Here is a 144,179-nt window from a genome sequence, read left to right on the forward strand (position 1 = left end):
ATACACAAGAAAAATATGTGCAGTTTTGCGCCCTTGTCACGTCAATCGTACATCCAACCCAACCACATGTATTCATCATTATTCAAAAGAAATATGTACAATTAAAAAATTACCATTTTCATACATGGGACAAGTTTTACATAGAGATTCTTGTAATTAAGTTTAATAATTCCCATGACTCAAGAGATCAAATTATTAGAGGATGGCTTTTTCTGACTACAAACTAAGGGTGCAAGTTAATTTGGCTCAAACCGAGAATCGAACCAAATCAAATCGAAATCGAACTATATATTATTATAAAATAAAATATAATTTTTTTAAAACCCTAACGAATAAGTTCTTATTTTATTTCCTTTTTTATCTTTCTCTCCTCTACTCTCTCTTTCTCTCGTCTCTTGCAGTTACAGACTGCTTTCAACTCCGGCGACCGGAGTCCTCTCTCTCTTACAACTTGTAAGGCGTGCAACAACTGGTGCGTGATTGCAGGTGTACAGACTGCTTTTCAACTCCGACGGTCGGGGTCATCTTTCCTTACCTCTCTCTCTCTCTCTATCTCTCTCCTCTTGCGACTTGCAAGATATGCGGTTGCGGGGACAGATCGTCCCTCCTTTTACGATTTGGTTGTTTTTATGAATGGGTTTGCTCACTTACCTGTCTCTTATATACTGTTGAGTGTTGAGTGTCAGTTAGATTATTTTTTGGATTTTTTTTATTTATTTTGAAAATCATAAAAAAAATTTATTGTTTTGAAATAATTTCACTATTTGTGCTCATGTTCTCTATTTTCTTGAAGAAGATCTTATTTCTGCTTTTACCCTGTTTTATTATCTTTGTTTCTATTATCTTATTATCACTTTTATAATTTTTGTTCTTAAATATTAGATAAAGTTTAGTAAAAATATGTATTTTTTTATTAACAAAAAAAATATATTAGATAAAGTTTTTTGGCAACCCATGGAATCGAACCGAACTAAACTGAATTAAGATCGTTTGGATTGATTCGATTCTAGATCAACTCGATTCGGTTTTGATTCCCATATAATGGAATCAACCTTGATCGATTCGATTCTAATTTTACTTTAAACTGAATCAACCCGAACCAAGTTGCAACCCTAATACAAAATACGTTTGACACTCTCCATCAACGACAAGGCTTAGATGCCAAAGAAAAAAATAAGTTTTTATTTTTTTTAAAGAAAAGTCTAGGGATACAATTTGTTGAGAATCTTAAACATCTCGGCCCTCTGTTTGATGGATAGACTCAATTCACGTTATTCCATTTTTTTTAAATTTAGAGCGTGTTTCATGATCACAATCATGTCCATCATCTTGACCCCAACATCTTAAATCCATCATGAGAATTGTAAAATGTTAGGTAAATTACTTCGATTGATGGGTATCTTGATGTTTACTTTTGGCTACAAAACAAGGATCAACAGTGAATATGACGATTACATTACGTGGAAAGGTATAATTAAGTATCACGAAGTTTTAAATAATCATATTTTAATCTTCATGGATTCACGACTATGACTTCGTAGTACAATCAACCACATCATTATCAGTTTTGTTCCATCTATCTGCTTCCACCCAATAAAAAAGTGACACGTGTAAATGATGATATATGTTGACTATAGATTGAAATAATTTACCCTAAAATTATTGTTCCCAATCAAAATTTTCCTCAATTCAATACGGCTGTCCTTTAATTATTTATTTCATCAATGACAATACCTTGATTAAATACTTTACTTGTTTCGGTTGGGAAAATGCTGAAGTAACATCGAAATTGACATCATTTCAGATATTATTGATGTGGATTTGTCTATAGAACCATAGATACTTTCATCGAGATACGAGTGAGAAATATCTATGGTTCTATACACACTAATGTCCCAAACAATATCAATTTCAATGTTATTCTAGCGTGACTCTTTTAGTGGTGCTATTAAAAGGCTAATGATTTTTAGACTCATTTTTTCACTTGATCGATACTCGGTAGACATGGCAAGGGCACAGAACCATAGATAGTTTTCCTTGGGATGCTCTTACCACATTAGTCGAGTATTGACGGAGTGAAAAAAATCAAAATAGAAAATCATGACTCCAGTTAAAACCCTAAGGATTCATATTGAAATAGGGACATTTTAAAGCCCAAAACTGGTTTGACTCATAACAAGAAACATACCGCTTAGATGACTTGGAAGGAAAACAAAAAACTTTCCTAGAGATCAATACTATCACCTAGCAGCCCATTTCTTTTGCAAATCTCAAGGAAATATCCTTTTATGTTGAGCGTTTGTTGGACAGAGAACCTCAAATTAATCTCGTATGACACTAGTATTTTCCATAGTATAGTATTTCTATATGAGAAAGTAGGATTCCTGTTGGAGGTCCTCAAATAGGCATAATTTATAGAAGAGAAAAAATAAATAAAATATATTATAAATAAGGATTTATAATCAGACTTTTAGGATTCAACTTGTTTGGCACATTAAACTCATAAGATAAAGACATTTAGAAAGAGAAATATAAGTTACTCAGAATTTATTTCCTTTATTTCAAGAAAATAAAGAGGAAAAATGGGTAACCAATTGCCTTAAGTTATTGTATTCTCTTTTTAAATGTTACTATTACTATTACTATTTCGTCGGTTCCTTGATGACGAAGTCACGAAGACAAACTTTAGTTTAGAATTTGGATGTTAATCAACATTTTAAGCCTCAAGTAAAAGTTGAGATGGGAAGAGAAAATACTAACTTTGCGATGGGACCTAGTTTGTAATCTAGAGCCTCTTTGAGGAGTGTTGTTTTTTTACTTTTCTTTCTACCTTATTTTTTTTCTTTGTTCTCACTCGTGTATCTTTTCAAGTCAGTCAACTTGACCATCTTTTCTAATGAGTCAGTTTTTACTTATCAAAAAAATAAAAAAAAGAGAGAGAAATACTAATTTGTATGGAAATAGTTGAATTATGTGGAAAATGAATTTCACCAATTGATTGTTGTTCCAAATTTTGGTATTGGAGTCGCGAGAGAATTACTTTAGGATGTAGAAAAAGCATTTTCGTGAGTGGTGGGTGGAAAAATATTTCTCCTTTAGAGATGAAAATTTGCTTTGGGAAGAAAAATGAATCCAAGGGAAAATGCACAATCATTATTACTTATAATAATTAAAAAAGGAAAAAAAAACCCACATTTTCCAAAGGGAATCATCTTCCCACCCGTTTTCTTGGTCATAATGGCCCTTCATGGTTCTTAAGGACCAGTTTCCCCTTTGGAATAGATTTTTATTGTATTTATTACTTTACCACATTTTGGATGCAATTAAATGCATTACAAACATACCCACCTTAATTTCCTCAATATGCTCCACCTGGGGCATTAATATCCCAACCTCACAAGTCACACCATTTCAAAACCAAAAAAAAAAAAACCTTTGAAAAATGCAGGCAGCTTCAAAATTTTGAAGGAACCTCTACACATGGCATTTCTAAGTAGGTATTCTAAATTTTGACAGAAATGTGAAATAAATTCAAAATTTTGAAACAGCCTGCCCGCTACTTCGAAGTTAGAGGAAAAAACTTTGAAGCAGGCAGGCCGCTTAAAAAATTTAAAGAAACCCTCTTCATTTGATTACACATGGCATTTTCAAAAGGAGGCATTTCCAATTTTGGTAGAATTGTAGGGGCGTGAAATAAATTCAAAATGCCATGTGTCTTGTATCGAAGAGAGTTTTTTCAAATCTTGAAGAGGGCTGCTTGTTTCAAAGTCGGACTACTTAAAAACTTCTTTCCGTCCAACCAAGCAATATACATTTGTCAAATAGTTAGGTGAAAAATTAATTTAGATTTAGGACCTAAACAAACTTTCTTTCTCACAACGACAAGGCATATGCTATTTTAAGGATTTGTTTATGTGCCTTCACTCCCGATAAATAAATATACATACTCCCAAAAGTTTAGCTTGAACACCAATTAAAATGAATCGGATCCTCTGGAGCCCACGATTCCTGAAGCACAGATCCAATTGATTGAAAAAGTGTCACATCAGCCATACACTTAAATCCCACACTTGAAATAATGGGTCTTCAATAACCGATCATTTTCAAAGATATAGATCTAGAGGAAAAAAACTGTTTTTTTTATTTTTGATTTATTTATTTAGATCTAAATCATGATTACAAGAGGTTGTGATTTTAATTTTTTTTCAAGATAATTCTCTCTCATCCATTGGATCTGTGTTAAGGGTGTTATAGGAATCATGTGCTACAGAGGACCCACTTCCCAATTAAAAGTATATAAATCGTATTGATGATGTGCCCTTCTTGACCTTGGCCTTCTGTGAGAGATTTGCATGAAAATATAATGCCGGTATTAAAGAATTGTCTCTATGAAAAATTTCTTGTCAAAATCTCTTCAATTTTTTTTTTATTCAACTTGGTTTTCCTAAACCGTTATCAAGAAAAAACTATCATTTTCTCACCAAAAAAATGTCAATGAATTTATTTCAACTGATTTGATTTATAGGGTGTTAAATGCAAAATAAATAATAAATATATAACCTTATTTATTTCTAACTTTGTGGCTCTAGAGAAAACCCAATGAATTGTATCCTTTCTTTTGTTTTGGTTGTTGGTAAGAGGTTGAATACCAGCGTGAATAGGCTGACCACCAAGAAAAGTTAAGAAAAATAAATATTTTTTTGAGAAAGACAATTATGGTATTTCTCTATTTTATTTATCCATTTTTTTATTTTAAAAAAAAAAAAAAAGGAAGAAGAAGTAAATAAGCCTTTATATTTTCATTATTTGTGGTTAATGAGATATGTCATTAGTATGACTTTTCTTATGGTATCTCAAATATATATCTACATAAATCTGAATTTTAAGTTGGGATTGAAATAATATTTCTTGGAATTTTATCATAGTGTTATTATTGTTGGAGAGAAGGGTTTTGGGAAAGCTAGGAAAGTAAGGTGGATTGAAGCCTCGACAGCTTGCCTTAAGCAAGAGTCATCAAGTGACAAGAGGAGGTGGCATGACAAGGAGGCTATAGAATACACACCGAGTTGAAGGGAGACAAATAACCCAAAAAAACATTTCGATGAATTGGAGGACAACAATCTGCGACAAGGGAATCAACACAATCAAGTGGGTAAATGTTGTCATGGGCTTGCCATAACAAATTATGGAGTAACTAGAAATTTCTAAACACGTCCCAAGAGTATTACAACAGAATAAAATTCTCTAGAAAGGTCTTAAGGTTTATGATTGTACCCCCATTGTACATTCATATAATAACACTAGTGTGATTTATTATGATTTTTACATTTTTGACGTGGAGGTGTGCACATAGCTGTAGATGTGTTTTCTCGTATTGTGAGAAAATAACATCTACCATTATGTGCACCTTCCACATCAGAAATGTAAAAATCACAATAAAATGTCACCCTCATATAATAAAACACAATGATAGGACTTACTTTACTACAATTTTGTTGGGGGATAAAAGTCACATCCAACTATTGTGTTGAGGGGAATAAAAGTCTCATCTAATTATAATTTTGTAGAGTACACTCTATTTATTTTATTAGTTTTTTCTTTTAACTCCTTCAACTTTATTGTCTTTTCTCTTCTCCGTCCTTCTTTTTTTCAATAATATCCTTCCAATCTATTTATCTTTCCTCTTTCACTCCTTTAACCCATTTTATTATCTTTCCTCATCTCCCCCTTTCTTAATAATACCTGACTAACTTTATTGTTTTCCCTCTTTCTCTTTTAACCCAAAGAAATTTTTTTGGATTAGTTCAAGACTTCAAGTGTTGCATAGGTACCTCCACATGAAAATTGGAAAATTCAATAGACCAAGGCTCACGAATTTTAAAAATCGAATTTTGACGGTTTAGGACTATTGAAATTTTTTATGTTCCTTAGATTCGACGGCTTAGAATCATTGAATCTCTCCCATCCTCCATTAATTTGATGGTTTTCAATCTATTGAAGAAAAAAAATTCAACGCCCTAGTCCATCTTTTTTTCTTCACATTATGTACAATGCAATGTGGAGCCAGGTACATGATATATTGTTCGTAGATTTGAAATTATCATCCCATTCGTTCACCACTAAAACTCGAGGAATCGAAGATGCACCTTTTTTATTTCTGAATTTTTAACCAACATTCCAAATTGTAATGCCTATTCCAAATTCTTGTGTGTTGCCTACTTATATTATGAGATTCACGTGCTTAGCAAATATGTATAATGAGATTCATGAAACGAGAACACTTTCCAAATGCGAATGAAATACTTAAATAGACAATTTAACAAGCAATATCCTATTTAAATTTTATGGATCAATGGTTTCCCTTGCAAAATTTAATTTCTTTGATATCCCAATTATAAAAATAAATTTAATTGATTTTTTTTTGTCTTTATCTTCTTATGTCACATGATGTTTATTGTATACTACCATGTGGACAATTTTGAAAGGATCTTCCAATCTCTCAACCTCTCAATTTCGCTGACTCGCTTGAGTTGTTTATATTTTTTAATTGGATCATAATCAATTCACCTCCAAACTTGTCTTTCTTTCTTATATGTTTGTAGATATCTCAATATCAAAATCGAATATACATATTTGTATCTACTCAGAGCTTGTAGTTATTTTGTGGATCTTTTTATATATTGTTTATTTATTTATGAGTTGTGCTGGAGTGACCTTAAGATTGGATCTCATATTGCAAATCTGATTGTGAAAGTGCATAGGATCCATAAATGCCTTTTTAGTCGTATCTTGAGAAAATGTGTCTATGGTTCTCATACATTTTTATGTCAGGGTGTGTGATGTGAGATCCAATCTTAAGGTCACTACAGCACTATTCTTTATTTATTTGGATCTGTTTTCAAAAAATCAAGCCCAAGTCCAGACTAATTGATTAATAGGTCAGAATATTAAGATCACTTAAACCCTTGTATATAATGGGGTCAGATGTAGAAGCCCACCAGGCCAGACAGACTTGTTAACAAACCCTAGGCAGGCCTAGCAAGGCATGAGCCTGACATAGACAGTGCACGCACATGACAACATTATTTTACTGTTTCACTCTTTATTGTAAATCTTAAGTACCAATCATGCGGTCCTACGATTATATTATTGTACTTAAGAGAGTAAAAGAGATCAAACATAATGATTTTTTGGATTGAAAAATCAAACCGTTCCTCAAGATCTAAACTCCAGTGAAGATTGTTTCGATATGGGTGATGAATGCACCGGAAAACTTTGAAATGGGCATCCGGCTTCAAAATTTTGAAGGAACCCTCTCGTTACAAGACACGTTGCATTTCTAAGGAGGTATTTTAAATTTTGGTGGAAATGTAGGGATGTAAAATAAATTCAAAGTGCCATGTGTCTTGTAAAGAGGGCGGTTCCTTCAAATTATGAAGCAGGCTACTCGCTTCAAAGTCGGACTCGAATGAAACAGGGTGTGTTTGCCCCAAACTTCTTAAATGTCCCACTAAAATAACTTGTTTAATTCAATTGACTCGGGGATTAGAATGCTCTCTGATCACTCCTCCTTTCCTTATCTCCTGAGCTTGGCGTGCTATGTAGCTCTCAAGCTTCCATGGGCTGGCTTAGGACGAACTTGTGTGTGCATTATGTTACGAATCTCAAGGTGACACATGTCAAGTACTCATAGGTCGGTACTTATCCTCCCCACAATTTTTCTTGACTATTGTAGCTAAATTGATTGAGGTTCTAGGATTATGTTTACATTTCAACTTCTTGATGCCCTAAGGTCAAGAAGCCATGTGCCACATTTCTATTGGAAAAAATCTCTCCGGTTGACACACTAGGCGTCTCAAAGATGGAGTGCTAGAGTGCCCCAATGGGAGACTTGAGAATTAGTTGTAGAATTGTGGAAACTCATGAGGGTAGGTTTGGATGCCATGAGAAGAAGTCTAGAGCGAGACATCGCCTCACTAGGAACAAAGGTGAAGAAGGTAGTTTAGTTGGTCGTTCAAGGAGACAGGCACTACCAAATGATGGTAAGGGACTACAACCCCAATCACACCACACGTGAAAAATTCCTTATCCTACAATATCATTTTGCTTGAACTGGCATAACACATTATCGTCAACATCATCATCATCATGGAAGCTTAATCACAAATATTTAGGATTGGCTAACCGAATCATGTCCTTTCATTCAATTTTGTCCATTATCACATCTAATGTTATTGAAATTGTGTTTATATACGCTTTCACCATCTCAATTTACATTTTTTGGGTTTTTCAAGACCTGTAAAGTTCACACAAATCTTAAAAAAAATATGGGATTTTCAGTAAAAAATTGATGAACCAATTTTTTTGAATATGTGAATAAAATTTTATTTGATTAAATTGACTTTACCATTGATCTTAAAATTGTTAAAATATAGGATTCATGATATTACTACACCAAAATCGAATATTAGATCAAGAATCAGTAGACTCATTGGAAAATAGAAAACCACAAAAAAATGAGTTTTTTCAAAAGGTGGAATTTGGAGACGAGACTTACACCATTAGACAGAGCTCAAAAAATTAATAATAAGACACTATCTGCACATGATAATAAAACGGGTGCTACATGGAAGATTAGAAGATTTAGCGAGCATGTTTCATCAAGTATACCTTAGGAACATCATGTTGATCGAGGAGTAGTTGTGTCATGCTATGCCCATGTCATTGGCAAAACTACCCCCACCTTTTCCCTTAATCTCTCCCCCACATGAAGTTGACACATGGTACCAATCTTGGCTAATTAACTAACCCAAGTTAATCTAATTACCCCACCTTCTCCCTCTACCTCATCTCACATGAGGTCGACACTGGCACTAACCCTAATTAACATAACTAATCCGAGATACATTAACCAAAAACAATAAACTATGGTTAATCATTAGTAACCCACATAATGTAAACCATTCTAACACATTCTCTCATTTCCTCTATCTCTAGCTCTTGAAATTTTCTCTCAAACACTCTCCTCCATTACTACCACCCCAATTGTACAGCTAAGAAAAATATTCTTAGTGTAAATCATCAAGTAAGTTAGAAGAGGAAGACTAGAACCACTTGGGAGCAAAAAATCAAGGTAGAAAAACACTAAGAGGTAGGAGCATTGGCCCATGAAACACATAAGAAGTAACTTTTTGACTTTTATTATTATTGGAGTCCGTTTGCATACACGCACAAGATAACTTTTTGACTTTTGAAAGTTAAAAAGTTATGAAGTCGGTTTGGATTCATTTTAGAAAATTATTTGTAAAAAGTAAAAATCCTTAATTTAAAAAAAAAAAAAAAAAATTACTTTTTATTTTCTAAAAGTTACTTTCTACTTTTTATCCAAATGGACTTATACTTATACTCGAAAAAGATGGAGAAAATTTTGATCTACGATTAGTGCCACACATTTACATTTAATCTCATTACCTTGATTTTTCTTCTTACAAATCCACCATCTTTAACTTCTAAAAAATGAAAGAATTCTAAGCATAAATCAACCTAAAGAAAAATGAATATAAGGGTTTAAGATCATTTTTTATTTAATTTGGTCGAGTAAACCTTGGTCTAAAAATTATAATTTAAGGAGACATCTCAAAGATTCACAAAATAATACGGTTTAAATAAAATTCTATGGCGTTAACATTTTGGTCATCAAAATGTATAAAATTTAAATCTTATAACTTATTGTTTATGTTATCTTGAAAATCCCTTTACTTAACATTAATTTAAATTATAAAAGAGCACTTCATGTGAAAATTTTCAATCCCATGAGCGGATAGACACTTTATGTTCTAAAAATTACAAACTAACCCTATTCATTATGTTATTTTTAAAACATTTTTCAATATTTTAAATTTAAAAAGGACCCTTGAATGTAACATTGCTACTCACTTTAAGTAGTTTTCATTATAAAATTCAAAACTAACCTTATCATTTATGCTATTTTCAAAATCATCTTACATGATATTTTAATAAATGCCCCTTTAATTGGTCTCCTAAAAGTATCAAAACTAACCTTTTAGTTATGTTATTTATAAAATCTTACTTAATATATTATATTACAAAGAAGTCTTTGCAATATGAAATCCAAATGCCACTAACCTTTGTAGAGCCAATTTACGATTATAATAAAGGTTTAGTTAGTGGCCCTTGAGATTCTCAAGAGATCCTTGTGATATGTGTTGTGTTCTCAGGTAGGGTGTTTTGTTACAAGGTCTTTCTCTTACATTTTAGAATTTTCAACTAATATATTTCATTTAATTAGTATTATAATTAAATTTTGTTGAATATGATCAAACCATCTCAGTCAACTTTCTCTCAATTTATCACCTATATAGTTACATAACATGAAATTTGTAATTAAAAAAATTCAATAGGTTATTTACATTAGTTTTTGTTGCAATTTCAACCTGGGATTAGTTGGAAATGTCATGACTCTTATTTGCCCCTACGACCTTGTTTTGTATGCTACAAATCATTTGCAAATGCAAATAATTTTCGAAAATTAATTTTATTGGTGCTTGATTGCATGATGCAAATGATTTGCATGAATCTTCCAAATTGTTAAGAAATTTCAGCAAATTATTAGACTCCAACCTATGCATATCAAAATTATTAAAATACCCCTTATCAAGGAAATTATTCAAATTATAAAGTACTTGGTATTACCATCTGTACATAAATTTACAAAAATACCCCTAATCAAATATACATTAAATTTTATATTGAAATCTCAAAAATACCCCTCATCAAATAAACTTTTCGATTATGAAAAAAGCCCTCAATACTTATTGCAGTAACATGTATATGAATTCACAAAAATACATCTCAACATAATATTTACTTGCATATGAAAATTATAAAAATATCACTCAACATGGAGGTATATTTGTAAATTTAAGCATGGTATTGTAACTAGTATGAAAGATATTTTTGTAATTTGAATAATTGATTTGATGATGAATAATTTTAAAATTCTAATATGTAGGTTAGTATAGTGTATACCTTTTGATAAGGATAGTTTTGTAAATTCATGTGTGTTAATATAACAAGTATTAAGGGTATATTTGTAATTTGAATAATTTTTTTTGATGAGGTTGAGTAGAGTTAAAATTGTATCAATGTTTTATTGTAACAAGAAATCACAACAAAAATGTTTATTGCAAATATCAACCAATCACACAAAAAAAAAAAAAGGATTCACAAGAGATTTCTCAATGAATTCCAAGCAATAGTAGATCTTTCATCCCAAACCATTTGCGTTGCAAATACTAATGATTTGTTGTGTACCAAGTGAGATCACTACATTTTCCCAAGTTTAATTAGTGTTTTGATTCAACAACAATTATAAACTCAATATTACAATATTTTCATAAGAACCTCAAAAAACCATCACCATCTTCTTACAAACATACTAAGAAACAAACAACTACCATTATTTAAAAATAAAAAATAAAAAAAATAGCAAACGGACACTCCTCCACACAACACTCTCATAAGTCAACTACAAATACTACACAAAGACTACTACATGGATAAACCAACACATACATAAACCCACAAACACAAATGATAGAATTACTCTTCCCCATCTTCCTTTGACTCTATCAATATTATTTATTAACCCCACCATTGATGCACTGCAACTCCTTCATCCATCAGTCTTCCATAAAGAGCCAAACATTCCCAATAAGCTCTCCTCCTGCTCATGTCTTTCCTCCCACCCTGCCCTTGGACGTTGCACTCTAAAAACAACTCATCCACCAAACATATAGCTTTGCTACTCATCATCTCTTCCACTACTTCAGCTTCTGCTCTCATCACCACATACTCCTCTTCCTTCACATTGTTCCACAACCACTCCGACATCCCCAACTGTGGCACCGTCTTGTCCCACAATTCTTCAGCCACCATATCTATCTTGTACATCTTGAAATCTCGATTCCTCGTCGGATAATTCTGCTCAAACCATTCATTACTGCTTCCAGTATTGCCCGGCAACCGGACATCAATAAAGACACGACGTGAGTACCCAATGAGCGAATCACCCATTAAGTCTGGTAGGTACTTGGTTCTCGTTCTTTCCAAGTAATTGTCGGATTTTTCTGAAGCCCCTCGTGGTGGCTCAAGAAGAACATCCTCAAGCCCTTTCAATGCCGCTTTCTTGGCTTCCGAAGTAAAAGAGCATAGACGCCTCTTTGTCGATGAATTCATCATCGATGTATCAGCTAGACCAGTTTTCCTCAATGCTACAATGGTGGACCTAAATCGCCGAAGATAGACAATTTTGTAATTTGAATACTTTTGAAAAGCATTCGAAGGGTTATCACTTAGCTGTACACCCACAATTCCGCCAATCTTGAGAGTGCGGTCGATGAATTGGGCGGCCTTGAAGTCGGTAGTGAACACGAAATTGAATGTGTCATCAGGGATTGAGCTTTGGCGTTCAAAATCAGATTCAGAAATCAGATCCATTTCATTATCATTCAAGATCTGGAGACCAATGTTCTTCTCATCGTGATCTCTACCACTACCAGTAACAAAGAGGGATTTTTCCCCAAATTTGAAAAGTCCCTCATTAGTTAGATCTTGAAACAACATTGGCAATGTCGCAAAGTCGATTGGATTGTAAGAATTGGATGAAGTCCCTATCATGAAGGATCCAATCCATGGAAACGTAACAATGGCCAAAGCCAAAAGTACAGATCGGGCAATAACCCTCAAAACCCTAGAATTAGGGATCCTAATAGTCAAGTGATTCTCTGGAATCGTTCCTCTTCGAGGAATGTGTTTGATCCTACTCTGTTCCTTGGTTCGAATTTCCATCTTTGATTTCTTTCTCTGCTTGATCCGATTGAAAGAGAGAGAGAGAGATATATATAACAAGGCTGATCTCAGAAATTTTGAAGAAAAATTTACAGAAATTGAGAGAAGAAATAATAGAGGTGATGGTGGTGTGGGTGGGGGAGAGGTTAGTTAGCGAGTACAAAACCTGGAAGCGGTGTGGTTTCCACCCACGAGGGCCACACGAGTGCTTCGAATTCTAGACCAAAGGAGCATCAATTGTTTCATTCGCTGAACCTCCATTGCTTTAAACCTTTTTCCAGATCGATTGATTGAGAAAGATATTTTCTTTAATTTTAGCGAAGAATTATCATCTTTTACACTACTCTCATTCAGATCGATTGGAGAAAGGGTGGAACATTGGAGGAGGAGGAGGAGGAGTTGTTGTTGTTAGAGAGAGAGAGAGAGAGGGAAAGAGAAGGAAAGAGATGGGATTTATGGAGAGAGGAGGAGAATCGAAAGAGGGGGAAATGAGGAAAGTGGTTTCGGATGGATGGGGTGGGGCCGTTGGTAATGAAAGATCGACGAAGAGTTCTCACTTTTCAGTAACTGTCCCATGCGACAAATGCGCTTAACCACCGTTTCCAAATTCCAACACACGGTTTTGAAACACGGTCTATTCCGAGTTGAATCGTCCGAGTCTTATTGTTTTTATTTTTATTTTTTATTATTAGACAAATCATTTATTAAAGACTGAATAATTGCAGATCATTTACTATCAATTGCACTTCATTGTTATCATTGCAATTAGAAAGCTGTACTTATTTAGGAATTAAATAAGTTTTATTTTCGGGCTTCTTTGATGCTGACTTTGACCTTTGATCAAACGGTCTCATCTACAGTTCCTTTGTGGCTTTTAGGACGGTAGAAGATGAGAATGATGGGATCCTTGTGTGATGCCTTTCGAAAATCCATCAAAATTTAATTCAAAATACAATAAAAAGTAGGTTAGAAAAGTGGGAAAGATGATGAATAGTTAATTTGTAGAGTGCCTAGAATTTCTAAAGTATGAAAGCTTAGACAGGTTATGAACTCTTTCTCTGTCTTTGAGAGAAATTCAGAGATGGCTGGTCCAGGTATAATGCCATGTAAGATGTGAGTTGGACAAAAGTTGCTAACTCTTATCTTGAATTTCGTGCCCATGCCTCATTATTCCACTTTAATCTACTTCATTAGTTTCATCATTTATCCCTTAATCTTAATTGTTTTTAATAATATCTCTCCAACTCTATTTTTTTTTTCACTTTTACCCCTTTAACCCAAGAGATGATGCCCTCTCTAACGTTACTATATTTTCTCCTTTATCATTTTAATCCACTTTTTATTTTTCTTCTCTTATCCATTTAATCTCAATTTTTTTTAATCCCTTCAAATTTTATTTATTTTCACTTTTACCCCCTTAACCCCGAGAGAAGATGCCCATGCTGGAGGCATAGGTGAATTCTAAAACACAACTGAGTTGGAAGAATTGTGTATGACACGAATGTCTACACTTTTGTGGGTTAAACTTTCCTTCAAGTTATAGTGTTTGGGACCTAATATATTTTTCACCTCCTCTAGTTTTATTATATCTTTTTTCTTTTATCATTTTAATCTACTTTATTATTTTTATAATTTACCCCTTTAATCCCAATTTTTTTAATAATACACCTCCAATTATATTTTTTTTACTTTTATCCCATTAACCCAAAAGAGGATACCTCCTCCTTTAACTTTACTATAGTTTCTTTGTTTACTTTTTTAATCAACTTTTTTTTTTCATCTTTTACTCTTTTAATCTCAAATATTATTTTTATATAATAATACCTATCCAACTTTATTTTTTTCGCTTTTACTCCCTTACCCAAGAGAGGATTCCTGTGTTTACGAACTCTAGTATATATATATATTTTTAACAATTTGTATGTTTGTGATCTATATAAAATATATTTTAAACATCTAAGCATTTAACTTGCTCTTGAAGGGATCATTATTTTAGGAGTGATGTTAAATTGATGTTGTTTTTGGCTAACGCTCCTTTCTTTCTCTTGCCCATAGTGAAAAAAAAAAAAAACAAACAAACAAACTCTCTGATTTGATCATCTCGTGACATTCAAAAACATGATCCAATGTAATAGAGTTGTAGTGGACAAAATTATATGAACTTAATTTTTTTTTTTTTTTTTAAATAGTTATCTTTCACCATTGAATTTTATTTTTAAATCTGGGTGTGTTTGGTGGTTGTCCATTTTCAATACCTTGGATCAAGCTCGAAAAATTATATATATATATATATATATATATATATATATATATATATAGGGTCAGGTTCAAAGGACAACCATTTCTACACACATATAGACAACGTGTTTTGTCTTATATGGGCAAAAATGTTTGGAATGGACTGATTTTTTGTGAGGATGATCTCTGTGATGAGGGGATCATCCTGGCAAAAAATCATCTCATTCCAAAACTTGTAACCCCATCAAAATTGATTTACAAAAATTGGACGGTCTATAATTTTTCAACAAAAATTGGACGGTCTAGAAGTTTCATAATGAGCTGATTTTTTGGCAAGGATGATCTCCTCATCACAGAGATCATCCTCACAAAAAATCAGTCCATTCCAAATATTTTTGCCCATATAAGACAAAACACGTTGTCTATATGTGTGTAGAAATGGTTGTCCTTTGAACCTGACCCATATATATATATATATGGGAGGCGTTCGGATGCATTAGTTTTAACAGTAGTTTTAACAAAAGTAACCCGGCCGTTGGATATTGTTGAATCGGACGGCCGAGATTGTCGGTTTCGTTTAACTCATAAGTTATGGGCTATTTACACGCGCCATCCCTCATGTTTGGCGTTATAGTGCCACCTCCCTCTTAACCTTGTTCTCTCCAAACCAGCCAATACTGTAAGTACCACAAAACAACTTCTTCTAACTTAGCCCTCTTTTGCTAACGGACGCTATAAATGGCGCGTATGTTAGCGGTAGTTCGGCCGCAGCTATTTGTTCTCCGGAGGTGAACATAGGGTAACCATATCCATGATAGATTTGATCGGAGATGATCGAATGGGTCGATAAATCAACGATGATTTCGTGGGTTTGTTTATTGGATCGAGTGATAACTAAGGCTCGACGAGGTGGGAGTATGGTGGTGTGGTTTGACGAGATCCATGAGAGGATGATTGGTTTGTCTGGTTCATCTAAGCCAACGTATTGGAAGGTTAGAGGGTTTTAGCGGAACGAACGAGCGAGGAGAGAGAGAGAGAGAGAGAGAGAGAGAGAGAGAGGGAGAGAGAGGTTTTCGTCGATGGAGTTGCAGGGAAAGAGAGGAGAGTTTCAGCGGAGCGAGAGCGAGAGAGAGAGGTGTTCGAGGGAGAACAAACGAGAGAGAACAGACGAGAGAGAACAGATCTGTCGTTGTAAATCAGTCGGGGAGGTGGCACTAATAACGCCAAACATGAGGGATGGCGCTGTAAATAGCCCATAACTTATGAGTTAAACGAAACCGACAATCTCGGCCGTCCGATTCAACAATATCCAACGGCCGGGTTACTTTTGTTAAAACTACTGTTAAAACTAATGCATCCGAACGCCTCCCTATATAATATATATATATATATCTATATAATATATATATATATATATATATATATATGGTCGGGTTCCTGTGACAAATATTTGTACAAAGATCCAGACAAATGATCTTGTCCGTTGGATCTTCATAGGATGAATGGTGCAGATTTTTACTAAAATTAGGTGTTTCATTGTTTCACTTGCATCTTTTTGATATTTTCAATTACCTCCCCATGACCAAAAACCTTAAATAACTTTTCTTCACTTTTCCACAGTAAACAAGTACTCGTCTTCTTCACCAACCCTAAGTTGAGATTTGCAGTGACAACGGAACTCCGTCTCCATTCCGGCCAATGATGAGAAAATCCCAAATCATAAACCCAGAATGTCTTCTTCACTCTTCATTGTTTACTAATAGAAAATGTCAGGCTTGTTATCATGCTCTCTGCTCATCATCTCTCCTCCTGCCATTAATGGTGAATTGAAATTCTTGGAGAAGATCCCGACAAATATCGAAATTTGAAAGTTGTTCAAGATTTGATCTTAAGATCCCCTCTCTCTTTCACTTCCTTCTCTTCTTTAGATTTGACTAGAGCTTCAAAGCTTCTAGGATTTTTAGGCTTGTTGGAGTCAGCCATTAATGGTCGACTGAACTCATGTATATTTGAGAAATTGGATCTGAATTGCATCAATCTGGTGGACTAAAACCCATGTATAAGAATGGATTTTAGTTTATTTTTCTTTTTCAAAGTGAACCTGTAATGATTAATACAAGAGAATCAGATCTGAACCGTTCCATATGTAAATATCCGAATTTGATTTGAGAGTAGAATCAAAATTTGATTTGGGGATGAAGAACGTTAGGAGAAGAACATGATGAAGATAGATGTGGGGTGGATTTTAGGTCGTCACAAACAAGTCACGCCGTCGTTCTTAGCTTGAGTTGTTATCAACGACTGGGACAGAGACTACGGTGAGAAGAGTGAAGAAGATGAGCTTTTAGCTTGAGTTCTGTTAAGAGAAGAGTGAAGAAGAGGCGCCAGGAGATTTGGGATTTTTTTAGCTGCATTGCGACGTGGGGGCATTGTAGAATCGCTGCAATATCGAAAAGTTATAAGTGAAATTTTTTTCATAGATCTTGGCGCTGTTTGCTTCTATATCGTTCTCAGCCGGACATCGGCTTATGTTAAAGTCAAACGGACACAATCATTTGTCCGAAATCTTTGTCCCAAATTTGTCCGCTGATCCCTTCCCTATATATATAGATATAGATAGAATATATTTTCATGAAATCTGAAAGACTGTGTGGTTGGATTGTCAATGTGGGCCCAATGACCTTTTAAAGATTTGATGTGGGCAACGGACAGAGAGAAGCTCTCTCTCTCTCTCTTGCTGATGTCATTGTACCACATGTCAAATGTTTGTTGGGCTGTGAGCCAACATGTCATTAAAGAAAAGATTAGCAGTTGGGCTTAGATAAGTCCTAATCCACTCATAAAGAGACGGGCAACAACTCAATCAAATCGTAGTCCTAAGTATTTATTGAGCCTGAATTAATGTCGCCCTAGAGTAATACATACGGGCTCGGACTTTGCTTATGCTTGATAAAATTATTAAGATCTTTGCACAGCTTTTCTCAAAGTAATTGAGCGGGTATTTTTATGCTTCTAAATGTGCAGGGCAATCAGAGATCCAAAAGGTTGAAACTCTAGAATACAAGGTCCAAAGATACCAAATGTCTGACCTTTAATATGTAGTTCCAAAAAATATGGGGTTAACCAGCTAAGCATCAATATTTTGGTGTGTCAGAATCGGATACAATGGGTTTCTCAAGTTCTGGGCTTAACAGAATTCATAAATACGGATATTAAGCTCTAGCCCAGCCCAAACTTAATGAGGCTGCAAAACTATGGGTACCCAACTTTGTGGGCTCGATATCTAAGGTAATGGAACACTTAAAGGTCCTACATCCTACAACCATTGATGTTATGCTGGTCCTGAGAAGTGTATAGTGGCATTTATTTATTTATTTTGGCAATTCTCCCTAAAGGAGTGTTGTACTTGATTTACAAGAATGATACATTGCTTTATGATTTTGAAAATCACCCAAGATTGAGTCATCTCGGCATTGTTGTAAATGAGACACCTTAGCCGAGATCCCCTTCTTCTACATCTTAAACGAAATGGGAAACCGAGAATGAAAACCATGGATAGCAGTTGTTTATTAGAGAATCACAACAAACGATCTCCTCCGAATGGTAAGTTAGGGTTGTCAATAGGCCTATACTTGGGTTTGCCCGATCGTGTATAAGTTCATGTTAGTTAGCCTCAAAATCAGCCCTAGCCTGGCCTGTCTTGCTTGTATTGATCCAGTTAATGGCTGGGCTGGACCAGCCCTATTTTCCATTGAAAATTTTGTTTACAACTGAGTTGGAAGCATTAGCATTTTTGTGTTTAAGTTATTTATGGCTAAATAGAGAGCCCGTTTTGTTTTGAAAAATTAATTTAGAATTGGATTTGAATTAGTGGCATTTTTTCCCCGAACATCCAATTCAATCACGGAGATTAGCTATTTCAAACATTGATCTTTATGATTTCAATTTTCAAATCTTCGAGGTTGACACTCGATAGATTTTCTTGAATACCCAAAATACATACATTATAGTGGTTAAACAGGCGTTTGGACCAAACTTACTATTAAAGCTTTCAAATTATGTGTATGTCGTTCTTTGTTCATTCTAACAAATCGTCAAAATAGATTAAAAGTTACGTCTAAATCTTTGGAATTATGAGTATGTCATTCTCTGTGTGTCATTAATGGTTAGAATGGATCGTCATCCCTCTTGAAGGAAAAAACTTTGAAGTAGGCAGCCTGCTTCAAAATTTCGGTGGAACTCTCTTCTTTGGATTACAATTGGCTTATACAAAGAGGCATCTCAAATATTGATGAAAAAGTGGGGTTGTGAAATAAATACAAAAAGCCATGAGTCATGTTGCGAAGAGGGTTCTACCGAAAATTTGAAACGGTCTGACTGCTTTAAAGTCAGACTCCTTTAAAAAAAAAAAAAACTCAAGTATGTTAAAAGATGTGTAAAGGTGATATTTTTTATTATAAATTTTTTGTTAAGGTAAGGTACAATAACTGGACAATCAAGTTACTGCCTAAAAAAATAAGATTTGCTGTTAAGAAAAATCGATGCTAAACAAGATTTTTAGGGTATGATAGACGGTGACTCTCAAGTTTGAGGAAGAAAAGGAAATTCATATGTAAACAAATTAAAATTAATTAAAATATAATATTAATATTTTATTTTATTTTATCAATAAACGTATTTTTAATGATTTGAATAATTCGATGGTGGCAAAATTTGAACCCAGATCTCTAGTATCATCATCGATAACTTTACCGACAAAACTAGTTGGCACCTACAAATAAATTCATTTACATAACTACAAAACTTAAACTTTTCTATTAGAGGTCAAGAAGAGGATTGCTCACAACTCACACTCTTCTCTAATGAATTTATGGTCCCCTAGCTATCTTATTAAAATAAGTAGGACTAGCCCCTAGAAGAGGATTGGTCAACTCACACTCTTCTCTAATGAATTTATGGTCCCCTAACTATCTTATTAAAATGAGTAGGACTAGCCCCTAGAAGAGGATTGGTCACACTTCACTCTCTCCACTAATGGATTTATGGTCCCCTAACAATCTTATATTCATCTTTGAATGAATAAAAGGACATTTTTAATAATGATTTGACATAGGAGATGTATTAGGTCCATTTTCCATTCAAATTACTATGCAAGACGTAAAAGCTGGCAAAGCACGTGGTTCATATTTAATAGCGAAGACGTAACAAATATTATTACATTAAACAATAACGTGATAATTGACCTAACATATTTTATTATTTATTCAAATTACCATGCAACAAGTAAAAGCCGGCAAAACACGTGGTTTATATTTAACAGCGAAGATGTAACAAATATTATTAGATTAAACATTATTAACATGATAATTGACCGAACATGTTATATTATTTCAATGCATTCCGTACTTAACGTGAGTCGTATTGGGATTATATTATCCATATATTTCCCAATCAAGAAAATTAAAATTATTAACTTTTACTTTGTCATGATTGTTATTTCAAGACCGGATGATAAACTCAATTATTTCTCTAATTAGTTGGGGTGTACTTTTGTCGGGTTTAAACTAAAAATCAAATCAAACTAATAGTCGGTTTGAATCTGTTAGGAATAAGTTATGGTTCAATCTTGGGTTAAGAAAATAGAGAATTAGTTAATATGATTTGATTCTCAATTCAAAGCTTGTATAGAATTGAATCAAATAAATATATATATTAATTTATTATGAATTATTTTAGGAGTTAAGACATAGGTTAATATATTTTTTTAATGGATAAATTAAGGACTTTTGTTATAAATAACTTAATAATTTATTATATGAAATTTTATAAGTATAAAATATATATGAGTTGTGTGTTGGACAGTTCGAGTAACATTGAAATTGACATCGTACACAGAAACATTAATGCTTCTCACTTGTATCTCGATGAGAAGTACATATGGATATGTACACACATCCATGTCAGCAATGTGTGAAACAATGTTAGTATCAATGTTAAAATGATGTCAATATATATAGGGGATGGTTCATGGGACAATAATTGAGACAAAATCTATGGCTATAATTTTTGTCTTATATGGGTTAGAAGATTCGGAATTGGCTGATTTTTGGTGAGAATGATCTCCTCACCATAGAGATCATCCTCGCAAAAAATAAGCTCATTCTAAAACGTCTAATCCTATAAAAAATGATTTAAAAAAAATTGACGGTCCACAATTCTTCAACTTGTAAATTGGGGTTAGAAGTTTCAGAATGGACTGATTTTTGGTGAAGATGATCTCCTATGTTCAAAAGTGATTATTAAAAAAACATTGTCATAGATTTTATTACAATTATTATTCCATGAACTATCCCTCTGTGTGTGTGTATTCAATTAAAAGTATGGTACTTCGAAGAAAGTTTATGTAATATTAGCAACCCATAAAATCAAATGAACCTTAGTTTGGTTTGATTCTATCAGCATTTCGGATTGGCTATGGTTCTTATTTAACAAAACCAACCTATATTGGTTCGATTCCAATTTGATTCCAAACTGAACCAATTAAGTTGAACCCCTAATAAGTAGGAGAGGTTACGAGTAGCATTTTTGCTATATAAAGTCTGTCTAATTTGTGTTACAAGTCACAACAACATTGCACATGAATTCCATGTTTTCCAAATATCTATGTAATAAAATACAACGATGGTCCCACTTCTGTTACAGTTGTGGAGTATAAACGTCCTACTTCAACTACTAGTGAAATATAGTCCACACTACTCCATTTTATTATCTTTCCTTTTCATCCCCTTCAACTTTATTGTCTTTCTTTTCCTTCCTTTTTCAATAACATCTCTCTAATTTTACAATTTTTCCTCATTTACCCCTTTAACCTTAAAGAGGATGATAATTGTGTGTGTAAATGTATGGTACTCAATTGCGCTACCGGTATTACTCGTGAGGTCATTACTGGAATTGTTGTCAGGGCTGCAGGCGGGGTAACAATCTTGTTGGGGGTCCTTTTGCCCTGTTAACAAGCTCAAATATTTTAGGAATATGAAATAGGCAATCGTGTAATATTTTCTTAAGGGTTTTTTATTTTTAAGGAGATTTACATGTTTTGATAACTCCTGATTTATAAATAGAGATCTATAGGACTTAAAACTAAAGAGAAAATAGTGATTATTTTTTATCTGATCCGTGAACATAGGCACACTGTCGAATCACAAAAATCATTGTGTTTTGTGCGATTATATTTTATTGTTTCATATTTTTCACACTAATGTCATAGGCACATGCAAAATCTAGTTTATTTATACTACACGTTCATGATAATACCATCTTTAGGGTAATTTTATAAATTAAGGAGATACCTTTGTCTTCATCTCTTAAACTCCTAAAATGACCGTAGTTTTGCAAGCCAAAGCATCCACTTAATTAACCTTTTTCCCTCGAAATATATATATATATTTTAATTTTATGGACTTTTAAAACATCATAATTTTCAAAGGATATGTCATTATGCGGTAAAAGTAATGTTAATTTATAGTTCTCTCTTCTTTTTTTAAAATAATTTTTTTTTATTTAATTTGAAAAATAAAAAAATGCTAGGGATAAGCCTCCCCAATATTACAGCTTTGGAAATCTAAAGTTGAAAAGATCCATAAAATCTCCAATGATTGCCTTTTTCATTGCATTAATTAAAAATGTTGATGCTGATTTATTTATTTTAACTTTTATTTTTATTTTTTAAAGAGAGTTTGTTGCAAATGATACCAAGCCATCTAAACACAAAATGTTATCTGCAATACATAGTCGAATTGTTAATAACCATTATCGTCTCGATGTCTTCCCAATTTGCATCTGTCATCTTCTCTGATTTACTGTACTTGTCTTTCAATGCTTTAGCTAGGTCTTGTTGAACTAAGACATCCTTCACTGTTATTTGTCATAGATTGAAACAATCACTCTTGTCGAATCCCTTGACCTTGAACTTTATGTTCGAACTCTTCACTGTCATCATATTAAACCCTAGTTTTGTGACGCGTTCTCCTACAAAAGAAGATAAAAAACAATCTCCAAAATACATTCAATTTCTCCATATAAATTTGATTTCTCTGATACTAATTGTTGTGAATTTGGAGATCCTTGATCAACACAATAATGAAAAAAATAACAAAGAAAATCAAGAAACAAATCAAAGAACACAAAGATTTACGTGGTTCGACAACAAAGCCTTCATCCATTGATAGATCCAATCTTCTTCATTAAGAAAATTAAATGAGTACATTACAAGAAATTATCACTCAAGGTTTTATCTCAAAACCTAAGCCTGAAACCCTTGTACATATACACTCCTTTCCCTTTCTCTCTCAAACCATAGAAGGATTAACTTAGTACATACTACAACCCAATACTCAAATATATAAGGGGAAGAGTAAAGGTCAATTAGGATTCAAATTAGAGGTGGAGTGGAGTTCTAAACCCAATGAGATAGTGGTTGATTACCATTATCTTAATATAACTATAAAATCACTTTCAAAAGAAAATCCAATCCTAATATAAAAATCCCATAACATTATTATTTATAAATTTCTAAAAGTAAGACTTATCCTAACCGTTAAATTGAAACCCAATCCAACAACTATGATAAAAGACACATAAATATAACATAGAGGACCAATGATTAGCTACTTATAATTAATTTGAATACTCTAAGATCATAGTTTCCATTTTTTATTTTTTGTTAAGCCGTGAATATATAATCATGGATAACTAATCTCTTCTTGTCTATCTACAAGTTAAATACTTTTATTGAGAGCAACTTCATGTATTGTTTTTACACAAGCCTTATTTTATTGTTATTATAATATAACATAATGTAACACATGCAAGTTAAATTAAAATAATATAAGAGGAAGGAAATATTTAGGTTTCGTTACTTCAATGATTTGTTCCAACGAGGCAGTGACCGTTTTCGAGTCTGAATTTTAAGAGAGATTTTTGTTGAATTTTTTTTGTCAAGAAGTAGTGTTTGTTTAGTTAGAATCTAAATACTACTACTTTGTCAGTTTTTTTTTTTACTACTGGGGAAATATAGGGGATGGAAGGCTTGGAGAGGTTCTTAATGGAGGATGAGGTGGAAGGCCTAGATATTTGGCCCGAAAATGTAATGATCAACAATATTGATTATATAAGTTCGAATCTCGATGATTCATTTTGGGACATCGATTTCGTAGAGAAAGGTGGATTAGATTCGGAAATAATTCTGTCTTTCTTAGAGGAAAATGAATTTTCCATGCAACATGAATTACCTGTTTGTTTCATGAACAACGAGGAAGAACAAAATTTTCTTCCTTATCAATCTTCACAGTTAGAAAAACAACCACCACCACCACAACCACAACAAGAAGACGAGGAGTTGGAAGAAGAAGTGGCCGTAGAAAGCGACAATAAAAAACGCAATGAAGTTAATAGTAGGAATTTGGTATCGGAACGCAATAGGAGGAATCGATTGAACAAACAACTTTTAAGTTTGAGATCTATTGTCCCTAATATTACAAAGGTAGTCTTTTGGCTATGGTGTTAAATATATCCTAATGCGTGATCAAGTTTGTTAATTTCTTTTTCTCTTGATTTTCATTCTTTAATTTGGAGAGCTATAGCTTTGTTTAGTTATAAATTTTTTTTGATGGCAGATGGACAAGCAATCTATTCTTGTCGACGCTCTCGCTTATCTACAGAGTATATTGCAACAGATTGAGAGGGAAACGGAGAAAAGTGACTTATTCCTGGAGTCATCTTCTTGCAAAGATTCTGGTTCCTCCTTTGAGGCGGGTAAAGCCTTACCAATACAAACACAAGTACACTATGACCGTTGTGCAGCTCTTCCAGCTATATCGGAGGTGTGGGGAAATTAATACTTCAAAAACCTTTTTAATTAGTGCAAATATAACTTGATGTATTTTTTACCTTACTCGGCCAATTCCAAAGGTAAATTCGATATTTTCTGTGTTGACTCAACGAGTCGGTTCCACCAAGTCTAGGAGACCAAGTCACCTTGAAATCCAATTGAGTTCCGAGAGGACTCAATGTGTTTTAAAACTATGGGGACTACTCTTAAAATTATCACTGTTGATTTATGTTTCCTTTGAAGTGTTAATCAGGAATTTATTGGTCTTTTGAATGTTGTTGAAAGCTTTCCTAATGTTTAAAAAAAGAAGAAAAATTATTGTTGATAGCTCACGCCTTTCTATGAAAATCTCTTAATTCAAAAATATTTATGTGTTTTGAATGTTTATGATAAAGTTTTGAATGTTTTTGTTTAGATGGAAATTGAGATGTTGGAGAAGGAGCGATTTCTAATGAAGATTGGTTGTAACAAGGCAATGGGAACTTTGGGTGAAGTGCATCGTATGCTTGAAATGCTAGGCTTGGAAGTCACATGCATTTCAATCAACGAGAACAACCAAGAAAGCATGCAAATTATGGCTTTTCTTCGTGTGAGTAATTCATCCACACCAACATCTGTAGTAATTAAACATCTCTAGCTCTTCATTTTTTGTTTCAATAATTCTCTTAAATGCGTGCATTTGGGAGAGATGATGCAGGTTAAGAAGAAGGGAGTTGTGACTCAGGAAACACTCCTACACCGTGCCAGGCTAAATGCTATGCAGTTGGGTCTCCTTCCTTCTGATTCTTGATGATATTTCGATCCTTTTCTTTGTTAAGCTTGGCGATGGATTGATCTTTTTCTCTATTTGTCTTAAACATGATGTTTTTCTTACAAAAAGTGGACCAACTTTGCAATCTTGATTGTACCTTCATTTTCTCTTCAATCCTATTGAGAGTTCTTCTTCTCAGGCTTCAATGATGTTGTCCCTACGATTATATTCTGATGATCAAATCATAATTAAAGTAATTAAGTAATTTTTTAAGTTAGAATTGTCTTCAGTATTTGTTTGATTTATATAATTTAATTTTCAAAGTTCATAATTATATCTCATATTTTCTTGCCCATATCTAAATCAAGGATTATATAACATATGGTTTTTTGAAATTTCACGAAAAACCACTTCTATGACATGTATTATCACTAATTTAATTGCCCATCCATGAGTTACTTCTTTTTTTTTTTTTTCAAACTGGAAGACTGGATTTGAAACCACAACCTCAAAGTTGCATTATACGTAAAACTTGCATAATCCACATTACTTAATTTGGTCAGAATGTATGTTGCTGTTTTAAACTTTGGATCCAAACTCATAATTAGTTCATAGTACTTTTCGAATTATTGAGTCATTCTCAGGATATATCAGATTTCTATTGCTTTGGAACTCAGCAAAAATTTTATTTACGTTCTCACACTTACCATGGATGTCTTGTTAATTACCTTGATTTATATCCAATGTTCATTGGTTGATCACGAACCAATTTTATTATAAAAAATTGGACCATTGGTTCTTCTGATTTTAAAACACTGCAAATATGACATACTGGCACTGAACTTTTACTTATCACACCCCAGGGGGCCTACTTCTTTATAGGGTGTTATGGCTGTATCTTGCTTTGTTGGTTGGTTGATTATTTTCTTAAATTATGTAGAACAACCCAATTAAAGATTAAAACACACTCTCCAAATATTACAAAAGACATTATATATAATACTTGTTCAAACAATTTCAGTAATTGTTTACAAGTATATAGGCTCATATAAAATCTTAGACCCTAAAAAAAAAAAAATCTAGTAAAAGAAAAAGAGAGAATATCTATTGACACCCCAACTTTTTTACTTATTCTCAACCATTCACTAATTTTATTTAGTTCTATTAGGGTGTCACAAGTAAAAGTTAGGGTGCCAATACCAGCTCTGATATTTATTTAAGAGAGCTACTATTGCCCCCACCAACTTTTACTAATGTCAAACCAATTCCTATATAAATCATAAAAAAAAAATTGCACACATGGTGTGGCAATATCAAATCTCTTATATAAAACCACGCACTTTCGGTCTCGGTATTGATTGGAGTAGGACTGGCAATGATTCAGATTTGACCCGGTATCCAATCCATTCCAATCCAAAAAATTAGGATTTGGATCTAAATTTTCAGTTTTTGAATCGGATTTAGGTTGATGAGTACTTATCGAATAGATTTTTGGATCGGGTTCAGATCAACCCCAACCTAATAAGAGAAAAAATTGACGACAAGATCAAGTCTCTCTCTACGTTGCCATCCCTAGCTGTTGCGACCCTTGTTAGCAATTTGGAATACGACAAAAATTCAATTCGTGAAAAATTCGAGTTCTATTCGATAAATGAAAAATGTGCGGCATATGTTTTATGTGTGTATTATCCATTTCATTTCAAAATTTCGAATACAAAAAATTCGGCTATGTGATTGTGATGTTAATAGTGGTGGTGATGATGAAATTGGTGATGTTAATGGTGATGGTAATAATGATGGTAGTGATAATGAAGACATTGAGGTTATTGTTCCATTGATTTTTAAGAGAAGACCAAAGTCAAAGGATAAATCATCAATTTGAAAATTAACATGCAATCTCAAATAAATGTAGAGGGCCGTGTCATTAGTTTTTAAAAGATAAAATGAACATTTGTCATGTAAAAATGTGAATTCCTCCAAAATTTTGAAGTATGGCCGTTTCAAAGTCAACTTGTGTTATATGTCACAACTTACAAGTTTACACTTTGTAACATAGAACAAGTTATAGAAGTAACTTTTTTTTTTTTTTTTTTTTACGGAGTTTTATAAAAATTTGTAAAAATCACATTTTATTCTTTTCATACTTAAAATCCGTGAATTATTTAGAATAATTCAATAGTCTGGAAAATAATACTTTCATTGAAAAAAAATGAAAAATTCATGAATTTTTCAAGAATTAAACGGGCGATTGCTAACAAGAGTTGTGACCTCATTCTTTGCTTCAATGGAGTGATGGATCTACTTATTGTTGTTTGTAACGCGTGTTACCGGATTTGTTCCTCTTGGTTGATGATAGGAACATGAATCCCAACTCCCGCAACGAGTTCGTGGAGACAACAAACCTATATTCTCCCCCATTTTGTTTTGAAAAGAATGAATCTCTCCTCATTTTTGTGAATGCTAGTGATACTTCAACTTGATGTTATTAATTAGCTTGATCTGATCGAGATCGGATTGATTAAAGATGTAGTTGGATCTGACTTGATTTAATAAATTACTGATTGGAATGGATTGAAGTATAATAAAAAATTCGGATCGATATCGATTTGGTGTTGATCTTGTACCGACCGATCCATTGCCAACCCTAGATTGGAGATGGATAACATTCGCAATAATTGACTTGTGAATTTGAAAATAATTAAACGACTGTAGGTGAATAGAATTCAAACTGAAAGTTAATGTGGTCGGTAAACTGTCTGGCCATTTGCAATTTATATATATATATATAAGTCACATGCATGATCATACGGAAATAAACAAGTTATTAAGCTGCTGTAAGTTTGATTCTTATTCTCTGGGCTGCCATTAGTGTCTTAAATGGCTATAAATAGTGGTGGGGCACTCCACTGCATCGAATTAAACCCAAGCAATAATTGGCTTTAGAATATCAGAAGACCAATCAACTCAGGATTCTACGATTGTGACCCTTCGTATATATAGGTCCCGTTCGGCACCCTAAGTTTTACCACACACTTTAACAAACGCGTTTTGTCTTACATGGGTTAGAAGTTTCGGAATGAGCTGATTTTTGGTGAGGATGATCTCTATGGTGAGGAGATCATCTTCACCAAAAATCAGCTCATTCCAAAACTTCTAACCCCATCAAAATTGATTTACAAAAAATGGACGATCCACGATTTTTCACGTGTAAACATGGGGCTAAACATTTCGGAATGGGCTGATTTTTGGGGAGGATGATCTTCTAATCATAGAGATCATCCTCACCAAAAATCAGCTCATTCCAAAACTTCTAACCCATGTAGACAAAAAACGTTTGTTAGTGTGTGGTAAAACTTAGGGTGCTGAACATTTCCCATATATATATATATATATAGGAGGGGAATGCTTCTTCTATCCATGTACCTTATGCCTATTAATTATTATTAGAAGGTGGTATGTGCAAACACGCATGTATTTGAAGGGTTTATTTGTAATTTAAAAATTAATTAAATTTTTTGGAAGATTACATAGATATTTCAAAAATTAAGCAGCCTGATTTCAGGGAAGTGTGAATTGCAATTTTCTAGGGATTTTTTTATTTTATATATTACTTAAATGAGGGTATTTTTGGAATCCAAATTTTGGTATCAAACCACTTCCACTCTGCCTTCTCTCATTATAATAGTAAAGATAATAAATTTTCTTTTGCTGCAATCCAAATAATAATGAGTTGCAATCTAGAGCCAGTGTTTCATTCATATAGCAACATATGTCTATGGGGTACGTTTTGATTGGAAATTAAAATGACTTGGTTAGGAGGTTGATGTGTTTTAAACTTCTAAAAAAGCATGCCACATAGATATCATTTCTATTCTATAGGAACGTGACATCCCTCTCGCTTGTGATTCATAATAACAAGGGAAAATTGCATAATGTACCTAAAGGAACTTTTTAAATTCACCCCAAATCCACGATTGATGTTCTCCATCAATACAATTTTCTTTTTTCTTTTTGTTGAATTGATCAGTATTATCCATTCCTCATTAATATTAGAATATTTAATAATGATAACAACTTGTATAAAGTGAAATGTTATGTAAAATAATATAAAATTTGCAATTAATATTTATTCTAAAATTGTGTTTTAAAGTTTACATATATGAAATTATAAGCAAATTTAAATAAAAAGATGACGATGATTAACTAAAGCAACTATTTTTGAAATAAAAGTATGGAATGTGAATTGAGAATGAGAAAGAAAGAAAGACATAAAAAAAAAAAATTCTAAATTATAATAATATTAAGTTTGGGTTCGGGAAAATCAAATAATCCAATGCTTACGCTTGAACCCAACCCGATTTGATTTGGTCATTTGTGTTTGACCCAAACCTAAGATCAAATCCAAGCTATTAATTGTCCCCAATCTTGACCCAAGGTCGGTTTCAACTTGCTTGAGTTGTACCCCTACAATTACCATCTATTTTATGTTAAGACTAGAAAAGTCTAATTTTTTAGGAATGCGTTTTCTTGTGTGGAAGCGGATCCTCTATAGTACATTTTCTGTTTAATTTAAGGAGTTCAGTGATCGTTCATTTTCAAAACCTGTGATCGTGATTTTGAAAATTCATTTTTTGGATTTAAAAAAATAAAAATTGATTCATGCTTTTGAAGCTAGACGATTTGGGTGTCATTGATCTTCAAAGTGACTCAATCAAGATTGTAAAAGAACATTAGTATAGACAACTTCAAGTAAAATGTATTGCGAAGGATCTGCTCCCATTTGGTTGAGTAGAGATTTTAAAGACTCCATGTTTTTACAATCCAACATCACAACTTTTTATCTAGATTTCAGGGTATAGACCATATTAAAAAAATCTTTCTTTTTTGTTTCATCAAAGGCTTGGAAAATGGATGACCGTTGAACTCTGGAGTTTTAAATTAAAATTCAACAATGAAAAATAATTTTTTATTTTTTTCCTTCTTGGAATTTTGAGATTTACATACGTGGAAAATGAGTCCGACTTTGAAGCAGGATTCGATAGAACCTTCTTCGCAACATGACATGTGAATTTTTGTATTTATTTCATGTTGTAAAACTTTTGATGCAACTAATGAACAAAATTATAAATTCGATTGAGGCATAACGAATCACCACCCTTAAGAGTATATCACGCCCACCAAAGATTGTATCTTGGTGCAACTGGTTACAGCAGAATGTCCTCCAAGGTACAACAATCACAATCCCGAATCAAGAGTGCACTTGCAATGGTTTGAATAGCTCAGATCGCTCCTTATCCAAAAATAGGAAGAGAAAATAATTTGAGGAAAATAGAAGAAGAGAGAGTAGAAAGTTTTTGTGTCCTTCTAAAAAGGAAAATATTTGTTTATAAAGACCCAAATTCATGATCGTTAAATTAACATTTTAATTTTCAATTAATTTTATTAAACACGGTATTATCATGAACCTATTAGTGAAGCCAAAGGAAAATCTAGTGGTAGAACCTAGAAAAAGTAAAACGGTAAGGAAAAAAATTAATTTTGAAGATGATTTTTATACTTATCTTAGAGATATTACCCTCAAACATATAGTGCATCTATTACTTCTTCAAATACACATTTTTGGAAATAAGTTATTAATAATGAGTTAGAATCAATTAACAACATAAAGACATAGATTTCTTTGACACTTTTGCTCTAGTAATTAGAATTTCCTTAATTGGAGTTTTGATAGCTCTAATTTCCATTAACAAATTAGTGATTCACCAAATGGATGTCAAGACTGCATTCCTAAATAATGATTTAGACGAAAAAAATCTATATGAATCAACCTAAAGTAAGTATTGTTGTAAGTAACGAGCACAAAGTATGTAAATTAGTAAAATCTTTGTATGGGCTTAAACAAGCTCCCAAACAATGGCATGAAAATTTTAATAGACTGTTATTATCTAATAGTAATGTGATTACTGAATAAGATAAATGTATTTATAGTAAATTTGTTGATAATATTAGTGTGCTTATTTGGTTATATATTGATGATATGCTTGTGATGGGAACAAATTTTGACATTACGATTGAAATTAAAAACTTATTGTCTTCCAATTTTGATATGACAGACATAAGTAAAATATCTTTTATATCATGTATTAAAATTATTAGAACATCTAAAAGCATAATCTTTTCACAAAAACATTATGTAGAAAAAGTTTTGAGAAAATTTGGGACATTTTGATTGTAAAGCGTTGTCTATACTTTATGATGCAAACTCTAGATTAAAAAAATAAATAAAGAACATAGTGTAGCACAATCAGAGTATGCTCAAATTATTAGTAGTCTTATATATTTCATGGACTACACACGTCCTAACATTATTTATGCAGTAGAAAGACTTAGTCGTTATACATATAATCCTAATAAGGACCATTAAAATGCTTTATATATAGTACTTAATTAAATACTTAAGAAGAATCATGGATTATGATTTGGTTTATAGTCGATTTCATGCTGTATTAAAAGAATATAGTGATGCTAATTGGATTTTTGATTTAGACGAGACGAAATACACAAGTGGTTATATATTAACCCTTGGAGGAGGTGCAATGTCTTGAAAATCTTCTAAGTAAACTTGTATAACTCACTCTACTATGGAGTCAGAGTTTATTGTTTTAGAGAAAACTGATTCTAAGGTTGATTGACTTAGAAGCCTCTTAGCTAACATCCCTTTGTAGATAAAACCAACTTCATCTATGTCATTACATTGTGATAGCCAGACAGCAATTGCTTGAGCTAAGAACAAATCCTATAATGGGAAGAGTAAACACATATGCCTAAGAAATAATATTGTACACCAACTAATTAATGATGAGATTATATCTTTATTTCATACCCTTACCTTTTATCAATATTTTCAATATCTCCTTGGATATGGCACGTGTGATCGAAAGACGAGGTTCTACCAAAATTTTGAACGGGGCTGTCAGCTCAATGTTTTTTCATCGAAAATCATGTTCGTCTTTAAAATCAGACCCATTCTGTCAACGGTTTTTTTAGTCTCAACCCATGCCTTGGCTCTTCATGTTGAGATAGGGGTTGAGATAAGGCTATTCATGTTGAGATAAGAGGCAACACATAATTAAAGCCTCCACCAAAATTTCCTTCATTTAATGAAGAGCCTCTAAACAAAGCCATGTGGCACTTTTTCTTTGTTAGTTGGTAGAACTTGGCGATACTCGATATCTCTAGAAGATCTTGTACACGTTGAGAAATCCCACGAGATTTTCGATGACATGTGATGCATATCTTCAGTCTTATTTTATTGGCTGTAACACGTTCTTATAAAAGACAAGAAATAGGTTTCCTAATTGTTTCAGTCAAAGATTTGTCGGCAACGAAACAGTGAGCCTTTTTTTTCAGTACTTTCCATTTTAAGTGAGATATCTGTTGAATTTTTTTTGGTCCAAAAAGAAGTAGTGTTTCTCTATTTATAATCTAAAGTTGGTTTTTGTATTATAGACTCTTAAGGGATGGAAGAGTTGGAGAAGTTCTTAATGCATGATGAAAGCCTAGATATTTGGCCAGAAAATGTAATGGCCAGTATTGTTCATGATGATGATCATATAGATTTGAATTTTGGTGACTTCGATTTCATCAACGAAGGCGAATTTGATTCGGAAATTTTCTCTTTCTTCGAGGAAGATGAATTTGCCATGCACCATGAATTACCTTTTTGTTTTATGAACAATGAGGAACAAAATAATTGTCTTTCTCATCAGTATTCACAGTTAGAACAACACCACGAAAAATCACCATCACCACCACCCACCACCACAACCACAACAAACAACAGAAACAAAAGCAAAATCAACGACGACGGCAAGAGGAGGAGGAGGTGGAAGAAGAAGAAGAAATGAACGATACAAAATCCAATGAAATTAATAGTAAGAATTTGGTGTCGGAGCGCAATAGGAGGAATCGATTGAATAAACAACTTTTCACTTTGAGATCTATTGTTCCCAACATCACAAAGGTAGTGTTTGGTTATATATGGTATTAAATGTATCCCAAGTTATTTTTTCTCTTATTCTTTTTTATAGACTTATAGCTTTGTTTTAATTAATTCTAAAACTATTATGTGATGATGACAGATGGATAAGCGCTCTATTCTCGTCGATGCCCTCGCTTATCTACAAAGTATATTGCAACAGATTGAGAGGGAAATGGAGAAGAACGACCTACCCTCAGATTCGTCCCCTTCCAAAGATTTTGGTTCCTCCTTTGTGGAGGATGAAACCCTACCAATACCAATACAAACACAAGAATATGACCGTTGTGCAGCTCTTCCAGCTATATCAGAGGTGCGATAACATCAAACCCCATCTTTTTTAGTTCAACTGATAGATCAGGATCTGACTTGAATGAGTTTAGATCTATTGTGTTTGGACTTTAGACACACAGTCAATAACTTGATCTTGTCTAGCTAAGACTCAAATGTCCACTGAGTCGAGTCAAGTCTAGAACTCACTATCAACTCGAATGAGTCAATTAAAAGTATACTAAATTATACATATTTAATACAAGAAAAAAAAAAAGTTTTGTGTTCACTATATATACAAAAAAAAAAAAAGTATATATGGTTAAATAATTATAAGATGAAATCGATCTAATACTTTCTTGGTTGATTCAATGAGTTGGTTCCTCCGAGTTTTGGGTCGAGTCAGTTTTTAAGACAAATTGTATTTTTGAAACTATGGTCTAGATTACCCCTTGATTTCATTAGATCATGTGATGTAGAAATGAACTAATCATGTTGATGATTTTTGTTTTGTTAGTAATGCTAACAGGGAATTTGTTGATCATCACTTCATTTATTGTGAAGTTTGCTATCGTACTTTTAGACATTTCAACATCGTTGGGCCCACTTTGTGCAATTATTATTTTGAAGCTAATAGTTAAACTATAAGATTGATTTCGATTGCGACTTGTTTAGACATATGTAATTAGCAAACAGCATTTTCATGAAATGATGTTAATCAGTATTTTAGATCTCCTTGTTCGGAAGTTGTTCACATGTTTAAGGGGCTTAGTCATTAGCAAAAAAAATTATGAGGACAATGACTATACATGGAGGACTTTTTATTGAGAATATATACCAAATAGTCCCTTAGTAAATAAATGAATATTTAATCTCTTTATAAAATATTAATCTATTAGGAATCTTTTGAAGATTTTTTCAAGGAAAATATCTGAAGTATCCTTTTAATAACTTTACAAATTGTTTGATCTAAAAATATATTGAGTCAAATAAAAAACTTGATCAATTTATTTGATTATTAATATTTATGTGAAAAAAAAAAAATTTATTTATTAAAAGCTATTCATAAATTCAGTATAATTAATTTTTGACTTGTTTTGAATTAGTCGAGTTTTAAAATTGTTAATAAATCTAAAAAGTTAAGTTTGTGAGATTAAAAACATTATTCAAAGAAGAACATTGAAACTAATTTTTGAGTTGAATCATATGAACATCATCTTTTAAAATATGTTTAATTATTTATATATTTAATAAATCTAATATAAGTAGACCAAATCAGTTTGAAAAAAATGATGATGACCATACTCATCTCTATCATCATTGTCATTGTCATCATCATCATCCTCCATATGAGTTAAAGGTTATTAGTTTTAGGAAGAGAAAACAAGGATTTTTTTATTTTTAAATTTTCGTTTAAATTTATAAGAGATGATCATAATTAAGGGGGATGTCACTAATTTTTAAAATATAGGAGTACCTCAAATACTATCAAATAAACATGTTTTCTTAAACCTCAAAAATTGATGAAAGGTAATTATGATATTTTCACTTCAAAAAACCTTTTTAGTCTAAGATTTGATAAAATGAGTACTAAAGAGTTCATATTTATTTAAAAAAGACTTTTTGATATATATTTTCAAAAAATAGGTCTTTGAGGTCATTGTCCCAAAATTATAAGTGTGGTCTCATTATTGGAAAATATGATTAATTTTGGTTTTCTGACTTCATGCTTGTATTTTTTTTTTTTTCCTTTTCTTCTGAATTCATACTCATAATTTTTTTTAATAAAAGAAAAAAGAAAAAGGAAAAAAAAATAGTTGTGTTGATCACAATGCATACCTTCTATGGAAAACTCTTAATTAATTCAAAAATATTTTGCATGTTTCAATATTTTTGTCTAGATGGAAGCTGAGATGTTGGATGAGGAGCGATTCTTATTGCAGATTGGTTTCAACAAGGCAATGGGTGCTTTGGGTCAAGTGCATCGGATGATCGAAATGCTAGGCTTGGAAATCACATGCATTTCAATCAACGAGAATAACCAAGGAAACATGCAGATTATGGCTTTTCTTCGTGTAAGTTCATCCATATGAACATCTGTGCAAAACATTAATCTTCATTAATTTTTGTTTCATTAAATACTCTCTTAGATGCATTTGGGGGAAATTATGTAGGTTAAGAAGAAGGGAGTTATGACTCAAGAAAAGCTCCTACATCATGCCAGGGAAAATGCTACACAGTTGGGTCTCCTTCCTCTTGAGTCCTGATATTTTGATGGATGTTAGATTACAAGCTTCCATTGCTCTTCTAAGTCCTATATTGGTGGTGATGGAATGAATTTTTGTTGTTGAACACAATGCTTTTCTTAATAAGTGTCCTAGTTTGGAGTTTCGATCGTACCTTTGTGTGGGTGAACTATCTGGTCGAGTTGTTATGTACTCTCTTGTCTTCAGTCTTATGATAGACTAGAGTTTGGCCTTACCGCATCATCTTTGGTTGGGGGTGGCAATGTGTCAAGTTGAGGTAAGGGTATCATGAAAATTTATCAAACTCAAACCCATTCCATTTAATAATCGTGTCAAAAACTTAAACTTAAACCCAACCTATTTATAAATAGATATACCTATCTCAACCCATATATATCCTATTTAATAAAATTTTATTCTTTATTGATAAAAAATAAGTTTCATTTCCACCATCAAAAATAAAATATCATTATTAAAAATAAAGTCACACAATCATACCAATATAAATTATCATAAAACATAAACTAAGTTATATCACAAAAAATGGATAATTTTAAAAAAATAAAAATAATTGTTGATATATTTAAAATCATATGCTAAGACAGAATAATTAAACGTGTCAAAACAGGTTAAATAGGTTGACATCCTTAACTTAGACCCAACCTATTTAATAATCATGTTAAGATTATCACCCCTAATCTTTCAGGTTAAGGAGGTAAAAGAGAAAAAAATAATAATGTTGGAGATGTATTATTAAGAAAATGAGGGAAAATACAATAAAATTGGAGGAAAGAGAACAAATTAGGAGTATTTTTAAAAAGTGGAAGAAGAGAAAAATTATAATTTTCCTCAGGATACATTATCCATGGGGTATAAATCTTGAGACAAAGAGAGTGGGATCTATTGTTGTGTTTTATTAAATAGATTCATGATCTCCGATTTCACTTTTCATTTCTTGTGATTATATTTCAATAATCAAGTCATTGAAATATTTTGTAGAAAAATTGGTTATTTTTAATTAGTTAGAAAAAGTGTAGGCATTTGCCTTGGTTCGTTCTATTTTATTATATATATTCAAAATCCCTAGCTAGTTGCATCTTATCTTTTCTTGCATGTATCTAAAGCGGGGATTGTGACACATGGTTCTTTGATGCTTAGTAGAAAATCATCCGTACATGATAATCACACGTGCACACATGTGGTGTTGCTATTAGGTATTAGCAATAAACTCGCGATTGTTTTTAAAGTAAGGTGGGATCCCTTAATACCCCAACTTATAGATAAAAGAAAGATAAAAATAAAAACTTAAGGGCTTATTTGGTAATGTTGTCAGCTCCCACGACTAGGTGGCAATGTTTGAAACTTAAGTTAAGAAGCGTGTTTTGTCAACCATGTTGGAGAAGTGTCATGCCAAGTGATTGTTTGCTCACAAACATCACCATTTTGACATGTGGCACTGATGACGTATGTAATAAAAGGGAAATTTCTCTCACTTGTCAACACATCCACTATCCAAAAAATTTATTTTTAGAATTTAAATCTTAAAAAGTATCGTGGGTTCCACAATTATTTTATTGGCAATCGAACACCACAACCTTCTAGATTTCATAAAAAACCTAATGGTTAAAAAAAAGAAATTTTTTTTTTTGAGCTTGATTAATAATGTTGAAAATGAATGGCTACCAACCATCAGAATTTAAAATAAAAATACAACGGTGAAAAATAATCTTTTAATTTTTTTTTTTTTTTAAATTCAGAGAATTTCACCCTCTACAACACTTTTGTATTCGATCATATTTTTGAATGCGATAAGATGATCTTATTAGGAAATTTCAATTTTTTACCATGGGCAAGAGAGAGAAAATTTTCTCTTATTATTGCTTATATCATCAACGTCAGATGTTAAAACATGTTGGTTTGTGAGCAAACAATCAGTGGTGTCATCCTATAGGAAGAAGTTGAGATTATTATTTGGTAAAATTCTATTGAAGTGATTAGAATACCTTGATATGCAAAACGAACTACCTATTTAATTTTTGCACTCCCAAAGGGGAAAAAAGAATTGGAACTACTTAAGTAATATTAGAGAATAATTTTATGGAAAAAGCTGAAATGACAAAAAGAATTTACTGTGATTCTCACAAGTCTAACATGGGATGTGCACATAATCATAGATATGTTTCCTTGCAATACGAGTAAAAATCATCTATGGTTATGTATGCACGTCCACGTTAGAATTGTGAGAATCACAGTAAATCCTATGTCACCTAGCACAACTCTAATTTTATACAAAAATTAAGAAAAATATAGTAAAAAATTAAAACTTAATTAGTGAAGGGATAATAAAAATCATTGAAATTTAATGAGGGTATAATCATAAACAATGAAATTTAATGAGGGTATACTTATTTTATTTGAAACTTAGTAAAGGTATAATTTTAATAATTAAAATATAATAATGGAGGGACTGTAAAATTAAAACTCAGGTCTTAGTAAATAATATGGATCATTTATATTTCGGCATAATAAAATATTAATTTATTAGGAACCTTTTGAAGATTTTTTCAAGAAAAATATTTGAAGTACCCTTTTAATATGGATCATTTGTGGTGTCACGCGCATTACCGTAGATGCTCTTTTGCGAGATACGATTAAAAAGTATCTACGGTTATGTGCACGCCACTACATCATTTTTTTGTCACCTTTGTGTCATTCCAGCATTTTCCTTTGATTATAGTTGGAACATCCCACAGACCTCACAATAGCAACTCATGATAACACTCAAAAGTAGGACTGTGGTGGTGGAGAATTGTTGATTTTCCTCAAGTGTATACTCGTATCTCAAGAAAAAAGTTTATTTATTTATTTTTAATTTTTTAGGAAAAATTACTTAATAATCTCTTACACTAATTTTTCTTTTAATAAGATTAGTAAATCTCTCTTTTCGAAACAATTCTTAAACCTTAATAAGGCATTGAGTTCAAGTCGTACCTTTAATACTTTTTATTGACATAACCTTGAACATTTTAAAATTATCTAATTCGAATCAATTAATTTTATCAGATCCAAATATGGATTTGATAAAAATAAAATGATTTGATTATGATTTTGGTTAGTATGATTCAAGTCGAATTCAAATTCAAATATAGATTCGAAAAAAATTCTGATATGAATATAGATATACTCATATCTGGTTGGACCCCAACCCATTTTAAGCCCAATACAGTGGTTGCAACATTATAGGCTCTCAATTTTCACCTTCCATATCATAATCCTTTTCAGTAACTGATTGCAATCATTGCATGTAACTCAACGCTTTCAAGATTTTACTCAATGGAGAACTCTTTCCTTACTCATGGTGGGTCTGGCATGTGTAAGAATTTTACAATAGTATCTGTTTCTTGTGTTCATTCGGTGGATTGTGCAAAGTGTTGTTTTTAAGTCTCCCCTCTTTCGAAATGAATTTGGGATTCTTTATGAAGGATCAAGTCAAGAGTCTTATCTCCCACTTTTTGAAATGAGGATGGTGTTTATCTTTTAAATCTGATTGGATTTTGGGTTCTTGGAATAGGGACTTGGTGATATCTTTCTCTTCTTATAATGATTGGTTGGTAGACAAATTTTTTTTTTTTTTGATAACAAAGGGTATTCGGGTCAGCTTGCGCGCACCAAACTATTCCCTACGCCCCGCACTCAGACTATACCCGACTTCGTGGAGCGGTGTGTGGCTACCAAGATTTTTTATGGATAGTGGGATTTGAGCTTGAGACCATAGAAAGAGCAGATTCCTTTACCCCAAGTTACTACCATTCGGCTACCCTCTTGGTGGTTGGTAAACAAATTTTCTAAAGCCAAAAGGAAAGGGTAAAATCATAATTTATCTTTTTTATTTATTACAAAAGTCAATTTTAAGTGGATGCAATGAGTGTGAGCAAATAGACCGAATCTTTTGTACTGTTTGAATGGTGTGTTTTTAATCTTTAGTTAGGGTGTGATAAATAATTTAAGAAATTTGAAGGTAAAAAGTAAAAAAGTTAGGGTGCGAATAGCAACTCTCTAAAATAAGGGTTCCCTCGTCCCTCGAGTTGGACCATAAAAAGGATAATTACAGGAGAAAAGTAAGCGTCTGAGGGTTGAGCAAAGGAAAGAAGAAGAAAAACATGGGAGTGGAGAAACAAGTGTTGCAGGCTGGAAATGGTCCAAAACCAACTCCTGGTCAGAGTGTCACTGTCCACTGCACTGGATTCGGTACTTCACAACCCTCATATCAGTCTCTCTTTAGATCGATCTTCTTTTATATTTTTCTTCCATGATCTGTGTTTATTTCTGTAGAATTGTAATTATATATTTAGATTTATGACTTCTTTTGATACCCCAAGATGAATAATCCATGTCTTATCCTAATAAATTTGTATGATTAAACATCTTTTATTCTACCATATCTACTCAATTGTATTATTTATGGTTTACATCCGCTTCAATCTCTAAATCTTTATGAATGATATCTTTTGTGGTAATTCTTTCTTCCCCATCAATCTTGACTAACATCTCATCCATTTTTATTTTTATTTTGTGAAAATTCAGAAACTAATTGCTGAAAAAAGGGGCCATTGAAAAAGTGTTTTTTTCCCCAAATTTATCTCCCCTACTGAATAATTACCGAATTCGTACTTGGTTACTATGATCCCTATGAAGAGTTCTTACTAAAGTTACTCTACTATCGACCTTGGTATTACTTATCTTAAACCCTTGGTTTATGTTTGAATTCTTCCCTCTTTAGTTTCATCGGCCAACACTATATCATATGCAAATAGTGCCAATCCTTGGTGCAAACCTGCTCAAGCTGGTAAAATGTATAAATAAAATAAATTGTAAACTTTATGTGGCAATTACAATATTACTCTAGAGACATGATTGTTATTATTCTTTGTTCAGGCTTTGATGGTTTTGTGTGTGTTTCATTGGGTATATCAAATATGCTACATGTTTCTATTCATTGACCAAATCCATTCCCATTCCCACAGTTTTTAGTTTAAACAATCATTATGAGGGCTGGTCATAATGGTCATGGATCTTACTCTGTTACATTATGTAAATGATGCCCTACTGTATCATGACTTTTATTTCATGTTATATTGGATATTATCCTCTTACTTAGGACCTTTATAACATTATTTTTGTTAGGCTATTGGAATCATTATAACAGTCATGGTTTTAAAACTCGTTTTGATGTCTCGTCTCGTCTCGTTCATGAAAGAGACCGAGTCGGCTCGGACGAGTTTTCCGATACATTTGAGTCGTGTCGTTCAATAATGATAAAAATGAACTGTGGTTTTAAATCTCGTCCGATACATCTGACTTATCTATCCGTCTCGTTGGTGGACGATACCAAGATGTATTGGACGAGTCGTCTTGGACGAGATTTAAAATCATGGTAACAGTGGTCTAGTTCTATCAGATGTTTTATAGAGAATTATTAAGGCGCTTCCATGCTTATTAGTTTTCTCCTTAATTGTATCCTTGTTTGTGGGCGATCAATTGTTTATTAGTATGTTGAAAAATTAGGCGATTGTGCTTATTTTGAGTTTATGGCATTCAATCCTTGTATCGTTCCCTGTTGGATGTTTTATTCTCTTATTGTGTGGTTCTCTTTGAATTATCAACCTTTAGAAAGAAAAAGAAAAAAAAAACAAAAGGAGAGAATTCAGTCATCTTTATTTGTTTCAAATGAGTGAGGTCTAAGCTAGTGAAGGTGGAGTTTTTTATCCCAGGCTGGTGGTATTACCATTCACAGACTATACCAAGTCACCAAGCTGGTTCCATCCTTGCTTGGGTGTGTGGTCCTGTGGTCCTGTGACTGCCTTTGGAAGCAAGCTGTTTACATTTTGATTTGGAGAATATTATTGTGTGTGTGGAGTGAGAGAGTCCATGTAATAATAATGATCAATCACCAAGTTGGCACCTTCCATGCTTGGGTAGCACAGTAACTGCCTTTGAAAGCAATCAGATTGTAGTAGTAGGGTCTGTAAGGTGTCTGTGGCAGCCTTGAGATTGATGGGTTGTGGGCAACTAGATACGTATACATCTTGATTTGGACTTTGGAGAATGTTTCACCCATTTTGAGATTGATGGGTTGTGGGCAACTAGACATGTATACATCTTGATTTGGACCTTGGAGAATGTTCCGCCCAGTTTGAACTGAGTGTGTTGATGGAAATCTCGTGATTTTGATTGGTTATAAGTAGAGGAATTGATAGAGAGGCTCCCTTGGAAGTCTTGAGATGGACGAATGGTTGACTCTTGCTCCTTTTAACTGGCTGTTATAAATTTCTTTGTTACTCAGTGATAGTTTTCCTGTCCCTTTTCCTGTAGTGAATTGCGTTTCTTCTTGTTCCGTGTTTGTATACTGTTCTGAGCCTGAGTTTCTTCTGCAGGTAAGAATGGTGATCTCTCTAAAAAGTTTTGGAGGTTAGCATTGCCTTCTTAATTTTGTTTTTCTTTGCACAATTAGTCAAGATATGATTTGGGTTTTCTCTTCTCTATGCTTTCCTATTTATAAAGGAGTTAATCACTTATCTTTTTCTGTTTTAATTGTAGCACGAAAGATCCTGGCCAGCAACCTTTCACATTTAAAATTGGCCAAGGTTCGGTTATCAAAGGTAATTCTCTCTCTCACTTTAAATTTAATAGATTGATTTTGTGATGAAACTTCTTTTGAAAATTTCAAATTAAATCAATTTAAGTGTTCTGATTTCAGGAACACATAATAGTTGGAATTTGTGTAGATACAAATGGATAGAAGGAACTTCTTACATATTCACCATTAAACAATGTTAGTGTAACGCGTGTTGCTATAAGAAGAAAGCTGATACAATTGGTGCTATGTAGCTTAGGCGCACACACAGTTGTGTTGATGTTAGACACATTGATGTAAACAAACCTGACGTACTTTCCTATCCAAACAATTTATTCTTATGCACTGAACATGGATACACTGTGCACGAGTATGGCATGGGTGTGTGACTCAGTGAAATTAGAGGACTTGGATTTTCCTTGTTACATAGAGTTGGTATTGAAACAGAAAAGCCTCCAACACAGTTCTACTTGTGAGAAGTGGAAATCATTGAAGGTTCAAAGGTGTGATGTGAAGACCTTTGATGTTTGCGAATTAATAAAAGATTATTAAGTTGCCAAACAAAATTGTATTGTCTATATACGAAAAGAAGGGTAAATATAATTTGAACAGTTCCATTAAAAACCAAGACATAATGTTGTCATGAGTCTCTAACGAGTACTACTAGTGGATCTTAAATTTGGATATATTATGAAACTGACTTTAAACGAGTTTTATTTATTTCTTTTGGTTGGATTGGGTATGCAAGCGGGTTAGTGGTTGAAGGGTGAAGATTGGTTTTGAACCCAGGCATACAGTCTGGACAACAAAGACTTTATCAACTTAGCAAGCTGGTGTAAGAGATTGTTAAGTATTCACTAATAAAATTTAACCAAAGTCTGTTGGATGTGATGTTTAATAAGATGTAAAGATCAAAATTCATCTGAATAAATTGGAAAAACTGAAATGGATTGCACATGGAAGTGGTACCCTTCACATTTCTTTTATTAAATTAATACTATACGAGTCTTCAACAAGTACTGTTTTCTATTAGATTGATGAATCAAACAGGAAGGAATGACCTCTTATATTTAAGATCTGGCTGGTTATGATGCTTGATAGGATTCTTCAAATCTCATGAAGTCAATATTTTGGTTACTTAAATTATCAAAAAAAAAAAAAAAAAAACCCTTTGGTATGTCATCTCAATCTGCCGCTTTAATCTATCAAAAATAAAGTAAAATAAAAAAAGTTGGATACTTCCTTCTGATGGTAATGAAGTGTTATTGTACTCTGTTGGGTTCCCTATTGATCTTTTAAGATTAACGATGAAGTTTCTAGTTGCTGTAAATATGCACGATTGCAATGATATATTTTGAAGGCATCATCTCGGAGAAGTGTAATACCAGGGATCTAAACCCCGCCTTCACACTTAAACCCAGGTAGGGTGTATGCTTACCCCCCCACTCATCACAAAACCCACTGATAACTAGTCAAGAGTTTGGTCCTTCAAGGCCCTTGTCTAGGGTAAATTTCACTTTTTAATGTCCGATGAAAAGCTCTGTAGTCTTACAGGATGCCTTATACTTAGTCTGGTTGTATCATTTTCTAGGATGGGATGAAGGTGTAATGGGTATGCAAGTGGGAGAAGTTGCTCGTCTTCAGGTAACAATTAATCTGCTTGTTTGGTTTCTTATTCTTCTTCACTTTTTATTGTTTGGTTGTTTTTTTTGTTTCGTCTTTTCAATACTGACTCCGTACCCCATTCATTCTTTTGGTAATTTTTTTTTTTTTTTTTACTTTTTCTTTTTCATTTTGACAAGTATAATTGGGATTTTATTATTGATTTTACTCAAAATTTTGTGTGAAATGCATTCATATAGGGTTAGTTACAAGCCTTCCAACTGAGTATATGTGTGCCAATTACTGTTCTTGCAAATAAACATTTCTAAGTTAGAATGAAATCTTCTCACAAGGTAGCCACAGATAAAAAATCACAAAGTAATCAATCTCGTTTGTTTTTGCATAACTGAAAATAGTTTCATCATATTTAAGTGGAACGGTTTTTAGACACGGATAGTCTGGATTGTCCTGTTCTTAGGTGGAGTTGCTTTGACCTTAAAAGCAATTCAAAATGCCACTCTGTTCAAGTTAGGGAAAACCACATGTTAAAAGGCCTGGATAAAGATGAGTCAGCTGAAATGAGCAGAATGGAAGTCACATGGGTTTTTTGACCCAGTCCGGATGAATTGACTCAAGTGAGTCAAAGCTGGATCATTATGAAACCTGGTTACAATCTGTGTGATACTCTATTTAGTGGGGTTGAAGTGTTGAACTAATGCCTCTTCTGTTATTTTCTTATTCTTATGTGTGAATTTGCAGTGCTCTCCTGACTATGCTTATGGTCCTAATGGATTTCCAGCTTGGGGAATACAACCCAACTCTGCCTTGGTTTTCGAGATTGAAGTCCTAGGTTTAAAGTAGTCACCCTTGGTAACCATCTGCAGAACTATCTTCAAACTCCTAATAACATGTGTCATGTGGTTCTTGGGAATCTGACTGTGAAACGGATTAGGGCTCTACATTTCCGTATCATCTTTTATCATAATATTGACCTTGGTTTTTCATAATGAATTCTCATATAAGTTTATATTAATACGCTGTTTGTTGCATTCATTGGTCTCAAGCTTAAATTCTTTGGCATAGTATACTTGTGTTTTTTTTTTTTTTGGGGAAGTGAAACGAATTTATTAAAGGACGGTATGCGTTTTAATTTTTATCAAAGAGGAGGTCGTGGGGCTAGGCATGGTGGGCCATCTAACCTTACTGTACTGGGACTGAATTTTGATTTCTACATCATAAATATCGATAAGACTAGGACTTTAAATTTCACAACCCATATAAAGTCAGTACAGTACCCAAGACACATCTTAACGTGGATCGCAGTGTCACTCTTCATTTTGCATATTTTTTTTCCAACAAATATCGATATGCATCATGTGTTACCCTTTATTTTGAAGATATTAGAAAATGATTTATATACAAGGGCTGTTGTGTTCCACCCCCTTACACTTTAAATTCTTGACCAACTAGGGTCCGAGTGAGAGATGACAGCAATTATTGAAATGAACTCTAGTGTTTGGTTGTTCTCAAGAGTTGGTCCTGAATCGTTAAGACTCGTATGCCAGCTTTTCTCATATATTTTGTAACAAGCGAGCATACTGAATGTTGATCGTGAAACGACCGTAGTAGCCCTTCATAATAAGTTGGAAAAAAAAATTGGGTCGGTTTTGCTTGGGCAACCTAGGCTCTTTTTGATGACTTGGGTACAAGTGAAGTTGGAGGGATAGAGTGGTAACTCTTCTTTATGTGAATGACAATTGCACCGATTTTTGGAGTTGGGGTTTTGGGATTTGTTACACTCAGGATTATGGGATCCAAATGACTCTGGATATGAGACACTAGAGTTGCAACTTCAACTCTCTTAACTTCCTATTCAAACAGGCCTTAGTTTGATATTTCGCCCCTTATTCGATTCCTTAAATACATGGACAAAGGAGCTATGCAAAAAATGAGAAGATGAATAAAATGTATGTTTTAATAAAAGAGTGATTAATGGGCTATGAGAAACACCAGATTGGTTGCAGCCATACCATCATTTTTGTTCCATCGGAATGGTAAGCTGGGCTCTCTACAAAGATGTTTTACAATCTAGTCTCTCATTTGCAACTAATCAATGTTGTCGGATGATCTTAACCATCCAATTTAGTAGATAGATGTACAACAAAATAGTCTAATAAAAAAATTTACCTATTCGATGGTTAAGATTTGTATTTTCTAATTGAGATTGATGAAGGACTGTCTCCCGCCAGCAAACTTATTCGAAGTTTTGGTGATCCATAAAATTTGGGGTCGAGTGGACGGAATAAGATTAATTAAAAGAAAAAAAATGAGATGAACATTCAAGATGTACCATTATGTATAATGGGGGATCATAGGCTTATGGAGAATGATAAGCTCTTTTCTTTATTGTGTGTTGGAAATTGGATGGCCTTTCAATTTTCTCTTTTGCAACTTCGATATCATGGTGATTAGTCCCATCCCAAAGGGTGTCGGAATTGTGTACAATATTCATTAAAAAAAAAAAAAAAAAAAGTCACTTCAAAGTCTTTATAGCAAGTGTGACAGATCAACTGCTCCATTCACACTACATACAACAGATCAAATAAGTGTGGAAGAACTGACACCGTCATTACCACTAAATGCAAATGAATTACAAACAGTGCCGTCTTAGCTCAGTTGGTAGAGCGCATGGCTTTTAACCATGTGGTCGTGGGTTCGAATCCCACAGACGGCGTAGTCTAGTCTAAAACTCTTTTTGAAACAAGGACTGATATTGATGATGGGGAGAGGAAATTAAATTAGCACTTATTGAGGTCTATTGCAAAGAAAAACTGGTGTGACTATATAATTTTTCTTAACCAAATGGTCCTTGTAACATACTTCACAGAAACCGTTAAAAGTTGCTTACCGAACCAAAATACCGTTAAAACCTCCATTCAAAGAGAGGGGATGGCAGTATAGATATTCTCATAATAAGCCAGGGTCATTTTAGAATCCAAAGAAAAAAAGACGACAGACAAAGAACAGATCTTGTCGAATAAGAATTCTTCGAAATCGTAACAGTGGAAGAGAAAATTTAGGGTTTGTGAGAGCAACATGGACGTTGAGGTATCAGGTTCGAAACCCTCAGCCATCAAAGGTGCTAAAGGAGCGAGAGAGAGGGATCAGCTTCGTGTGAAGAGGAAAACGTTGCAGGCCGTGCTCGAGGAGTGCCAGAGAACTCTTGAGTTGCTTAAGAACACCGGTGATGCTGTGGAGGAAGACGAGGAGGCGGAGATTGATGAGGATTGTCCGTCTCAGTCTGGAGATTCTGAAACAGACGAGGTAACTTTTTATTTTTGTTATTGGATCTCGTTTTTGAGGTTGAATTGTGGGTTTTGTTGAATCTAGGGCTTTGTTTTGTGGAAGAATTGGAAGGTTGAATTTGTTTAGAATCTTCCTTCCATAAGATCTGTTAGTTTATGTGAAGAATTATAGTCTTTGCTACTCAATTGGTTATTGATGAACTTCATTTGTTAAATGAATTTCTGGTCTGGATCTGTGAGTTCGACAAGGTTATATTTCTCTCAGTTTTATTGGAAAATCTTTAGACTTTCGGAAGAACAGATATTTTAATGCTTAGTAAAATAAGTATATTTATGGAAATTTGTTGCCATCACTTTTAATTATTAGAAGTCAGTTATTGGTTGGGGGTTGCCTCGAGAGGGGAAACTACAAGAAAGGTGTTTAGATTGTGGTTTTCAACAATTTAGCTATTAGATAAGTTGGAGAGAGCAAATAAGATGTTAGAAATCAACTGGTTAAATCAAAATATTAATAGACTTTCAAAGAGTTTGGCTTGGTGTATTCATGACCAGCTGAGTCTTTCAAGACATTTAATTTCAGTGGGACAGTTCCTGGTCATCTCACATTCTCACTTTGAGGTAGCATCACATGTAATAGATTGCATGACATTTTTTTGAGAGCGTGTCAAATAAAGGGCCTTTATTGCCGTGTAACCATAATTGTCCACATGAGTGCATTCATATAGCACTCTGGGAATTCAATGTGTGTGGGTGCATGTATGTGTGTCACTGTATCTGGCGTGCCTTTCCCTTTCCATATTGTATGGTCCATAATCTAGACCTTAAATGATATTTGAAGCCTAAACTTAGGCACCTCACACGACATAAGACTCGATTGATTTGTTTAGATCTTCTCCCACTAGTTATAAACGATAATGTGTCCTAGCAAAACTAAGACTAGAAAGTCAAAAAAAAAAAAAAAAAAATCATCATCATCATTGTTGAAACCTTATCCCAAAGATTTGGTGTTGGCTAAAGGAACATGCTTGTGGTGGAACCCACTTTCACTTCTGCTGACCACTAACCCCTTGTTTACCTAGCAAATAAAAAAGAAGAAGAAAGTTATACATGCGAATGATAAAAATATGGAAATAAAGGTTCTAACGAAGATGACACAACCCCAATTGTTTCAATTTTGTTCCTTTCTCAAACTTCTCTCCCCTGCAACACAGACTAGAGTATTGAACCCTTTTTGTTAAGTAGATTTCTCTACCTCTCTTCGGGGTGTGTTGTGTTGAGCAGTAAGGTTAATTCTTCTTTTTTGGCTTTCTCTTTTGACATCGATGGGGTGCTTATGATTCTACTTTGATGCCCAAGTCAAGCAATAGTTCAATTATTTTAGGAATCGAAAGGATTGCTTATGGTAGCCTTTATTTGTGCCCCGTTTATATAACTTTGAGGGAAGTGGGAGCTGGTGACAGATCCTCTCTCCTTTTTGTCTTGAGCCCATGCCTTGTGGTTAATGGTTAGTCTTTTTTTTTTTTTTTTTTCATTTCGTTTAGGACTCATACTTGTGTCAAGCTTCCGACATCTCGGGACCTAGCCTCCCTTCCCAATGTATGACTAGTCTGGTCATCGTTTCATGTTTTGTGGGTGATGCCGGTTTGTCTTCGTATTGAGTTTGCTAGTGGTCAGGCTTGAGTGTATTTTCTTTCTCAAATATCCGTAATTACTCCATTCATGCAAAGTCTCCTCTTGTCAAAGATCTCACCTGTTCCAAGTGTGTGCTGCCCCTTAAGTGACAACATATGTCATCCTGACTTTGTGAGAAAAATGTGAGGGCACGAGATTAAAATTTTCCGCTTGTGGTCTGGAAGTGAATCCACCCTCAAACAATGAAATAATACTTTGAGAGCAAGATTGATACTTTATGTTATGTTTCCGGTTAACATAGGTAGGAGTATGTGTTAGACAATATTTGATGTCTCACTTAGTATCCTCTAGTGCCACTTTACTTTTAGAATATGCTTATTTTAGATTTTAAAAGTTGTTTCTTTCTTATATGCAGCTATGTTGTCTTCTAAAGTCTAGGGTTGAATCCCCTAACTTCCTCGAAAAACTGGGGAGCATTCATGTAGCAGATTCACAAACTATGTCTGGTATGTATCTAAATTTAATTCCCTAGTATTTGCACTTTCTTATTAGACTTTATCTAGTATAATTTTCTTGATAAGTTGAATTTTTTTTTTAAATATACATACACGTGTCTATGTTGTTGTTAAAGCCTTTAAGAAAATTCGAATCCAAACAAGCTTGCCATATTTGGACTGAAAATAACCGTATTATGTTCTGTATGCTGTAGCTTGTTTCCTGCACCAAAATTATTGGTAACTACTAACAATAGCTTTGCACTTGATAGCAGAAGAAGGTAGTTCTTGGGATATGGTAGGTGAGAATGATTTGTGGGAAAGCGGAAATCTTGATGGGGATGTTGATTCAGATGAGGAAGGTTATGTTCTTGTCAGGCAGGAAGATATAGTGGAGGGAATTGCATGCTTCATGGCCGCATATCTGTTGTCACTAAAGCAGACTAAAGTATGTAAGGTTTTTTTGACCTTTATGGGAAAAAAGAAAGTGGTATATTGTATAATATCCATACGTTATATTTCAATTAACCTCTGGTCCCATTATGCTTTGTTGAATGCTTTTTCGCCTTGGATGTCACTGGTATCATACCACTCACTGAGTATGATTTTCCAAAGAGTGCTACACAACTCTTTTGTTGGCTTAACTGGAACATTACCGCACAGATGTAGGCTGAGGCAAAAGCCACAAAAGAGGTGCATACATGTATGCTTGGTTAGCCTTTGCAATCCTATCAATCTTTTGACCAGGGTGTCATTTAATGACAAAAGCTAGCTAATCATCTGGCATAGCAGGAATACAATTGACAAGATATTTGATATTATTGGCTGGAGTAATTCTTATTGGTTTCATATAAAATAATGGTTGATATTCATGTTACTTTATGGATTACGTTTCCTCTTTTTTGAGTCTTGTTATTGATTCAGTTTGGACTGGTGGAGTTATAGCCATATGGTTTCAGCATTTTCTTATCCTTGACTTAAATTTTTGTTACATTTTAATTCTAAGGCAAATGTTTAGTTGCCTAGAACAGTGTTTTAAAACCCGGACTGCCCAGTTGGACCGGGTTGAACTGAACCCGCAAGGCCTTCTCAAGTCAAGTCGATTGTAAAATCCCATTCTTGAGAAAATTGATTACCCATCTGGTTTAACTGGTTGGACCGTTGACCCAGCTAACCTGACTCAGTCAGTGAAGCGGCCGGCCCAAATGAAACTCAACAAATTTTCAACTTTTAAAAGCTAAAACATAATTAAAAAAAGTTTTCCTTTTCCATTTCATTCAGGCATTAGAGTAGGTATTTTATGACCAATGGTTTATGCATTGATCTATGACATGCAGATAAAATTAAATATGCAATCAATCTCTAACTAGCAATAAGTTCCTAACCTGGGAAAATCCTATTTATCCTTTATTTTCAGCCAAGAACTTTATTACCTTTGTGGAATTAATAGTGATCTGTTTTGCAGGAATTAACACCCAATCAACTTCAAGAAGGTGAGATTGATTACCATTGCTTTAGAAGGTTACATGTAATGATAAATCCTTTAACAATATGCAAGTACAGCTATCAAAGGTTTGGAGAAGAGTTCTGATGTTTTTCTCTGCTTCCTTCTAGCTCTATGCAAAACCTTCTCTGTTAAAAGGAGAAAAGGAAAACTTCGAAAGGCGTGGGATGGAAGTAGAGTTATTTATAATGTAGCATCCTGGGGAGCAACTGCCGTTGGGTAGGTTATGTTTCATTGTACCCCTACTTATACATAAATATAATTAAATTTTCTGCGAGGTTCTGATTCCATGATTTGACTAATTTCATTTTTTGTATGTGTTTTATTTTATTGTGGAATGTTAAAATTGTTTCATCAACAGTGTGGTTATACAATGTCACCAGTAACGGCCAAAGAATTTGTACTATGTAGTTCATGTGGTCTTTCAATTGCCATGGGAAATTCATGTACAGTGCAGGATGTATTAACTGAAGTCGGGAAAGTAGTTTAGCCATTGTGTTATTTATGTTGCAGTTATGAAGGCCGTGCATTTTCCATCTCTCAGTATTTATTATTATTATCTTTTGATAAGTAGTATTTGTGTTATTTATCTTACTAGAATGAACTCCCATTCGACTTTGGTGAAAGGACTTAGCATCTCTAATGGGGTTGAGCTAGCAACCCAACTGGATTGGGGGAAGTTCCTATGTAATTAATTTTTTTTGCTACACAAGCAAGATTTGTGGTCAGTAATTAGTAGGGTTTTGAACTCAGGTTGTGGTGTCAACACTCAGAAACTTCAAATAACTTAGCAAGCTGGCACCTTACGTATTTATTTAATAAAGTTATTGGCTTCTAGAGTGTGTCCTCGAGAAGTTCTAATCACGCAACCTCCTGATCACTCTTTATGTCATGTTAGTAACAAGAGCCATGCACACTGTTATATATTATATGTTGCTTGTCACGTTCATTCCAAAAAGAATTAGTAGGCCACAATGGAGAAATGGTTTCAAGCTTTGGATGGATAATATTTCACAGCCTTTTTGTGCGTGCTTGTGTGTGTGTTTTTTTCTTTCAGATTGTAGTTTTACTGATCTTGGTATCTTCTTCTGTGCTTTGCTTCCAACAGGATATACCAAAACCCAGCTCTGCTTAGGGCAGCTTCTGTGGCTTTTTGGAATTCTTGCCACATTATATCAAAGATTTTCTGAGATGCAGTAAGCCACTTTGGGCAAGTTCCGATGCTTGGACTGCTACTGTGTTTATGTCCTACCCCTAAAGAATAGCTTTCCAGTTGACACAAGTGTGTAACATTATTGCAGTGATCTCTGTGTTACAGACCAATTCAAGTTTAATTGCATTGCATCTTGTATATATTTGAATTCCTCGGAAAAAAAAAAAAAAGAATTCATTGTGCAGCTATCAGGGCAAAAACTATCTAATTTCTGTTGAATATATATATATATTTTTTGGTTATCTTCTAACCACGGCCAGTTGATTGAACTATCCAGTTGGGTTAGGCACACTCACATGAAACACTAGAGACTGCCTAGTAGAAGTAGAAAAGATGCCCTCGTAGACATGTTGGTAATGCCTCTTATAATACCCACCTCAATGCAAGCTGTTGAGTTTGGGAATAAAATTGTTGTAACAAGGCATATGCCATCATTGTTGTCGTATACAATAGCTGCAGCTTGAGGTTATAATTTATTAGGCATAAAACGGGAACTATGGCTTGGCCGTGGAAGTGTATGATATTTGCCACACATTCTATGCTTTGCCAATTTTGTGCTACAATCCCCATTTATTATTAGGACCAACAAAGGAATGCTAGAGTTGCATACGATTAGAAAGAAAGAAGCTTCCTAGAGTAAGTTTCAGTAAGAGAGAATTAAAACGAGGGGATGGCTTAATGGCACATTTTGAATCCAGTAAGCGGTCAGAGTCTGTAGGTTGTGTTCGATGCCCAGTATGACTTCGTGCATGTGATGCGCGGGTGTTGCACTTGCCTTGGGGGAGGGTACCATATGTCTTGATTCCGGCCCTGGCTCACCCGGTCCCCCTAGTCGGACCGGACACTCGTTATAAAAAAAAATAATAAGAGAATTTGATTGAGATGATTTGGACATGTTGAATATTATTTTTTTGCTATGCAAACAGGGGGTTAGTGGGCAATGGGTTCAATATAGACCAATGATGTTAACAATGAAAAAAAATGTTGGGGAACAATGGAAGAAAAAAAAAAGTTTGGATGCAGCCTAGATTGGCCATTGCAGCCCTCCACATGACAAGAAAAAAGCTCATCTATGCATAAAAGTGTGTAGAGAAAATAAAGAAAACAACTTTCCTATTATCATTAATATTGTTAAAAGGGTTTCTGAGTTGTTATCCATTCTCCATTCTTTTTTTTATTAACCTTTTTCTGTTGTTGCTATGTAGGGGCTTGCAATCTGATCAAACTCAGAAAAATATGAAACAAGAAAACAAAGCTATTGAAAATTGAATAAAGAGAATATACATGACGATCAATTTCAAAGTATTTTACATGATGTTTTAAGAACTTAGTTACAAAAAAACTGAAACCGCAACTGAAGGCAGACGTCAAACCAATCAACCTGAGCTGAGTTGCTCTTTCTATCTGTAAAAATATGGCAGAACCTGTGGTTTAAAGGTTGTATTACTCATATGGATGCCCATGTTGCCAGTTTCAGATGAATGACGTACCATCTCACTTGTGTCCCAAAATTCGACCGAAAACATATATTATAGCATCCGGTATTTCTCCCACATCGCTAGTTCCCAAACCTTCTCATTCATGTATCAAAAGCCAACCAAAATCATATATTATAGAAAGTAGTAACCAATGTTTCTCTCAGTTCCTCAAGCTTGTACTTGGAAAACTAGATGCATTTCTCAGACTTGTATATATACATATGCGTCAAGTCTAATAATAGTAGTTGGACTCGGTGTGACTCACAGCATCCTTGCATAGCACTGATCGCACTTCCATTATTGATCTGGGTGGCTCAAGATCTTTCTCTTGAAGTGCATTTCCAAGCAACTGTTGCATCTGGGATGCAAAGGTATCATCTAAGATCTGCAAATATTGAACAAGTAAAAAAGGACTAAGGACATAAAAAGCATTTTTTGCCATAAGAATGGAATGATAGTCTTGACCATTGAGGATCTCAGTACTTCTCTACCAGTGAAAATAAATAATATTGGTCGATGCCGTAATAAATGGACCTTCTTCTCAACTAAAACTGTCTGAAGGTTCCATCAAGTCAATTTTGAAGACCAAAATTGGCTCAATCAGGCAATTAAGATTTTTGCATTGTCCATCATATATACGGGGCAAATCCCAACCAATATCATAATGCATAAGGCCGTGTAGCCTTTTATTTTTTATGATCATTCATAAAAAAAAAAGGACTTTTGAAAGAGGACTGTTGTAATACATCCTCCGTATAGTAATCGATGAAGTTGCTTATAGTAAATACACCAGCTGTTTGGTACTCGAAATCTACTTTTATTAAGCTATGATATACAAAAATGCTTCTTTAACTTTTCACACACACACACACACACATATATATGAGTGGCGTTCAGCTCACAATCTTAGGTTCACAAAAGTTTTGTCCTATGTGGCTTAAAAGTTTCAGATTGGGCTGATTTTTTGTGAGGTTGATCTCTATGATGAGGAGATCATCCTCACAAAAAAATCAGCTGAATCTGAAACTTCTAAGTCCATCAAAAGTGGTTTTAGAATTGTGAACCGTCAATTGTTTGCCGAAAATTTGTAAACCACTTCTGATGGACTTAGAAGTTTCAGATTCGACTGATTTTTGGTGAGGATGATCTCCTCACCATAGAGATCATCCTCACAAAAAATCAGCCCAATCCAAAAATTTTAAGCCACATAGTAGTAGAGTATTATATTAGACTACATGTGTATGGACATGTTGGGGATTTAGGCTTCTCAAAGGTGCAGTGCCACACCTTGTATGCTTGTTAGATACAGATACATAGCTCCCTGTGGTACACAGTTTTGAACAGAAAAAATAATGATTGAAAAAAGCAAACAATTTATCACTCGATCCAACTGATTATTGGTCAAGAGGTTCCCTAGATGCGGTGGCCTGGTGATTATACAATTCCAACTGGTAAATATCCGCATCAACTAGTTCAGGAAGAAACTCTTTCATGCCCCTCCATTAGAGTATATAGACATCATATCCACACGTGCAGCGTAACACATACACCGGCAGGCAGGAAACACATAGGATATCAATGAATTTGATAGTTATGCATCATGTGATTAAGAATCACATAGGATATCAAATTTTTCGACCATACATTTTTCAAAACTACAATGAATTTGATAGTTACACATTTGTTGGCGCTGTGGAGTATAAAACATTTTGCTATTTGCTGGGGCTTGTGGAAGGAGCGCAATGGAAGGATCTTTGAAACAAAAATCTTTGGGCACACCGGATCTTATTCTCGCCATTTTGGGTCTTATCTTCTTGTGGTATAGAATTTTTTATGAACTTAAAGGGGTGGGTTTTGCAGATTTTGTAGGGAGATGGGACTGTATTTGTGGTATTACTAGAGTGTGACTATGTGCGTACGGTTTTGTTCGCTTGACTAGCTAACTCGGTCAGTCTGGCTCCCTTTTTTTATTAATGAAATCTTTAATAAAAAAAATGTTTCGGTATATCCTATGTGATTCTCCATCACAATTCCCCATATGTCCCGATTACAGCTGTCTTTTGGATTATATTTACTCCAACATCTCATAATCTAAGTTTCAGATAGAATATTAGGGAATTAATGCTACTTACAGCAACTGCCACTCGCGAACTTTTGTACCATGACCTGTTCTCTTTCCTGTTCTCCAAGAAACTAAGCACATCCTGCAACCAAATCAAAGAGCCATTAAAGACTTGCATATTAAACCATATTGACATTTTGGGAGAGCACCAGATGTAACTCACTTGGCCCATCCGGTCCCAATACCCTCGGCAGATAGCTAAAAACACGTGAGTCTCAAAGACAGCATGAAGATGATCTATAGTATTCATGAGTTGGTCCTTCAAGGGCTGCATTCTGTTTCGAACATCTGATTCTACCACTGTTTCTTTTGCGTCCTGGATGATCTTTTTCAGTTTTGTTGTATTCTGCACTTTCGACTGAAGATTTACAAAAGCAAGTCATGGGCCAGTCTTACCCAAATGAAACATTTGATCTCGTTGACACAAAAGAAACACTCTTTGTTGCACACAAAAATGCATACTCACAAGCACACAGAAACAAAGGCACACATAACGCTCGCATTTCTACATATGCTCACACACTTAACTCCAACAAGTAGGTCATAAAAATGGGCTAAGAATACTAAGCATGGATGCACATTTTCTAACTGCCCAAGGGGCTCAGATCTTACAATCGTCAGATTAATTCAATCTTTTAATCATCCGATCCATAGATTTATATTCTAGACCTTCACTACATTTTCTGAATGCCCAAGGGGCTCACAGATCAAATGCTTACAATCATCTAATGAGTTCAAATCATTTTGTGTAGGAGATATCCTATGTGGAACCGCAGAATGTTGGACTGCCTATGCTGTTCATAGACCTAATTTACAGTTTACCTGATGGGAACCCTCGATTTCCCCAGCCTATGTACGTACATGTATTTTTCATGATAGGTATCTGACGTTGAAGCTACAATATCATAATTACAGTGCATAAATTCACAAAGATTGCATATAGAAACATAAAGAAGAAGATGTAAACCAACAATGTGAATTAAAAGGGAATTCCAAACAGAAGATTGTTACACCCACATTCTCTGCAAGTTTCTCCACAACTGCTTGTAGGTAGTTTCTGAACTTGGCTCTCAGCATCACTGTTATTTCACTGAGGTGCTCTCCAGGTACTGTGTTTCCCCCATCAGGGATGCAAGAACCCCACGACTTCAACTGGGATTCTATCCTGGGCCGCAGCAAATCAAGCATCCTCTTCATGGAGTTCAAAAGAATTCCAAGCTGAAAAGAAAAACCAAATTGTTGGGCCTAAGAATACATGAAGAACCTTAAGGGTGCAAGAACAACTCACCTCTTCGGGGACAGTATAGGTGCATATAGAACGTTTGGCAAGTTTCTGGACATATTTGAGGCCAACCTTCATAGGTGTCAGATTATCCTTCAACGGTGATAAAACATCCGCGTACTGCTTGTCCAAAGCTTCCACCACTGCCTTCTCAACATCTGCAATGGCCTTTTAATAGATTTTCCAGACAAAGCAGATCAAATAAGTTCCTAATTTTTCTGGTGTGATGGAAAACACAAGGCAAATCCAAGGCATAAAATCTCATTTCAATGCAATGTTTCAGTCAAACGAAAAATCAAAAGATTTTCGACCGATACATTCTGAAACATTCCAAGACAATCTGAAATATTCCCAAAACCAAAACAACCAATATGGTTAATGCTTTGTTTCAGTCTCAGCCAAAGCCAGAATGTTCTGCCGAAACATTCCGAAATGAAATAAAATTTTGAACCATGGTTTTTAATTTTTATGTAAGTTTAGTAGCTACACAATTTGGTTGGTACTTAGCATGATACATGTACAAATATGACAGATGCAGTGGGTGGATCACTCTGTTGAATAGTTTCCATTACAACCTCACAGGCATGCATGGTTTCAAATCTTCAACTTGGAATCTAGATCATCCAGCGCCACTGTCACAAAATTTAGTAATTTTTTCCAAAAATTAGGAAAAATTTGGCAAATAAGAGTTGCCAGATTAATTCACCGAATTGTTGGTTCATGGAAATGTTTTTTTCCTAATCCAATGAACCAGCCCTAATCTCCTGCTCTCTCCATCTCTCAAATCCCCAACTCTGTAATGCACCTACGTAATTGCTTACAAACATCAATTTTATAATCCCTGAATTTTTCCAAATATTTCCCTAATTAACTATATCCTTCTGAAAATTCGGACGATTCTGACCAGAGTCAAGGGAGAGGAGCCAACTTGAGTCTGAGTCAATGCCAAGTTAGGCTGAATCGAAATACAAAACAAGTCAAATACTGGGTCAGAGGTGATTTATGTCCATGACAGACAGAATTGATGCCAAGTTCGAGGCACATGGGTTTTTGTACCCCGGGCCCAGATGATCCCAAGTTGACTTGGGCGATCCAACTCATTATCGTCTGAGACTTGGAGCCATCCATACTCACATGTCTAAAATACAACCTAGGAGATCTCCTTTGGTTGGAGCCATCAAATGTCGTATTCTAACCTAATGTATAGGTGCCAGATCTCCTGATATTCTATTAATACTATAGATTAACCAAGCAAATAATATAAAGTAAACAAAAAAAGCCATTGATGAATTAAGATTTCGATATATAGACATACATTTTCCAAAACAAAAGTATATTCTGGCCAGCGGCAAATGATGATCTCATATTCATTCAAGGTTTCGTTCAGCCGATCATACATATCATCCACAAATGGCGTTGTAGAATATTGCGTTCTGACTCCTGACCACTTCACCTGCAAATCGATTGCTTTAATCAATTATTCAAAAGGATATGGTCAATCAAAATAATTGAGGGAAGATAGAAAATACGAAACAACGTGGAACCTCTCCTAGAAATATTTTACCGATCAATAGAAAGAAAAAATGAGTGAACCTTTCTAAAACTGCCTTTAATGATGACAGATAAGCAGAACAGATTTAGAATGGTGTTACAAAACAAAAACTGAAAGATCTGAATATGTTTGTATTCATTGACAATATCCTTGTACAACTTTTCCAAATATTCATGCACAACTAAAAATTTACAATATCTCTCCTACCTTTACAGCAATGAAAAGAAATAGACAACCAGAAACATTCTACCTTTCATCAACTGCAAACACAATCACATACAAATTGTGTTATGTTAAATATTAGGGTATTTCAATGCTAGTACAATTTGTTAGCAGTGATATAAGCATGCACACCTTTACTTATGGTTTGGACTTTAAGAGAACATTTGTCAAATATCATAATTATGCTCCAAATATCAGAACCACATCAACAGTCATACTAAATGACTTTCAATGGTCTACGAGAAACAATGATTGCAAAGCACAGCTTAAGGAGTGAATCATGTGATAACAAACCAGAGGCACGATATGTATTACCTTATCTAATTTGCAAGACTCAAGCAGAGAAAGGCGCCGATCTTGAATCCAGAGGACGATGTACAAGTGGAACAACTCTTTTGCATCTACTCCTCCTTTGATGGGGCTAGGAAAGATTACAAGAAAGATGGGCCAAGAACAGAGAAAAATAAATAAATATTGTAATAAGATACCAAACAAGGATTAATAGTCCTGAGAAGTTAATTTACTTAATGTTCCAGCTAGCAAGATCCCTCTGAAAATCTGCAGTTGCAATCACAAGTTCTGCTACGGGAGGCGAGGGGGCTGTGGGAGGGCATGCAATCAGAAATGCACGCAATCTAGTGCAAAGTTCCGCACTGTATATGGATGAAGAAATATTTGGGAGGTCTATAAAACTGCACAAAAAGTAGAGTTTGCATCAATCATTTGATTGTAGAATTATAAATATAAGATAGCCAAAAAAAATTATCTGAAGCAAAAAAACCTTGCAAATGCAAACATTATCTTTATCCCCAGCTAACTGAAGGAATTTCTCATTAGAATCCAAAACTTTTTCTGTGATGAAAACATGTCTCAAATGCTTCGTTACCCTCACTAATTTCATGCCATTTTCAGCTAAGTGATGTTTTCAAGAGTTTAATAGTTTCATTATGAACCTTTTCTTGAAAAGCATAGTAGCATAGGCTCATAGCTCATTATCGCGTCTAATGTGATAGAATTGATTAGCAATTAAAAGGATAAATATGTCAATTTGAAAGGAATACAACATAAGTACCAGTGCGGCGGTACCCAAGGCAAGCACGATAATACGCTGTACATAGCTTACATATTCACAGTTCCTACTTTAGCCACAAATAAAAAAGGGAGCTATGAGAAACAGTTACTAGTAGTAGTAACTGCAAGTGCATCGCATATAAAACAGTTAGGTGGGACCTTGTGAGTGATAGCAAAAGCAACTGTTGTTGCTTTGCTTTGTTTTGTGGACATTTTGACCTCCTTGAATAGGAGTTTTATTTATCAAAAAGAAAAAAAGTTGACTTCTATAGTGCCAAATAATAAGGTTAAGACTCAGCTGACTGTAGTTGTATCTCAAGAAATCAGCATTGTTTGTAAGTTTTAGTTTTTCCAATCATCTTTCAGCTGAAGTAAAATTAATTTTAATTCTAAATTCCAGAGATTTCATCTGAAAAATGATGAAAATTTCAGCCTTTTTTGGTAAATTTTTTGTTTTTTGTTTTTTGGGTGAAGTGTACTAAGGGCAGGGAGGTAGTAAACACTCGCAGCAATGGGTATCTGCAAATAAAAACCGAAAATTCAACTTTAACAAAAGCCTTTACGGCTTTACAGCAGATCAACAGTAGACCCGCCACAAGATAGTCTTAAGAAATTGAGGAAATATCCTAACCTGGGAAGCACATGGTGATTGTGGATCTCAATATCAGTGCAAACTTCATTTCTAATATTTAAGCAAAGAGATTTCATCTTCTTATAAGCAGTAGAAAGAGTCAAAGCATCCATCAAAGTTCCTTCACTATTGCTGGTAACAAACTCATCTGTCTCGGACAAGTGCCTTCTTGATCTTTTTTTTGCAGCTGCCTGGACCAAATTAATAAAAAACAAATGAATAGAAATGTAGAAGCAGATTTTTGACTGAAGGAAACGTCATTGCCACAAAAAAAAAAAAAAAAAAAAAGCAGCTTTCCTAACCTGAAAATAGCTGCATAGTTTCAACTGCGACTCTGGAGACAATATATCATTAAGAAGAGTGTATAGCTTTACGGCAGGTGCCAAAGCAGAAGCTGGAGTTCCAACTGCAGGCCTAAAAACATCCATCATTCCTGATGGTGATGATTCATCCAATGACTTGTAGTTCTCAAAAACCATAGAAAGAATCTGTTCAATTTGATCCTCAATTTCTCCTAATATGCGGTTCTGGTCAAGTAGCCACCAGTCATATTGTGTAAGAAGAGTTTTAGTGAAAGATACATATAACTCGAAACTGAAAGAAAATACCATGAAAGACACAATGCTAATCACATCCATAAAAATAAGAACAACATGGTGAGACTGTTAACAAACCACTACTCCAAAAGACCAATCTAATGGAGAGGAGGAGAACTACGAATATAAGAGGGTCACAGGGCCTAACTTGGGTATGACACACCCAAGAGTGGAGGAAAATATACACTCGACACTCCTCCTCGCCCGTAAGGGTGGAAAGAATCGAACCCATGACCTAAACGAACCTAGCGCTCTGATAACATGTTAACCAACCAACAACTCCAAAAGACCGATCTGTTGGAGAGGGGGAGAACCATGAATGTAAGAGGGTCATGGGGCTTAACTGGGGTATGACACACCCGAGATTGGAGAAAAGTATACACTGAACATTATGCCATGTTGTATATATTTAGAAGTGATGATGAGCACAGAAAGAACTCAAAGCATAAGTCTGAAGAAGATATCCCTCGTAATGAGCATGGGCAAGAAAGGTGCAAAAGTTTAACATTTCCTCCAGAATTCGGACCTTTATGACTAAACTTATGCAATATCTGCAATCTGATACTTAGGCAAACTTTAAACTGACCAATTTAGTAGATGGCGCATACCTCTTGATGACTCAATGTGCTCTTATTGTGGCCCTTCATCATTACAGGTAATAGCAAATCGTACACCAAAACAAGACAATCTGCTGTGGGTGTAGCCACATCCATAACGTATGAAAGGTATCTGGCGAGAAAAATAAGTTCAAACATGTTAACAATAGGAAATTACCCATAAAAGAAATACTCAGGTGTATCAACTTCATCGAAGAAAAGTTGCCAAGATACATTTTCCAATACCTTAGTTTAGTATATGCATCTGAAACCCCATAATAGGATGCAAATTCAGTCAGTAACCACTTCCATGGGCCATGTAACAACAACATTCTTTGCTGAAAATGCTGAACTTTCATTGCAACTTCTAAAACCAAGTCATATGCCACAGTTTCTGCAACAGAGCCGCACTAGAAACCAAAAAAAAAAAAAAATGGTAAAATAGAAAGATTCATGAATAATTTATATGGCAATAGGTTCTCTAAAGCTAAATTCTTTAACTTTACGCAATAATGGAGAGCTGGCATGGCCAATCCAGATCATCCATATAGTGTAGTCTCTAGACCAGCCACTTGAATAGTGTCCTTAAACTTAGTGAATAAAATATTACTTTTCACTAAAAGCTTGCTGTATCACATAGCAATATGATCCACTCTACAAGTTCTCTGCTGAAAATGCTGAACTTTCATTGCAACTTCTAAAACCAAGTCATATGCCACAATTTCTGCAACAGAGCCACACTAGAAACCAGAAAAAATAAAAAATGGTAAAATAGAAAGATTCATGAATAATTTATATGGCAATAGGTTCTCTAGAGCTAAATTCTTTAACTTTACGCAATAACAGAGAGCTGACATGGCCAATCCCGACCATCCATATAGTGTAGTTGCTAGATCAGCCACTTGTATAGTGTCCTTAAATTTAGTGAATAAAATATTATTTTTCACTAAATGCTTGCTGTGTCACATAGCAATATGACCCGCTCTACAAGGAATCTTCACATAAAACACATCTCAATTCAAGGATCTAATTTTAGTTAGCGCTGTAGAAAGCTAAAGTATAATTTGATTCGGTAATCACCGAAGAACTTAGAGAGAACTTTCAATAGAGCAATAAATTGCCAGTGTCTTCTTTCAGAATAAGATTAGGTTTGTACCTTAAGATGACCATTTTCATCTTGAGTAGTTGAATAATTTATGTAAAGCTGTACTCTGCCGACAAGCTCATGCTCTGGCTCATGATAAATTGACCACCATCGAACCTTGTCACCCTGGCAATTGAGTGACATAAAAAGTTTCCCAGTAAAACAATCTGTCTCCATAATCTTAGAGATACTAGGTAGAATTTGAACTATTACCGGGTCCTCAGCAATAGTAGCCACCTGAGCAAGGACACGACCAAAATACTTCCCCTTGGAATCCTGGACTTCAATAATTAGATCATCTCCTAGACAATCTGGAAAGCTGTATTACAATAGTAAAACATGTAAACATCAATACTGTTGTTGATAGACATGTTTTAATCTACTAGTGGCATAAGTTAATATCTCGCAGATAGAAAGTAAAGTGAGGACACATAGGACAGGAACACATACAATACATGAGTTTCACCAGATCCTGGTTGCATACGAACTGCATCCTCTTCAGTTGAAGATTTCATTCTCAACAGACAAGAGTATGTCTCTGAAACATTTACCCAAATCATCTTTAAATTAAACGATTAGTAAGATTGAAGGGGATAAACCAGTCAGAGCTTAACATTAGGCAAATGATATAGTTGAACACTAGAAATTGTATAAACCCACGTGCCCATGAGCAAGACAATCAAATGAACTAACTAGCTCAAGGATGAACCACAATCCCCAAATACACATTAGTGTGATGCTCCTATCATCAAATGAATTTTTATCTGGATTGTCACCCAAGACTTCAATGAAAACAGAAACCAAGCATCCCATCAGACAGTCAAGATCAAACATACTAGTGATTCTTCATTCTGGTCATCTGATCCCATCCAAGAGCTGATTCAACAGGTCAAGTTAAAAGGTACGTGTACAGGTTTAGTCACCAAATTCTCTGACTTATTGAAAAAGTCAAGAATTAAATCATGACTTTTTAGCTTCATCAATTTAATCACGCCATTTTCAATAAGACATGATTTTTGCAAGTTTCATGATTAAATCATGAACTTCATGTTTATATCACGATCTTCACGATTAAATTGGGAAAAACTAAAAATGACTTTGATGCACTAGTAAGAGGATATGACCTTGATGAACATGACGATAAGAATTTTATTGATAAAGCATTATACAATAATGATTCAAATGAGGATAACATTGATTTTGATGATTTTGACCGGTACAATATAAATCTTGAATATGTTGTAGACCTAAGGTTATTTGTTGTGGATGATATCAATATAGTTTTTGGTGATTTATTATTGTAATTTAATTTGAGATTTGATGATATAATATGAGATTTGACAATATAATGTGGTAACACCACCTGTTTGGAATAATTACATAGCCTAACCCCAGCTTTATTTTTTCCCGATTTTACCAGATTTGTAAAAATTTTCCATTGCCGATTTTTCCCGAACCCCGAAATTGGTGACTATGTATACAGGTGTGGTGCACAAAGCAGCTTACGCAAAATATAAAGTGGCAAAAACCACCACTGAGACTTATCCCTGCAGAAACCGCTTCCTATAGAGTGCAGACAACATAGCCAAAATACCTTGCACTACTTCATATGATGAACTGTTGTGTAGGGTTGTTACACCAATTTTTAGGAGTCCAGAGACCTGCTTTATATACTGAGTGCTAGCATGCACATATGCCAAGCTGTACTGTGAAAAAGAACCATTGGCAGGTATTCGAGGTGCCACACGAACTCTCCGAAGGGCTTCCCATCCAGAAGACATTGTTGACTGTAATTTGGAAAGGCGATATCGAAGAGATTCTGTTTTTAAAATTGGTTGTTTCAGAGATGAAAGAGAAAAAGTGCATCCCGTAGGAGGGTCCAGAGCCATTTTCACTTTGCGAACTGCATAAACGAACAAGAAGTCATGCCAAAGGTAGAATCCATAGCAACATTTATCAAGCACCGACTCTCTTATGTGGAAATGTAAGTGTACCTTGCACCTTCATTTTGCCAATTGTTTTCTTAGGTTTTGGTGCAGCTCCCTCACTGACAAGCTCTGAAGAATGTTTTGCCAATAGTTCTTCCTCTGATTGTAACAAAACTTGCTGCAAACTATAATAAAAACATAAAAAATAATAATAAATAAATAAATAATGAATGAGTAAGAATGGTGGGAATCAAAAATCAAAGTATTCTAAGATTTATAGGCTTCACAAATTAAACTAAAATGGCATAACACTTTGATATTAGTGACCAAAGACGAATTGACCTTCCCCCATTTCAGTATTATACCATCTCAAGTTCTATAGCTAACATGCACAGCTCAGGTTCTACTTATAATATTTGTAACATTTTCAGATTAATTGAGAAAACATGTTTCAGACCCTAGCTCTAGTGATAGAACGGAGATTTTTTTTCTTTTGCAAAGCAGCTTTGCTCTCCGAAATTTTTCTGTGGGATTCCTTGCCATTTTACCTATGCCACTTGATAGCATTTCACAAGTCTTTTAAAATTTCATTCATGATTCCATCTTGAATGTTATGATGGCATTCAGATAATTCTAGATCCCAAATGTGTATTAAGCTTTAGAGAAAATAACATTGCAGATTGAAATTCCAATTCTTCTAGTTAATAATGCTTCAAAATTCAAATTGACATTCTTATCATGAGCATATAGTATAAACAAACAATAGAATCGCCTTTATGTAAAATATAGGCAGTTGAAACAGTGTTATTTTGGACGGCAACGATAAATCAAGAGATGTGGAAAAATTAAAAATTAAACTTAGTCATCAAAAGCCCATTTTTTGTAGGATAAAATGGACTCACGCATTACCACAACATTGTGGTAGCAACCCTTCTATGGAAATACATTCACATTTTTTTCACTAGGAACAAAAAAAAGAAGCAAGGATTGAACTCACCCAAAGGCCTTGCGCAACAGTGCACATTCATTTTCCAAAAAGATGGGAGCTTCCATGCAACCCCTGGCCCATGAATGAAGACAAAGCCGAACACATGCATCGTATGAAATCACGGCATACCACGGCCCTAGTCCACTGGAACTAATTTGTCAGATTCAAGAATAGTTAATGAAAATCAAGGACTGAGCTCAACGGCAAATATATGTTTGGTCAGAATGTACCTAGCATGGAATGTGGGGAGGCGAGCTGGTAATGAACTTGAAGACACAGAAGCTTCCACACCAGCAGAGGACCTGTGAACATGATGAAGGAAATTTACTTGCTCCAATTCACAAAAAACCCAAAAGTTTACCTACATGTAATACATATCTGTCGGCGTCTTGGTCCATGCACCTAAGATTATGCTAAAACCCATTAATAGTACAAACCTTCCATACTGTTCAGGAAACAATTTCCCACAATTATCCTGAGTGTCAACCCCAGAAACAGTGGTTTTAGACATGTTTGACTCCTTTCTGATTGAAAAACCATTTGGATCTGCAGTGCATGGTGTACCACGTGCTCTAGAGTCTGGAATTCGCTCGGCACTTTGATTAATTTCTTGACCAGAGCTAGAAAATGGAGGTGCACTGGGGCCTTCATCATCGGAAAGCTTCTTATTCCGCAGACCTCTTGCATGGAAGTCCTGAAAAAGTTCGACCCAGGTGAGCATCTAACAATTTACAATTTAAACCAGAAAGTGAAGATGAATGTTGAGAGTAAAGAAATCAACAAAATGCTTATGTTCTATTGTTCATGTCAATCATATTTACATAAATAGAATAAACATTCATAGATTATTACAGGAGTGCCCATGAAATTATATGGTACGTATAGGCTATAGCTGAGTTGTCGACCAAACATTGATCCAATCCATTAAATAAGTGGGCCACCACTTAGATTGGCCATAGCACCAAAACCATCTGATCTGATTCATGGCCTTTCTTGTCCGTTGACACCATTTACCCCAAAAGACCAATCTGTTGGGGAAGGTGCAACTATGACTATAAGAGGGTCACGGGTCGAACTATGGCACGATACGTGAACACGTGACAGTTGGGAGAGGAGGCGGATAACACAACACTCAACACTCCCCCTCACCCATAAGAGGGGAAAATTCTTTCGAGGAGACTCGAACCTGTGACCTATATGAACCTAGTGCTCTGATACCATGTTGACAATTATTTACCACAAAAGACCAATCTGATGGAGAAGACGCAACTATGAATATAAGAGGGTCATGGGTCGAACTAGAGCACAATGCGTGAGCACTTACACTTGAGAGCAGAGGCGGATGGCACAAAAATCAACATTGTCCAACAACTAAGATGTTTATTATAGATCCAAGATATTTAGCAATTAAGAGAATGGTTAAGATCTTAAAGAAGGATGATTTTAAGGAATGGTACCAATAAATGTATGAAATCCAAATACATTCTATCTGAAAATATTTGACAAACTATTTGCTTCCATATTTCTTCTAGATATTGTTTGAGAATGAGTAGATCTTTAAATATCTTGATCACCACAATAGCAACTCTATAAAGCCATGTATCTACAAAAGTTACAGGTATGCTTATTTTATAGAGTCCCATCATACAGAGAAGAGGATAATCAATCAATGCAAATTAAGTTTGAATTGGGATCAAATTCTAGAGGAAATTAAAATAATTGATTTTGATTAGACATAACTCAGTCCAGAACAACAATTACACAGAAGAACCAAACCTTTTCAGCCAAAATCGCACCATTTGCCCGTGATGGAACACTGGATGAGTAGCCCTCCGAAGCATAGACTCCTCTTTGAGGCACTGATACATTGTTGATTTCCACATGTGTGGAGGCATATTCGGAGTCCATAGCAGAGTCTGACGATTCGTCCTCCTCGACATAATCATGCTGCCTCTCTGCCACACTTCTCTGCCGCTGCTGCCCAACTGTTTCCTTCGATGAACTAAAATCCGAACACACATTGTCACTGGTACAATGTGGCTGCCTTGAATCGTGCAAGTATTGCCCAATGTAAATATGGTCCTCCTCCGAATCAGTTGTCTCGTCCATGTCGGAACCCAATTCACTATCAACCCCATTCGAGGGTATAGAACTTGATACCGGAATTGCCACCCCTGACGGAAAATGCCCACTTTGGAACTTCGCCGGAGGCGGTAGTCCGAAAGTCCGACCGCCACCATTTCGTATGTTAGTCAAAGGATCGATCCACGGACGCTGATTAGAAATCGAGAAAGAGAATTCCCTCTGCTTTGCACCAGCCCCCTGTGATTACAAGAAATATAAACTCTAAATTAACTAAAGTACACTAAAAAAAAAAAAAAAATGGAGAAAATTACGAATTTCATCCATAGGGCTCACCTCTCTAACCCATCTAACGGCATTAGTATCAAGACCTTCAGTGAACATTATTTCTAGGGTTTCCACACGAATCACTACTGAAAATTCTGGAAAAAAAAGGGGTTTTTCTTCCTCAATGAGCCCAAAGCATCACTTGGTGCAAAACCCGAATACAAAATCTGAGAAGTTTGAAAGGCAAAGTAGGGATTAATGAGAGAAAATTAAACTGAGGACCTAATTACAATGAGAGATTGTTGATATTTGGTGATCTAGAAAGAATAAAGGTTACAGAAAATGAGATTAGGCTCTCTCCTTTCTCCTCAAACTCTTTTGATTTCTCTGTTTTAATATTCCTTAATCCCACAGTCCCTCCAATTTAATATTTCAAAAGAAAATGATTAATTAGAAATGAAGGAGGACTCAACAACTAGAGAAAAACAGTCCCACGTCAAATAAATAAAGAAATTAGAAAAACTTAAGTAAGGGGACAGGGACACGTAAGATGAGCATAGGATCGGTGTGAAAGTAACGGGAAGCTGACGTGGCAAGCAGAAACCCGCCTTTTTTAACGGTCGAACGTTTAGTGGGACTATACGAGCCCCCGCGATACGAGACGCGGTCACATAATCGTGGTTTGACTTGTTGGCCCACACGCACTGCTACTCTTTGTGCTGTGCTGGCTCCAGTTCTTGCATTTAGGTGAAATACCGAAAATGCCTATCAATTACTTCGTGACTAAGGAATGAAAAGTGTGAAGGTAGTAGTACTTTTTTACTAAACGGGTAGAACCTCTCTCTCTCTCTCTCTCTCTTTTTTTTTTTTTTTTTTTTTTTTAAGGCACCGATCGATCATTGATCGCCTGATCTTATTTTCTTTTGATACCCGTCAATGGGATTCATCTTGGGATTCTAAAAAAAGAAATCAACATACTTGCATGATAGACCATCAATTAGTAGTATTCATAGGAATTCTCATTAAAATATAAATAATAATTTGTTGACAAATTGTCTTATAGACAACAGATGTCCCTACTTCGATTGAACACAGAGATATAGAAGGATTATTAACAAATTTATTGTCAGAATACAACAAAGATCAATTTTATCACAATTGGATATTTCCTCAAAATTTATGTTATTTTGAAAAAATTTATCACACAAATACCTCTTATTTGTAGAAAGTTAGAATTACATTTTTTTTTATAACATAATTGATCCCTATAAATAGATAACAATTTCAAAAGTTACATTCACTCGTAAATGGATTAAGAAATTTTATGTGTATGAAATCCATTGAAACCACTGACACTTATTCGGAACAAAGAGTCTGTTAAACACACTGTGAGCCCCTTCGACACTTATTGGGTTAGTTAGGTGCCTATCCAAATTTTGACGGCCTTCCATTACTTAATTTTTTTTTTCTATTTTCTTTCTTTCTTATTATATATATGAGAAATGTTCAACACCTTACACTTTACCCTACACTTTACCAAACGTGTTTTGTCCTACATGAGTTAGAAGTTTTTTAATGAACTGATTTTTGGTAAGGATGATCTCTACGATTATATATATATAATAAAAAAGATTTATTAAAATTTTCATATAGTTAAAAGTCATTATGAGCTCTCAAAGAGAAAGTCTTTGGAATGAAGAAAGAATTGAGACTAGATTCTTATTTATAGGTTTTAAAAAAAACCCTCCAAAAAATTTATAAATCAATGTGAGATTATATTTGAAAAAATGAGTCAAAAGTATTTTTATAATCTTCAATTCATGTAAAAAGATATCAACCAATAAAAATATTTTAAATAAAAAAAAATACTTACTTTTATTTTAATAAAGTACACAAATTACAAAATAAATTTTAAATATCATTTTTAAAATAAATTAAATTAATTTTATTTGAATCAATTCTAAATCAATATTAATAAATATTTATTTTAACATTCAAAACTCGTCTGAAATCGAGATATATTGTCTAAGTCGTCTCAGTATCAAGCATGGACGAGACGGATGCACAAATCAATTTTTAGAAAGAGATTTAATATCTCACATTCATGTTTGAAAATTTTGAACGAGACGTTTCAAACATATCAAAAAACTCATATGAGACGACTCGATATCAAATATGGACGAGACGTGAAATCGAGTTTTAAAATCATGATTGAAATATTAGGCATGGCATTATCGTACAATGAAGCCTAAGCCAGGCGACACATCTTTACAAGAAATCCGACAATAAATTAACTTGGAAAATGAAGCGTAATGTCAATTGTTGGCTATTGGTTTCGTGAATAAGATAATGTCCAGGGCATTCTTCTTAAATGCATGCATCATATGTTTAAATAGGTTATGTGATGTCTCAGTAATGTATGGCCAGACAAGTAGGGCCCCATAGTAGAGAAAGATACAAGCGTAAGTTATGCCCACCTTATTATTATTACTTATAGGACACATTATAGTTGGTCGTATTGTGATACAATTTGTTTTTGAATTTTTGCTGATTGATGATTGATGATTGATGAATGGTGGGCATAACTATATGCTCCTTTTGTCTTTTTGGTTTTCGGGCATTAGTGTACTCTTCGTCCCGGTGAAGGAAAAATGATTTGGTATGAAGTAGAAGAAGAAGAAGAAGAAGCGGAGAAAGAAGATATCCCTTCAGTCGATTTCGATTTCTTTTCTTTCTTATCCAAACCCAAGGTATTATAATAAGCTCCCCCTATTATTTCCTCTCCTCTCACCATTTTTAAGCATTTCGTTTCTCCAAAAATTAAGGGTTTATTCATGGACATAGGTTGCACACTTAGATCCCCTTTTTTGGGTTTTTGAGAGTATTTCGTGATCGACTGGGAGACTGAGTCTAATCTGATGGATTGGGTTAAGGATTCTTGGTTATTCTATTTCTGATTCAGATTATTAGGGTTTTAGTTTGTGTGAAGTTCTAAAGGTGCAAAAAGAAATTAGTTTGGGACATGGTACTCAAACCTGGTTTTTTTCTCAGATGAGTCAAATTATCTTCTAATTGAATTTTTAAAAAGTTCAAATAATAATTATTTTCTATTATAAACTGAATTTATAGATGCCCAATAGGAAAAAAAAAAAAAATCGCAAATTAGATAGATTACAAAGATTTAACTCTTAAATGTCGATTATATTTAGATCAAGTAAACACACCAAAACTGGTCAACTCAGCCAAACTTACTTCTTAGACATTGAGGTAGATGATCATGTATGTTTCTATTATTTTTTCCATGATTTTTTTGGAGGGGGAATCAAACAAGTAAAGCTACAACTTCTTGATGAAGAGCAAAGAATTTGATGGCTATTATCCTGAAATACATGTGATTCAAGTTTATGTAAGTGTGCTGAATACTTTTTATCATCATCTCGCCATTATCACCACCACCACCACCACCATCATCATTAAAGCTTTATCCCAAAATTTTGGGAAGCGAGGTACATAATGTAGTTTATATCATGTCCTTCTATTGCAGTATGGTTTATATAAGTGTTTTGTTGTTAAACGTAAAAGATACGTATGGAACCTTACTGGAAACCTATTTTATCCAAGCATATTGGGTTTGTTGGATCGTTATTCAAATCAACGTTCTAATGATGCCAAACATGAATCTCTCTAACTCCTATTTTATCCAAGCATATTAGGCTTGTTGGACTGCACCAATTGCAGAACCTAAATGAACTTGGGGACTTATTGGAGTTCCCATAACTCGAGAATATGAATTGAGGGAAGGGATTAAATGGTACAAAGAGAACATGCATAGGAATGCAAGCGTATACTTGATCATGGTTATAAGCTTAATTTTTCTCCTTAAGATATAGTTTTTTATTTTTTATTTTTATCAATATGTAACTAGGAGAGATCAATAGCTCTTGTATTTCTTGTTGGAAAATGAACCTTATAACAATTCCTACCAATCTTTCTCTATACTCCAATTGCAGAAGATCGAACATTCGTAGCCTTTAAAACTTTTTGTGATAACCCCCCCCCCCCTTGAGGACATCTTGTCCTCCTATTAATAAAATTCTTTCACCTATCAAAAAAATAATATATATATCCTTGGGCTTGGTGGGTGCCGATACGAGATCAAGTTTTAGGTCCAAGATAATAAAAAAAATTATATGGACCAATTTTTGTGTAATTGAATATTTTGGCATTAAATTTTTTATCCTTTTGTAGTGCTTAGAGCATCCCTAGATGATCTATCAGTTTCCAGTTTAAACCATTATTGTGTACACTTCTTTGTAGGATTACTATAAAGTATTGGAAGTGGATTATGATGCTACGGAGGACACCATCAGATCCAACTATATTCGTCTTGCATTGGTTTGTATTTTAATTTTAGTACATGTGGCCATGTTGCTTTCTTATGCATTACTTTGTTGACATTCCTACTTCTATTTTCTCATAGCTAGATGTATAGTTGGTGTATGGTTTCTACGACATTACCAGTATTTTGATCAATGTACGGATAATTTTAACTCTGTATTTATGTTTCCCATTATTTTCTGAATATCTGTTGGACTTTGTACCTACTAAACTTTGATAATTTCTATGGGTTTGGCCCTGTTCTTTACAGAAGTGGCATCCGGATAAGCGGAAAGATCAGGACGGTGCAACGACAAAATTTCAAGAGATAAATGAAGCTTACGCAGGTCGTAGTCTTTTTCCTTTTCATAAGTTTACCACGGTTGTCTCCTCTCTCTTTTAGAGCATTTCTAATTGAGCTCCCAGTGCTCAGTAAATGGATTTTATTCTTATTTAACTAATGATTTGTAGTGCTCTTTGCTTGTTAAGAAAATGACTTGACTTTACATAATAATCATTAAGAAAAGCCCTTCAAATAAAATAACAGTGGACGAACATCTACTATATTACTCACCGCTATAAGCCTATAACAGCTATGATTTTTAACTATTTTGAAGCATTGATTATTAGTTCCGATATAGTATATCATTGTGAAAGGGAAAAAAAAAACAGCATTAAAAGGGTATTAAAAGTAGTTCTCTCTAAATTTCGATAGAGAAGGGAAAAAAAAAAGTTATATGATGGTCTTAAAATATGCTACAAGAGTTAACAAACAAAGGCCATTGCATTAGATTTGATGTGTGTGATTGTATTACAAGCTGACGAAACAAATTTTTGAATCTGATGTTTTCCTATTGACAGTTCTGAGCGATCCTGTCAAAAGGCGAGAATACGATTGGAGGGTGATGGTGCATGTTTATGATTGCAATCTCATTGTGAGAAAATTTTTTCCCATCTCTTTTAAATGGGTTTTAGCTGTGTTATAATTTGTTTTTGGTTCCTCCGCTTGATTCAGTTGATTCTGTAATTTGCAGGAGTACCTTAACAGATACAAGGGTCTCATCTTAACATGCAACGGCCTTGGGATCAAGAGTTCAATATGGTAAGTTAAACAGCATATACAGACCCTGGCAGGCACTATTGGAAAGTTTCTTTGGCTGGGCATGAGAAATGCTTTCTGCTGGAGCAGGCTGTAGCATCAAAGTATAGAATGAAATGAGGGATCAACTTTGTGATATATGGGGTTTTAAAATTAACTTCTCTACCTATCTAATGTATAAAAGTCAAATTGCATTTGTTTACTTGTTGGATTTGTAACTTAAAAGCTGACTGTTTTGTTTCTTTCATCTTGGGGGGTGTAGTTGAATTCCTATAGCTTTGTTTGAAGAGTGGTGGATCCTCCAGTCCTACATATTCTTTTGAAATTCAGACTACAGAAGTCAGTACCATAGAAGCAACATGAAGAACTTGGTATGATCAGTCTAAAGTTATTTTCTGGCTATCTATAAAATAAAAGAGAAGCCATTTAATGAAGAATGGAGTGTTTTAGTGCATGGAGGGGCACTGAATTTTAGGGCTTTAAAATGAGACGGACTTTTATCCGAAATTCGAGTACCCAAATCCAAATTTAGCAGGTTTGGTTCCATCAAGTATATCCGAATAAAAATATGGTTTGGATATGGGTTGGTGCCCCTTGACCCTGAGTTAGATACGGATCCATCCCTATATCTCCCAAGATCGGAATGATATATTATTTTGTAAGTTGTATTTTTATATTTTTCAAATCATATTTCATAAATCAACAACAGTTGGGTGTGGTGGTCAATGCCTATATTCAAAATGGAGAGGTAAGTCACTATTATTTGGTCACATTTTAACAATTTTATTTAAAATAAAATTGAACAGTTTGACATTATTTGATCTGTTTGATCCGAATTAATTAATTCAGTTAGATCGGATCCGGATATGGATTTAATGACAATAAAATGGTTCGGATATGATTTTAACTAGTAGGATCCGGATAAACAATTCGAATATGGATATGGACATACTCATCCGATCCAAACTCGATCCATTTTAAGCCCTATCGAATTTGCCTCTTCGTGCATTCAACTTAACAAGAGCAACTCTGAAATTGATATTCTATACAAAATCTAAAAGAGAGATTTTGGCACACTATGGCTGCTTTTCATCCTCTATTGGTGAGATTGGAGGTGATGGTGGCAAAAGCAGGGACGACAGCAGCTGAACCAGCATCACATATGAAGCAATGTGGTTAAGTAATTGTCTTTGGGGTGAAACTAAAAGTACAACATGAATGAGGGAGCATAGGCTGTGAAGCCATGTGGTTGATTAAGCATCTGTCTTTAGGTTAAATTACAAAATGTACACGAGGGACAGAAGCCATGTGGTTAAGAACGTGCCTCTAGGGCCATATACACGTTGTCTCTCTCTCTCTCTCTGCCTCATATCAATCATTTTCAAATGGGGAGTTCGTGTGATGCTCACGGTCCATGTTCAGTTTTGCTGCGTTGCAAAGGGTGACCTCATGTTATTAGTTGTCCCAAAAATGAGAGTGAGTCTATATGAATCATATTCTTCCATTCAATTTTGTCGTAAGAACTACAAAATCTAGCCATACCGACTCAATCCACATTACACAATCAATACTGAACCAAAAAGCTTCCAGCCATGCTGACCCAATCCATTGACTTTTTTCCCAGCGAGCCCGAACTTTCAAGCTGTCTTGTTCAGTTTTGAAATGGTTATGATAAGCAAAAACTATTTTCGTGCAATCGTTAAAAAGACAAAAAAGCCATTTAACGAATGGTATATTTTGATGCACGGATGGACACTGAAGCGGTCTCTTCATGGACCTGCATTGAATATGAAGACATGTGGTTAAGGAAATGTGTTCGGACTGAATTACAAAATACACACAAGAGAATCGCATGATCAATGATTTTGGCGCCACTATTTTTACCTCTTCTGACTTTCCTAAACAATGGATTGAATGGACAGTTTCAATCCTATGCAACTGGAGATGTTGTGTGATGCTCTCGATCCATGGTCAATCTCGTCGCAAAGAGTAACATCGTGTTATTGGCTATATTGATCACTATCATCATCACCAAATCCTTGTCCCAAAAATCAGGGGTTAGTTGTAACAATATTATTCCTCCATTCATTTCAATATAAGAATTACAAGAATGATCGTGATTTATGCTTGGTTATCAAATTGTGTAGCTAGGCTGTATGTTCAGCATATGGCAGTGCGCATGAGTGATTACACAGCAGCATATGTGGTTGCCTATAAGGAAAATATATTTTAAAGTAGGAAAAACAGTTGAGAAAACATGGATGTACATGTGACAATGGCTTATGAGCATATAGACAAATATACAATGAATCATTCATATAAATATAAATTCAAAATTATATTTATACTTACATGGCAATTTTGTAGCTCTAACGGATGATGATTCTTTTTTCAAACATGAAATTTTGGAAAAGGAGTCACATGTGATCAATGATCATCAAATACGTCATTTGTCTTGTTTTCAATTTCTAGATGAAACCATTGTGGAATACAAGCATTTTGCAAGTTCATAACATCATATACATAGAAATATGACATGTGAATTCGCACAATGGGACGTGACAGCATCACATACTTGAATAAATGCTAGAAAATCCACTCATTTAGTCAAGGTTCATCGACCAAATGATATTATGTATAAGGAAATTGATGATAGTTTGGATACAAATGTTAAGGTAACAGACTAATAACCATTTGACAAGTTTTGTACGAGCATACCCAAGTTATTTGAAACTCTTGGTCAGAGTCACAGATGGATTTTTGGTGCAATAGCTGAAATTGTAGACAATTCAGGGGGATGCAAAAGCATCTAAGTAAGTCGTCGAATGATTTATAAGATTCATTGTCTTGACCAAAACATTCCCCTACTGCTAAAATGACGTTGTTTTTCATTTTAGCACCAGGTGAAGGTTCTGATAAGGAGATCGGAATCTATAAATCATCAAGAGATTAATTTATATGCTTTAACGTCCTCAAAATCGCCAACAAGATCAACAATTCATCCATGAGCATATAGAATCATCAGATGCAGCAACCTGACATACATGAGCCAATATTTAGCATTCATGCAGTTATGTGATATTAACATATCCAACTGAGTGGATTTACCAATTATATTTCTTTGTATGAAATGCTCTAAATTGCAAAATCCTCAGACTCTAGAATGGTCTCATTTAAAATTGGGAAACCATGAAAAATGACACATTTGATGATGATTGATTAAAAAATGTTAATTCATTTTCTACTGCCACCACCTTTCATGGGGAATCAACTTGAATCTTGATTTTGTTTTTGAGCTTGGAGTAGATAATGTAAAGGGTAGAAGAAGATAAGAAGTAGAGCATGTAGTTAGATTGTTGCTTATCCAAAAAAATAATGTCGTTAGATTGTAAAAAAGTTCAATTAGAACTTATAAATGAACTAAGACGAGAGTGTAGAAGTAAGTTAGAACTAGGAATGTTATAAGAATAGGGGGATGGTTAAGAACAGTATAATAACCAGCTTTAAACAAACAATTTTTTTATAAAAAAAATTGTCCCTCATATCAAATCATAATGACCCAACAGTCATAAAATTGCATATTCCATGACTATATCGCATATGACGACATTGGTTTCATTATAAGAGATGACAAAGGTTTTACACAACTATCAATCTAACATAACTCTTTCCCTTCTATCTGCCATTGGGACCAGCAATGTAATGTAAAAGAAGTATTACAAAGAAAGTCATAAATCATAACAAGTGACGTACGCTTTTATTAGAGAGGCCATCTTGCTCAACATGATCATAAAACATTTGCATGCAAACATATCTATTGTTCAAAAGTTAAAAGGCAGATTGGTGATGGTGTAAGCACCTTGTTTCAAAAGATACACGAACATGATGAATATTGAGAGTTGGATCACGACTAAATCTCACTTGTGGTGCCATTACCCTGAGATTTACTTGCACATACACCATTGGCCTTGATTGCCTGCTTTCAATAGTGCAAAAAGAGCTTTATTTCTGACTAAATATGCTAAGCATAAGGAGGTATGAACCATGATGAAACTGTTACCAGTTGAAAGCAGAGAATTGGTCATTATTCTCCCTTGTTTTGGAGTCTTTAAGATGTATTCAAGTTTACAATTTGACTCATGAGGCATCAACACTTCAACATTCTCTCTTCTTTTGCATCCATACCCATTATTTTAACTCAGAATTCTATGGGAACAATTCGATCTTCTGCAATAACTAACTCATCCAGCAGTTCGAATGCCTTAATCAACTTCCTTTCTCTGCATACCGATTCAACCAATTGAACCCAAGATTCATGATCTGGCTTGAATCCCTTCTCTCCCAATCCGTACAATGCCATGCTTGCATCTGCCACTCTTCCAGCATCACACAGACTGACTAACAATTCATTCGAAGTCGCAAAATGAGGCACAAATCCCCTTCCAAGCATCAGACGCAACAAGTCCGTGGCTTTTTCCATCGCCTTCCCCTTACAGAGGAAGTTCAACACAATCCTATAACTAGACTTGTTCAGATAAACACCCTCACAAGGCAACCTCTCAAGCATCTCTATAGCCTCTTCGACCCTTCCTTCTCTGCACAAACCTCCAAGTATCACATTGAAGGTTATAACATCGGCTTTGCAATCCTTCTCCTTCATTTCTTTAAGCAAGTTGATAGCTTCATCAACTCTCCCAACTCTACAGTAACAATTAATCAAAGTAGTGTAACCAACGGTGTCGGCTTCCAAACCAGATTTCCTCATTACATCGAAAACCTCCTTAGCTTCCACCAATCTCCCTTCCTTACAAAACCCATTCATCAAAGTTGAATAATTAAATAGATTTGGGTGACACCCATTTTTTCTCATGAAATCAATTATCTTTCTAGCTCGATCGACTTTCCCTCCCCGACAAAAACCATTGATCAAAATATTATATGTTAGGGCATCAGGTAATATCTGATCCTTCGAAACCATATCCTCAAACAATTCGATCGCTTCTTTTAGTCTATTAACATTACAGAGACCACCCATTAGAGTAGAATATGTGATCAAATTAGGATAAGATAACTTAGATTTCCTCATCTCCTTAACGACTTCGATAGCAGAATCAATATCACCACTCTTGCAGTGATGCTTAACCAAGATATTGAAAATGCAGGTGTTGGGCTTCAAGTCAAATGTCTTCTTCAAATCCAAGAGAAATTTCTGGGCCAAATCAAGCCTACCCGATTCCACGATTAAATTGAGACAAGTACTCATAGCTTTGAGTGAGGGTTTTTCACGAACTATAGGTTGGATCGCATTGAACATCTCTAATGTCCTTTCGGGGAGAGAAGATTTTGAGAAATGGGTCATGAGATTGAGGAACAGACCTTCATGAAATTCACAGGTTTCGAAGCTCATCTGTCGAAGTATTGCATCAACAGCATTGAATTTCTTTGATTGGGCAAGTTTATGAAGGATGGTGGAATAGGTGGAGTGATTGTGATTGAAGCCTCGTTGCTCTGATACCATGTTAAAGATTTCTAAAGCACGTTGTGGATCTTTTTCACGTTTGATCATGCTAATGGTGGACTCGTGAGAAATGAATTTGGGCTTTCTATAGGGTTTTTGGAGGGAAGTAGTGGGTAGGGTTAGAGGGTCTGGCTCTTGGGTGGTGGGTTTAAGGTAATGGAGAGGAGAGATCCATGGAACCGAAGTTGATGGTGATGAAGAGAACCAACGGTGGTAATTGAAATAAGGTTTCATGGAATCCAGGAAAACCGTTGAGATCTTGAAAGGGAGAGATGATGTGAAGGTTGAGAGTTGTAATCGTTATTTTGCGCGCCAACTGTTTGACGTAAGAACACAAAAAACAGAAATATTACTTCGATCGGGCCTCTCCGATTGACGAAGGTCTGCTACATATTTGTAAATATTTGAGACATTTCCCGTTGACTTCAGTCTACTCAATAATACTAACGAAAAATGACCTAAATGCCCTTTTTCTTCAACATCTCCTCCAAACCTATTACCGGGTGGAGATTTTAACCCTAGTTTTCATTCTTAAGATTCTCTCTCTTTTAACCTTGGAGCCTCAAGAGCGTTCTTGTATTGCCCCCCAAACCAGTGACATAGGTTTTTTTTAAACTCGTTTTCAACCTTAAGGTTCTCTCTATACTTCTAACCTTAATGGGATGTTGAGATTTTTGAAATGTGAAAAATGATAAAATTTTGGGAAGAAAAAACAAGGATTTATAAAAGGGATTGATGATGAATTTAAAGATGACACATTGAAGTGCTTAGAGATGATTGGATTTTGAGAGAAAGATTGAAGGATTTTTTACTAGAGATTTAAGATAAAAGGTCATTGAAAGAAACACTCACAGAGGAGATTGAGATAAGCGGGGCATGTCATCAGTTTGTAAGTATGGGAGAATCTCAAATATTTACCAAAACATGGAAAGACAAATCTAAATCACCCAAAATTTATTAACGTACAAGTAATTTGCTACTCTCATTGCGTAGAAGTTTGATACGAAGTCTCCTAAAAATGTATTGTGAGACAATCAATTAGGCCCAATAGTCCAGTGGCATTCTGGTATTCTCTTGTTAGAGATATAAATGGAACAAAAAATTGGTTTGATCAATTATATAAGAGTCATGCCAGTGACCTCAAGATTGTACGTCATATCACACTTCCTGATGTGAAAGAATGTAGGAATCATTCCTACACACATCAAAATGTGAGGTATAGTCTCGAGGTCACTTCAGCATTATTCATTATATAACCATTATAAAATTAGATGATGAAAGTTACCGTCAAATTTGAACGTTTGTTTACAAATCCACCAAAGCCCTATAGGGGTTGCTGGGCTGATTGAGTGTCTCACACACAAGGTTCTTTAAAATAAAAAAAATCTAAAGTAAGTACGATCCTGATTTTTTTTTTTAAAACTTCAAAATTAATATTTTGAAAGATTATAAATGTTGGAATAGATTGAAGTCTTGTCTCTAAATACCTAATGGTTGGATCATCTAACATCATATTTATATGAACTCCACAAATATAAATACAAATAGAGTAAGAATAAGGAATAATTATATAATACACACCGAGTTCAAAGTTTCTTCATTCCAAATATTGATGTCGGGGACACGAATCCCCTTTCACATTACCACAAAGTGGTTAAATGCTTCTTCAAACCCCAAAAATACTAGGAACCCATCTGCCGATCAATTTAGATAATTAAATCAACAGGCCACTGGGCCACCTTTTGGACCGACAATGTCCCCAAAGTTTTGCAAATCAAATAATCCTAAAATTTGGCAAATCCAATATTGCAACTTTTCCCTAGAATCAAGCTAATTTTTATGGGTAAGCATAGTTGCACCCAGTTTTTGACGCATCTACAACCAATTAGTAGTTGAACAGTTGGAATTAAAAACATGTTTGTTAATATACCCACATGGTAAGTACACCAACCAAATACATTTTGTTATCATCCCCAATTGAACTTCACAATTCATCATCATCGTTGTCCCACAAAGAACTTCACTATAAATGATCTTCATCTTTGGCCAAGAGCTACTCTAAGTCTTATAAAGCATCAAACTTAAGTTCTTTTTTTGTTTGTTTATCATCTCTACTTTGTAATGTGTTTGAAATGGAAAAAAAAAACAATAGAACAATTAGGGAAAACAGGAGGGATTGATTTAGATTAGGGTTAAAATTATAATGTACAACCTTTGAATGCTTAAAATATTGACAAATATTAAAGAGTACTGATAATAAGAACTAGTTGATAATACCATATTATATATGGGAAGCGTTCAGAGGCCCTAAAGAGAGCTAAACATTTTTTAAAATAGGAGTTAGAAATTCCAAAATGGGATGATTTTTTGTAAGGGTGATTTCTATGGTGAAGAGATCATCCTAACCAAAAATCCGTTCATTCTGAAACTTCTAACCCTTGTTTACAAGTTGAAGAATCGTGGACCGTCCGATTTTTATAAACCACTTTTGATGAGGTTAGAAATTTCAGAATGGACTGGTTTTTGGTGAGGTTAATCTCCTCATCATAGAGATCATCCTCACAAAAAATCAGTTCATTTTGAAACCTCTAACCCATACATTGAAAATATGTTTGTCACAATGTTTAGCTCTTTTTGAGGCCTTTGAACGCTACCCTATATATATATATATGGGTCCCGTTCGCCACCCTTAGTTTTACCACACACTTTAACAAACGCGTTTTGTCTTACATGGGTTAGAAGTTTCGGAATGAGCTGATTTTGGTGAGGATGATCTCTATGGTGAGGAGATCATCCTCACCAAAAATCAGCTCATTCCAAAACTTCTAACCCCATCAAAATTGATTTACAAAAAATGGACGGTCCACGATTTTTCAACGTGTAAACATGGGGCTAAACATTTCGGAATGGGCTGATTTTTGGCGAATATGATCTTCTAATCATAGAGATCATCCTCACCAAAAATCAGCTCATTCCAAAACTTCTAACCCATGTAGGACAAAAAACGTTTGTTAAAGTGTGTGGTAAAACTTAGGGTGCTGAACATTTCCCTATATATATATATATATATAGGGTCCCTTTCAGCAACAAACATTTTGGCAAAACATTTTTCAAACATGGGTTAGAGGTTTTGGAATGGGTTGATTTTTGGTGAGGATGATCTCTACGGTGAGGAGATCATCCTAACCAAAAACCAGCCCATTCCAAAACTTCTAACCCCATGTTTACAAGTTGAAAAATCGTGGACCGTCCATTTTTTGTAAACCATTTTTGATGGGTTAGAAGTTTTGGAATGGGCTGATTTTTGGTGATGATGATCTCCTCACCGTAGAGATCATCCTCACCAAAAACAGCCCATTCCAAAACCTCTAACCCATATTTTGAAAAATGTTTTGCCAAATGTTTGTCAAAATGTTTGTTGCTGAACATTTCCCATATATATATATATATATGGGAAGCGTTAGGAGGCCCTAATAAAGAGAGTCAAATATTGTGCCTAACATTTTTCAAAATAGGGGTTAAAAGTTTTGGAATGAGTTGATTTTTTGTGAGGATTATCTCTATGGTGAGGAGATCATCCTCACAAAAAATTAGCTCATTCTGAAACTTCTAACCTTAGTTTACAAGTTGAAGAACCGTGGATCGTCCGATTTTGTAAATAACTTTTGATGGGGTTAAAAGTTTTGGAATAGGCTGATTTTGGTGAGGATGATCTCCTCATCGACCCTAAAAGGTCGACATGTGTTAAGCCATGTTGACAATACTAATTTGATTTGGCTTAAACCATATCAACAAGGCACATCTGACATGGATTAAACCAAGGTAGATGTGTCATTTTGACATATTTTTGGGTAGTGTTAAAGGCACCCCAATTATTACACAGCATAGCCAATTTTTTTTCGTCTTATATGGGCTAAAATTTTTAGAATAGGCTGATTTTTATTTTATGATGTTTTCTATTGTGAGTAGATCATCCTTACAAAAAATTAGCCAATTTTGAAATTTCTAACTCCATCAAAAGTTATTTACAAAAAAAATGGACAATTTAAGGTTCTTCAACTTTTTTTGTTGGGGTTAGAAGTTTTGGAGTGGATTGATTTTTTGAGGATGATCTTCTCACCATAGAGATCATCCTCACCAACTATCAACTCCTTTCGAAACTTTTAAGCCAAATAAGACAAAAAAAAAAAAAAATTCCCTATGGTATGGGGTGCCTTTGGTAATAATTGGGATGCCTTTAATGTTGAAATTATAATCAAAACTATTTATTTATTTTGGGTTTTCTTTAAATTAAAATATCTTTTTGTGGTCCAATTAAATACTAGTTTTTAAAGAGATTGAATTGTTATTGACTAAGGACATTAGAGACCAAGTTGGAAATATTTTCTTGCAATCAAAGAAGTTTTCATCGAATGGGTTCTTATAGTTTCCTAAATGTATTAAGAGTTCTTACCTTTCTAGAGTTCCTTCCAATTTGGTGATGAGGTGGAATTGGCAAGAAAAACTCTTTAAAAAAGAAAGTGGTAGTCGTCCCTTACTATGTATGATCGTAAGAGAATCCCATCATTTTAATCATACAGAAGAAAAAGGTAAAACACTAATGTTTTGGCTTAAGGCATATTATAGCTTAAAGAAGGGAGATCGATCGTCTGTAGAGGTAAAAGAGCAAAAGGATAAGGACTCTTTATTCATATTGATTCAGATCTGTTTTACATCGGTTTATAGAACACCACAGACTTATTGTTGGATCTCATTCTTATTGATCTTATTGTTCAAGCTTCATTGAAGGTATGTGACTTGAACCCATTAAGATGTCGTTTGATTAAAAATCAGATTGTTTAGTATGAGAGAGAAGATCATATCTCACATTTAACACCACCCCATATTATTTTGTACCTAATATTCTGTGTCAGCAAGACATGGGCAACATGGATTAAGCCATCTTAAATGTTGCCTGCTGACACAGAGTTTTTTTGTACATCGTAAAATAAAAAAACAAAAATTGATAAATGCATGGAGAGATACAAGTTTTATCTACAACCTTTGAACTGTCATATTCATTGTAATTGTGGTCATCTGATTGAATTATTTCCTTTTTAGATTGAGTTCTTGGAAATCATTTATTGAGTTCAAACGTTTCGATAGGCTATACAACTTAGAATGAAAATTCGGGAACATAAGCTATCAACCAAACGGACAAGTGGATATACAATATGAATCAATCGGATGAATGAGGAAGGAGATACGATCGCTACAATAAACAATAAAAATTTTCAAACTTTCGACGAGAGTGGGTACTCGTGCGAAGTACCCCTTTCTTTGTTATTTTTGGGAATACTAATCATTTAGAATCGAAAATCTTTCTTCTCAAGAAACGTAGGTATTTTCAATATGGACAAGTGGACGTAAGTCAAAAGTAAATTCGACAGACGAGTAATGAGATATGATTATTTGAATGCATCATCATCTTGCTTCAAAAAATGGAGTCCTTGACAAAAATCATTATTTTTAATAGGCTATAGGTCTCAGAACTAAAATTCGAGAACATGAAAACATTGATATTGTCTAGGCGGACAAGTGGATATACCGTATGAATCGATCAAATGAATAAGCAAGGAGATACGACCGTTTCAATAAACAGTAAAAAAATTCAAGTTTTCAACAAGAATGGGTACTCGTGTGGAGTACCCCGTTTTTTGTTGTTTTCAAGAATGATAATCAATCCAGATAAAAAGGTCTTTCTTCTTGAAAAACATAAGAGTTTTCAATGCAGATGAGTAGATATAAGTTAAAAGTAAATCCCATAGACGAGTGATTAGATATGACCATTTGAATGTATCATCTTCCTGACTTGAAAAACAGAGTCCTTCATAGAAATCACTATTTTTCGACAGGCTATAGGTCTTAGAATGAAAATCAGAGAATATGGAAACATAGTTATCGCCAAGACGGACGAGTGGATATATGGTATGAATCAATCGGATGAACGAGCAAGGAGATACTACCGTTTCAATAAAGAATAAAATTTGTCTTAGTTTTCAAAAAGAACAAGTACTTGTGTGGAGTGCCCCTTTCTTTATTGTTTTTGGGAATGATATAATCAATTACCCTATAGCGACGACCAATGGCCCTCGTTGTAACTCTAAATTATTTCAACTGACAAACTCTCCCCAGTTCTGTTATAGCGACGATATTTTTAAAAATTGGCCGTTGATAATACATTCAGTGACAGAGAATTTTGCTACAAGCCATGTTGGCTAGACTGGCTGTCACTGTAGCTTTCAGCGACGTTTTTTGTTAGCTATATCGACGGCTCTGACCATCGCTGTAACCATATTTTGTAGTAGTGCAAGGAAAATTAAGTAGCATTACCCACTCCTTAATGATGTTTCATCAAACACTAATGCAGTCTCCTTAAAAAAGCTTTTAAACTTGATAAAACCCATCTCAAATCAAAACCTCAAACAGTCTCCCATCTATCTTACATAGGATCTAGCTAAATCATCATAAACGTGCGTTTTACACGTGTGTGATGATGGAGGTTCGTGCTAGACTCTGTTCAACTCGAACCACAAATAATCTCCCACATAACAGAAAGAAAAAGAAAAAAGTTTAGTGGGCAGTTGATATTTTTTCTAATTAACTTTATATTATCTTTGATTATTTTATACTGGAAGGTATAGTATAAAGTTGAAAAATGAGATTAAAGTCTAAGAAAGTGGATGCTAAGTAATTATGTAATATGTGTGAGCATGGATTCTCATCTGTGCTTCCTTTATATTTCTTTTGGGTATTTTAAGGGCATAACATGTAAGCTTTTAGTGCGGCTGGTGGAGAGGCTATTGTTTGGCTTTCCAAGCGTGGGAGCTTTTGTTGGAGAATCCAAAACCAAATGGTGGTTACATATGGTCCCATGTCCCACACACCCATGACTCAAATCCGAGTTAATGGACATTACGGAAAGGATTTTATTTTTTTTAATTGTGCCACACTGCCTGCTTGGACACTGTGTCCAACACTGAGTTAACCTGACAATAGATTTATTTCCTCGAGATATAAGTTACAAATTCAACGATTTTCTATGCACTGCCAGGTCAACTCAGTGTTAGGCCTAATATTCAACACAGGCATTAAAGCATTTTCTTTATTTCTGGCACACATCCACATCAGAAATGTCCCCCATGGTGTACATTTTAATGTTACTTCAACATTATCCATATATATATAGTTTGAGATTATTAACTAAGCATTTTTTTTTTTTTTTTTAAAGATTAGTTTATGTCTTCAATCGGTTGCTATGATATAAAATCTTAGTTGATTTTCTTAAATGCCAAGGAAGATAAGGGTTGGCAACGGATCGGTTTGGTACTGGATCAGTACCACTCCAATATTGATTCAAAAATTTTAAACATGTACCCAATCCAATTGGATATATGAATATGTGAACTGAATTTGATCCGTTTCATTTCATCCTTAATCCGAAATCGATTCTATCTGAACACATGCCTTATTTTCAAATTATCAATGTTAAAAAAATTTAAAATATATACAATTTAAAAAAAATATACTTTTCAACTACAAATATAGAGGGAAACCAGAAGACTAAAATGTTTTATCTATACATATTTATATGAAATTAAGAATAAAAAATATGAAAATATGTTTGTATTTGATTTTTTTAGGGGCGGATTGAGGTACATCCGAATCCGAATCCGAATCCGCATTGAAATTGTATCAAATCTAAGATTTCAATCCAAATCTGATTTGAAAATCCAATTTTCATGTTTTTCTCTAGTCGGATTGGTTCAGATCGATACAAATATTGGGTATATTTTGGAACATTGCCAGTCCTAAGTAAAATGAATGTGTGTTAAGTCCATGATAGTTTGGAGGAGGTAACTAATCCCGAGCATCCATTTAAAGTAGTTATAGTGATGATGTTGTGACAATCTAGTGCTGTGTATCTTTTGAGATGCTCTTCATGTACGGTGATTCATCTGCTACGCTCAATGATCATATTAACACATAATCTAAGTGATTCGATTTATCTTATTTACATTTATGTAATGCACCTTTATAGTCTAATAACATACTCATATTGATTGATTTCATACAATCAAGATCATCTTATTCTCATCCATGGGAAAGAGGAGACATTTTTCTGGAGAAATAACCTACCCATTTAAAAAAGACAGGAGAACACATAAGGATCTTGTTTATATTAGACATACTTCTGAATCTCTCCCAATTCTAAAGATAAAAAAGGAGGGTCTGCACCCATTGATGGTGGTGGAGTCCACACCTTAGCTACTCTAATAACCCTAAGACTCATTGACCATTAATGTTCTCTATTAGTGCTTTTCAAATGGTCATCCACAGCGCTTTTCATATGGTCATCCACATTTTCTTTTGGTGGGTAACTAGCATGAAGAACCAACCCCTCTCTTTTTCTTTTTTCACTTTGCCAAAACAAAGAAAAAAAAGTTGATCTTTTTTACTTGTTTCATTGATGAGATAGGGTTAAGATTTTAGTTAGAATAATGTTGAAGTGACCTCAGGCTGGTATCTCATATCGCATTTCTTGACGTGAAAGTGCATGAGAATCATAGATGCTTTTCATCGAGATAAGTGCACGACTCTTTTAGTTAACATCAGTTAAGTGGTCAATACATGCACAGCCACCATTCCCATTGAGTTGGATAAATAATTTAGCATAGGCTGCTATGATGTGTTCAAATGTATCTATAATAGAATTGAAGAACATACACACTAGATATTTAAGTGAATTTACATTGCCACACCAAACTTTTATTATAACACACCGATTTTTATTTTTATTATAATATATCTTTAGTTCTGTGCAATGAGAGAAGGATGACTCAAATCAAATTGTCTAATATTGAATAATACACCACATTATAAAACTATGCCATCAATTTGAATTTCCTAAAATAGTCTCTTAAAAGAATTATAAAATACTAATTAATCTAACTCATCAGGAAGTGTACATTCCACCCACTAGTACTAATTAATAAGCTTAGGTAGAATACATAAAATGTATATATAGACACTCACTGATAGTTTCTTCTTTCCCTCTATCCTTGGTCCTCTCTCTCTCTTATTCTAATGGGAGAGAAAGTCGTGATAATCTGACTCGAAAAACTGTACTCAATCTCATCAGTACTCAGTTGACGTTCCAAGCGCATAGAACCATAGATCTTTTTCTTGGGATACACAAAGAAAAAGTCTACGGTTTTGTGCATTTACCCCGCAACCAAGTACAAATCATGTGTGTTTTTTCGAGTCATTTTATCAATAGTTGGAGAGAAATTATAATTGAAAGATAAGAAATGGGATGGAACTATGAAAAGAACCCATTTAATTTTATGATTGGTGATACAAAGTTGACATGATAATATAAGCTGTCTTAATATGAAGTGGTACTATTTTAATAAGATAAATTAAGGGCATCCCTTAAACTGAGAGTACTGTCCCTTATTTATCTCTAAACTAAATTTGAAGGAGGTTTTGGGACCTGTCGAAGAACTCAATTAGGTCTGTTCCTTTGTTCCCTCCACTCTAAACAGAAGGGGATGACACTAAATATATTAATCTCTATTTATTTAGACTTGAATGCATATATTATTGAGGCTGTAGATCTTCCTCTCTGTGCAAAAGATTCCGCAGGTTATGGAATTATCCATCATCCTTAACCTATGTTTATTTAATTATTTTTGTACATTTTATGGGAGCAATGTCTCCTTACCCTTTGAATGAATAAAAAATACTAAGAGCACTTTACTATTGAAAATGGATTTGTGCTAGTTAAAGATATTTTTTAAGATTGATTATTATTATTATAATATAAAAGTGAAATGATGATTAAGCATTTAAATATATATGAGAACACTGTCCACCAAATTTTATTTTTTTTGTCAACTTGATGTGTTGAGATGTTTTTTTTTTTACTCGAAAATTTTCACCCGATCAATACTCGGCTGATGTGGCAAGGGTATTGAACCATAGATTCTTTTCCTAGTGTATCCCGAAAAAAAATGATCTATGATTTTGTGTCCTTGCCATGTTAGCCGAGCATTGATTGTGTATAGTTTTTGAGTAAAAAAATCATAACTCTCTTTTTTTTTCCTAGGCAAACAAAGTGATTAGATGACAATGTGAAAGTGGGTTCAAATGGGTTTGAGCCTAGGTCATGTGATCAACTCTCCACATGCCTTTACCAATTTAGCTAAGTTGGCACCTTTCCGAGATGTTTATTAACATTATATAAAATATTTAAAAGGATTTTTCATATTTTAAATTTAAGAACTACATGTTTTTTTTGTTGTTTGATAAACTTTAAATGTTTCTAGTCTCACACTCTGTGAATTTCCATGTTGAATCTACAAGTAGGTTTATATGAGTTTTTATTGTGTAAATGTCTTGTATTCTATTGGGCTATGCAAAGTTGCAGGGGGTCCCACTGCCTGGTTAGCGGGTGGGAGTAGTGCCCTTTACTAGAAATTTTTTAAGGGGTACGAAAAAAGTAATTGTGTAATATTTTCTTAAGGGGTTTTTTATTTTTGGGATTTCTATTTTGGGGAGTTTTGCAGGTTTTAGTAACTCTCAATTATATAAATAGATATCTCTAGGGCTATAAAACTCATGAGAAAATAGTAATTGTTCTTGTTCTATTTTATGGATGTAGGAACATTGTCGAACTACATAAATCCTTGTGTTTTGTGCGATTATGTTATATTTTTTATTTCATTCTTTCACAAATTGGTATCAGAGCCTCGAATTATGAGGTCTACAGCGAAGATGACTGATTCAAAGTTTGATGGAAGGAACAACTTCAATTTATGGCAGAAGCAAGTGAAAGATTTGCTAGTGCAATAAGGATTGCACAAGGCGTTGTTTGGTAAGAAACCTGTGACGATGGACAATAATGATTGCGATGAGATTGATTAGAAAGTCATGATTACTGTTTGTTTGTGTTTTTGCAGACGAAGTAATGTATAACGTGATGGATGAAGATACAACTTCAAACGTGTGGAAGAAATTGAAGAGCTTATACATAGAGAAATCTTTAATAAACAAATGGTTTCTAAATAAACAACTGTTTAAGTTACAAATGATAGAAAGTTCAAATATGTTAGAGTATCTCAATGCATTCAAAAAGATCATGAGTGAACTATTGAATGCTAAAATCATGGTAGAAGTTAAGCGTCATTGTTATTAGCATCTCTTCCCTTTTCGTATGATTATCTTGTTACAACTTTACTTTATGGTAAGAAGACTCTGAATACAGAGGAGGTTACTGCAACATTTTTATCAAATCAGATGAGGAGAAAATCGAACAGTGATGAATCTTTGGCAGAAGGGCTCGTGGTAAAGGAGACTCAAGGATGAGAGAAGTCAAAGAACAAATCTCAATCAGATAGGAAAAAGTCTAGATCGAAATCAAGGGGGAAAGAAGTAAAGTGTTACTATTACCATAAAAAAGGGCAAGTCAAAAGAGATTGCCGAAAACGTCAGAAAGCTATTAAATTGAAAGAAAAAAAAAAGTCTTTTGATTTAGCAAATGTAGCAGTATATACGGTTAAGAGATAATAATTCAGGTTGATTGATTGAAAATATCCAAATCAACTATTATCATCATGATCTAGATTGAATTTCATACTATCACAACCGTGCAAGTATGACATCCAAAAGTGAGGACTTATCCTTGGGATAAATAACAACTAGTTATGTATTATTGGGATACACATAAAATCCCGATCGTTGGATTTCATGTCTAAATGATTAGAATTGTGTGTTTTTTCTTGAGTCTAAAACATTTTTTTTTTAAAGTTAAAATAAAAAAGAAAGACATTTTTTTATTATTGAATTTGGATTTAAAATTTGGGAGCTCAGTGGCCATCCCCTTTCAGAGTCTTTTATCAAGCAAACAAAAATTCCTTTTGAAATTTCTTTTAAACCTAAACTAGATTAAGAACTCTTTAAAGGTTTAAGGTGTCATTACGTCAATGAGGCAATCCACGTGGCCCAAATGAGGACCTTTGTCCAAGGTCTAAATGATCCAAATGATAAAAAGATAAAATCTTGCTTCCAAAATATTATGTAACCCATGCATACTAATTAAACTGCATTCTTACAAACTGTATTGATCAAGTTGTCAAGGCAAGGAATAAGCATGTGATGATGATGTAATTAGACAACATATACTCTAGAAATTGTGTGTAACTGAGGCGTCATTGTTAAATACCAACATGTGTTCGTCATGCACAAGAGACTCTAAAACCAAGTCTCAAATGAGTCTCGTGAGACTCTCAAATATCAACACATGTTCATCATACATGAGATTCTCTAAAGTCAAATCTTAGAAGAGATACATACTCTAATTACAAATCATTCAGTTGTAATGATGGAGGTAGGTCCAAATACGATATATCTAGAGGGACTGTAAAAAGTAAAAACCCATATAAAAACGAGTAATAAGGCGAAGGAAAACAATTTTTATCAGAAAGGATCCATTATTCTGCCAAAATATTCACTTGATCATCATAAAATGATCAAAGACATTCTCTAGCAAGCCTAGAAGAAGGTGATAGAAGCTTAGAAGAAAAAATCTACTCCCAACCAACTACAAAATTTTATTTCTTACAAGTTAAAGAATCGTGGATCATCCATTTTTTTGTAAATCACTTTTGAATTTCGATGGGGTTGGAAATTTTAGAGTGGGTTGATTTTTTGTGATGATGATCTCTTGATATTTGATAAAAAGATCATTCTCATAAAAAATCAGCACATTCCGAAATTTCTAACCCAGACAAAAAGCACTGATTTTTCTTGTTAGCAGGCGATCCTTTTCCTTACATATATAATACACCAACTTATTTGTAAAACAACTTTTTAATTTAAGAAGAATTGGTGTGTTGTAAGTAAAGTTGGTGTGCTAATTAGAATCTCTCGTTTTTCTTTTTAAGAAGAGACGGTCAAGGACCAATTGACCAGACAGTCAAGATTTAATCATTAAGCGAGGTAAGTTACAGTGTTTCTCGAGCTACTTTTCCACAATATATAATTGTACACGCACGTATTACGAGTACCAACCAAGGGCATTTCTGTCATTACATTCTTTATATAACCTTGCGAAGTTCACGCTCAGAGTCGCCACATTAATTCTCTCTCTCTCCTTCAAATAACTAGTGTTCCACTTCAACGTTCAACCTCGTTTTCTTTTCTGTCTTCTCTCCATCTTCTGTCGTCTTTCTGCTTTCGATCTGTCTCTGTTAGAGTTTTTCGTCATAAAGATTGAAGAAGCAAATTAAATCAGAGACTCATTCACTCACCTTCCTTTGAGTCCAATTTTGACTCAATTTTTTTACTGTAAGTTCATGGTTTCTTGTTCTAATGCTTCAATGATGCTCCATTTATGTTCAATAAGGATTTATTTCGTTTCATTTTGTGTTTATGTCTTTCGATTTTCCAGTATTTGTAGTTTTAGATTGAAAGATTCGATTTTTCTATTCTTTTCTTCGTTAAATTTCTTAGTATTGTTTCAAATTTTCTTTATTTGTTTTGCCCATTTGTATTTGATTTGATCTTGATTCTTTTTTCTTCTCTTGTTGTTTTTGTTGATGTATCTGAGTTCCCTTCCAACTTACAAGTGATAGCTGAGATCTGATCTAGGTTAACTGTTGCAGGAGATCTCGAATCAAAGCTGCAGAAACACAGTTGTGGTTACTCCTGTTTACAGAGAACAGTATGCGGTGGTTGAGTCTGTTTGTTGATGTATTCCGGAAAGTTGTCTCTTTGAACTTGTACTGTAGAGTTATTTTGTAAAAATCTCTCTTTCAAACCCCTCTCTCTATCATTTTCGTCTCTTTTCTGTCTTCTTATGGGATCCAACCGCTTTGTTGTTCTTCCTTGCTATGTCCTTAGGATTAGCTGAACCCAGAAATTGACACATCAGCCTCATATTCTTACTTGATATATTTATCTCTTCTGGTTTTTTTATCTTTATTTATAGTTTGGGTTTTGGGTCTCTCTTTGTTTCAATTGTTATTCAGTTTTCGGGTAGATTTCTGGGATTGTTTGTTAAAGGGTTCAAAGAAGTTATGGTGTGCCAAGCTGCAAGTCAAACAAGATTCCGGGCATTGAAACACGAGAGTGGGATTGCAGGGAGTGCAACCATTATAGTTAGAGTAATAGCATGCTTTCAACCTTTACAAGATTGCCAGGTGAGACTATTCGTTCTGGACTCTGTAATTCTTTCTATTCTAGTTTGATTATAGTTAGAAAAGCTTGAATAATCATATACTGTAGTCTCTAGTATTCTGATTGTTGTGTTTAGTAAACTCTCTAATTTTGTTGAACCTTGGATCATTTACTTTCTTTCTTGTTTGTTTGACAGGCTGAATACTTTCGCCATTTGCTTAAACCTGTTACGTAGATCTCTTTAGATTGTGTGACCCTTCAGATTAAGCTGGAGTTTGTAATTTTTCCGTCTTTCCTGAAAGAAATTACTAGTAATCAAACATTGCGGATTTAAACATCAACCTTTGGTATGTTTTGCAAGTTCTTCCTATTAAGCATATTGACTTATTGAGGTTATATTAATTTCAGTGATCAATCAATCTGACATTCTTAAGGTCATTGTGTTTTAGGTGAGGTGGTTGTTTTGGTTGAATGGGAAGGGAGTCTGATTCTTGGCTTCATCAGCGGCTATCGCCTTGGCAATCTCCGAGTTTGTACTGCACGGGTTCTATGACAGATACAGTTCGGCAAAATTGTTTACCGGCTTATACAGACCATAACACTTGCATGGTTTCTGAAAATGTATCTTTGCCAGGGTTTCCAATGTCTGAGTTTCCTCAAACAAATGGCTGGTTTTATTGTTTACCCCGCCACCGATGGGCCTTAACTCCAGCCTCCAATTTTGCGCCCAAAGTGTTCTCTGCTTTCCCTCATGGATATGGCGGAGAGGCCAAACCAAATGTGGTATCGACTGATCAGAATAGAGTCCTCATTTTCGATCAGTCTGGAAATCATTCTAACTTAATTTTTAGTTCTTTGATTGGTACTTTCGGCCAATACCCAAGTTTTGGTTACCCAAAAAAACCATTTGGCACTTGTGACTTTTTCGCTGAAGAACCAGCAATTAAAATAGACTCAATTAATGAAGCTGGGGCTGTTGTCTCTGGTGGGGTGGATGAGAATCGGGAAGTTGGTGAAGGAAGCGAAATGCATGAAGATACTGAGGAACTCAATGCATTACTATACTCGGATGATGATGATGATGATTATGATGAAGAAATTAGCACGGGTCATTCTCCCAGTGCGATGACAGGGCATGAGAAGGGGGAAGAAGTTGAAGGAAATGCAGAAGAAGTAGCTAGTTCTGGTGGCCCAACTAAAAGGAAGAGATGGCTTGATGAGTCATCACTCATGGACACTGCCAGTTCAGCATCCAAAGGCTCATGCAAGGGTGAGGAGGACACGGAATCAAGTTGTGGGGATGGAATGACTGAAGGAGGAGATAGGAGTTTGTTATCAACGAACAAGCGGTTGAAAAGAGAGAGGATATGGGAGACAGTGAGCATCCTGCAGAGCATAATTCCAGGTGGGAAGGGCAAAGATGCAATGTTGGTTGTGGATGAAGCAATCCAATATCTGAATTTGGTGAAGCTCAAAGTCAAAACTTTGGGAGAAATTCTGTAGTAGTGTTGACATGTCACCGGTAGTAGTAGTAGTAGTAGATTTGGATGGATTGTTGATGGGTTTTGCTGGATATGGTTCAGCATGGTGGTTGGGTTGGATTTCACTGAATTAGAAGAGAATTGCAGAGAAGAAGTGAGAAAAAGAGTGGGTTTTGTGGTGGGGGTGTATAGAAGCTGAGCTGGAGTCTTCTTTACTTTGTATGATTTGTTAGCCGATTATTAGGGACCCCATTTCAGGAGTGCATGCGCGTCTGGTGAATTGGGACCCATGGTGTGACCCATCTCACTCCTTTAGTGTTTGTCATGTTTTATCCTCTGTCGGTTGTCTCTTTGCCAGAAGTGAAAATGCGTTGGGTGGAACCAATCTTTTCAAAAGTCTAAAGTGGGGACCAACACACACACACACACACTCTGATTACGAGAGACGCCGTGAGTGGAAAACCCGTATTGGTGGTATCTTTTAGCTTGTGTACCTGGCTTGTACGTTACTGTTGTGGGTATGAGTGTGTGTTTGTAATAATAGATATTGTTCTTTGTACAACCTTATTTGCTTACTATGATTACTTGCAGATACATGGGTTTTAGGTCTGACCCACAGGTTGGTCATTATCCATTTGGCTGAATTGTAATTTAAGAAGATAAAAAGTAATTTATATGATTGACGCAGTGAGATTATTCATGAATAATGGGTTTTCAAATTTCGGGAGTAAGGTTCCCCAAAGCTCTGGCACAAGGATTGGAAGCGGAAGCAGTATCCCTTACAGAAGGATCAGGTTATTTGGATCAAGCTGACAATCTGCTTAGAATAATATCAGAATGCCATCTCTACGTGCATGTTTCCATAGCTGATACCATCTTGCATAAAAGGGTGGGTTGCCTAAGTTGATGGCAAATATAAAACTATCAAATCCCTGCCCTGCGAGGTTTTCAAAGTCTGTGGTTGGTTGAGTTAATATTCTCTACCAAGCCATTGATGGGAATACATCTAGAGTTGTGGTGAATGCAAGGGTTGGGTATGCGGCTGATGTGGCAAAGGCACAAAACCATAAATCATTGGGTTGGGTGTGCGGTTTTGTGCCCTTGCCACGTCAGCCACATACCCAACTGCGTATCAAAATCACTTGCATTCATCATTATTCATATATAGAAGGGGCAGTCCATGGGATAACAATTGTGATAAAATCTATGATAATGATTTTTGTCTCATATGACTTGGAAGTTTTAAAATGGACTGATTTTTTGTGAGGATGATCTTCTCACGATAGAGATCACATCACCAAAAATCAGCTAACTCTGAAACTTCAAACCCCATCAAAAGTGGTTTACAAAAAAATAAACAATCCACAACTTTTCAACTTGTAAATTGGGGTTTGAAGTTTCAGAATGGATTGATTTTTGGTGAGGATGATCTCCTCACCATAGAGATCATCCTCACCAAAAATCAGTCCATTTTGAAACTTCTAATCCCATCCAAAGTGGTTTACAAAAAACTGTTATCATAGATTTTGTCATAATTTTTGTCCCATGAACCGTTCCCATATGTATATGGGGGCGTTTGGTTGACGATCTTAGGATGACAAAACGTTGACAAATTTTTTGTCCTATGTGACTTAAAAGTTTTATATTGAGCTGGTTTTTTGTGAGGATGATCTTTATGATTAACAGATCATCCGCATAAAAAATCATCCGAATTTGAAACTTCTATGTCCATCAAAAGTGATTTACAAATTTTCGATAAAAAATCGATGATTTATAATTCTAAAATAATTTTGATGGGATTAGAAGTTTCAAATTCGATTGATTTTTAGTGAGGAGGATCACCTCACTATAGAGATCATCCTCACAAAAAATCAATTCAATCCAAAAATGTAAGTCACATAGGACAAAAAATTTGGCTTCCTAAGATTGTCCGTCGAACATCACCCTATATATATACAGTGGCGTTCGGAGGCCCTAAAGAGAGTCAAACATTTTTTCACTGTATAAATTAAAAGTTTGATAACGGGCTGATTTTTTGTGAGGATGATCTCTATGATGAAGAGAACACCCTTACCAAAAATCAGTCCCTTCTCAAACTTTTAACCTCATCAAAAGTGGTTTACAAAAAAGGGATGATCCACAATTCTTTGCCTTGTAAATTAGGGTTAAAATTTTCAAAATGAGCTGATTTTTTGTGAGGATGATCTCTTCACCATAGAGATCATCCTCACAAAAAATCAGTCAATTCCAAAACCTATAACCATATTTTGAAAAGTGTTTGGTACAATGTTTGACTCTTTTTTAAGACCTTTGAACGCTTCCCATATATATATATATAGAAGGGGAGTGGATCCTCTGTAGAAGTGTTTTTCTGTAGTTCCTTGTAGTGAATTTGAGCGATTGTGATTTTTCCACATCAACAAAACATTAAATGTACTCTTTAAATTTAAGAGTTCAATGACAACTCATTTTCAAAATAATTGATTATAATTATATAAAAAAAAAAATTGTTGATTTTTCATTTTTAAATTCGATCTATGGTCCAAAAATTAGAGAATTGTGTTGTAATTAAGTTTAAAAGTAATCGATTCAACATTGTCTACAAAATCACTAGAAGGAACGGTAGACAGACAGAGGATCCTCTCTCTCTCAGAGAAGTCTATATATTTTGTGACCTCATTGAGAATGGATAAGAAGAGATAATATGTTTATGTTTCCTTAGTTTGTTAGTTAGTTAGTTTAAGGTATAATCGATTCAAACTCTTGCGATAGAGGTTGTATCACTTGATAGTATTAATTATACATCTCTTGTTGTATGGCCAAATTAAATGGGTGGTTTGATTACCATAGATCTGGTAAACAGCCTGCTTTGGAAACCCGCCACAACCTAATTGAGCCCAGACATATAAACGTCATTCTCACCATATTACACACAAGCCCCTGCTTATATCCCTCCCTTGGATATTCATGGCTTCCCTCATCACTCAGGAAGGTTGGTTTGTGAATTGTGAGATACAAAACCTGATGGTAACGCAGCCTTTAAGACAACACATAAAGTTGGGCCTGGCTTTATCACTACATTTAGGGTATAGGGTCATGTAGCTTGTTTTATCAAAGGCCTTGATCCCAGTATCCTTCTTGTGACTTGATAGCCTCAACCCATATGATGTGATAGCCTCACCCACCCTCACCATCCTTGTGACACTTCATCCTCGAAGAGCGACCACACAACAATGAGGTTGTTCTGGTTATGTTGGGGCCGCAAATCATCGTGCAATGTGATTCCTCATAGTAGTCGATAAGAAATTGGAGGATACCAAATGGATTGTTCTATATAGATTCTTTCTGAAGAACTAATATTTCTGATTAATGAGATGTCACGACTATCATCACATGAGTGTAATAATGATTAATTTGGATTGAAAGCATATTAATGGAGATAGGAATGATTATTAACATAAATTTTACTTGTGGTGGCGGAATTAATAGTGTAAAAAAGAAATTTAATAAAAATTCTAAGAAAATGAAAAAAAGATGGTTTACTGACTTCCTGCCACTCAAATTCTTAGAATAAAGAAGTGAATATGAGAGTGAATATAAGAGATTTAGCCGGACCAAAATTTTGTAGTTCTGAAAACTCCAAGTTACCAAACTACTAGAATTATTATGGGAGTGGATCATCTAGAGATTTTTGGTTGTTAATTTAAATTTGAAAGTAGATTAGTGGTATATTTTCAAAAGCTTTCAATTAAATAAATAAATAATCTTTTTTTTTTTTTTCTGTTATAAAGGGAGATGTCCGAATTTTACTAAAAGATGTTTGAATAATCAAACGATTGAGGTTTAAAACATTTTTTTTATTATTATCAATTCTTCTATACGGACTTGTTCTTTCTTTTTGCAATTTATAACCAATTTATAATAACAAGAAAAAATAACAAACTCGAATAAACTGACGTCACAAATCCCTATCCTCATCACCATTCTATATTTTTTGGCTCACTATTGATCAAAATATCTGGGCGTCTAATTTGAGTAAGATCTCTTAGCCATGTTTCATAATTTGAAAAATAGGTGCCAAAAATACAAGTCACTCAACCAAAGAAATATAATGGAGAGTTGATTGAAATGAGTTTTTTTTTTTAATATTAATACTTAGAGGGCTGTGGCGTTGGATTTGTGATGCGGTAATTCATTTCACCAAAACGACCCTTAGTAAGATTCAAAATCTTTTTCTATTAGTAAGGAAAGGGTTTCACTAAATAATATAGAAAACACATTAATAATTGAGGTCATGGTGACAACTCTAACTCTAATTGCAATAATGTTTGATTATTTAATTGATATCCAAGGACATTCAGATTTTCATCTCTTATGACAGTTAGGTATAATAATGGTGACAATTATCCCATCTTTGTAATGATTGCCGTCTTCACTATGCCAATGGTTACTTACACATTCAACTCCACGATACAACGAGGTACAATTTGTTGCAAGTCCCATTATTGTAGAAATGAAATTAATGCACGAGAAGGGATACAAATCTACTGTGTTCGACACATTGTTTATGTACTTAAAGATTTCAAGAAGGAATACTTCGCAATTTTTAATTTTTTTTTTAATGTATTTTGATAATAACAAAGTCCTTTTATTTGCAACATTTAATGCACCCTTTAAAACTTTAAACAATCTTTCAAAAAAAAATTATTATCCAATCGACTAGTCCACTGGGCTTTCGTCTGACCTACACAGCCCATCATCAGGTAAGTCACGAGGCTTTGGAGGTTCAACCCATGATCAAGGGCAAGCCCTTGCTAGTGTCTTACAATCTCACTACACTCCTGGATTTTTATTTTTATTTTTTTGTAATGAACTTCCTTACAGTCCAATCAGGGATTTCCAAAATCCAATGGTTGAGATGTATGGTGGCACCATTTTGAATTAAATAACAATAATGGATGTTTGCACCATTTCACTAGGACCAACAATCCAACATGAAGGATTGTGTCCTTTTTTTTTTACCAATATTATCACCATGGGCAAATCAGTGAACTCCAATGACTAACAACCAAACTAAACGATATCGATCATCTAATGGTCAAGATCTCATTAATTGATCAACAAAGGCAGATCAAAATGACTCGTAATAGTTTAAGCTATGCTCATGAGGATTCTCACGATGATGTGTACATGTAGAATGCACCTCATAAGCGCAACACATTATGCACCCATACGCACTTAAACCTGGATTTTAAAACTAAAGATATACCCCTTGATCATGGTCTTACTAGACAGACAAACAAAAAATGATCGAAATACCGAGTGCTTTTGCTCAAAACCCAACGGCTGTAAAGACATGTGGCGCAAATGATATTAGCAATAAGAGAGGAAATCTCTCTCTCCTGCCCACGGTGGAAAATGAAACTCTCCTGATCAGATCACCTTGTGGCATTCAAAAACATGATCTGATGCCACAAGGTTGAGGAAGAAATTTCTACGAGTTTTTTTCATAAAATCCAGAAGGTAGTGGTGTTAGATTGACAATGTGATAAATCATGTGGGCTGCCCAACCCATTTTAAGATTTTAAATCTTAAAAATTGAAATTTATGGGCAGAGGATGTGCGGGCAGGAGAGAGAAAGCTTCTCTCTATGTCATTTGTGCCACATGTCAAACGCTTGTTTGTTGGACGGTAAGCAAAAAATCATTCTTGAAACCCATAATCCTTAAAAACCCTGTTTTATTGTTATCCAAAATTCCATTGTATTCAAAACCCAGAAAAAAAAAAAAAAAAGAGAACAAAACTTTACCCAAAATTCCAAAACCCTATTATATTAACCTAAAATTCCAAAATCCTAATCTATTTACCAAAAATTCCATTGTATTCATCTCCCAACAAACTTGTTTTATTCTTAAGAATTGACTGTTAAATTGCCCAAAAAAAAACACACTTTGTTTTTTCCCCCAAAAACCAATCTCCCTAAAAACCCTATTTTAATGTTAAATTTGAAGTTTAAATTCAAATAAGATAGAATATTGAGGCTGAAAACAAAGGTAATTTTGTTGTCTTTTTAACCCTTGAAGATGCATTTTTTGGGGGAAGAAAAAAAATCAAGGGATCTATGCAAAAAAGATTTGAAGTCTAGGATATTTTGGTTACTTTCTGAAAGTCTCTCACGAAGGACCAAGGCCAAGAGGATATGTCATCAATTTGAAAACCGGAGTTATCTCTAATTTTCACTTGAACAAAATGGAGATTTCTTAAAATATCGAAGAATTATCAGACATCTTGGGGTGCACTTAGTAAAAGTTGATGTTGAGCTAAATAAATCTAGGCTGAAGTTTAAAATGACCTTTTTAACATTTGTACTACGGAAATTTCTACCGGACTAAAGGACCCCATTTGAAAACAGACATGGAAAGGACAGAGAGTAGTGAAGTGAAGTGGGTCAAAAATCTGTCTCCCAATCATTTTTTCCATGAGCACATGTGATGAGATCATGCCCTTTGAAGCCCCATCATCTCCACAACTCTTTTGATGCACAAAAGTGTCTTAGTAGTCAAATTGTGTGGAAATTAGAACATGAACTGTTTCCTTCCAACTCACATTTCCATATCAGCCTATCTTTATTTGTCTTCAAAACAACTTCAGATGGGCAAATTAATTTGCGGGAGATTAGTTTAGTTTAATTTGGTTAGGTAATTTTGGCAAGCCGAGCCTTAATAAGCCCCTCAAGAAGGGTAGGTCAAGTGTTTAAAACCCCACAAAGCTATGAATTCCTTGGGGGCGGGCGGTGAGTGTGACCATGGGATTTGTCTCACCTGAAGGGTGGGGATACCCACCATGATGAGCGAAAGAAAAAAAAATAAATGTAGTATAATAATTCACAGTGAATTAAACATGACAAAATTACCTTAAAAACACTGGTTAATATATCCAAATTAGAAATGAAGAAAAGAAAAAGAATGTCAATCTGCTATAAAGATCTAGAATTAAAGGGTATTCCAACACAAGCATCCACCCATCCCCTCTTTCAACAACACAAGTACAATGAAACAATGATAAAGAAACTCTAGAAAAACACACTTGCATGATAATAAGCCAAACCTATTTTAACTGTTTATTATTTATTCAACACAACTCGACACCCCACACCCCAAAATCCCAAAAAGAGGAAGAAAATGATCCATTAAAGACACATACATCTCTGCTTCTCTCTGTCCCACTATGTTCAAGAAATTGAGTTCCTCCATCTTCTAGGACCCTTTCTTGTCTGTTCTGCACCACCGGTGGTGGCCGGGACCTGAGACCCAATATCTTGGTTCTCTAAGTTTGTTGTCTTAGTCAGTTTGCTCAGTTTCTTCCATCCACTAGTCCATGCCGATGATTGCTTCTGTTTTGACATCTTATCGAATTGTCTCTGTAAGTTCTCCATCTCATTTTGGAGTTCAAGGTACTTGGCCTTCATACTCTCTAGCTCAAATTTAAGTGTGTTGATGTCCTTCTTTGCCGTCGTCCATCCTTCCTGGAATGACTGTGGGGTCCCTTCAAGCAAAGCTTTCCGAGTTGTGATCATGGGCTGGTAATGAGATTCTCCAGTATCTTTGAGGGTGTTATTAGCTATGGCATTACTTATTTTTACTTGTTCAGAGAAGAGAACTTGTACTACTATTCTTAGTGGGAGACGTTCATTTTGTGCCGCGTGCATGCAAGCATCAATGGAAAGCTTTTGGCAGTCCATTACTCGGCATAGTCGCTTCCTTTCATGCTCAGAGAGTGTTGGATGGGCCTGGGGAATTGAAACAAAAGACCAAAATCCAATTAAAAATGAAGGCATTTGAAAAAAAACTAAGGCAAAGCTGACATTGAGATGGTTTACTTGATGAGTAACGAAAGCTGATTAAAGCCCCTGTTAGAAGATTTTTTGTTTTGTTTTGGAAGGTAAAGTTAGAAGAAATGTGCAAGTTGATGATTCTAAAAGAGTGAGAAAAAGACAAAAAAGAATCGGATGGAGGTAGTGAGAGTGGATCTGAAAATGCTAGAATCAACATAAGACGTGGTTTCTGGCGAAATTGAATGAAAGAACATGAAATTGTCAGACTATGCCAAATTTTTGGGACAAGGCTTTCGGTTCTATAAAAAAAAATCCATGTCTTCTGTTTAGTTTCTTCTTTTGCAAATTCGTTATAAGCATCAGATGCCAGATCTTTTGATGGGATGAGATGTTTGTAGCCGGTCAAAACTACCATCTATTATAGCCTTTCTACGGGACTTCTAGACTATTGATTCCATCGAACAGGACTGGTTTTATACAAGCTACTCATGTTAACTAATAGGAATTGAAGATAGCTTTTATTCAAACTTCTAGTGTTGGAGAAACGTTCTCTCGCAGTATGGTTTCTTGATTTGTAATCGAAATACTAATCATTAGATGTGTGTAAGACATGTATCTTTGAGGTCATATGATACACCCAAAATATTGTTAAGGACAGACAAGTACCTAAGAAGAACATGGAAAAAACTCAAGATTAGGACAAGTAGATATGGATTACCTTGAGATACGAATCTACCGCTCGATATAGCCCATCATCACAAGTTCTCGCAGATTCAGGCAAAGCCTCAGCTAAGACCTGGAACTTTGTGAGGGAAAGGTTTCTATCTCTAGACACCTCTGTGAGATAACTGTCCACGAGTTTCGCTACTCTCATCTTTGCATTAGGAGCAGTACCCCTCTGACTTCCTTCATAAGCGTGATTCTCAGAGAGACCCGAAGGTTCTGTTTGTTCTTGAACCAAAAAATGCTCCAAAAGTCTATGAACAAGATCGACGTCGTATAATGTTTCACTCTTGTTATAAGAAGGAATCAGAAGGTTGGCCAAAGACGCTTGTTCTAACTGCATTCCCACCCGTTTTTCCAATTCGGTGACCAAAGCAGGAGCCACCTTCAACATGTTTGCCATTCTCAAAAGCCGAAGAAAAAAGCTACAAGAGACCGTATCCTTTTGTGGAGGAATTATACTTATAAGGCTCTCAATGATCATCCTTTGCTCTCTAATCAGAACATTTGGTTGATCATCTTTATTTCCCACGACGACCATGTGTAGCCCATCTTTCCAAGCACTCTCCCTCAGATTGTTTCCTTCATCACCCATTCCTTCTTTCGTCAAACCTGGGATCCATTTAGCTGCATAATGCATAATTGAAGCTCCGAGTAACTCGAATCTCATACCCTTCACCTTAATTGCAGTGATGACCCTAACAAAATGATCGATCCTGAGAATTGAGGCGTCTTCAAACCACCAATCTGGTGGCACTTGTTGATTCCTACTTGGGCTAGATTCCTTCATCTCATTCCATTTGGGGCTTGAGACATTAGTAGTCCTTCCAGTATAAGTCCATCTTATACTTCTAGGATTGGTGCAAGCCTTCCAAGCAATAGATTCGCTACACCGACGAACAATTTGCAAGTTTTCAGCCCATGGGGAAAGCTGTTCACAGCTTTTTAATACTAGAATCGAGTCTCTCCATGACGACAACACGACATAACTTAGAAAAGCTTCGGTCTTGAATATAAGGTTTCCTTCTTCTAAATCTTCTGTCATCTCAAGATATTCTGCAGCACATCTCAAACCAGAGATGTTTCCAGCAGTTAGATCAACAGCTATGCCGTAACAAAATTTTGTGGCGAGCTCGAAAGCTTCGGGTCCTCCTGGAAGATCATCTAATTGAATCCTGTTTAGCTCTGCCTCGTGTGAATCATATATGATTCTGTTCATCCTTCCACATCGGGAAATCAGGGGATACTTCAACACAACACAACACCACATGAATCAAAAAATCAAACAAACAAAGAAATTTATTGAATTTTATAGAAAAAATGAAAAAATAACAACCTTGTGTAAATGGAAACTAACACCTCCAACTTGGACAAGAAGGTCACTTGGGATTTCAGTATCCACATACCTATTTACAGGAAAAATCAAAAAAGAAATAAAACCCATCATTAATTTTGCAAATAAAACATGCCCAAAGATGTAAATCCTCAAAAATAAATAATAAATTACCAAGACTGATCCTTTCTTTCGAACCCATCGTTTTTGACTCCATGTTTAGTCGAACTAAGGATTCCATTCCCATAATCTCTCCCTCTCACTGACTCACTCTCAGATTCCCACATAATGGAAACTACGAATGTAGATGATTGAAAGAAGAATTTTCTCTGAAAAAGCAGAGAAAGAAGAGAAGTAGTTAAGGAGAAGAAGAAGTAGAAAAAGAATAGACCCACGTGAGGGAAGCTTGAAATTATGTGAAATTGTCGGGAACTTGAGATTTCCAAGAAGTCTTACAGGCTGTGGAGTGATGGGTTCTTCCTAATCTTTGGGTTCATTAGACTCCATTTTTATTTTCTCTGACTCTTGAGTATTCTCTTTGGCTTTCTAACACACTTTTTTTTTCCACTTGAAGGTCATTGTAATAATGAGTTTCCTCTCTGTCACTCTGATCGTTTTCTCTCTTTTAGCATCCCCATCTCATTCTACTACAGTCTACAGGATTTTCTTGCTTTACCACTTACCGGTTGCCATTGCTGCTTGGTTATAATCTCAATAAAGCTAATAAACATTCCTGATTCCTCCCCTCAAGGGATGTGGGCATCCAATGATTGATTGCCATCTGTACATCTATTCTACTTTCATGAAATAAAATGTATAAGATGCCATGGCACTAACCCATTGAATTCTAACTCCTTCATTTAACATTGTGGAAAAATTAAAAGATCAAAGTTCACACAATCTCATAAAACACAAGGATTTACGGCATTATGCCTATATCCACGAAATGAAACATAATAAGAATCATTACTATTTTCTCATAAATTTTAGAATCTTAAAAATCTTTATTTATATAATCGAAAGTTATAGAATCCTAAAAAATAGAAAATCCTTTAAAAAAATATTACACGATTGTTATTTTCAAACTCCTTAAAAAATTCATATCGAAGGACCTTCAACGAATTCTATGGCCCTTGCACCACCGCAGTTCTTCGTAACGCAATAAAATACAAGACATTTACACAACAAACATTTCACATCCAACAAAAAAATTTCTCAAGAATAACAAACATGTATGTAAAGAATGATGAAATTCAAACTTTTCATTTTTATTTTTTTATTATCAATTCAAGAATTAATGATTGTTGGAGGAATCTAAAAGATTTGCAGCTTGTTGATTTTATCTCAGCAATTTATTAAAAATCCAAAATAATAAATGAGCTCTCCTTGCTTATAAAAAAATAATTTTAATGTAATAAAATGAAAGATATCATAATATTAAAAAAAATTAAAGAGTTAAAATTAAAGATTACTTTTTATATATATTTATATATAACTAAAAATGAAAATTAACATGTATAATCAAAGAATAATACTAGAGTGACTTTAAAATTCTCATTGATTCACACTTTGCTGACATGGATTTGTATACGAAGCATAGATGATTTTCATCAAGATAAAAGTGAAAAAGTATCTATTGTTTCGTGTGCACCTCCATGTCAAAAAAGTTTGAATCAATGTAAATTTTAAAGTTTTACTCCACCATAACTCATAATCAAATTTCTCAAAAGAAAAAATGTTGTATCTTTATCATTTGAACCATCCAAGAAATGTCAAATCTGATTATTTAACGATATCTTCATTATTTGATTTGTCGATGCCCAATAGCAAAAATAGTTGAACTTGTAAATTGATTAGTATGGATTCACTGTATTCCACAAATCTAGTACCAACCATACCACAAACTAGTTTTAATTCTTGTGGAAGGAACGAATCTGGTAACATAGGACCTAAGTCCAGAGGAATTAATCGTCTTTATTGTAAATTCTCAAGATGTCAATTTTTAAGATAAAAGATCCAAGTGTAAAAATATGGATTACACATCTTTTGTTGTTATCAATCTAGAGGATTCGGATAGATTGTTTTGGAGATTTACTGTGTGATTTGGTAGCTGGTGGACCAACAATATTAAATAAGTTTGGGACTCTTCTTTTGTATGTGGTCATCAATTGGAAAGCATATTGGGAAGATGACTGAACATTGACAAGTGTTTATGATGCCTAGAGTACTACCAACACGGAGTATTAAATATTTGATCAAAAATGATGTTATGCCTCTCATGTGCGTTGAAGTTGATGCTTAACCACCTTTGTTACACATTATCCTTCCATGTTTGGATTGTTCGATAGGTGGTTTCGCTTCAGCCCATGCTTAGTCGAGCCCTAACCCAATCCTAAACTGTTGGATGGTACCTTGAACCAAGTTCAAATCCCTATTGGACCGTAGTCGATTTAGCCCAAGCCCTTCTCTAGCAGGTTTGGATCGAGTTGGAGTTGATTTTATATATATGGGTCCCGTTCAATGGCAAACTTTTTGGCAAAACATTTTTCAAAACATGAGTTAGAAGTTTTGGAATGGGCTGATTTTTGGTAAGGATGATCTCTACGGTGAGGAGATCATCATCACCAAAAATCAGCCTATTCCAAAACTTCTAACCCATGTAGGACAAAACACGTTTGGTAAAGCATAGGGTGATGAACGGGACCTATATATATATGGGTCCAATTCCGTAGACACATAAAGTTACTCATAAAGCTACAACATTTTTGTCTTATATAGTTAAAAAGATTCGGAATGGGCTGATTTTTTATGAGGATGATCTCTGTGGTAGATGTAGAGAATGATTTTTTTGAGAATTCTTGGATGATTTTTACATAAATCCTAATAAGGTATTTATAAAGATTACATCAACCAAGATATATGGAGACTAACCTAACATAATATTCTAGAATATCCTAATTAATATACTATAAATATCCATAAATATTTTAGAATATCCTCTGTCACAACATTTCATTTGTGATGACATACGTTGACAATGTTGCAGTGTATCTTATGTACCTTAATACAATGCATCTTATTCCCTAATATCTTTCCGTAATTGCAAATACGCAATTGACTTTTCTAAGTAATTTCTCTTGATCTCAAGTGACATGTTATTAGATCATCCAAGATCCAATTATGCTTCACGATAGTCAACGCCTATCTATGAAGTACATCACTGTCACATCCCGTTTTTTTTTTTTTTTTTTTTGAGTCAATCAAAGCCGATGGCTTACGAGACAAGGTATGTCATGATCCCTCCCAAGAGCATACTATGTAGGATTTTACGATTTAAACAAAATAATTCTCGTTGGAGAGATTTTAAATAAGAAAAATATAAAATTGTGAGACATGAATATGTGAACTTGGGAGATTTGTAAATAAATGGAAGGAGGGGGTGATTTTTATTGAAGAAAACAAGAACAATAGTAAAGGGAAAAAAAGATTTAGGTCATCGTCGAAGAACGACGTACCAAAATCGATGTACTTAGTGGAATTTGACCTCTGACACCATAAAGAAAAATTATTTTTTATTGATAATTCTTAGATAATTTTTACTTAAATCCTAATAAGGTATTTATAGAGATTACATCAACCAAGATATATGGAAATTAACTTAACCATCACAACCTTCCGCTTGTGATGAGATATTCTCACACAAACAATCTTAAAGTGTATCTCATGCACCTTAATACAATAATGCATGCATCATATTCTCTTACAATAAAGAGGAAGGTAAACTTGATATTTTTATACGTATATTTAACCATAAACACTACATATAAACAATATAGTAGTGCATAGGCACTAGCCCTGATGAAATATTTTTAGCTTGATTGTACCTTTGTAAACTTATCATCAAAATTGTAAACCTTATTTTTTGAATGATGTAGGTAGGGAAACCACAACTGAGATGGGTGGAATTTCCGTAGTAGGAAATATTTTCCCATCTCAGCCGTATGTTTGAACCACGTCTGACACTATTATTTCCCCTTAGGAAGGATGTATCAAGGTTTAAAACAATGGGCAGGAACAAAATAATTTCCTATGGGTTGAGGCTCTCCACCATCATGACTGTTAGAGATTCTTAGAAAAATGTTTTCATAGACAAAATTTTAGCAATCGTTTGAAGATCAAAATTAATCTTTAGGAAATCTGTATTTTTTTTTCTGAAATCCTAACCATCATGTTGATGGAGAGCCCAAATCATCGTCATATGAAAAAGGGTTAAATTTAATGCCAAGGAACGTCAAATTTGCTTAGATTTAACAGAATTCAGTAGACCTTGATGTTGAATTTACCTAGGGTTGAAATTTAAAAAAGCCCAACTAAAATTGGCTGTTTTTATTATACATAATGGCTAATAATTAACAATCCTATGTAATAATGTCATTCTGAAATTTTGTTCTGAAAATATATATTGTTGAATTAAAATGAGGATGATGTTTTAACTTTTATCAATAATAACAACGGTTATTTTAATAATAGGTCAAGTTCAAAATTTATATATTTTTTCAAAACTATTCTAATATTTATGTCATGTGGTGGGGGTAGGTTACAATATAATGTAATACAATTCCATTAATGTGGCAATAGAAATAACCGTTACACTATTATATCTGTCCTTTGGTTAGTTTACATGGAATTTTCTATTTGCTTTTTCTCCAACCATCCCAAGCTTGCACTCCGCTTTCTCTCTATCTGTATATCTTGTCCAAAGGATGAAAAAGAAACTCTCTTATTGAAGAAGAAAACAAGTGCAAGTCTTTTTTAATATTTGGGAGAGCAACAATATGAAGGGAGTGCAAGGGGGAATTTTTAACTGATGGGAGTACAATTAATTCTAGATGGTGTGCAAGAAATTGCTCCCTATTTGAAATACCTCTCCCACTTTTGCAAACAGGTGACGTAACCTTGGACCTCAGCCAACTCTTGAAGACTTTTAAAATGACTTAATCTTTAACCTCCAGCCAAAAGGCCTAGATTTCTATCCAAAAATTTTCTACAACCTCTATTACAAATTATTTTTATTAATTAATTAATCTTCATCTCCAGCCTCAGAGAAAGGGCTTGATTTTTTTTTTTATACCAAAAGTTCATTGATTTTTACTTCCCTCAATATCTTATCTTGTTCTTGAGTTTTGAAAGTTCAAGGAGGTCTACTCTCAAGAGAGATTTTTTATTCCCAGAAAGTCAATCACATGAAGTTTAATGTGGGTAATTTTGCAATTGGGGATGCCTTCAATAAAAGTGGGTTGATGCAATTGGTCAATTCGAGATTTTGTGAAATCCTATATTGACTTTGTTATGAGGAAAAAAAACCTTGAATCCTAAAGTTGAAGACACATTTCAAGGAGAAAATCAGGTGATTTTAACTAGAAATTGAGGACGAGAGGATTTAAATAATTTGGTGTTAAGTCTCACCCATAAGACCAAGGTCAAGGGATCTATATGATCAATTTGAAAACACATGAGTACATCCGAATACATATTGGTCGGTGACAAAATTAGCTTTAAAAGGGAAGAGTGAAAAAATCAAAATTTTTTTTTTTTTGTTGAATCGTGATAATCTGACTTACCCACGTGGCATACTGAATCGACACCTGACGTGACAAGTTCAGGAAGTGTAGATTTGCTCTCCTTGGGATACAGAACTTCACTTTCCCAATAAAAGGTGTATTTTTGTATCCTGAGGAGAGTAGATGTATGAGTCTTGAACCTGTCACGTCAAGGGTGTCAATTGAGTATACGAGAGTAGATGTATGAGTCTTGAACCTGTCACGTCAAGGGTGTCAATTGAGTATGCTACGTGGGTAAGTCAGATTATCATGACTTTTTTTTATTTGAACTTTTCCAATCTTCCATTAGACAAGTAGTTAGAGATAACAAATTTTATAAGGATTGGTGCTTGTTGAATAGAGATTTATGTCGTGAATCCTTGAGATGAGTATCATCCCATTTCAACCGTTTGTTTAATGGAGAGAAAACTTCAACAAGCATTATTTGACGCTCGTGTTTTTCAATTTGTCTCCTTCTGCAAATAAATCTTGGACAAAGATAGAGATAAGGAAATGTGGGCCTTGGGCTTTGCTAGTAGTAGTGGGAAAAACTGTAGACACCATTTGTCTGTCTGGTGGCCAATGTTTCGGGATGGCGATGGCACTATATTTCCATCTTTTTCGGGTTGTTTTTTTAGCTTACTTCTAGTTAGAAAAAAAAAAAAAAAAAAAAAGAAAGAGATTTACGGACATACCTATTTGTTTGTAATTTTATTATAAAAACTCCCCTACTTTAAGTTGGTTAACGGCACCAACCTTACTTTATGAATCATGCTATCATGATTGATTCAGTAAGATTTAAAATCTTACTAAGTCTCATTGCACTTACATGGATAATAAAAATTGATATCCACCAACACAAACTTCTATATGACATGTAAAAACTCAGATTTGACAGAAAAAATCTTTTTGATATTGACAGTAGATGTTAAAAATGGATGGATATCAAATTCTTAAATTTAAAATTAAAATTTAACTGTGAAAATGCCACAAATTAATATGCTTAGAAGCCATCCCAAGTGTATGTTAAGTAACAAATTAACTATAAAAAATTAAAAATTTATGATGTGAAACCGAGTTTAAGATTTGCTTAGTAACGAACTTATAAAATGAGGTTTAATGAGTAGCAAAGTTCATGAAACAAGATTCTTTAGAATTATCAGAATTTCAAAGGAGTTTTTTAAATAGAAATACAACAGTTAAGATCTGCCGAGTAAATCTCTTACCTTTACTTTATGGTGTTGAAAAGGTCTAATCTAATGCTAATAGTCCAAGCAAGGGACAAAATCATTGGCGTGGACCTGGATAAGCTCTCTTTCTTTATTTGTTTATTAATTATTTATTTACTGTTTCAAGTAACATTGAAATTTACCGATAAATTTCCCTCTATGATTGTAGCAACAACCAAGGACAAAGATAGTGTGACGAGATTGGGTAGTGCTTGGGAAATTTATTGTGCTTGTGTCATTGCTTTGAGTTTTGTCATCACTATCTTTGACGAAAGAAAATATCGTTACACACTTGCAATAATATCCATTACTTTTCTCTTTTATCCTATTTTTTTTCCTGATAATTATGGGGTTTTATTAACGTGTGCATTACGTTAAAGTGCAATAAATACACTTTGGAAATTGAAATGTGAGAATATTTTGGTAAAAAGAAAAAAAATTAAGGATATTTTTTTTATACAAAATATAATTTTCAAAATGTATTTATTATTTGCTCTAAGGACACACCTTAACAAAATTCATAATTATAATATTAATAATGAATATTTTTTTCTAGAAAAATGGTAAGCGACTTTTTACAAAATTGCCATAGTAATGTGCATAGAATCATAGATGTTTTTCATTGAGATATAGGTGTTATACACTTAAGGAGGATTTATGATTCTCTATAAACATAATGTTGAAGGTAGTGTTGTAGATGTCGGATGATTTTGTTTCATCTTCTAAAGATATTTATATGAAAGAAAATACGATAGCTCGACTTCAAAATATAATGTATGATAAAGAAAATAGGTTTCAATACGGAAAACCAATGTGTCACTAGTAAGCAATCGGCCAGTGATACTAAGCTCATAGGACATCCTAAAGACAATAAATTGATTTGTGAAGTGGCATAGTAAAATTCTTAGGTTGTTGCATCGTGTAAATTATAGAAAATTGGGCATGTAAAACAATGATGATAGTAAAAAAAAGTATGCAAATAAAAAATTAAAAAGAGAACACTACACACAATTAATGTAGCTTGGTAATAATGCCTACGTACCATGGGCAGTGACGAGGCCTTTTCACTATTTTCATTATAAAAACAGGGTTGCAATCTCACTTCCTCCCAAGTTGAGAAAAAAACAACTCTTATACAAGAAAATTTGTAAAACAAAGACAAAATTACTGCTACATATGAAAATAGTGAAATATCACTTCCTCCCAACTCATATAGTTCTTACAAAGAAAAAATTACTGCTAAAACAAAATTAATGAAATTGACACAAAGACCACCCTAAAAAATTTCATCTTGTCCCTAGAGTTCGACCATCCCATGGAATCAAGGGCGGAACCACAAGAGGACTAGGGTGGTGGGGCCAAGGCCCCTACAAAATTTTATAAAGTTTACACTTCTGGACGGTTAACAGAGTGCCACGTTAAAATTTTTTTTGTATAAAGTTATTTTACACTTCTGGACGGTTAACAGAGTGCCACGTCAATTATACAAAAAAACAAAAAAATCTACAACATTGAAAATTGGTTAGAAATTGGAGGTTAGTGACAATTCATTTTCAAGGCCTTGGATCATGTAAAAAAAACTTCTTTTTTCAAAATATATATATATATATATATATATATATTATTTTATAAATCACATCTAGGTCACTTATTACACAAGAGGATTGTGGTGTTAATTTTCTCTGATAATGCACTTTTTCAACTGTAGATATAATGCCACAGGGAGTTACAAGGAAAAGTGACTACAGAGGATCCACTCCAGAAAAATTCAACTTATCCCCAGACTTGGACCCATCCCATGGAGTCACCAACAAAATGCATGGCACACATTTCTCATCTAGTTAATCATGTAGAAAAGCATTTTGTTGGATCACATTTGACATCCCATACATTTCCATCATAAGATGCCTAATATCAAACTTCCAAGTATTCCAATTTTCAGGCTACTCAAATTCCCTTGACTCTCCATTGTCAAATACATCAATGTCATAAAACATATGTTTCTTTGAATAGGAATGAACGCAAATTTTGGCACTTACAAGAATCATTGTGCCCTTGGACCAAACCTTTTAGTTGAGATTTTCTCTATTATATGTTGAAAATACAAAAAATTACATTAAAATATTACCAACAAAGGAAAATGATGGTTGGGCTTCTTAAACAAATTAATCCATGTTTTGTTATCATCTGTGCCCCATTGAATTAATCACCATTCCATTTTTTGACTATAACCTGTATTATATAGGGAAAATTACTTAAAGTACCCTATTTGAGGGATTTCTTTCTAATAGTCCATTTAATAATATAAAAAATCTAACCAATCCCTTAACCTCATTCCCCACATTTCCAGGATTGAAACAACGAATGAGCCCTAATCGTTTGAACTCATCATTTTCAGAAAAATTAAATAATAAAAAAAGATTTTTGACATCTCAATTTAATTTTGAAGACTCAATTCCGATGTAAAGGACTTGGGAAGGAAGAAGATATCATTTTCAAGGGGGTTTTCAAACATTTTGAAGACATTTATAAAGAATCAGATTTTTTCTTCTTTAATTTTGTTGCTTGTTTTTGGATGAAAATAGATCAAGGATGGTTCTTTCGGTTTAAAATCATCTAAACAAGTCATTACATCAAATTTTTAGTCGATCTTTACATGTATTTTGGTTAAAAAAACGAAAATGGGTGGGTTTCATCAACATTGAGCTCACCATGAGTTCAATAATAAAAAATGTAGAACTCAACAATAAATAAAAATATTGAGCTCGACAATAAATAAAAAGTGGCGAGCTTGACAATAATGAGGGACCATTTAGAAAAAAAAAATCCCTCCATCAAAGTCCTTAAAGTAATTTTCCCCATTATAAATCATTTATGCCCCATCTCCAAGTATTATGGTCATGACACCCATTGTCATATTTATCGTTCAATTTATTTAATGCTACATCCTTACTGCATTTTCATATTTTATAGCTACTTTGATAATTTTCTTCCGTTGTCCCAATAATGGTACCATCAATATGAATCATGTTTCTTCATTCATCTTTTTTTTTTTTCCTTTTTTCTTTTTGTGGATATCCTCACCTTTTAGGTGAGACTAATCTCATAATCACATATACCGCCCCCTCAAAAAGTCCGAAATGCAACTAGTTGAGTCGAGGTTCAATCAAACGGGAGGCCCCAAGGAATTCATTGCTATGTGGGGTTTCGAACACTTGACCTACCCTTCCTAAGGAGCTTATCAAGGCTTAGCTTCATTAAAGATACATAGTTTTATAATAATAATAAATAAATAAATAACCTTTCATATATCAATCTCCTTTTAAGTTGAGTAAATCTAGTTGAATTATAAAAAGCCTTACTGAGGCTTTTGGATGAATCATACAGAGGAAAATGTTGGAATTTAGAATGTTGAATTTGCAAACCTTTTAATATTCAATAGGTTTAAACCATAAGATAAACCAATCTTTAAACTATAGGGTAAATCAATCTCAAATTTGCATTATGCTTTATGCTTTATGTTTTATGCTTTTTATTTTATTGCTTTAAGTTTTAGTTGATAATTTTATTTTTTGCCTTGAGTAATTTTAGTCCCACATCGACTATTAATTTGCAATTCTAAAATAGTTGTACTTCTAATAATTTTAAAATTGATAAAAGTAGTGGACAAGCTCACGCACGCACATGGGGACCTAAGAGAAAATTCAAGGTTCCAATTGAGATTTAGATCTACCGGTCCAAAAATCTTAATGGGTGTGCGCACAAGGCCCCTTTTTTTCTTTTTAATTATCAATGCTCAATTTTATTTAAAATTCTAGTCATTTTAATTCGTTTTGTTCTGAACTAGTACAATATGTCTGTTATAAACCACCACATTCAAAGAGGTTTGTGACTGTTCTAAACAGTCACTTTCTCTTTATTTATATCCTCTTGTTTAGTCGTTTTAAACACACTTACTTACTTTTTCATCTTTACTTAATTTAAGATTTTCGATTATCAGTATACTTTTATTCTTCGTTGGAAGAGCACACAATATCGTCAAGTTCGAAGTTACATTCCAATTAGAGTACTCTTTTGAAAATGTGGATTGTTGTATCTTGAAGAACGAATGCCTACAGACTGTGGTACCGTAATAGAGGCGAATTTCGTTTTAGGACAATACTTTGTGCATGATTCAATCATTTATTTTTAGGTGATATTTTTTTTTTATTATATTCAATTTGAAAATCAGAATTATTTCAAACTTCTTCTCTTTTTTTTCATAAAAAATCAGTACTCAATAGAATAACAAAAACATCAACTATAACTATTTTTTTTATTTTTTTTTGTATGTGAAATATTTGACTATAATCAATTTTTTCCTCACGTGGGCCTAGGTGTGCCCCAAAACCTTAGACAGATTAGAGTTTTTCTTTTAAGTTTTGCCACCTCAAACATTATTGGGTGGTTTATATGATAAAAAAAAAAAAAAAAAGGAAACCTGAAAGACAGCGAAGTGGAAAATCAATCAAAGATGAGCAAAAGATTTTGAATATGACAAGATCCTGAGTTTCGTTAAGGAGGAAACTCACTCACATCATTCGATCTCATGTGCTTCTATGATTTGTAACATATTTTGTGAGGTGGGAATACATATATTAATATTATATAAGAAAGCTGAGTATGTATGAATGGTAGGAGGGATGCCACGTCGTCATCTAATATATCCCACATGATAGCTGCTGGGGTTTGGGCTGACAAAAACCAAAGTAAAGTCATTCTAGATCCATCTCTTCCCCCCAATCCACATCCAATAATACCAACCACTCATTCACAATTTCTTATCACATTTATGTATCATTGATTACGCTGCAATTCCTCAATCACTAATCTCTTCTTTTAATTTTAAGTGGTGATCGTTGTTCATCTTTCCAATCAGTGAATAACGGTAGAGAAAATTACTTGATGTAATATGGGCTTTTGTCTACTAAATATCATCCCATTTTATTTTATTTTTCAATTATAATTTAACAAGAATCGTGATAAAATGACTATCTCACATGACATACTCAATTAACACTCCTACCATAACAGGTTCGGGAATTGTAGATCCGTGCTTCTCGGGATTTACAATTGGACTTTTATGGAGAAGTGCAGTTGTGTATCCCAAGGGGCATAACACCTATTATGTTTAGGGTGTCAATTGAGTATGCCACGTGGGTTAGTCAGATTATCACGACTCATTTAACAATTCGTTTAATAAAAAATTTCTAAATACCCATTCTTGCCTTTTTCAACTGACATGAGATTTTAAAGGTAGATTATGAACTATTTATTTCAATGATTTGTAACAATCAATAACAAACATACTTGTAATTTTAAAGATTTAAATATAATTTTTTTATCTAAATATTTATTTCATTATTATTATATTAATGCATTTTGAATATTTCATGAAGTACTTTTGTTTTAGAAAGAAAACAATGAGAGCATTGCTTTAAAAATCTTGAACTCGTTGATTTGCAAATATATAGACATTCGCAAAATACCCAACATGCATATATAATATATGAAGTAAACACTTGGATAAAAAAATTATGCTCTTAATAAGATTGAAATTAGATCAAAACATAACTTTTGATTTGAGTATCCATTTCATTATTATTACATTTGCGTTTTAGGAATTTCTATCTGATGACTCACTATTCACTTTAAAAATAGCAAAGGAATGATCTTGTCACTCTAAAAATCAGTTAAACAGCAAGTTTGACAAGCTTGGCATTGAATAAGTCTATACCCGAAATGCTATTCTTGACAATTGGAAGAGTGGTTGTCCCTTGAAAATTTTGTCCCTCCCTCCCTTAATTTTATTCTTTAAACACTCCTCTCATTTCTAGTCCTACATAGCTCTGCATTCATCGCCAAGCCTTGCCGTCCCTCTCATCACCATATCAACATTTTGAAGAGGTTCATCCACCACATGATGAAAGCCCTCGTCCGTTGATTGTAGAACTTATATGAATGATGGTACCCTAAGAAAAAAATGAAATTCAACTTTGGTACCTTTTTTTTTCCTTTTTCTGTCCAAATTATTTCCTTAATAAATATATTTTAATATTGTTCTAAAAATCCAAAAGAAAAAAAAATACATGTCTAGAAAATATAATTTAAAAATAGCACATGATTTAACAAGATGGGGTTATGCAAATTATTATTTTTGTTCTTTTATACAAAATAATTTTTTTATCAAAATAAAATAAGAGAGGAACGTTTTAATTAAAATAAGAAATTTTTATTATGGAAATTTTGAACCAAGAAAGGATCAAAATGAAAATTAAAAGTATGATTTAGGAGAAGTAGTTATGGTTTAGGCATATATTTTTATATTATTTCAATTTCAAACAAAGACCAACACATGCAATGTGCTCCAGTGCTTGTCTTTTACACGGCATAGGTACGCAATTATTTGTCTAAAGTAAATCCATGAGTTGTATAAAATATAGGAAATCTCCTTTAGGTCGCTCTGTATTTTCTTTTTCCAGAATTTAAGGGGTCCACCTCCACTACCAAATGTATAACATAAGCATCTAGAAAGACAAGTCAGGAACTTTCCTCATGTCTTGAGCCAAGGATTTTCCTATAATTGGCCTTGATATGGAGTTTAACAAGTGTGGACAACTTTCTCTAGTGGGCCTTCTTGTCAGGAAATTCATCTTTCCTATAAAGTTTAAAGCCCAAACTATTACAACAGTGAAAATATGTTTTAAATTTCTAACTTCAAATAATAGAAGGGACGGACTAGTTGCAGACCACCAGTTCCTGGTTGCACCCCAACCCCTTGAAAAATACTCTTTTTTTATTTCATACAATTTCTATCTTAGCCTACTGGTTGCAGGTTGCACTTCATGTGTTTGCATGTGCTTTTACAAGATATCGGCTGCCCAATTTGTATGGAAGAGGCTTTAGTACTCCCCCATCTTTATAACTAAGTGTTTTATTGTTAATTTGATCATGGGTCCTCGAATGTTAAGGTTCTTGTTCTACTTTTCATTAATAGAGATTAATTTTAGAGGAGCTTACTCAAACTTTTAAATCAAGCAATCTTTGATTCCACAATTATATATAAGGTTTTCAACCTCTCTTCCAACTACTCTAGACCACCAATCTATTGGAGAAAGGGAGAACTAAGAATATAAGAAGGTCACGGGACTTAATTCTAAGAATATAAGAGGGTCACGGGACTTAATTGTGGTATGACACACCTGAGAGTGGAGGAAAATATACATTCAACACTCCTCCTCACCCATAAGGGTGGAAAGATTTGAACCCGTGACCTATACAAATCTAGTGCTCTGATACCATGTTAACCAACCAACTACTCCAAAAGACAATTCTATAAGAGTAGGGGAGAACTATGAATATAAGAGGGTCATAGAGCTTAACTGGAGTATGACACACCCGAGAATGGAGGAAAATATATACTCAATAATTAGTCATTTGATTTTGATAACTTTATAACATAAATAAATTATTTTTAATCATCTTCTGCGAAGAGTTAATTAATCTTCACCATTCATAAAAATAAAAAGAATCCTTAGCTAGATGATCTTTCTTGTTCAGCAGAGGAACTAAAATTCGAAAACACATAAACACCAGACCATAGATCATAAAAGACTATTGACAACCATTAGAGTTTAGCCCCTGAAGCTAACTGTGTACCTAATTCAAACCCAATCACTTTTATCCAATGTTTATACTTTATACAAAATAAGATTTTGAGATTGAATATTTATTCATCCAAGCTCGACTTAGCTTGGGTGCCCACACAGAGGCAGATTTACAGTGGGGGCTCTTGCCCCCACAAGAATTTTCAAAGTTTATGGATTAGAAAGCTATTGCACATATTTTAGCACGGATAAAAAAATCTACCACTATTGCTCCCACAAAAAAAAAAAAAAAAAAATTCCACTCTTATTTGCTCCCACAACTATTTTTTTCACTCTTAGTTGTCCTCAACAAAAAAAAAAAAAAATTCTACTCTTGGTTGCCCCAAGTGGGCAAAATCTTGGCTCCGCCCTTGAGGCCACATTTGTTTTTTAAAATCTCGTATTAAATAGTAAGTGTGGGCTAGGTATGAGTACTACATATCTTCTCTCTCTTGCCCTCCTCCACTCACAATGAAATCCCAACGGATTTTAGTGCTCTCCTTACCAACAATGACATTTTTTCGATAATTTTCTACAAAAAAACCCTATTTTTTATGCTTCTCCTCACTATTTCCTCATTCTATTCTTTTTCACTCTTTATTTCTCTATCATTTTTTTTTGTTTGAAAACGCATGGAAATAATGGATATTATTGTGTAAATATCTTGCATTCTATTGCGCTATGCAAAGTTGCGGAGTGTAATATTTTCTTAAGGGTTCTTTTTATTTTTTGGAAAGTTTTGTTTTGGGGTTTTATTTGTTTGGTAACTCTCGGTATTATAAATAGAAATCTCTAGGACTGTAAAACGAATGAGAAAATAGTGATTATTCTTGTTCTGTTCCATGGACGTTGGCATACTGTCAAATCACGTAAATCCTTGTGTTTTGTGCGATTGTATTCTCTTTACGATTTTTATTTTCCCATAGTTACAAGTGAATGGATGCTTGGATGTTCAACCAAACTATCCTCAACCAAGGAGAATTCATCACATCCGAACTCTTCAATGGTAAATCTCTATTTTCTCACAATTTTAAATAAATTTTAATTTTTCTTTTCTTTTTGAAAAGTGTCGACGTTAAGTATTTTTTTTTTCAAAAAATATTATTCAGTGTCGAGAGGATCCAATTGACACTGAACAAAAATATTATCTAATCTAATGTTGATAGGATCTCGTCGACATTGAGTGTTTTTCGGAAAAAAACTTGAATTTTTTTTTTTTTTGTGGTCATAACTCAAATGAAGAGGAGAAGGTGAAGAACTAGAATGGTGGTTTCAAACTCAAGGTGAAGAAGATGAAGAATAGTGGAGGTGGTGGTGCATGGTGTTGGCGATGACTAAAGAAGTGAAGAAGGTGAGAAAAATTCAAACTTTTTGCTAAATTTGCTCCCTCCCATTAAAATGGGTGCCCCAACTAAAATCATAGGCGCCTTTAACATCAGCCATAATACAAGTATGAATAATATTTTTAAAAACATTTTAAATAAATAGGTTTAAGAGGGTTAGAATTATCCCCAGATGAGATGAGTCATCCAAGTCAACTCTATCGAGGTAGTAATTGTGTGTAAATGAAAATATTTCTCAGGTAAAAAACTTATTGGTAAGTTTGATTTTATAGAAACTCAAAAATTATTTTCATGATTTACTAGAAAATTCAAGGCCAAAAGAGTTATCCTCGTAAAGTAAAAGACATGCAATAAATATATTGATGTGGACTCACAAAGTTGGGTCCATTTTCCAAATTGCATTGTACTCTCATTCATATTTTGAAAAATATTCCAAATGACAACTATCTATATTTATTGTGGTAACAAGCCCGCTTGGAAAATACCCTTAAATGACTTTCTCTTTGACCTCTGTCCAGGGGCGGATTTACAGTGGGGGCAGTGGGGGCAATTGCCCCCACAAGAATTTCTAAAATCCATAGGGAGGTATTAATAAATTTAAAATTTTTTTTAACATTCTACTGCTTTGCCCCCACAAAAGTTTTGAAATTTTTTTTATTTGTAATTTACCCCCACAAAATTTTAACATTCTACTACTTTGCCCCCATAGAAAATCAGAAAATTTTTCTATTTGTAATTTGCCCCCACGAATACAAAATCCTGGCTCCGCCCCTGCCTCTGTCTACTTATGTGGACCAATGCAAAATGACCTAAAATTCCTTGATTTTATCTTCCCAAATGAGTCAACTTTGAGTCTTTGACGTCTTGGATAATATAATGATGACAGTGATGATAAAAAGGAATAAAGGTCAAAGGTGGCTTGGGTCAGATAATATCATGGTTTAGGGTAGTTTTGTAAGTTATGTATATTATCATATTAAAATTCCCTAATTTTACAAGATTGCTAATCTACTTCATCTTTCTCGTTTCGGTCTTTTTCCAAAATTAATTTTATTTTAATTAAATTTTTTTTTAAAGAAAATATGTAACATTCAATCCATAAGTTGGCATACCATACATATGACACCATTCGAAAATTGTTGCCAAGATCGTTACAACGAAATCCCATGGTAATACTTATTCAAATATAAAATTAAAATGCATAGTATTTTGCAAATGATTTTTATAATACTATTAGTGTGAAAAAATTCGAAATAGTAAAAAAAAAAACAAAAAATGCACAAAACACAAGGGTTTACATGGTTCGGCAACGTGCTTATATCTACGGATCAGATCGAATAATTACAATTTTCTCTCAAATTTTACAGTCCTAGAGATCTCTATTTATAAAACCTGAGTTGCTATATCATATCTATCTCCCAACATAGAAACCAATACAAGACGTTTCCACAATGATTAGAAACTTAATTTTTCATGTCACGGCCAACCTTGATGTGCACCAAACTAATTTATTTCAGGTGCTAATCATCTATCTGTTTCAATAAATTTGAATTATTTTTATCTAAATAAGGAAGAGAATTGGGGACGGCAGGACCTGGGCTTGATTTTTGTTAATTTTTTAATAGGCCCGCCTGGCCCAGTCATTCAATTCTAATGAGGCCTACAGGGGAGTTTTGACTTTTGAGACAACTACCCAAAAGGCTTTGGACCCACTGACCCATGAACTTCAACCCATTTCTTGGTGGACTCAGCAATAAACAATAACTTTTGATAGGTGATTTGAAAACATTCAACTTACGAATTTTTTAGGACTGATTTCCAGTTATTTGATTTAGTAATTTTTTTCTTTAAGTTCTAAAGGTACAGGCCAAATTTTCATGGCCCAATGGGGCCCCAAAACAGGCCAACTGGCAAACTTTTGGGTCCAATTACCCTATGATACTGAGGTGATCTTCTTGTGATCCTAATCACAGAGGTTAAATATTTGATGATTTTTAAATATCCATTTAATTCAGTCAATTTTTTGGGTACTTGAATCTAATGTCTAATGTCTATATGCATATTGTATTCTCATTAAGTTTTAAAATTATAATTAGGCTACGGTTAGATTATATCTCTAGATTAGGATTGATTGCTTTTCTTTGATTTCTTTTTTAATCTTCAATTTAACATAAGTTGCACCCCCAATAAATCCAATGTTTATTGGGGCTTTAGAAGGATTTATTTCGAAGATCAAAGTGAAGATGTTGGGGGTCCTATGTTGCAGTATTTTATATCAATACTTGAGAATTTTATGTCCACTTATTTATTTTGAAATCTGGGTATCCCTGTAGATAGTGGACCGGGCCCATATTTGAACTTTTTCCAGTCCATAGACCATAATCTTGTCCAAGGACTAGTCCTGGGGCACGTGCAACGCGGGCACATCATGTCCACTTATTTATTGAAACTTTTGTAGTAGTGCAAGTAAGATGTACTGTTGGGTTTCGTCATGTCGATCGTATCCTAGAGTCGATTTCGACAATACCTTGTTGAAGATAAGGGAAAATATCGTCTTAATGATAACGATGTCTACGGTGCCTGCCTCAAAACCATTACTCAATCAAAATTGATTATGTTTCTTTTTAACCATTTATTAGTATGTAAGTTTGTGCCACTACCCCACCAATAATTAAATAAATACATAAATAGATTATCTTTATATGAAGCCTTATTAGGGTGATTATTATGCAACTGTTTATAGTAGAATCCAATTTCACGGATTTGGTAGGACTTCCATTCTTAGTTGCTTGTTTTTTTTTATAATTGGCTTACAATAAGATAACATGGTTTCGTGGCAAGGTCGACCTAGGCACAGATAGCTTGGACGATCTCGACAGATTGGTTGGAATGGACAGCAAATGCATGGGTGGAATAAGCAATATGTGTGAGTCGGAGGGTCGCGATCAAAGTTATGGACAGGGGCATAACAACTCTTGACCTTTTTATTTTTTATTTTTTATGTGAGTTAACAACTCCACATTGTTTTGAGCTTCACTGGAGTTGCTGTTGCAACCAATGTTATAAGAACCAGACCCATAATTGGACAACAAATTATCAAATTCGTAGGACCGTGGTTTGGCCTCTCGTATAATTTGGTTAGACTCATTTACATTCATTAAAGAAATTAATATTAGGGGTGCACATGGTTCGGATTGGTTCGGATTTTGACAAAATTGGAATCAAACCAAACCAAACATGATCGGTTCTACAAATTTAAAACCAAACCAATCCAATTACCCTATAGAACCGAACCAATCCAATCCAATCTTGGTTCGGATTGATTCGGATCGGTTCTCGGTTCTCATACTTATTGAAGATGGATACCTTCTTCCTCAATCCAAATATTCTATCTCCTCAAATCTTCAAACCTTAAAAACAAGTAGGACTTTTTTTAAGCGTGGACTTTGGGGTAATAAAAATATTAAAAAATTTCTATATTTCATTTAAGAAATTTGATGTAGATGAGATTCAATAAGTAGAAAACAGTATATTTTATGGAAGATGAGATAGAGGATTAGTTCAATAAGTTGAAAATGAAAAAAATTCTCAAAGAAAAATGAAGAGGTTTTGGCTTGAGGTTTAAAATAATGGCATTTAAGTCATTTTATGTTATTCTCCTAAACAAATAAGAAATATATTGAAGATCCATTCGAGAAGAATTTAAATTTGTTTACCATTAATTGAAGGCGCCTGAGAGATCGATAGCTCTGAGATTTATCGAAGCTTTTTGAATCATAGAGAGAGAGAGAGAGAGAGAGTTCAATCTTCATTTTCCAATAAGTTGGTGAGGCGGTGAGGTGAGGTGAGTGAAAGAGACAACTGAGATTGAGAACGACAGTTGCTTGGGTTTTGTTTTCAGAATTCTTCGAATAGGAAGAAGAAAAATGAAATAAAAAATCGAAAATTTTATTATTATTATTATATATATATATATATATAATTGGTTCGGATTTTGGATTGGTTCGGTTCTATTATATCCTAATCCGGAACCGAACCAAATTAATCGGATTTTTTTTTCTTCAATCCGTACTCAAACCGTGGGTGTGTTTAATCCGAACCAATCCAATCCAAAGGCTTCGGATTGGTTCGGATCTCGGATTTATCCAATCCAATGTGCACCCCTAATTAATATTATATTTCAAATTTTCTTAAATTAACTTATTTAAAAAAAAAAATTGAATTATGCATTATTAAGGCTTAGATTATAAAATAATTTTTCCATGATAAAACAGTTAGAGTCTTATCCTAGTTTGGAAAAGGGACCGTTCAATTTGTTATACTAGAAAATAATTGGTCTGATTCTACTGGAACCATATAAACTCTATTAAGAAATTTGGTTTCAAGAAATCCTATTTTGTCAAGGTCAATTTCGTGCAAATGAAGATATGTGATATATTGTTGTAAATACATACATATAATGATGAGTGTATTTCATATAAATTGGATTAATAAATAAAAATTCTTGTTCCACATTGATCAAAATCATTTAATTCTTAAATTTTGATTTATTTATATGCAAACACAAAAGTATGTGAAGGGTTTGTTTGTAATTTAAAATTTTAATGTAAGGATGGTTTTGAAGATTATATAGTAAAAAAGGGATATTTTGGTAAGTGTGGAGAGGTGTCACATCAGTCAAAATTGTGGAGGAGGGGGGCATGTCATCAGTTTGAAAACCTAGGGGTATCTCAAATATCAATTAAAATTTGAGGGGGCATGTCATCTATTAAAAAGTAAATGGGTGTCTCAAATATTCATTAAATTTTTTTTGACAAAATAAAGGAGGTTCATCAGTTTGAAAACATAAGGATTTCTCAAATATCCACTGAAAATTGAGGGAGTATGTCATAAATTAAAAAGCAAAGAGGGGGTGTCTCAAATATTCATCCAAAAATTGACCAAATAAAGGGGGTTCAAATCAATCCAAAAAATTAAGGAGGGGCGGGGAATTGCAAAAAAATCTAAACATGTGGTGGCAAAGTGAGGCGAGCTCAATTTACTGAAATTATCTATTAGTCCTTGCAATTGTTTAAATTTCTTGTGAGAGCAAGTGCCCCCATTGTCAGAGAAGTGGATGCAAATCAACTTTACTGGTAAATTCGTCCTTGACAACCCTCATTGAAGGATTTTGTGACCAGCCCCACTATAGAATTTGTCCTATGGCAATCATTTGCAAATTGGGTCCAATAAGACAAATAATTCCTAAGAGAATAATTTAGTCCAATGATTTCTAGCATCATCTTTAGAATTAAGGAGTAGAGGGAGGTTAATACAGTTGAAGGGGTATTATTAAAATAAAAAAATAGTAGAATAAAGATAATAAAATTGAAAGAGTATTTGTGGAATTGCAGGTAAAAGAGGAAAGACAAAGTTAAAAGGACATTCTTAAAAAAGAAGATAATAGAAAAAATAATATTATTAAATATTATCATCGAGATTCGTAATAAAATTAAATTGCAATCAATTTTTATGTGAGAATAAAGAGAGTTGATCCACCATTGTTTCTTGTATAATAAATAGAATTCGGGGCATCTTCTTTGGGATTAAGGTGGCGGGGTAAATCCTTTTTGGATTTAAAGGGATACAAGCAAAAAAGATAATAAAGTTGGGAGATATTATTAAAAAGACTAATGATTTTTTAACTCAACTTGATAGTCGGACTCATGCATAAAGAATCGTAGATTCTTTTACTTGGGATACACAACTGCAAATGGTAGGTCGGTCATGTCGATTGTGTATCCCGAGGGATAGAATCTATGGTTCTGTGCCCATACCACGTCAATGAATTTTTGAGTTTACCTGTCAGGTTGAGTTCAAAAATCAACACTTTATTGAAAAAGAAAAGATGAGAGAAGAGATAATAAAATTGAAGGTGGGAGAAGAGAAAAGACAATTATAATTGATGGGAGACACTAATCCATCGTAAATGAGTCTTATCGTTGTGTTTTATTATATAGATAAAAATAAATTATTTAGAGGGGGAGCGGATCCTCTATAATAATCCTTTGTAGCTCTTGTTCTACAATCCAAAGAACATCACAGTGATGAAAATTAATAACTCAGTCCTCTTCTATTCATAATTTAAATCAGATTTAAATATATATATATATATAAAACAAACTTCTTTTTTTCTTTAATCAAGTGTTTGAAAATGAACGGACACTAAACTCTTAAATTCTAACGATTATATGCAACTATCTTGATGATGTGGCACACCCTCAACCGTTGATAATAGCAATAGAGGGCCTCGGAAAAATGGGCTACAAAGGATCTGCTCCCATTTGTAGGAGAAGATGAAGGTTAAGTATTAATTTTTAAAGATAATAAATAATTGGTGTCCTATAATAAAAAAAATTGAGAACTACATCATGAAATAAATCTTAAGTGTGCCAATAGAAGTTCTTCGTTTAATCCTGTGGGTCCTAAGGAAACCGTGTATGCTAAAACGTGTACGAATATCCAACTCATTAGAGAATTTATTTCTTTAGCTTCTCGTTATTAGCTGGCTTGTGAAAATGAAATCCAACTATTAAAAAAAAAAAAAAAACTAAGAAGGCCTCTCTCTCTCTCTCTCTCTCTGAGATGGGAAGCAAAGAATCTGTTGTTGGACCATCGACACCCAACCATGAGTGTTGCATGTGTGGTGACTATGGTTTACCAAACGAGCTCTTCAGATGCAGCGTTTGTCTATTGAGATCTCAGCACAGGTAAGTAAACAGATATATATTTATATATAAAACGCATAGAAGATAACTCATTTGTCATTCTCTCCTTTCTCCTTTCTCTGTGTTGTTGTAGATATTGTAGTAGCCTTTACCCCAAAACCCAATCTTACAAAGTCTGCAATTGGTGTCTAAACAAAGATGGAGGAAAGATGGAACAAGGAACCCAGAATTTGTCCCTTTCTTCTACTTGTAACAACAACAACATCAAAGATGAGGAGTACATGAAGAAGACAGAGAATAAGAGTAGTACTAAGGGTAATGGCCATGTTGTTCTCAACAAGCCCATCATGAAGAAACAAAGGTCGTCTTCGGATCAATTATCAGTGGGCCGAAATAAGATCATTGCCTCAGATGGTAGAGCAGAAGAATCTCTTAGGAGGATGAAATCAGAGGAGATCACAAACATGAAGAGAAGGAAACAGATTTGTAAAGTTAAGGTTAGAAGGTATAAGCTCTTAGAGGAAGTCTCTAAACAATGAAGATTAATTCCATCCCAGACAGCCCCACACATTTACATGGTTCAAATTTAATGTATATGTTGTCTAAGTTCATTACTACGTATAGGGATCATAAACAGGACTACTAGAACTTCAATGTAATAAACTTGATTAATTAAAAGTGGTTTTTAGTTCAGAATCATCTTGAATTTGATTCCATCTTTGTTAATAATGAAAGATAATAAAAAGTCCATTAAATGTAGAAAATTATATCAAGATTTGTTGATGAATTGTATAAGATCCAAAAGACCGATCGATTTAATCTGAAAACTTAATGACTCCTAAAGATCCAATCTTAAAATGGATCCAATTTAATAAGTCGTCATGTCAGTTTTGGATTAACTTATGTCCCGATCATCTGGTTTCATAATCAATAATATGTGTGAAAATATATAAATTTATATATGTGGATAATGATAATGTCAAGTGTGTCTACCCACATGGCAAACTCAATCGACTACCTGACATGACAAGTTTGGGGACCATAGATCTGTGCTCCTTAAAATACACCGCTCCCTTGAGATACATATTTTTATGGGGAAGTGCAGCCATATATCCCGAGAAGTGCAGCTACGGTTGTCGAACTTGTCACGTCAGGGTAGTGGACTCAGTTTGCCACGTGGGGTAGTAAGATTATCACGATTCTAATGTCAAAGATTTCATGGGGACAATAGCATCTTCCATCAATATATTTCTTCTTGAATACTCCTTAGAAGTGTTTCTAGTTTGTCTATTAATAAATAAATAAAATGTTTTATGGTCATTATTCAGTGGCATTTTTGTATATATAAGTCTCAAAGATCTTTACAAAAGGATGCTAACGCCCATTCGAGGACTTCGCCTAACACATATATATGTCATGCATGTGAGACAGATGACTGGAAAATGTAAATGTGAATCACATGTGATAGAATACTAGAAAAATTTTGTTGGTTGACGTCGTTGTTGATCCAACGCTATCAATTGATGACATGGTCCAATTCAATTAAATACATTAATATTGTTGCCAGAGATGAGAAAATTGAGATAGTTCAATGGATTTAACGGAATCAAAGAGGGTGAAAAAAGGTAGATTTTAGAAAATCCTAGGACATTTTATCTGTCTCTACTATTAAAAAAATTCTAGAATGTAAGAATACTTTGATATAAGGACATTTTAATTAAATTTGGTGTAGGGTAGCCTAATAAAACTTGTAGAGTGTTGATACCACGACTTGGGTTCAAAACCAGTTGAAAGAGGAGTTCATGCTGATCGCTAACCCTCGCTTGCCAGCTAGAAAGGTGTACGGTAGACTGGGACGCTGACAAAACGTTTGTCGTATGTAGGTTAGAAATTTCAGATTGAGCTGATTTTGTTTTGAGAGGATGATCTTTATAGTGAGGAGATCATCCTCATCAAAAATCAGTCGAATCTGAAATTTCTAAGTCTATCAAAAGTGATTTACAAATTTTAAATCACTTTTGATGGACTTAGAAGTTTCAGATTCGGCTGATTTTTGGTGAGGATGATCTCCTCACCATAGAGATCATCATTACAAAAAAAATCAGCCCAATTGGAAACTTTTAAACCACAATGGATAAAAAATTTGTCAGCATTTTAAGTTTACATTTTGCAACATTCAACAAGTTATAGTAGCATTTTTATTTTATTTTTCCACTGAGTTTTATAAAAATTGGTAAAAAAAATGCATTTTAATCTTTTCAAACTTAAAATCCGTGAATTATTCCGAATAGTTCAATAATCCGGAGAATAATACTTTCATTGAAAAGAAAAACGAAAAATGCGTAAAATTTTCAAGAATTAAACCGGAGACTGCTAACAAGGGGTGGTTACAAGACTAAAAACAGGCCATCCTTGAGAAGTTTGTTAATTAGATCTCGGTTCAGAGTGACTGCGTCAAATCTACTCTTGAGAACTAAAGTTTGTATCTCAGTGACTAGAAAGAAAAACTAAGTACTATGTACATACATTGTGCTACATAAACTCAAATCATCAGTTTTGCCATTTTATTTTTGTTCCTTTTGATTTACCTGCTCAAATACCAGTTACTATAATCTAGTTAAAAATCCTTCTTTTTTTTGACAATTTAAAATGGCAATCTTATTGAATGACCAAACACTACCAGTTACCATATCTTACTGAAAAAGACATCCATGGCTCCTCCACCATACTGCATAGTTCAGTTATATTTTCACTCATTCCTTGCTTATAGTTTGATATATTACATTTTCTCTATTTGTTTTGTACAAGATGAGGCTCAGTACAATATGGGGATGACTAGCAAGAGTAAGTAAGCTTGATTTTTTAGAAGGCCCTTAGGCATGAAAACTAGACCACATACATAATTACCATTCTGTACCCACTGAACAAGTACCCAGTTAACTAAATTGGAGATAATGGTTGATTCTAATTACCCAACAGGAAAGAGAGAATGATAAAATTCTATAAATACTGTCAAAGCGACCTCAAGAAACCACACATACAAACGGCTGGATTATTAAACATTTGGATTTGGAGGAAAGGTACTCTGCCCAGGTAAAATTGTAAGCTCAAGAGCTTCAACAATTGCTAGGGAGTACTGAGTAATGTGTGGATTACAAACATGTATATAAAAAAAATAACAAAGATGCCAGACCAACTACTTCAATTCTCCCAGCTATATAACAAAAGGAAACTCTACAATCACTAAGCATCATTGACACAGGAACATCGGACATAAATTCCACCAATTAGGAAGGCACACAACAGTTCTTTTCAGATATTCCAAGTTCAACACAAAGTATATGATCAACATCAACTTCTTGGCATATACACCTTTCGAAAAAGGTGGAAATTTTTTGGTCCAAAGAAATCCACAACTGTCACGTGGATTGCAAGTTGTGAGCATGTAAAGCTTCCTGAAGATATTTCACAGCACTGTCATAATTTACAAAACCCATGAACCAAAATTCGTGGTTGTCAACAGAGGCCACCTGGATGTATTTTTCAGCAGTGTTGGCTTTGCTTTTCGAAGGAGTAACTGCTTTAAGTTGATGTAATGGGATAACCACCTATTTATATAATTCGGGGGAGAATATAATCAGGCAAAATAACGTCAGTACTTATTGAGAGCACTGTGAAGAAGAAACCAAATACTTCAAATGAAGGGGGAAACAAAATAACATATTTAACATAATCTGAACTAGTGAAGCACACCCGTTAAATACAGAAAGATCAAACCAAGATGTTTATCTGCTATAGAAAGGCCCTTAAAGTTTAATAGTATTTAAAAAAATGATGAATTACTTAAAATAGATGCATCGAAAAATTATATTAGCTCTTCATAAGGGACAACTTCAGAACTAGTTCTAATTACATGTATTCCTCAACAAAGGAATAGCAGGAGGCTCAACTTGGTATCAACATGAGAACAGTATCCAAACGCGAATGCAAGTAGATTTTAGATGGTAACCTGACATATGAGATATTTCATAATTCAAATGCTGAGTATGATATTTTCATCATTGAAGGTAATCATACAATGCCAAACATGTAATGGATAAGGTTCAACGCTTCAAACCAAATATAAGGTATTTAACACATTAGGCAGGCGCATCCGTTTCCATACAGGACAACCTAATCTATCCACAGCATCTGCTAAAAATAATTGTGCCTACCTGTACCAATGTCTGGAAAGTTCCTCAAAACTGAAAACAGAAAGGTCACGCTTTCATCAAAGATGGAATTAACCGCAAGCTTACGTTAATCACATTTGATCCCAAGGAGAATTCACTGTGCTAGTAAAAGAAACAAACTACTGGTTTTTGAGATTCCAACTCAACAAAATGACCCAACAAGGAAAATAAGAATATCCTCTCACTCTTTTAGAACTTTCACAAAGTACTTGATGAACCATTAGGTAGGCTACCAATGAGGTGGTGACTTACAAGCAGGGGCGGAGCCAGGGTTTTGTCTACGTGGGGTGGCAATTAAGACACTTGAAAATTTAAAATTTTTCTATGGGGACAAATAAGACACTTAAAATAGTGGCGGATTTTGTTATCCATCGCAATAGCCATATTAAACTTGTGTTTTAAAAATTCTTGTGGGGGCAAGTGCTCCCACTGTAAATCCGCCCTCGCTTACAAGCCAAGCTTTCCAGTTCTTCTAACTCAATCCATGTTAGTTTGCTAATAGTGCACAACTGCCTTTTGCTATATTCCGAAGGCCAGTTCAAAAGGCTGTACAGGCTTCTTTTGTCTGGCTTTCTCTTAAATATCCAATTTTGGCCTGCAGTAATGTACTCGAGATTTTATCTCCCAATTTTTTTTTCTTTCACTATGAAATACCATTCCGGCTCTAACTGAAGGAAAAAGGGACAAAAAGTCACTCTGTCTGACTGGGACGATAGTCAGCCTTGGTTAAGCATGGTTAATCCATCTAAATCAACTTTCTCTCAAGTTATTGCCTACTGGAGCTACTCCTATGTTTCCCCAAATGTGTTCATGTACGATTTTATCTTCATTAGTCTTTCCAATCATCCATCTTAGCATCCTCATCTCTACTACATATAATCTATTAACAACAAGAACTATGATGATTTTGGATGAAATGGTCTTCAGTATTATATAAGTTCTAGTTAAATCTAGAATGAAAAGTCACTCAAAAAAAAGTGGAAACAAACAAGAAGAGAGGATACACAAATCCTATAGAGGCCAGGTGGTATTCAGGGATTAAAGTGATAGAAGTGAACAAAGGTCTAGAGAGCATTTAGATTGAAAGGCTTTAGGTATATAGATGGCATGGTTCAAAGTTTTGTTCCCTCATGGAATGTTTTGGATGAAGCATTCTTTTTTTTTGTATACCAGAACAAAACATTGCGAAATTTCAAATGTCTGTTTCAGAAGCTTTTGGAATGTTTCTCAAGACATGTCAAATGCAATGTTTCCATACTCAATTAACCAATTAAACTAATTACGTAACTTCTAACATTCATTCAATAAAATAAAAAAGATTTACAAAAGTATCTAATGCATCAAATGCAATGTTTTGAGTTGCCCATGTTTGTTATGGAATGTTTCAAAGCATTTCTATGTGTATCAAGGTGAAAAAAGTGAGATTTTTAATTCTAATTTCCAATCTAAACATAAAATTTTTATATTTCTTTACGAATAAAAACTAAAATTTAATTATTTAAAGGGAATGTTTTGAATTGTTTCTAAACCGTGATGGATGGTACTAATAGAAGCTTAGAAATTCATCTGAGAAATTGAATAGTGTTAGTTAATGAAGTTGTTCAACAAGTCTTTGGAGACAAAGAATATAACATATGAATTGAGGAGACATTAGGGTAATTATTTATAAGAAAAGGCCAATGTGTGAAATTACACTAATTATCGAGAAATAATTTAGAGTCACACTGAAATTATGATCGTGATGGTAAAAAGTTGAGACAATAAGCCCTGGTATTAGATAGCCAACTTGGCTTTATGTAAGAAAGGTAAACCCTCAAAGCTAGCCTCGTATTAAGTCAAGAAATAGAAAATATTAGAAAAAAGAGGACCAAATCTACATATGGTCCTTATTTAGATAGAAAAATACAAAAGTTGGAGAAAAAATGAGCCTGGGAGAGTATATTAGCAATGTCAAGGGACACGTATGCTGGCACATAAACTAGACTGAAAGCAGTTGGAAAGGAGACACGGGGAATCTCAATTATTGGGTTTGCACCAAGGATTGACTTGAAGACCAGATATTTTAGCACTAATTATGGATGGATTTTAACTCCTCAAATCTTAGGGGAGAATGTGACCCATATAATTAGTTTTGAATAGATATAGTGGAGACGCACTTCTAGCATATTATTTGAGCAATGAGTATTGATCAAAATAAAAGGAATATTTAACAAACAAGATGAGCCCAATTATATAGAATTGAATGTGGAAAATCAAAAACATGTTCGTAAAATGATCATCGCAAGGATGAGGATGTTGAGGATAAAACAGTTAAACTAGGACAGCCAATCAGAAATGAGTACATTCGAGCAACTCTAAGAATAACCCAAATAAAGGATAAATAAGGTAACTTGGATGGTTTAAGCATATACCACGATACGAATACCATTGATGAAGGGAAATTTTACAAACAAAAATAAGACCAATTATGCCTCTGAAGTTGAATGTTGGGTAGTTAAGAAAAACCAACTTCATAGAAGGAGTTTTGCAACAAAGACAAGAATGTTGATATGGGTGAGTGCTAATACTAAGGAAAGGCAAGATGTGTACATGCATGGGACCAATAGGAGATAAAATTAAGGAAAGTAGATTGAGAAAATTTTGTCTTAAAATGTTGAGTGTATATTTTCCTCCACTCTCGGGTGAGTCATACCCCAGTCAAGTCCCATGACTATCTTATATTCATAGTTCTTCCCCTCTCTAACAGATCGGTCTTTTGGAGTAGTTGGTTGGTTAACATGGTATCAAAGCGCTAGGTTCGTATAGGTCATGCTTTCGATTCTTTCCACACTTAAGAGTGTATATTTTCCTCCACTCACGGGTGAGTCATACCCCAATTAAGTCCCGTGACCTTCTTATATTCATAGTTCTTCCCCTCTCCAACAGATCGGTCTTTTGGAGTAGTTGGTTGGTTACATAAAAAATGGTCTAAAAGGTCAAGAAGAGGGATACAAAGTGAGTGGATTAGACTAGTAAGAAAAGACCTGAAATCCATGCCTGAACAAAATGTATAACCTAGATAGAGTTGAGTGGTGAAATAAGATTTACGTTGCCAAAATTTAGGGATAAGGCATCAATTATATTAACATGGATTACAGGAACATTTATCTTTCTAATAACTAACTTGATTAAATGGGATCTTACAGACATTTGACGAGGAAAAATCCCATTGGTGACAAACCAGCCCAAAATTAAAATATTTCCTAAATACAGAGGAAAAACATGTGCTTCCAGTTTTACATGAAACACTGGAACACCCAAATGTGCTCCAAAAATAGATAGTTCCAAAAAGGGTACTTTTATCAATTTCATATTTTTTTGGCATCCCACTGCTGCCTTTCAAATTGAAAACTTGAAACAACAAATAGAGATGCAATTTTAAAATAGATATGCATTGATCATAAATAAAGGATCAGATTAACATAGAATCAAAGTGAAAATGGTCAGCATAAAACAATATTGGCTTTGAAGTTCGTGGCGGAACTACCACTACACTAGTTGGGAATTGCCAGCTGTATCTAAAGTAGCCAAGAAAATATGTTATTTGGTGGATTTAGACATATTAAAGTATATTCCACAACTAAACCTACAACCTGATGATTCAAGAGCAATATAAGAATCCCAAGTTTTTCTGCTTAAGAAAAAGACATCGACTGCCGAAAAATGGATTCACGTATTCAGAGGTAAGACATGTTACATGAGGTTGTCTTATACAGGTTTTTTAATTCACTCTGTGAGGGCCACATGCCCACATGGTGATGAGTTGAGTGCTGATACCTGTTAGATGATCTCATCATGGAGATCATCCACAATCAAAATCAGTTCTGAAACTTCTAATCCTATCAAAAATGTATTATTTATAGGTGCTTATCAAAATGTATAACAAGTTGAAACATTCTGGACAGTCCATCTTGTTAATTTTGAGATCATATTTCACAGCTTTCGAAGTTTGAGAATAGGCCGATATTTGTGAGGGCGATCATTCCTCAACAAAAATCTGCCCTTGACACAATGTGGGCACAATAGTCTCATGCAAAAATATATTTTCCATGACAAGGAGTATTATATAATGTAGATCTGTTTAAAACCCTAATCATGGCAAATCATGAATGATGAGATAATCCATAGAAGATAGAATTAAACAATATCATGACAATACAAACCTCTTACCAACTATATAGTGAACCAAAATCTGAACAAATCAAGTTCTAGTGAGCTATTGATCAAAATAAAATTTCAGAAAAAAAAATCTTATTGGTGACATAAACTCACTAGTGAAAAAGGACTCCTGTTTATCATCCTACTAAGCAAGTAAAACCTATACCAAAATACCTTGTAATAGCTCCATTCAGTTTTGTCTCCAACTTTGTATGGAAGAGGATTGTCACTACAAAATGCAAGCTTTTCTGTGGACAGATATAAAATTCCCATAACTGGACCAGCAGATGTAGACAGATAGCAAGCATACGACCTTTGAAGTTGCTCCTCAGGAACGGTCTCAAAAGTTTGTCGGAAGATCTTCTCATAACCACCTTCTGCTATAACTTTTGTTCCCTGAGCAATTCTTCCAATTGCAGCATCAGCAACACTAGGTCCTGTTTTCACTGATTTAACAAAAGGTGGTCGGTCACTCACTACAATCACTTATGATTTATAGGTAAACTTGAAGTGAAAAATTGTTAGATTAGACAGCAGAAAATCAGTAAGTCAAAGGTACAAATAACAACTAGTTTATCTAGAAAACATACGTACTCTGAAATAAATTGTACCAAAAAGTAGAACTGCAGTCTAGAGATCAGAGTTCTCAGAAAAAGTGCACGACAATAGGAGTACTATTCACAGCAGAAGAATTACTTTGTACTATTCCCATCAGTGCATACAAAGCTTTGCATAACCATTTCTTCCAAGCATGTTTCATGTAGCTAGGAGTCCTAATTCTAAAACAGGGCAGGCGCTAGTATAAAAATGGTTGCTCAGGCATACCTAGGCACTAAAGCAACAATTGTTTAGCATTCACCAAGGCTATAAATATTAGATCAATGTTATGTGTGTTTAACACACTAGAAAAATCCAAAAGTAATACATAATGTTATGTGTGTTGTGTTGTTGTTGCGTGGTATGGTGATATCCATTGTTTCTTACTCTTTTATTTATTTATTTACAAGTATAACCTTATTGAGGAAAAAATAGAGAAAGATTTCAGCAGAGGTATTGCATATGATGACCATAGACACAGATTTAAACTTTTAGGGCATGTTTGATTGCATGGAAAGTGACTTTCCATGGAATTTGAAATCCATGGAAAGATAATGGTGGAAAATAGGTAGGGTTGGAAAATCAAATTTCATTGTTTTATTTTACTTGGATAAAATCATGGGAAAAATATTTGAGGAAGATGAAGAAGAAGAAGAAGAAGAAGAGGAGGAGGAAAAGAAAGAAGATGAGAAAAGAGGGAAAGGCTTGGGACAGAGAAGAAAAGGCTTGGGAAATGATAAGAGGGAGGGGAAAGAAAGTAGTGGTGGTGGCGGCGGAGGTAATTGAGGAAGAAGATGTTGAAGAAGAAGAGGGGAGAACGTGGTGGTGGCAGCAGAAGTGAGGGAAGGAGAAGGAGAAGAAGAAAACGAAGAGAGAGAGAGAGAGAAGGTGGCTAGAGATGGTGATGACGGCGATGGCGAGGTTAGTGTGATGGTGGCTATGTGGTGGTAGGGAAGAAGAATATGATATTTTGGGGATGGAAAATTTGAGATGGAAAACCATGTTTTAGTGGACTTTTTTATTGGGGTGGAAAATCAATTTCCATGGAAAAATGCAATCAAATACATGAAAAATGTCATTTTCCATGGAAATTGATTTTCCACCGTATTTTCCATGTGCAATCTAACATACCCTTAGTGCCTTTTTGTTTGCTTCTCTGTTTTAATATGAAATCTAGCACTTTAAGAATTTACCAAATCAATAAACATAAAAGCAATTGTTTTGAAACATTATTTTTCTTTAATTTTATCACCTAACACTTTTGGATACACTAATTCACATTCCAACAAGTGCCTCCCAAATGAATGAGATGAACAAACAAGGAGTGTATACTCAACATGCAAGGATTTTTTAGTATACACTCGTCTCTTGACACAACTAATTACTTTATGTTATCTCAATTCTTAATCAAACACAGGAATCTTACAGCAAAAGCCTTAACTTTTACCACTTACATCCCAACAAGATCACAGCAGGTACTTCCAAATGCATAAAATAAAAATAACTGTCAAATGGTATATAGTCTATAACATATTTAGTATTTCTGGATGGCCTCCGATTTACCCTGTAACAAATTGGGAAACTTTCAAATGCAACCGTAGGGATTAGTCCACATACCAAAAGGATGTAGGACACCCTACGTTATAGATCAAATATATATTTTGATCGTCAGCCCTAATGATCAAAAAGAAATATGAAAATCATCAGTTCTATGATCAAGGTAGCAATGGCACAGTGTTATCTCTGGCCACAACTTAAGGGCTGGTAGATATAACAACTTGATGTTAAATTTGTCTCGTTACCAGGCCAATTTCAAAAAGAACTTTGCAAAGCAGCCATGACATGAATGAATTTCATTTCATCCTAATATAGTCTACAGAGCTTCAAAGGCAACTTAAACAGTCATGGGTTTAAAATCACAGTCTCAATCAGCATATCAATAAGTTGATAAACAAAACAAATTGCAGAAGGTATGATACAACCGAAAATCACAATATGTATTTTTAGATAGATTCATTACACCAGAATCTCTTCACATTAACCATATTTAATGTTTTGACTAGCTAAAATTTTAATGAAATAATACTACTTATAATAACAAATTTACTAACTAAAAAATATTTGATTAAGTAAATTAATTTTCCAACATAAGACAATACAAACCCCTATAAATAGTACTAATAAGCTACTGGAACATAATGTGTTGTGCAGGACAGCATAATACTTTAAACCATGAATGAAGTAGGAGGCATCGCGGGCATGGCTTAACTGTTGTGGTTAAAAATCTCCTCAGTCCACTTCCATTGCAGTTATGTTGATCAGTCTATGTTAGTCAATACAAATCTACAATTACTACAGTTCTTAATCTATATGACATTGGACCTTAGAAGCTAAGAATGGAGTGGGTGTAAGAGCATGGAATCAAAAATATTAGAGGCAAGGCAACATTAGGGAGCATGGGTAGATGATATTTAGACGAGTTTTTCTAACCGCCAAGCCAATATAATTTATTTGGTAGTTAATTGAATTGACACCTAAGCAAATGTCGGTGGTTGTAGCCAAGATTTTTTTTTTTTTTTGATAAGTCAAAGATCTGTATTGAAACGAAACACGTCAAGGTGACCATGAAAAGGTACAAAAAAACAAGAAACGAAGGAAAAAAGAAAGAAACCCCAAAATTACACCTCAATGCTACACACCCAAACCCACTTTGTTACAAAATCTTCAAAGATAGATTCCTAGAATACCTTGCTCCAAAGAAAAATAGACCCTAAGATTGAGAACAAAATTCTTTTCAAGGAAATCTCCTTTCCCTCAAAGGTCCTAAGGTTTCTCTCTTTCCAAATCTCCCAACAAAGAATGTAATTACGTAATAAGCATATAAGTCGAGCCAAATGGTTGGGTGGCTTCGACTAAGGTGATTATCTAACATGTAATAGTCATATACTATTCAACAATATGTTATGTCCATAAAATGATAAAAATACTTGTGTTGTCATATACGACATAAGTAGACGGAAAATTTTGGAAAAAACCTGTGTAAAGAGCATAAGCTAATTATGCTCATTATTAGAATAGATAAGACAATTAATCAACATATTTCACAAACTAACAATTTATCAATAACGAGGATTCCAAACAGAATCATAAGAATATTAAAAAAATTAATACCCTAAGCACTCACCTAAGTTTGTCAAGTCCCCCAAGATTGGAGAATAATGTCCTTTTCCATTTGATACGTAATAAAGATGCATTGAAGAAATATTTTGAAAAATGTGCAAAAGAAATGAGGGAAACACATTCCCTACAAGCAGATCAATAAAAAAACTCTGAAAGTTTACAGTACAATCTTCAAAAATTCTTCTATTCCATCACAAGGAGGCATCATTCATAGAATAGTGCCTTCGTAGCCAAATCAAATGCTGGACCACGAATAGAAAACCTTCCCAATTCACCTAGAAAGGCCCGAGGATACCTCCCTAGCAGGTGAAAAATGGATGAGTAGGTAGCTAACACTCTCTTATTCATTATATTAATTATTCATGATGCATTTATTTGGGACAGCATCTTTTGGTCGATAAGTTGGTACACCATCAAAATCTTGTCCAAAATTATGGTCTAAATACACACTTCTACTCAAGTAGGAATCAAGTTATCTCAAACATGCAGGTGCCAACTAGCTTAGTTGGTAAAGTCTTTGGGTGATGATACTAGAGACCTGGCTACAAATCCCTCCAGCACCGAGTTACTGAACTCATTAATAACAGGCTTACCGGTCCACAAAAAAAAAAGTTATCTCGAACACTCTCAACAAGGGGATCAAATTGAGGTTGTTCTCAAAGCTTATTTGGTTCATATCAAATCAGACTTCTATAAAAGTTCTATGGGTAATACAGGTCCTACCATTATAGGAGGAGCTTAGAAATGAAGAAGGGGTTGTTCACAAAGCTTGCCACTAAATGGGATTAGAAATGAAGTTGGGTTGTTCTCAAAGTTGATTCAGGGAAAATAGGAGTTATAGATTCAACCAAGGTAGAAGTAAGTACTCCTTTTCAAGGTCTTTCAGAATTAGAGACAGCTTAGACAGACCTTTCTAGGAGAAAAGGATCCAGCTGATGTCATCCAGTAAACTAAAGAAAAATAAATAATTAAATAAAATAGTGGCCATTGAGATTTGTATGTCCTTCACCATGGTAGGGAGTTAGCTGAAGGAGTGGACCATGGTTTCTCTCATATGTTAAGCATTGCAGAAGTTTTGGAAGATGCCCCAGCCATGGCTGTAAAGTTGTCAAACTCATTTTATCATATGAGAAGGCTTGCCAGACTTTCAGTCATTTTTTCATTATCTACTTTTCCAAATGGCATTGGCCACATGTATTCTTCATTTTGTGGCCCAGGCCATGATCATAGATCCATGGTTCACCCAATAGGATGTGAAATACCACCAATAAAAACCACATATCAAAATTTTATCTATAGGCTTTGTTAATAAGGTCGTTCCCACCTTATTTGAACCATGCAATTGTTCGGATGTGTGTGTTTCTAAACCTATAATTTCAGCTCATCCACCAAGTCTTAATATATGATATTTTCAGAACACCCATTATCAATAATCATATATACCATTTCAACATTGTGATTTGCATCTGGAAATATTCTTAATTGCCAATCTCCATCTACTTCATTATGAAAAGAAGTCGGGACACATCTCAACACAAGAGACTCTCCTCATAAAGCTGATATAGTTCAAGATCTATATTGTCAACTTCCACTTCTACTTCATTGATATACATTGGATCATCCTCACTTCATTCCCAAAATCAAAAACAAATCCTTAATGAAATAGGCATGTGGAAAGCCATCACACGTGTTGTACGAGTGTCCTAACACAAGGGTGAACTAGAAATAGCTTTATACACCATAAAGCTAGTACGGGAGGTGGTATGATCAGTGGACAATGTGGAGTGGCAGTCCAATATAGCCTTTCCGACCAAGACAATCTAATAAAAAGAGCACTTACTTCCACCATCTACTTCAACCCAGAGCCACACTCCTCGTATGATTCCTTCCTAACCTTTGCTGCTAAACAGTTCGCTACTTTTATAGTGTTCTAGAATCATATTCCACTCAAAGAAGCCCTTGATTATATCAAATCAATCTAGAAAACTTTGGAATGAAGGGGTGCCCATAAAAATGAGCCATCTCCATCTTCAAGTGATGGAGTTACCTTCCCAATCTTGAGTAATTCTTACTTATAAGATAATCCCAAATGAACCAGTACTTCTTTCCGAGCATGCTTGTCAAAAGGATTCTCATCTTATTTGAAGGTCCCTTCATTATCATGGCCTTTTCATTTTCAATGGAAGGCTCCAACTACCTTTTGTTTGAATCCCAAAAAATTTTGGATCTTTCCAATCCGAAAATTCCTCAATTAGTTGGCCATTTGATTTCTCAATTATTGTATTTCTCTTTGATGTTAAGATACACCATTCCAACAGCTCCTTTAGCTTCCTTTCTAAAGAAAAGCTCAAAAGACGAACATGCTCTAGTACAACAAAACTAAGTTGACTATTTCTCAGGCCTGGTACATCCCAATTGGTGTTGATATCCCCACACTAAGCAAACAAAAGCCACAGTAGCAATAAAAATGGGTAAACAGGCTCAAAAAACAACGCTTGTGATATTTTCATCTTCTCAAGAGTTGCCTATACCCACACCACCACACTTGTGTGTAGTTTCTACCAGTAGTATGACAAACAAGCTACCAGGTACTTATTACATAACATGTTGCATTTCCAAATAGAATATACATACAACCAGCTGCCATACCTTGCACAAGATCTGCTACAACATGATGCATCATTTATAACATGATATAACCAGTATCAGCTATATTGTAACCTACTTTCCACCAGCATCAGCTACTTATGAACTCCTTGATATATGATCATTTAGAATCAATAGAGCATCACTTCTCTATGACCTATTGTGGGTGCAATAAAATAACGCTTAATCTAGAGCAGACACGTGGGACCTCAATATATGTGTCAAATCCAAGAGTGAGGAATCTCAACCCGACCATAACATCTAAAAATATCCATGCCAACTTAAATCATCATCAAGATTCGTATTATGGGAGCCCAGAGCTCGTAAAAGGATTATCTGGTCCCAAGTCCTCACAATCCAAGATCGAAAACTACCCAATCCCAAGTCTCTTAACAAGAGCAGGGGGGGGGGGGTATCCTGAGTGAATAGTGATTTATAATATATGTGTGATATGACTATCAAAATGATAGTCGACCAACCGAGGTGAGAGGCATGATTTAAGTCGATCGAGGCACTCATTTCCCTAAGCATGCAATCTCCTATTTGACCACTCACTTACAATATTTATTTATTTTTTGATAATTACTCACTTACAAAATTTATTACCTCAAATTGATTTGATGTTCTACCTACTCTTTTGTATTATAAATAGGGAAGGGCTTCTTGAGCAAGGGAGATGATATTGGAGAAATGGTACACATTATTGGTAATTAAAAATCAAGATCTAGTGAATTACTGCAAGAGCTCAGGTAAATAGCCGACAATTTGAGCAAATGAACCCCCTCCAAAATTTTGGTGTCTCTTTTTGTATTTTATTTTAGATATTGTTTGGATGTGCGCAATTAAATCATAATTGTCAGGGTAAATATCAGGGAATAAATCTGCTTAGACTTTTACCTCAATACCTACTATAAGGAAATAAGTGATTCATTTTAATAAACCTACTTACTTGGACTCTTAGGACAACTAACATTCTTCGTTCTCACAAGCATCATTTGACCTCAAGAAACACATGTTTACATGAAGATTGATGGCAAAAATCACAATAAAAAGAAACCATGTAATACAGCTTCCATATCTCTCGGATTTGATTAATAGAAACAATTAATCCCTTAGTGATTATAATATCAACTAGATCTTGTATTCTACAAAATTATATATAGCGCTTCTTGCTTGGCAGTAATTCTAAATCAACATCATTATTAATGAAGTGTATCAAATATAGGAAAAACTGTCCGAAATTTTCAAACGTCAAACTAGCTTGAGGAAATTCGCAATCCGCTCAAAATAAAACACAACTATGAACATAGAATGCTTACATCAATCAAATAACAATAGCACCATAAAATTTATTCATCAAAAATAAAAATAAAAATCGAGGAACTTACAATGTTGCCAAACATTTCCAGCCAGATCTTCAGCCTTCTTCGTCTTCTCTCCCACCTTCTTTCCCCATCTCCCAAGCACATCCCGCATGGTATACATTGTATCTGATCAAAACATGAAATTTCAAAATCACTTCCGAATATTATC

General features: G+C 34.3%; 11 protein-coding genes and 1 non-coding gene across 23 annotated transcripts in view; 7 read left to right on the top strand and 5 right to left on the bottom strand.

The window, feature by feature from the left end:
* Positions 1-11,351: 11,351 nt before the first annotated feature.
* On the bottom strand, positions 11,352-13,342 carry LOC147407189 (uncharacterized). Its single transcript, XM_086435618.1, has one exon. The coding sequence runs from the start codon at positions 12,868-12,870 to the stop codon at positions 11,665-11,667; it is 1,206 nt and encodes a 401-aa protein (XP_086291744.1). The 5' UTR covers positions 12,871-13,342; the 3' UTR covers positions 11,352-11,664.
* A 19,926-nt stretch (positions 13,343-33,268) lies between these two features.
* LOC147407190 (basic helix-loop-helix protein A-like) lies at positions 33,269-36,611 on the top strand. The gene is made up of 5 exons (XM_086432594.1): positions 33,269-33,401; positions 33,518-33,771; positions 33,890-34,099; positions 35,958-36,131; positions 36,231-36,611. The coding sequence occupies exons 1-5, from the start codon at positions 33,269-33,271 to the stop codon at positions 36,321-36,323; spliced, it is 864 nt and encodes a 287-aa protein (XP_086288720.1). The 3' UTR covers positions 36,324-36,611.
* Positions 36,612-40,399: 3,788 nt separating this feature from the next.
* Positions 40,400-45,587, top strand: FKBP12 (FK506-binding protein 12). The gene is made up of 5 exons (XM_086435619.1): positions 40,400-40,550; positions 42,737-42,770; positions 42,900-42,961; positions 44,528-44,580; positions 45,298-45,587. The coding sequence occupies exons 1-5, from the start codon at positions 40,463-40,465 to the stop codon at positions 45,397-45,399; spliced, it is 339 nt and encodes a 112-aa protein (XP_086291745.1). The 5' UTR covers positions 40,400-40,462; the 3' UTR covers positions 45,400-45,587.
* A 1,612-nt stretch (positions 45,588-47,199) lies between these two features.
* On the top strand, positions 47,200-47,272 carry TRNAK-UUU (transfer RNA lysine (anticodon UUU)). Its single transcript has one exon. It is a non-coding gene; the product is annotated as a tRNA-Lys (tRNA).
* A 257-nt stretch (positions 47,273-47,529) lies between these two features.
* Positions 47,530-52,870, top strand: LOC147407193 (uncharacterized). 2 transcript variants are annotated; one of them, XM_086435623.1, is made up of 6 exons: positions 47,530-47,862; positions 49,891-49,981; positions 50,242-50,417; positions 51,435-51,462; positions 51,584-51,692; positions 52,582-52,870. In XM_086435623.1, exons 1-6 carry the CDS (start codon positions 47,635-47,637, stop codon positions 52,661-52,663), a joined length of 714 nt encoding a protein of 237 aa, XP_086291749.1. In that variant the 5' UTR covers positions 47,530-47,634; the 3' UTR covers positions 52,664-52,870. The 2 variants fall into 2 exon arrangements, with proteins under 2 accessions (XP_086291749.1, XP_086291751.1); XM_086435625.1 differs by having other exon boundaries at positions 47,535-47,862; positions 50,245-50,417.
* Positions 52,871-53,923: 1,053 nt separating this feature from the next.
* LOC147407194 (uncharacterized) lies at positions 53,924-69,132 on the bottom strand. 3 transcript variants are annotated; one of them, XM_086435622.1, is made up of 22 exons: positions 68,715-69,131; positions 68,073-68,618; positions 66,734-66,990; positions 66,527-66,598; positions 66,306-66,440; positions 65,375-65,493; positions 64,975-65,283; positions 63,831-63,918; positions 63,594-63,699; positions 63,393-63,506; positions 62,483-62,646; positions 62,249-62,369; positions 61,347-61,571; positions 61,045-61,235; positions 59,867-60,034; positions 59,658-59,763; positions 58,884-59,021; positions 57,575-57,736; positions 57,304-57,504; positions 56,450-56,644; positions 56,297-56,368; positions 53,924-54,549 (listed from the first exon to the last, which is right to left on the bottom strand). In XM_086435622.1, exons 1-22 carry the CDS (start codon positions 68,760-68,762, stop codon positions 54,397-54,399), a joined length of 3,690 nt encoding a protein of 1,229 aa, XP_086291748.1. In that variant the 5' UTR covers positions 68,763-69,131; the 3' UTR covers positions 53,924-54,396. The 3 variants fall into 3 exon arrangements, with proteins under 3 accessions (XP_086291748.1, XP_086291747.1, XP_086291746.1); XM_086435621.1 differs by having other exon boundaries at positions 66,306-66,446; XM_086435620.1 differs by having other exon boundaries at positions 63,393-63,699; positions 68,715-69,132.
* Positions 69,133-71,168: 2,036 nt separating this feature from the next.
* Positions 71,169-74,368, top strand: LOC147407195 (uncharacterized). Of its 4 annotated transcripts, XM_086435633.1 has the most exons (6): positions 71,263-71,395; positions 71,962-72,051; positions 72,963-73,040; positions 73,294-73,369; positions 73,884-73,957; positions 74,057-74,368. In XM_086435633.1, the coding sequence occupies exons 2-6, from the start codon at positions 71,995-71,997 to the stop codon at positions 74,126-74,128; spliced, it is 357 nt and encodes a 118-aa protein (XP_086291759.1). In that variant the 5' UTR covers positions 71,263-71,395; positions 71,962-71,994; the 3' UTR covers positions 74,129-74,368. The 4 variants fall into 4 exon arrangements, with proteins under 4 accessions (XP_086291761.1, XP_086291757.1, XP_086291759.1 ...); XM_086435631.1 differs by lacking the exon at positions 71,962-72,051 and having other exon boundaries at positions 71,173-71,395; XM_086435632.1 differs by lacking the exon at positions 71,263-71,395 and having other exon boundaries at positions 71,402-72,051.
* Positions 74,369-75,606: 1,238 nt separating this feature from the next.
* Positions 75,607-80,022, bottom strand: LOC147407196 (Pentatricopeptide repeat (PPR) superfamily protein). 5 transcript variants are annotated; one of them, XM_086435630.1, is made up of 4 exons: positions 78,182-80,022; positions 77,981-78,097; positions 76,006-76,159; positions 75,607-75,898 (listed from the first exon to the last, which is right to left on the bottom strand). In XM_086435630.1, exon 1 carries the CDS (start codon positions 79,871-79,873, stop codon positions 78,320-78,322), a length of 1,554 nt encoding a protein of 517 aa, XP_086291756.1. In that variant the 5' UTR covers positions 79,874-80,022; the 3' UTR covers positions 75,607-75,898; positions 76,006-76,159; positions 77,981-78,097; positions 78,182-78,319. The 5 variants fall into 5 exon arrangements, with proteins under 5 accessions (XP_086291756.1, XP_086291754.1, XP_086291755.1 ...); XM_086435628.1 differs by having other exon boundaries at positions 76,006-78,097; XM_086435629.1 differs by having other exon boundaries at positions 76,006-76,097; positions 77,981-80,022.
* Positions 80,023-94,066: 14,044 nt separating this feature from the next.
* On the top strand, positions 94,067-96,027 carry LOC147407197 (transcription factor SAC51-like). Its single transcript, XM_086435636.1, has 2 exons — positions 94,067-94,206; positions 94,309-96,027. Exon 2 carries the CDS (start codon positions 94,331-94,333, stop codon positions 95,360-95,362), a length of 1,032 nt encoding a protein of 343 aa, XP_086291762.1. The 5' UTR covers positions 94,067-94,206; positions 94,309-94,330; the 3' UTR covers positions 95,363-96,027.
* Positions 96,028-102,293: 6,266 nt separating this feature from the next.
* On the bottom strand, positions 102,294-105,867 carry NPH3 (Phototropic-responsive NPH3 family protein). 2 transcript variants are annotated; one of them, XM_086435638.1, is made up of 5 exons: positions 105,687-105,867; positions 105,405-105,559; positions 105,234-105,303; positions 103,893-105,143; positions 102,294-103,129 (listed from the first exon to the last, which is right to left on the bottom strand). In XM_086435638.1, exons 2-5 carry the CDS (start codon positions 105,515-105,517, stop codon positions 102,572-102,574), a joined length of 1,992 nt encoding a protein of 663 aa, XP_086291764.1. In that variant the 5' UTR covers positions 105,518-105,559; positions 105,687-105,867; the 3' UTR covers positions 102,294-102,571. The 2 variants fall into 2 exon arrangements, with proteins under 2 accessions (XP_086291764.1, XP_086291763.1); XM_086435637.1 differs by having other exon boundaries at positions 105,405-105,867.
* Positions 105,868-127,673: 21,806 nt separating this feature from the next.
* On the top strand, positions 127,674-128,501 carry LOC147407199 (uncharacterized). The gene is made up of 2 exons (XM_086432822.1): positions 127,674-127,836; positions 127,928-128,501. Exons 1-2 carry the CDS (start codon positions 127,712-127,714, stop codon positions 128,331-128,333), a joined length of 531 nt encoding a protein of 176 aa, XP_086288948.1. The 5' UTR covers positions 127,674-127,711; the 3' UTR covers positions 128,334-128,501.
* Positions 128,502-130,776: 2,275 nt separating this feature from the next.
* Positions 130,777-144,179, bottom strand: part of LOC147407200 (GEM-like protein 1) — a 13,996-nt gene continuing 593 nt past the window's right edge. Inside the window, exons 2-4 of the mRNA XM_086435639.1 lie at positions 144,035-144,136; positions 136,398-136,669; positions 130,777-131,402 (exon numbers count right to left, since the gene is read on the bottom strand). Coding sequence (XP_086291765.1) covers positions 131,214-131,402; positions 136,398-136,669; positions 144,035-144,136 — 563 coding nt within the window. The 3' untranslated portion in view covers positions 130,777-131,213. The remainder of the gene's footprint in view (positions 131,403-136,397; positions 136,670-144,034; positions 144,137-144,179) is intronic.

This window comes from Akebia trifoliata, chromosome 3 (genome assembly GCF_017979445.1).
Source record: "Akebia trifoliata isolate Shusen 1 chromosome 3, ASM1797944v1, whole genome shotgun sequence".
Lineage (NCBI taxonomy): Eukaryota > Viridiplantae > Streptophyta > Magnoliopsida > Ranunculales > Lardizabalaceae > Akebia > Akebia trifoliata.

What these genes read in the sequence shown, in the direction of transcription:
- LOC147407189 (XM_086435618.1), bottom strand. Translation starts at nt 12,870, where the DNA reads ATGGAAATTCGAACCAAGGAACAGAGTAGGATCAAACACATTCCTCGA.
- LOC147407190 (XM_086432594.1), top strand. Translation starts at nt 33,269, where the DNA reads ATGGAAGAGTTGGAGAAGTTCTTAATGCATGATGAAAGCCTAGATATT. An exon ending in TTGTTCCCAACATCACAAAG is followed by an intron (nt 33,772 to 33,889) that starts GTAGTGTTTGGT and finishes TGATGATGACAG; the next exon opens with ATGGATAAGCGCTCTATTCT. An exon ending in CTCTTCCAGCTATATCAGAG is followed by an intron (nt 34,100 to 35,957) that starts GTGCGATAACAT and finishes ATTTTTGTCTAG; the next exon opens with ATGGAAGCTGAGATGTTGGA.
- FKBP12 (XM_086435619.1), top strand. Translation starts at nt 40,463, where the DNA reads ATGGGAGTGGAGAAACAAGTGTTGCAGGCTGGAAATGGTCCAAAACCA. An exon ending in TGTCCACTGCACTGGATTCG is followed by an intron (nt 40,551 to 42,736) that starts GTACTTCACAAC and finishes TTTCTTCTGCAG; the next exon opens with GTAAGAATGGTGATCTCTCT. An exon ending in GAGAAGTTGCTCGTCTTCAG is followed by an intron (nt 44,581 to 45,297) that starts GTAACAATTAAT and finishes GTGAATTTGCAG; the next exon opens with TGCTCTCCTGACTATGCTTA.
- LOC147407193 (XM_086435623.1), top strand. Translation starts at nt 47,635, where the DNA reads ATGGACGTTGAGGTATCAGGTTCGAAACCCTCAGCCATCAAAGGTGCT. An exon ending in AGATTCACAAACTATGTCTG is followed by an intron (nt 49,982 to 50,241) that starts GTATGTATCTAA and finishes TGCACTTGATAG; the next exon opens with CAGAAGAAGGTAGTTCTTGG. An exon ending in TGTCACTAAAGCAGACTAAA is followed by an intron (nt 50,418 to 51,434) that starts GTATGTAAGGTT and finishes TCTGTTTTGCAG; the next exon opens with GAATTAACACCCAATCAACT.
- LOC147407194 (XM_086435620.1), bottom strand. Translation starts at nt 68,762, where the DNA reads ATGTTCACTGAAGGTCTTGATACTAATGCCGTTAGATGGGTTAGAGAG. An exon ending in CTTGCTAGCTGGAACATTAA is followed by an intron (nt 59,764 to 59,866) that starts GTAAATTAACTT and finishes AATCTTTCCTAG; the next exon opens with CCCCATCAAAGGAGGAGTAG. An exon ending in GTTCGCGAGTGGCAGTTGCT is followed by an intron (nt 54,550 to 56,296) that starts GTAAGTAGCATT and finishes CAATATTTGCAG; the next exon opens with ATCTTAGATGATACCTTTGC.
- LOC147407195 (XM_086435631.1), top strand. Translation starts at nt 71,297, where the DNA reads ATGATTTGGTATGAAGTAGAAGAAGAAGAAGAAGAAGCGGAGAAAGAA. An exon ending in GATAAATGAAGCTTACGCAG is followed by an intron (nt 73,370 to 73,883) that starts GTCGTAGTCTTT and finishes TCCTATTGACAG; the next exon opens with TTCTGAGCGATCCTGTCAAA. An exon ending in TTTATGATTGCAATCTCATT is followed by an intron (nt 73,958 to 74,056) that starts GTGAGAAAATTT and finishes TGTAATTTGCAG; the next exon opens with GAGTACCTTAACAGATACAA.
- LOC147407196 (XM_086435630.1), bottom strand. Translation starts at nt 79,873, where the DNA reads ATGAAACCTTATTTCAATTACCACCGTTGGTTCTCTTCATCACCATCA.
- LOC147407197 (XM_086435636.1), top strand. Translation starts at nt 94,331, where the DNA reads ATGGGAAGGGAGTCTGATTCTTGGCTTCATCAGCGGCTATCGCCTTGG.
- NPH3 (XM_086435638.1), bottom strand. Translation starts at nt 105,517, where the DNA reads ATGTGGGAATCTGAGAGTGAGTCAGTGAGAGGGAGAGATTATGGGAAT. An exon ending in GAAAGAAAGGATCAGTCTTG is followed by an intron (nt 105,304 to 105,404) that starts GTAATTTATTAT and finishes TCCTGTAAATAG; the next exon opens with GTATGTGGATACTGAAATCC. An exon ending in CGGTAGATTCGTATCTCAAG is followed by an intron (nt 103,130 to 103,892) that starts GTAATCCATATC and finishes TCAATTCCCCAG; the next exon opens with GCCCATCCAACACTCTCTGA.
- LOC147407199 (XM_086432822.1), top strand. Translation starts at nt 127,712, where the DNA reads ATGGGAAGCAAAGAATCTGTTGTTGGACCATCGACACCCAACCATGAG. An exon ending in CTATTGAGATCTCAGCACAG is followed by an intron (nt 127,837 to 127,927) that starts GTAAGTAAACAG and finishes GTGTTGTTGTAG; the next exon opens with ATATTGTAGTAGCCTTTACC.